Here is a 144179-nt window from a genome sequence, read left to right as displayed (position 1 = left end):
CATTGAAAAAGCTTTTGTTCTGTGTTCATGACATGAGATTTAACATTGGTAACAAACATAATAAACAAATGAAGGACTGCATTTCATATTTACATTATTGTATCACTTTTATATACAATACAATATTTATGTTTAGTGTTATTGTTTTAATAGGTTCCTTGGCACTTGCTTTCATCTAAATACAGTAAAAGCTTTGAATTCCTATGGAAAAAATTGCAGGAGGAATTGCTGGAGGACTAGAGGTTAGACAACCATTAAATACACAAGCATTTACTCATGTACCATTATGTCTATGGTCATGCCATTTTATTGATAATAATGAAAAATGTCATGATTGCTTGTTTCTGCTTGTTTCTTGCTACATGCCTTTTTGTATCAAATGAATCATTAGAAAAAAGTGGATGCATTTTAATGTTCCCTCAATATTCTATTCTCATATCGTTTACAATCAATGACGCCTAGATGTAAATGTGGAAATATATACTATACAGAGAAAAGACGTTTGCACAGCTCAGGATTTTATAACAAATACCAAAGGTATATTTATAACTAGTGCATCACTTAGTGCCCAATGTGTATATATGTATTATACACATTGATTGATTGAATTTTCGGCAAAAAAAAAAATTGAATTGCTGAAATTGACCGAGTTTTTGGCCAAAACTCTCAGAAAAAAACTCAAACATCATGAAGGCTATTAACATCTTCAAATGGTTCCAGGAACCTCTGCTATTGACTCCTACATGACCTTGACAGGTTTTAGATGGTGTATTTTTGGATTCAAGCTATTTCCACTGTTGGGGTATAATACATCTCAAAAAATTTAGTTTTTCTTTTAAAAACAAAAAATTCTAGTTTTTTTTAAACCAAAAATGTGAGTTTTGACAAAAAAAAGTAACTTAAAAACTTGAAATTTTTGTGGAAAATACAACTCAAACCTTAATAAATCTACCCCTAAGATTTGGTTCAACAAGACTGCAAATTTGGCCTTGTAAATTGGTGATTTGGACTATTGCCTATGGACAGAGGGATGGACTCTGCGGGCGGGAGGGTGTATGGGTGGGCTTGTTCCTTTTTTGATTTTCTGATATGTTAACGTTTTGAATTAATGTAAGTGTATTTTTATAATAAAAATCCCTAAGATTTGGTTCTGCAATTTACGGGTTCCCCACCATATGGCTCTCATCCCATTGTTTCACTTCAGTGTCTTAACATTACACTCTATATATGTCTTCTATATATACCTTCTAACACTAATCCCTGCTATACCCCTCAACTGTCCTTTATGTAATTCTATTCCTATAAACTATCCTGACTCAAGCCTTCACTAACTATCTTATAATGATAAATTGCTCCAGTAGGAAAACACATATAATAAACTCTGCATCTACTGTATGTGATGAGTCTCTGTTGGCTCTTCTATTTACTGTTTAATACTTCTCACTGTAAAAGCCAGCAACATTTTTGTCACCCATTCACACATTGTTTTGACAGCAATGAACAATAGAAGGTTTTCCAGTGAAACCCACTGAAAAAACCCGAATATCATGAAGGCTACAAACATCTTCAAATGGTTGAAGGGGCCTCTGCCATTGACTTTTACAAGACCCCAAAAGTTTTAGCTGGATTATTTTCAGATTAAAGCTATTTCCAGCTTCAAAGTATAATAAATCATGAAAAAAAAAAAAAATGAAAAATTCAAGTTTTTTTTTAACCCAAAAACTTGAGTTTTGCCTGAAAAAACTTGCATTTTTCAGATAAAAAACAACTTGACCTTTAATAAATAACCCCTTGATGGTACTGTATGACCAGGGCATTTTTTTCCATTTATTTTACACTTCTAAAGCTTCCCTCACTGAAACTTGTGGGTTGCGCCTTTAGTGATATAAAAACTGATCATAACAGCTTTTTAAACTTGTTAATTCGAGCCATATGTCAGCAAACCAGACTCCATATGGTGTGACACCACCTCTTATTCATACATTGCTGATTTATAAAACATTATTCTGAAAGCTCTTCAGTATATTTGTCCTTTTGCCTAAAGTGTGGGATTCTTGTCTTTCAGAAGTGTCAGCCTTGTAAAAGGCTACCTGATGTAGCAAAATGCTGCCTTCTTCCTTTTAGGTATGTGTTAATCAAGCACATAATTTGTGCTATTGATATGCAGAATTTTACTTGCCAATCTCCTGCCATAAGGTTTTAAAATGAACTGAAATAGGCCACGGAATGCAAAGCTAAAATACTTTTCCTACTGTAAATGACAATGGAAACATTATACCAATTTTCTAGGAATTCCTAATTTGAAGTTTACATGCAACTCATATTATGGATCACTGATGACAAGGACAAATACTAAATCAATCATTTATATCAGGCCAATCAATGGATGAGGAAATAGTGATTGCTTATGGCAAATAATGATCTCTCATGGGCCCAAATGAATTCAAGTATTGTGCTCAAACCCCTCTTGTCTTTCATGATAAGTACACCTTTAGTATCAAAGTAAAAAAAATGGTGGGAACAACCATCAATCCTATGACACAGAAAGTGCTTATTAACTGTTATGTTATAAAAGTGGTGCCAGAGTTCCATCATGTGATGGCACTGGTCATTGGCACTGCCATTTTTTAAAGGGCAGGTTCACCATCCAGCTCTAGTGATAGTACCCCCTCCCCCAGTGGGGCCTAAGGACAATAACTGCCATGTACTGGAGAGATCCTCTGGAGAGCCTAGAACCTGTTGACTATACACAATGACAGTAGTTTGAGTGATAAACTCACCCTTGTTGTGTTAAGAGACCATTTTTGCAGTGAAGCATAGTAAAAAATTTTAATTTTGGGAGTTATCAAAGACTGTCTACCTAGAACTTCCCAGAATTGTACTGTTTACCTAATTGGGACAGTTGTGTGCATATCTCTTTATTTGCACACAACCAGTATAAATTGCTTAAGAATTTAAGTACTTAGTGGCAATGCTATACCCCAAAATATAAAGATGGTGTGATGCAGCTGATTGCTAACTAGATTGCAACATTAAAAGTAAAAACAGAATTAAGTATATTTGCATTGGATCATGAAAAATTCCTCTATACCTGGTGGAAGATTTAGATATTTTAACAATCCAAATGAGTCTGCAGAATGCAGTGACTTGTCTGCTGAAGATACTGTACTATTTGTTATACAGAGCACATAGCGAAACCCTTATCCTTTCTACTAGGAGGAAAACAAACCAACCTTTGTTCCAATCTGTAGCCTATAGGCAGAGCTTCTTCAAGGCATCTAGATCTCTAGTACAAATTGAGAGCTGGTTGCATGCTGATCAACCAGTCCATATAAGTGTGCTGGGACATCACTTTTCACAGGGATCACTCCTAGGGATTTGTATTTGTTTGAGACATCTCAATATCTGTTCATACTGTTGAGAAGTTAATACAGGATAGTTTAACAACAATTTACTATCTACCTGTCACAGTTTTTAGACAATATTGAGTATTCCTCAATATTTAGTGAATGTATCACTATGCAGTGATCTAGGATTAAAGTGACAATTAACTTAAAGCAACAATACATAACATTTCAATTATTGCAATACAACTGCTGATTGCCACAGCTTGATATAAGAACATGATCATATTACCTTTGCACTTACCTGACTTTGTTTTAAATGATTTCATATGATTGCCTTTCTGTTCATTCATTTTAGTTGCAAAGCCTTAGAGTGCCATCTAATGTTGAATGTCAATATTTTCTACTATTCTATATATATATATATTTATTTAATACACAGGTATGGGACCTGTTATCCAGAAAGCTCAGATATTTTCGTAATTTGGATTTTCCTACCTTAAATCTACTAAAATTAGATTCGAACATCCTGTAGGATTATTTTGTCTTCAATAAGGATTAATTATATTTTAGTTGTGATCAAGTACAACGTACTGTTTTATAATTGCAGAGAAAAAGGAAATCATTTTAAAACATTTGGATTATTAATTTAACTTGGAGCTTTCTGGATAACAGGTTCCCAAATAACGAATCCCATAAATGTACATATATATATTAGGGATGCACCAAATCCAGGATTTGGCCAGGATTCTGACTTTTTCAGCAGAATTCGGATTTGGCTGAATCCTTCTGCCCTGCCATGCTAAATTATATCAGTGAAGATACTAATAAGCAACCAATCAGATAATTTCTAAATGGACATTTTAACCAAAATATGCTAACAGTCTGTCAGCATATTTATATAAATTATACAGTTATCAGCGATCAAGATTTTTAATGATTATTTCCAAGAATAAGATAAACAAACAAAAAAATAACTCTACTAATAATGAAGTGTGAAAACTAGGTTTTCATTTTATCTGCAAAAAGGGAAAAATGTATTTGGTCTTTATTAAGTCTTTATGCATTCATGAATAAGATATTCTCTTAAAGGTAATTTAAAGTCATTTGTCCTTATTCTACACCCATTTCTTTTAATGGTAGTTTAGTGCATTCCCCCAAAGTACTCGCACTAAGATGACTATTGGTTCTACTACAGAAAAAATGTTTTATTTAATTGCAGAATATAAAGAGACTTGATGGGGACATATTTCCATGCAATGCGCTTGTGCGCCAGAAATATATTTAACATATTAAGATGCAAAAATCTAAAAAAAAAAGTGGATCAAATAATTCCCTTCTCTTAAGAACAATAAAGAGAGGACCCTAATCCCACAGTGTATGTAGTAGCCTTTGCTTATGCGCCTGCCCTCCGCTGATTGCCGGATGAAATTGAGAAAGCATATATTTTAATCAACACTCTGCAATCAAAAATAGCAAGAATGAAAAGAAAAACAATGTTATATTACTGGTGGTGTTATTATTATTACTGCTATGTAGGAGCTTTGAGAAAGTGTAACTTGTTCAAAAAAAAATAAATATCCGCCGCATAATTAAATAAAACACAGGCCTAGTGTCTATTTTTTGCTTTCTCTTGATGAAAAGGCTTTGCAGGAGAGGTTTCTGATCGTTAATTTTCCCTAACAACAATCTCTGTAATCACAAATCCCAATTAGCAGCGCCTGATCCGTGCTATACAAACTATTTCTTTAATGTCGCACATCACTACTTTGTAATTATCTTTCATCTGCACCAGTCTTCAGTAAAAAAAATTTAAAAAAGGGGGTGTAAGTGATTGTACTGGTACTGGGCCTTCTATGGAATTATCAGAGGTGATTTCAATCAAATTAATTTTATCACCCGTATTAAGCAAAATTACCACTCTCTTCACTCTTTGCAGGCGAGGGTTATTTTACATCTTGAGATGTCCATAAAGGCATACTACTGTATAAAGCAATCTGGAATTGTAAATAGCCGGCGCTAATAACTCAGAAATATTTCCTTAATATATCTTTACATTTTGAATTTCCATTCCATAAAATACAGTAACAAGTGCTTTATTAAAGCTTAAGTGCGCGCTGTTAAAATGGACAGCTTAGCGCTGTCCTTCCTGTTTTTACATAGGGTTATATTTAACGTGAACATAATGGGAATAACATTTAAAAGTGATGGAGCGGAATAATGGCATTACAGCAAAAATATATCTTACCACAGAAAAGAACTTTATAGCCCTATTTCATGGTAGCCATTACCAATGCCATTTTTCACACTCTGACAACTTTCACCTTCAGCACCTAAACTAAAAATAGATATAAGAACACTTTGCTAAAGAGATATGCTTGATACCGCATTCAGTCCAACCTTTGACATGTCAGCTGTTGAAGAACTACATCTCCCATCATTCACTAGGGAAAATAAGGTTTTTCACTTCCAGAATAATTTTGACAAAGGTAATAGTCATAACAGTAACCCTAACTACATTTTCCTCCACAGTCCGTGCTTTAAAAAATGTAATCATAAAAAATATCTACTTGTAAATACATTCATGAAGTCCTACCATAGTTGCAGTTACAAACATTTTGCTGCAGTCACTGCACAAATAATGCATGAGGCATTCCACCTTTGTTCAGTGCTTAGATCACCTATGCTAAAAAGGAAGCCAATAAGGAAGAATTGGCTGAGTTTGTTCTGAGCTCTTTTTAAGGCATCTCTCATTGAAAATTATGTGGAAACTTAGAAAGTTACCCCTGCTATGGAAAGTGTCATTTAAGATTTAATTTGGCAAGAAAATAAAAGAGCAAAAATTGAACAAGAACCTCTGTATGATTAGAGCACTGCACTATCCAGCTTCACATTCCCAGATAACATGATATCTGTGTCTTACTATATCATGTAGAAAGTATAGACATATTAACGGAGCAGTTTAAAAAGCATTGGCATTTTAAATAAAAGATAATGATGCCAAGAAACAGTGGTGAATCATATACTGATCCCTACTGCTTAACCCAGTGAGTAACTGTACCACCCCCATAGAATTTCTGAAGCAAAATACAAAGTTTTTATTTCCATGCTGATAAATTAATCAGAAGTCCCAAAGGTGCTGAAATGAACCTTTTTGGCAAAAATTGTGATGTGTCTCTGTCCTCTACTATGTGTATCCAGCCTCTACTATCCTACTGTTTTTTGTGACCACATATTTCCTACCCCTGTCACATATTAGTGTACAAAGTCAAATTTAAATGAGTGGATGGAATATCTATAATCTATAATCTGACATCCCATCTTGCACCATTTGAAGTGTTTTTAGCAAACAATTATTGATTGTGTTTTCAGCTACAAGCCACAATAGCTGATTCATGTCACTTATCTTCAAAAAAACTATTATTTTCACTGTAGCAGATCCTTATCTTAACCACCAACAATCTCTGATTGAGTTCTTTTGATCACTAGACACATTGTTTTCTTTCAAACCCCAAGGGCAATGTTTATTTGCACATCTTATAGTCTCAATATTCACATGGTTGACATACATCTCTGATGCTCTAATAGCCACTTCAATGCCACTGTTCCCCCAGCATTTACAGATACTGCCTCATCCTCGAGCCTCCAGCTTTCCTGTTTAAGTCCTTCTACCTGGAGCAGAATCTGTACCTGGAGTTCCAAGAACTGGATCATTGTTTAAAGTACGTCCTTATGTGTCGCCTGCCACATCTCTAACTCTGATTCTAGATCAACAATGTTGGTCATATGATGATGGACAGGAGGGTTAGAGGGAGACCCCACCAAGTGCTTAGAGTAACTACACCAATTTACCAAGCAAGCAGACTTTCCCTATGATGATTGGTCCTTGGAGAAAACTGTATGTCCAGCAGAGACTGTTTGGGACTCAGTAATGATTTAGCAGATTTCACACAAGCCTGACTGACACACAATCCTCTCTGCTGTCGTGCAGTATTACTATCCCTGGTGCTAATGAGTGAAGGACGACAGCACCCCACCACAGTAGACTGCAAAACAAATTTTTTTGTGTTTCCACATGTCAAGGCAAACAATTACAAGGTTTTGGAGATGGACCCCTTTTGTTGTGCACCCTTAAACACTGTTATTCTTTGGCTTGACAAGTAAACACAGTATTTATCCCCATTTTGCATCATACTCATATGTTACTTTTGCAGTTTACTTATGCAAAAAACAGACTTACAAGTCAGGAAGGTTTTAGGCTTGTGCCCTCAAGAAAGGCAAGAGGAAACACATTGAAGTTTTTGGTGAGATAATGGATATAAGAAAAATATGAAGCACACCTGCTAATATTAGAAAGAAACTGTAATGGATGCAACCATATTGCAATGGATATATAATACTATATTTAACAAAAAGGTGTTAGAATATTTTTCGAATAATTTTTGCTTATCCTCAACATAATATTTTTGCAATTAGCCAGTAAGAGCAGGTGAGTCTTTACTTACGGATATATTTACACATTTTAGGTTCTAATTTGTATCATGTTACTGCTCAGTAAAACATTACTGGTCCCTTTACATTTATTTTCTGCACTGAAATTTTTTCTCCAGCATGGGAAATAATTGCCTGAATTCCTTTTCCCTGCTTGCAAGTTGCTTGGGTATTAATGCTCAGTGCTGCTCTTGTGTTGTGCTGAGCTAAATGTAATTGAAAATGTTGTGGGTATTGTGATGGAAGTAATGTACTTCTGTTTGGCATCAAATCTTTTATGAAATACATGGGAAGCTATCTTTACTCTCTCTAACACAGGTCTCTTCTGCAGATTCCGGTCTGATGTATTTTTGCCTGTCTGAACTTTTGCCCAATGCCAACCTTGTGTGAACACAGCCATAGTATTTGCTCAGGATTCAGTTCCTCACTTATCAGCCCTTTGGTGACTTGGCCAGTTTGGTGACATCTCTTTTCTCCTATTATTACCTGCTTTATGTTCACACAAGCATGGGTGAAAGTCAGAACAACAGACAATAGTGACTGATTCCAAGGTTCTCCAAGATCCCATTAGGTTTGGAGTATACCACCGATGATGGTAGACTGCCAATACATCAAGTAGTAAAAATGTAAACTTCAAAGCCAATCCCTGGGCAAAGAAATACATATATATATGTAATTCGGTTCACAGCATCTAAAATATAAATACTCACATATCAAGTATACAATTTTAACTTAACTATTTATTAAGCAATATTATTAAATATTAATCCCAGTAGATTTCACAGTTGCTTGTTTATCATTTTGAAATATAATTTTATTCTAAATAACAATGTTTGCACATCCATCAATGAATAGTTTTTTTTTAAAATGTTCAAGAAAATGTGATGCAGCAACGTTTACTATAGAGTTTAAACATACAACAACATAATGAATCATTGCAAAAACGAAACCAGCTTGCAATTCAAGTGGAATATAGAGAGACCAGACAGCTGGGTGCTAAGTAATTCACTGCCTTAATGGACTCTTCACAATGAGGATGTCTTGAAGCATTTGAAATCTATTGTCTTATTTGAATAGTAACCACTGCATCCTGATGAGACTGAAATATCGCTAATGATGGGAGTTAAATCGGTTCCTAGTGAAAGTGTTGATCATTGTTTTGTAGGATGATGGACTAAAAGGCACCTGTAAAACAACATGTATAACACCAATACCAAATATGTCCCAGCTGGGTTGTGCCATTATCAAAATCACAGTTTTACTATTTAAGAGGCAATTTTATTGGCTGTCCTTTAATAGTTTTGTACTAGATCATGTTTCTTTCCACCTGCTCCTGTCCTTGCAGGATTCTAAACGATGCTGAGAACATGTAAAGAGGTAGGAATATTGCTTATGAAATGTTAGATGTCTTCTGGTATTACACTGTAATTAGTTTACTTACATCAAACTATAGTTACTGACATTTGAAACATTTGTAAACAGTTTTGCAGCTTCACTTAACTCACATAAATTTCATATAATTTTTATATATCTGGCTGCATTTTGTTTGTTATATACGAAATCACAAACCCAGAACAAACCCCAAGGTCCCGTCACGGCACACTCTTCCACTACTTTATAACAGCTGCCTTTTGCTAATTGAGGAGCCCTCCGTTACTCGGATGCAGCCAGGTCTTAATGTGAGAGGCCCAATGAGAGAGTTCTGGGCAGACAAGGAACCGTACATTTGCAGCAGGAACGGAGAACAAGGAACGTGCTCAATTCCAATCAGGAGAAGCAGTACAATTACTGGAGATGAGAGAGTAGTACAGGTCACAGGCCAGGTCAAACACAACAAAATCACAGTACAAAGCAGTCAGGGACAAGCAGAGTAAAAAACAGATCAGAAATACTAGAAATCGCACCCAGGAACTATTGAAAAAAGACCTACGTTGGGCAGTGTGTTACAGACCACAAGGTTTTTAAATATTTGAATTTCACACCAATGCCCAATGAAGTCAGACACAGCATTGCATCAAATCCGTAAGCAGCGAACCACGTGCGCCATTACAGTTTCGCATGCAGAGGAAAAAGACGTGGCGGGTGTCCTCATCGCACCACAACTAGACCACCAGGTATTCTCACAGAGTTATGTTGGTGTAGGGCGCAGACAAAGTATTTTCATATGATAAAGTGACATCAACTTTCTGGAACATCATTTTATATAGTACATACTATATGAATTGGATATAGGTTAAGACCAGTTTACAGTAGGTTGACCAATTAAAGCAATGCTAACCTTAACTGGGGCTAGCAAGAGGTAGAGCACAAGTCCTCAGAATGGGCCCTCACAGATTGGTATATAATACTATGTGGTGCACAAAACAAATATTTTGGCTTCAATAATCACAATATATATGATGCCTCATTGGGACAGTTAAAGATAATACAACTGCTCTCCATTTAGCCTCTTCGTTTATAATGTTCTTTCCTCCCTGGGCAATTTGTTAAACTTTTTGCACACAAAGGTATTATACTGTATATTTTTCATGATAATTCATTCACTGGAGACTACTGTTGAATTGAATTATACCTGATGACAGCATAGAGATGGCTGAACCGCCCCTTCCACCTCCCATTAACTCTAATGTAAACCCCAAGAACACCATTGTATATTGTGTTTGTAAGCTAAAAAACGGTCATTAGTGTTTCTTTACAGTCAATAATAGACAGCATAGGACAAGTTCAGGTGCATCTTCACTAGCTGATATATACTGGCGAGCGCCCACTGTGTCCACCCAGTGTGGGTGAGGGTCTCACCTCTGACCCCTCAAGATATACAATGTAAGCCAACACACTCCTAACTTTATAAGTCACTAATTAAACTTTTAATACATTGGTACACTTTTCAACAACTATTTGCACAGAGAATTGGCTATATAAATACACATAGATACACATTGATACACATTCATCATATCAGTGGATGAATGGCATAAGTGATATAGACATGCTTTATGAACTGAAAGCTGTTGTTATGTAAATGGACTGCTTTTCCCATAGAATGTATAACATGATTTGTTTCTTATTTTATTTCTTACCATTTATTGTTTAATACCTTTGGCTTGTGTTTCTTCAAGGACAAAGTCTATTATTGCAGATTTTCGGTAGCAAAAACGTCTTTGTATACAGTATATGTATTTTGGTGACCCATATGAAAGATCTGTATAGGTATAGATACTTACTCATTTAACATATACTTATGCTGAGATGCACTGGTTCTCACCAGTGGTGAAAACTCTGAATTTGCCGACTCCCCCCCCCCAACTGCAGAGGGGCCTGGAGGAGAGAGGTGATGTGTAAGGATCCCTTTTCATGTTGCACTACTGAATGGTAATGTGACAAGTGGGGCCCAGAATTTTTTTTTTTAGTTACAGTTACACAACTAATTTTCTCCCACACAAAACTACATAGGAGCAGATGTTCTTACATTCTACCATCCAGGTTTAGAAAACTGACTGAAGAAGCACTTGTTTTTTTAAATTGTATTTTGCAGCAAGCTGGAGCAAATAATTCCCTAAAAACCAAGTGTGATCAGGATCAGTTTTTCATCAATGTTTGCAAAACCACACATGGTAAAAATTATATGTATCTTTCCTGTATTGTCTCTCATTTACACATTTATAGGGTTATGTAATATTTGTGAAACAATAAAATGCAGTGCAATATTTAGTACAGGTATGAGAACTCCAGAATGCTTGGAACCTAGGGTTTTCCGGATAAGGGATATTATCATATCATAATTTGGATCTTTATACCTTAAGTCTATTTGAAAATAATAAATAAATAAACCCAATAGGATTGTTTTGCCTCCATTAAGGATTATTTATTTGGGGTCAAGTACAATAATTATTTGTTTAAAATGGGATCTATGAGAGATGGCCTTCCTGTAATTCAGAGCTTTCTAGATAAAGGGTTTGAGAATAAAAGATCCTGAACCTGTACTTTAGAAAATGAAACATCTAATCAGGATAGTGTGCTTATTTTATATGTATCATAAAAAAAATACAAACATAAAAGCTGCTGAGATGTTACAGAAGTATATATTCAAGCGAGCTGATATATGAGATTTTATACTAGTTGCAACTTCTCTGCTAGCTTAAAAATCTATGCACCGTTTTTCAAGTTTTTTTGTGAAATTCGACTAGGGAATAGTTAAAGTTCGATTCGAATTTTATTTTCAAAATGTATCAATTTGGAGTTGTTTGCTGCCTTCCTGTAAATCAAGTTTTTTTCAAAGAAAAAACTCGAATCCAATTCGATTTGAATTTGCTGGTCGATCCTATTCACCATATACCAAAAATTAAAATTTTTTAATATATTTAAAACCAGTGGTGCAGTGGGGACGCCCGCCACGCCACTCCTGTCCTGCACCAGCGCCAGTTCTTTAGGGCGCGCGCACCTCTTCTCAATTAAAGGCGCAGGCATCACGCCAGTGTGCAATAGCGCAAAATTTGAACTCTTTAAAAGGCTCATTCTGGCTTCCAGATCTTGCCCGTTATAGGTTTTGTTACCTCGTGGTGTTTTGAGCTTTGAGCTATTTTGTATCTTGATCTGTATCCTGTTTTGACCCCTGCCTGGCTATCGACTATTCTGAACTCTTGTATCCTGACCCTTGCCTGAATACCGACTATCTCTTCTGCTAAATCCCTTCTGATTGATCACCTGGTTTGACCTTTGCCTGCCTGACTACGTTTGTACTCCGCCTGCCCCACCCGGCCTGTTCTGACTACGATTCTGTTTCACGCCTTGTACTGCGGCCTTCTGCCCAGAAACTTTGCTATCCGGTTGTGCCCCTCTGCGGCATCTGAGTAGCTGAGGGCTCCTCCCAAGGCCAAAGGCGGCTGCTACAGGCAGAAGCATGAGTCGAGACCCGGCTGCCTGGTTTTCGGTTCTGGGTTTTGGGTGCCAACCATTACAATATTGCAGTTGGTCAAATTTCGAGTTCATGGGAGTCCCATGAACTCAAAATTTGACCCTTGATATATCTGCCCCTTAATGTAGCTAACAATAAGATATATTTTCATAAATATGTGAACAATTGTGGGAAAAAAACCCTATCACAATATTTTTTTGTATTTTTTGGCGATGCATTGTATTTATTTAAAAGTATTCAGTATTTCTTAGTATAACAGTTTAACAGAGTAGGACAAAATCAGACTGATAATAATAGTGGCAGTAATACCGTGTATCTGATTTCACAGTAGTCTCCAGTGCTTTCCTTGATACAGTTCAGTAACAACTTTCCATTGTAAGAAACAGTGTGAAGGGTCATCAACTTTTTTAATGCAGGTCACTTCTGAAAGCATCAACATGTCATTGTATTATTCACAGGCTCTCAACAGGGATATCTGCAAGTCTGCCTGTGACAAAGGAACTGAAATGACAGCACTTTGACACACTTTTTCATCGTGTTTGTTTAGGAAGGTCCTAGAAATTGTATTTCACCAGCCACATTCGCTATCAACACACAATTATCTGGCTTAATCATGTGGAACAGTGGCAAATTCACCTGGGGTTTAAGAACTAATGACATTCTCGTCTGAGCTGCTTTAGTGAAATGGCCTAGCACCTGAAGCAGGAACAGCAAGATTGCTCAAGAAAATTTGGTTTTCTTTTTTCATTTCACAGCATAGGGTTCAGCTGAAATCAACAAACACTGATGATTAAATAGCTCTGGTAGCTGACTCATACGCACTTCTGCTCGTGGCTATCAATGTAAATACAGGAGATCATTATAAGCCTCTATAGGATACTGTGTGTGTCTGTGTGTGTATGTATATTATATATTAACTTCAGTTCTATTATATACATCAGATTTTAAATGATTAAAATAATTACTACTGGTCAAGGTGACTGTAGCCATGATAGAAGATCAGAGATCCCCACTAATCCTGGTTATATTTCCAAATGAATCAGTACAATATAAAATGCATAGTATAGGGTTTAGTGTACACGGAATGCATGATTACAATTAAGACATTCTAGGAACCACGGAAAGTGGAGAAACCACGATTAAGAAGTGACAGTATTCATGCACAAATGCAGAGTGTATAAATGTGTGTTGCAATGTACATGCAATTTACCAAAATGAAGGCTTATTTGTATGGCAGACTTATTTATCAATGTTTTGGTTTTTTCCCCCCACTATTTAGTTATTTTGCACTACAAATTATAAATTTGGTAATGGTTTAAAAAAATCGTTTTTGATAATTATTATTATTATTATTAATCAAAAAAAGTTGGCATCTGAAAGCTTGCAAGGTCATGTACATGTCAATGGGAGCTGTCCTAAGTGTAAACTATTGAATCTGAGTTTTCAAAAACAATTCTGAGCTTGTGGAACCATTAAAAATGATGAATAAAATATGAATTTGAGGTATTCATGTTTTTTCATTGTTTTATTCATTTTTTTTCATTTAGACTTGTTTAATAAATGAGGTAATATTTGTTTGTTTGTTTGTTTTTTAAATTGTGAGTTTATTCAAAGCAGAATAAAACTAAAAAATTACACAAATGTGAAATTTGATAAATAGGCCTATTTATCATCACGGAGGCCTATTTATCAAAGGTCGGATTTTAATGGTTTTAGAGGTTTTTGAAACCACGACTAAACTCAGTTTCTCTAAAACCCCGAATGTCATGAATAAAAAAAGTATGAACGGAAAATAAGGCTGAACGATAATACTGCTAAAACCTCTAAAAATTCGAGCTTTTTCCTAGTGCAACAAAATCCAAAAACCACTAAAAGTCTGAATTGATTTCAAATGGACCAACAGGATCAGTGCACCTCCCATTGACTTCTTTAGGATCTCAACATCTTTTATCTAGCAAAATTTTGTATTCAAGGTTTTTGTGGTTTTTACACTTAGTAAATCTTGAATTTTTAGAGCTTTTTAAAAAATATATTTTTTGTGGTTTTTACACTTAGTAAATCTTGAATTTTTAGAGCTTTTTAAAAAATATATTTTTTGAGATTGTTAGTTAATGGGCCCCTTTATAGTGTGCCCATAATTATCCTCTAATTTTGGGGTGGCATTGTGGGTTAAAAACAGGGGATTTGTTTCCAGATATTGCACATGGCACTCTCTGGCTACAAGATACAAATGGTTTTGGTCCTCACACATCCTGTCCTCTTGGCTAAACAAAGATGCCTGTTGCTCACTGGTAGAGGTCTGGCTACCTCCAATGACAATCCAATGACACACAGGACTAATGCAACACCTTAAGTGTTTATTGCGGAGTGCAGTGCAATGTTTCAGGGTGGACCTCTTGATGCTTCACTAAGGGGTCCACAATACACTTAAGGTATTGCATTGCTCTCTGGCTACAAGACATCTTATAGATTTATTCAAATAGCCAGTAATTGAATACATTTTCCTTTACAGTTGCATTGAACAGAAGTGGTTTTCCTAAAAAAACAAGAAAAATCTGTTTCTATAATGACCTTCCATACAAAGCACAACCATGAGTAGTTAATCCCTATCAGAGGCCAACTATACATGAGCATAAGTAAATTCACACATTTGAAAACTTTCCTAGATATATTAAATCAGATATATACTTGCTATGTACCTATGAGAATTATTGGTAAAACACACATTAATGAACAGGGTTTTAATTATGAATTGGTTTACAAAGTTTATGACTTTGAATTGTATATAGGATTTTATTCATGAGGTTGTTGCTCCTGATACAATTGTGGGCTTTTTTATTACGGCTCTGTAAATAAAGCTATAACTAATTATGTTGTAAATTAAACTTATGTCTAATTTATGACCCTTAAACATGGGTTATTTGTACAGTGTATGCTTTCCCACATGGTTGTTCTTTTAAGCATTGCTAAAAGCATTGTTTAAAACCTTGTTTTTTGTAGCACGGTTACAAAGACAAGTGGGTATGAAATTGTAATTAGTATATTTACTGACATGTCTAATCTGTCCCATTGTTATTGTAAACTGTAATCACGTTTTTACAATTGTAGCCATTACCTCATTTAAGGATACACCAAATTCATCATTGGCCAACTCCCAGGATTTTTTTTTAAATTGAATCTGACCATAGTGTTCGGCAAAACCAAATTTAAGCCCTTGTTTTAACATGAAAAAGCTGCAATGGATTTGTTTTCTCTAAGAAGGCACATTTAATGACTGCACCGCTATGTTAGGGTTTTATTTGCTTTAGTATTTAGTCGAATTATTGAAGAAAATTATTTATTGTTCGGCTGGATTCAAAGATTGTGGATTTTATGCATCCCTTGTACAGTACAGTCAGTCAGTAAGATGAATATTTAAGCAGGCTCTATTTATGGCACATATAGGCACGTGCTCAACATTTCCTCTTATATCACTTTCAGTTTATTTGGAAGCATTTTAATGGGGAGCCATAAAGCAGCGATAACATCTCATAGTGGAAAGAAGTGAGAGATAGCAGAGAAAATAACCTTTAGTATAGTGCCTTAGTGCACACATTAATAGACCTAAAGAACAATTTATCAATGATTGAATGTGGTTTCTACCACTTTAAATCTTTGTTGCAATTTTGATAGAATCAGTCAAACTGGCCTGTAAATTTGATTGAATCTGTACTATTTAATCATATTAATTATAAAAATAACTTCTCATTTTCCAAGCCCTAAGCAAAATATCAAAATAACAAATGGTCTCAAATATCAGAATCCAAAGAAGGCTATTGAGAATGTAAAAGAGTTTTCCATTGGATATGATAAATATCAGTATTCATTGGATCCTGGATACTCACTTTCCTGTTTGATCATTTAAACTCCATTGATTCAGAATAAGTTGTTCTGATTTGTTCTAAGCAATCATTGATAAATCTTCCCAGTAGAATATTCTATTCTGTTATCTATCACTAAAACCAAGAATTCCTATTGAGGCAAAACAAGATATTTTTTATAATCACACCTATAACCAGACTAACGCCTTGTTGCATTATTGAGTAATATCTGCAATACAGCAGTTTATGTAAAAATCATTTTTATGTTCTTGAGATTCAGCTTAAAAGCATAAAAGCATAAGGACCAGTTCCATGCACGTATTGATTTGTTCCCATTAGCACAATATTGGAATAGAAATACCATCAACACTGAAGATTTTATTATTATCTACCAAAAACATTTTAAAAATCATTTAAAAGGCAAAGTGTAAAAAAAAAAAAACGTGACTTTGCTGCACTCCTAGGGTGGAGTCCTTCTCATGCTGCAGAGGGAGTTGGTGGTGGCACACTATACTGTAAGGAGCATTATTTGAGACAGGAAAACGGTAAAAAATAAAAAATGGAAAGTGATTGAAAAAAGTCTTTATTCCTGGTTACCAATCTGAGAACAATTGAACTGAAAAAAGTGTTTGAACCCCTTTAATAGATTTATGCTAGCCTAGTTTAAGACAGGTCGAATGCCCCAATATATCCTCCATGGTAGCTTCCCATGCTTAGGTTCTGGGTGAAAGCTGGAATATAATATATACTGTATGAGGTAGTATCTGTTTGGCGAATTGTACTGAAGCTCTTAGCAAATTACTTTTTTTTTTTATAAATACCATCTTATAACATATTGTTCCCCCTATCTCTACATAAATCTATTTTCTTTCTATTTATAATATGGATCCAGAAAAAAACTGTGTTTACCTATATGTTTATTTTAGATATTAAAACATTTTACAAGCAACCTGCAGATAGCATGGCCGGCGTAAAATGCACCTTTGCATCTGAAACCACTGACATGCAAAAAGTTAAAATTGTCCTCTGGAAATTCTCATGTTATTTTCAGTGATCAGCACAATCAATTATACTTTCTAATCCCTCAATTATACTTGCTCAAATATTGAGGGGGTACTTTATATTAAAGTCCTAATGCCAAAAACTCGAAAAATGTTACTATAAAATCCGAATTTTTAGTGGAAAGAAAGAACTCGAATTTTTCAGGATTTATTATACCCCCGAGGATGGAAAAAGTAAGAATCCGAAATCCGGCATTTTAGACATACCGAGGTTGTAGATAAGTCACTGGGAGAGGTCCCTATCCTATTTGGAATTTACTGTGGTCTGAGCTTGAATTAGCCTGAAAATCTTAATATTTCAGACTTTTCCTCATCATCATCAATATTTATTTATATAGTGCCGACAAGTTATGCAGTGCTTTTGGGCAAAAATCCGAGTGATTAGAAAAAAAACTTGTACGATCATATGATTCGGATTTTGCCTAAATTTTTTCGATGAAATCATGCTTTTTTCATAATAAATGCAGTCCAACTGTGGATTTTAGTTTGGTCTGACTTTTTTTATTAAAATATTCAGAAAAATCCAGATTTTGATAAATAGGCCTTAAAAGTAGCATCTTCGAGTGAGTGAATGCAGAGTGAAATGAATGCAATATGCTCAAAAACAAGAGGAAGCCTCCAGTTAGTAAATAACTTGGATTTAACTTCAATATGTCTGAATCATATGGGGTTCTTAGCCTGTTAAGGGTTAACAAAGAGTTTCCATTTAAATTGTTATGTATTCTTAAATAATAAAGGCAATCACACTTTTATTCAAAAAATAACTTTGAAGCATAATTATTCTTATTGCACATTTACTTTCAAAACAAGAAAAGCGCTTAGCAGGATCAACCTGTTCATAACATTTAAAAAGGTAAAGGTATATGTCACACAGTAGGTATATGGAATTCATATTATACCCTAGTGCTGCTCCTGACTTTTCAATATTTTCTTATCCCTTTGTCGCTCATATGAACTGCAGCTTATAGCAGTGGTAATCATTTCCTGTGTTTGAAAAAGAGATGAAAGCATTCATGGATGAAAGCATGTTGGATTTAATCTCCTTCCTTTGCATCACTTGCACTGTACTGATCATTTCCCTAAAAAAAACAAGACTTAAGCTCATTTTTTGCCATGACAAAACTAGTTTTCTAATAATCAGATGGCAATACCTAGAGTACACAATTCTAATATAATTACTAGGAGGAAATGTAGAGGGGGTTGCAGGTCTGAGATAAAGCAGAGCCTGTGAAATTTGTATTAATGTCTTAGACTCTTATTTGTGCAAGCAATCAATCTTTCGGGGAGTAGAATAGTAATTCTTTGTGGAAAAAAATGACTAGAGTCTGAGAGAGAAAGAAGATAATCTGAGTTTCATTTTGCACACAGCGGGTCAACTGTGATTGACAAAGCTCATCACAAAAATAGAGCTCTCTGTATAATCCGAATAGCTGAGTTCCATTTGTAGCTGTAGCAGTGCTAATGACATGTTTAACAGCTGCTTGTTGAGGTTCCAAATCTGCATTAACCTAGGAGAGTAGTGTACAGGGAAAGTGACAGCGCTGAAATCAAGCCTTCAGTATGCTAATAAGATGGGTTTAGGTGAATAGGGTGGTTGTTAGCAAAGAAGGCAGGGTAACATAGGTTTAAACAAAAGAAGGTGTGTGCATGAGTATTTCCTCATTTAACTAGTTAGTACTACATTAAGAATATTAGAAGGCTTTCTGTATAACAACGCATGCAATGCATATGGAAATACCATCTTCAGTTCTTATATAGGTAGTAGTGATGTGTGGGTCAGGAAAAACTCAACCTGACCCCAACTCGCAAAACCTTAACCCGCACCTGACCCTAACCCACAAAACCTTAACCCACACTGACCCTAACACCAACCCTCACCAGTAAAATGTTGCAGGACACGTGCCCAACCATACCTGTGTCTTCTTGCTCTCAATCAACACTTCTTCTTAGCATGCCTCTGGTTCCAAGACTTTCCCATTCTAACCCGCATTCAACCCTAACCCGTAATGGTAACCAAATTTTCCACCTAAACCAGTCCAACCAGTGGTCAAACCACAGGTCACCATGGGTTTTGGGTCAACCCACACATCACTAGTAGGTAGTACAGGAAAATGTTTAATCATCACTAAATCTTATTCAGTTATGGGGGTAATTCAAGCTTAATACAATTTTAGAATAATAGTATCCCACAATTTGCATTTTGTCTTATTTATTTAAGATTTTAAATGTAAGTAATGATGTAACTGTTTGTTCTGCATCTCTCTGGTTTGGAATTTGAACTGCTACCTGGTTACTAGGGTTCCACTTTCTAGGCCATGGTTTGGAAGACGTTAGCAGAAGAGAGAAGAAAAGCATAACATTTTGGTTTCATGAGTAATCTTATTTTTTGGTTACTGCTATAATTGACCCTCTGGGGTGCTGTCACCAGACGCAGTGCCTCGCTGATTACCAAGGGTGGCAAAATGCAGCTCCTGGTAACTGGTTTTAAAACTAGAAATTCAGCTCTAAATTTTCTACGCTAGCATCAGGACCCCCCCCCCCGGACCCTGCTCTGGCACCAAAACTGTGAGCGTGTGGGGCAGAGGGGAGCAGCAGCTGCAAGCCGGCTTAGGGTGGCTCAGGGTCCAGGTTCTCTGTTGTTGACCCTACAATCAGACATTGTCTTAAAAATAGGAGTTTGGCAATTCTATGCACCTGCAGACTTTCTCAGGTGTAATTTTACGCTTTCCAACAATTACAACTTAATACTTGTTTTCTCTATAGCAGGCGTAAGAGACGATTTCCTTATCAATCCATTATACATGCATATTACATACTGTAACTGAGAATAATACATTTTTCTAAATTGTCTAATTTATTTTAATAAGTAGCTTAAGCAGCTTAAAACAAACCTTAACTGTTTTATCTACTAATTACAGGTATGGGATCTAGTATTCTGAAAGCTTGGAATCTGGAGTGTTCCCGATATTTTTTTTCTGTAATTTGAAGCATCATGCCTTAAAGCTACTAAAATGCATTCAAATATTAAAAGTACAAGGAACTGTCGAATTAATACAGAGAAAAATCAAAACATTGTTCAGTTAGGAATGGGGTTTCGAAAGGCAAAAGTATTCAGTTCCATTAGTTTTATGGATTTGACTAGAATATAATCTAAGAATCAATGGGATGTTTAAGATAAGTGGCGTAACTAGTGGCAGATGTTCTCCCTGCCCGGCTACCCCTAGTTACACGGTAAATTCCCCCACCAGGCCCCCCATTCCTCCAGTTTTGCTCTCCATGTGCATGTGCATGCAAAGACGTTCCTGCTGTGCTGCCCGTGAAAAGTGTTATCACGGCTCTGGCTAGCCCCAAGGGGGTGCAGGCCTGGGTGAAACTCAAAGTAGCCCAGGACAAAATCTTGTTTAAAATTTCAGTCTTTTGTTTATTAGCCAGGTTACAACCCACATACTTTGTAATCCTGCATCTCAAATACAGAGAGAGTATTAAAACATAATATGCTTCTACCTAAAAGATTTTACAAAGCAGAATTGATTTGTAAAGCAAATTTCTAAAATGATCCTGAACTAATGGCCAGAAAATGTAGACTGAGTTGTCACTTTCAAAAAGAAAAACAGTCTCACTCAAACTCAAGTGTAGAGGCTTTTTGCAATGGTCATATTTTTCTTTCTTGTTATTTAAAGGGGTTCACTTTTAAATCAGCTTTTAGTATAATACAGAGAGTGATATTCTGAGGCCATTTGCATTTGGTTTTCATTTTTTATTATGTGTGGTTTTTGCGTCATTTAACTTTTTTATCCAGCAGCTCTCTAGTTTGCAATTTCAGCAATCTGATTGCTAGGGTCCAAATTACCCTAGCAACCATGCATTGATTTGAATGAGAGACTAGAATAACAGAAAAGGGCCTGAATAGAAAGATAAATGATAAAATGTAGTAATGACAATAAACTTGTAGCTTTCCCGAGCATTTGTTTTTTTTAGATGGGGGTCAATGATCCACATTTGAAAGATGGAAAGAGTCAAAAGAAGAAGGTAAATAATTAAAAACTATAAAAAAGAAAAACTGAACTGAAAAGTTGCTTAGACTTAGCCGTTCTATAACATATGTAACCCCTTTAAAAGATTGTGTTCTGTATTTTGAAGAAGATTTATAGATTAAACTATTTTGCCCATTAAACTATTTGTAAATTTTGTACAACATTCCAAAACCATAAAACAACAACAATCTAAATTCACACATTGTCAATCTGAACAGAATCCTGTGCTGCCTGTGAAAAACTGGTTATAACATATGGTCACAAGTTGCTGGTGTGTCCCCTGGAGAGGCTACGTAAAGTTGTTCGGTTGGGCTGCAACCTAAATACCTGTTGTGACATTAGAAATTAACTCTTATATGTTGTCCTTAAAGAAGACTCAAACCCTTCTTATTAAAATCCCCTACACTCCAACATATACACACCTCTCTGCTCCCTCCAGCCTAGGTGTTACCCTGGGTAAATTCCCCTAACTCTTTACTTACCCCTCAGGTCTTCTTCTGGTGCTTTGGCAATTTCTGTGGCCTTTCAGCACATGCGCAGTTGTTCAGGACCAGCAAATTCCGCAAACTGCACATGCGCCGACAGGCCGATATCTTCCCGAAGATTACCAAAGAGCAGAAGATGGTGCCTGTGAACTCTGATGCCCTCATTGCAGACCAGACTTTTGTCACATGCGACAGCTTGCATGCGTTTTGTCGCAGTGTGTCGGATCTCGCCAGATTCGTTTGTGTAGTCCTACCCTAAGGGACAAGTGTACTACACATAATGACATTAAACAGATTAGATGGGCACAATAGTGCTTTGCATGTTTGTGCGCAAGGGGTTGTTCACCTTCCAAACACTTATTTAAAGGAAAACTATACCCCAGGATCAGCTGAGTTCGACCAAACTCCCATCTCAAATTTTGCCTTATTTATTAATAAGATAATTATTACAGAGAAAAAGGGAATTATTTTTCAAAATTTGGATTATTGTTAAAAAATGGAGGCTATGCCGAATTTGGGGCTTTCTGGATTATCGGTTTCTGGATAACAGATCCCATACCTGTATATATATGTATAAATATATGTAACTCTATATACTGTAGGTATCAGGACTGCTAAACAAAAAAAAGTATAGGACCAAGTATAGGACACCATGTTGTATTTGGATTAATTGCTGTAAAGTTAATTCACTGCAGAACATCACCAATATTCTCCATGTGGGGGGGTGGGCAGAGTGGTTAGGGAAACAGATGTACACGCCTTTGCCTCTTAGCATGTCTGCCTACAGAAACAACAAAGCAGTCAGACTTTTCTGTTAGCAGGCGAAATTACAAAATGGTCTGGCTTTCTAAGGATAAAAATGGTAATTTATTCGTATTTGTAAAGCCAGGATTCTTATAACACTATGCCAGCTGTGTCTTTAGCACTGGATCATTATCGCAATCAAGGTCAAAGGTGGCACAAAAAGCACAACTCTGGCTGATTACTAATTAATCTCCTACTTAAAGTAAGTAAATAGGGTATCTCAGTCAGGTTTGTGATTTAAGCAAATTTGCTCCTTTTTTATTCGAAGAAATAGACATTACACTACAAATGTATCACTAAAACATGAAAATATTTCTCAAAATGTTGTTAAATTATTTAAAATAAATGGTGTATTTATAAGCATATCTTAGGGGTGGCAATATTTTCTGGTTATCACTACATTTCATTTCATTGAAACAGTATACAGAAACATATTGTATGTGCTGGAAGAAAGATAAGCAACATGAAAATATGCATGCTAATATATATTAGACTGTTCCTCAGACAACTCACCCCCTCCAATAAATAATGTACATTCGATTTCAGTATAGTGCTGTATTTTGACCTTGTTTGCTGTTTGTATGGTATGATTACCAGCCAGTGGGTGTCTGATAAACACTTGCAAGTGAGATGCCAACAACAGGCCGATATATTCGTCATTGCATTATCTGCAACAGTGAAACTCGAAATTCAATATTATAAAACAATATACTATGTGCAGTCCACGCACAAGCCTTTTCTATTATCTGTAAATACCACTTTTGAAACACAGCATATCTAATTACATATGATGTCTGTCATATACCTTTGTATATAATAAAGGATCAACAGGTTGAGTTGTACTACTCTTTCTTATAACTTGGTATAATTCTAGATACGTGACGGATTGAGCGGTTGCTTTGTTACCACTGAAGCAGAAACCTTAATTAATGGCGATTTGTTGTTTGTATCTGTATTTGAAATTATACAAAGGGGATATTAGCAACAGTAACACAGGCACAGAATTGGTCACCATTTCATATATTTCTAATGCTGCTACTCTTAATACCCTAATATGGTATGAATAAAAATATTTTTTTTATGAAACAAGGGCAGGGATTGTTTGCAAAAGTAGAAACATATTAAAGGAATGTGGTTAACATTCAGGGGCAGATTGATTAAGGTATGAGTTGTTTTTTTCACGAAAATTAGAGTATTCAAATTGTATTTTTTGGTCAAAACTCAAAGTACACCACCTAAAACCTGTTGAGGTTCAGTAGGAGTCAATGGCAAAGGTCCCTGGAATCATGTTAAGAGGTTAACAGCCTGCTTGAAGTTCTAGTTTTTTCAGATGGTTTTGCCCGAAATCTCGATTCGAGAACTTGATTTGATTGATTCGAGATTTTTTCTGCCAAAAATTTTATCATTTCGAGTTTTTGGGTTGTGGGACTCAAACTTGCAGAGTTGGGGTTTCTTTCACATTTTTTCTTAAATAAGATACCATTCGAGTTTTGAGATCATTCGAGTTCATTTGCGGGGGGAAAAAAACTCTAACACTAGACCTTTGATAAATACCCGCCTCAGTGTTCTGGTTAACAACAAGGTATTAATGGGGATATTATACAGCCTCAAATACTCCAAATAAAAATATATTGTAACCTGTGCCTATACCCATCTCAACCATGTGATTGGCTTAGCTGTGGCAAAATCCCTAAAGTAATATGATTCATGGTGCAAAAGACCTCACAAAATAGCATTCACTTTAAGTAAAGAGAACAGGTACAGGTATGGGATCTATTATCCAGAATGTTTGGGACCTGGGGTTTTCTGGATAAAGGATTTTACATACATTTGATCTCCATGCCTTATGTCTGCTAAAAATCATGTAAACATTAAATAAATCCAATATGGATTTGTGCAGCTTAATTATGATCAAATTTTATTATTACAGAAAAAAACTGACTCTATGGAAAATTGCCTTCCTGTAAATCAGTGATTTTTTTTTCCAGATATGGCATAACTAAGCTGTATTTGTACCTGAGGGGCAGAAAGATGAGTGTGAAATTAGAGCTTATTGGTGTCAAATGAGATCTTACCATAGTAAAATGCCATCATTCTCAATTCATATAGTATTTTCAGAGGCATATTTATCAACGAGTGAAAGTTACAGTTCACCGTTTGATAAGTACGCCTCTAAAAAGCTCATAGAAATAAATGGAGTGATGGAGTTTAACTGCAGTGTGCTCGAGTTTCACACTTTGATAAATATTCACCTTAGTTTCAAATGGCTACCGATCTCATTAGCAAAATCTTTCTGGTGATAGCTTTTTAGGAGACATTTTTCTATCTGCTATTGCATTGTATGCAAACTTACCTTTCTAAATAGAAAACAAGTTCATAGAAAAGTATTCTAAAAATAAACAAATCCAACATATTCCTGTTCCCAGCATACAAATGATATTCTATCAGGACAATATACGGTATTTTTAGTACCTGCATAAAAATACGAACTCGGAATAGTATCTACTCTGAAATATGACATTGAGTCTTAAGCATGTGACTTAATCTTCTTGTGATTAGAAAATAGTCCCTAAGCTCTTTGGAACAAGAACTTGCACTAGAAATATTATATTTCTATACACAAAGAAAATATAAAATCAAATTTTTTTTTTATTGTTCTACTTCCTTCTTTATTCCTCTGGTACAACAACTTCTATTTCCGCCTGAGTAGATTTAATGTAGTTTATTTTCTGTAACAGTAGGAACAGAAGTCGCTTTCAATTTGACAAGGGAATCCACAATTTACAAGAATGACGGATAAAAATTTAACCAATTATTCTCATCTTGTTAATCCTTACGTCACAATTCTGTAATTGCAATTGCCATCTTGTTTCCTAGATTGAAAAAATCATTTAAAAGCAGTGCAACTACTAAGGAAAAAAATTAACAAGTATTAACAAAATAGAAGATATTCAATCAGTTTTGGGAACCATTCGCTAATAAATCGCTAAGTCATATGATTTTCTAAAATCTATGAATAGGAAAGTCATACAAATGTATTAACTATTCATCTAAAATATCAATTTTGCCTGGGGGTTAATGAATGACTGAGTACCATTAAGGAAAGATGACATATAGTATTTGGAGGAAAAGACAATACTTACATTTTTAATATTTTTACTGCTGCTAAAGGCCTGGGAATAGTTTGACCTTAATATGTCCATAAAAATTTTCAATTTAATTTATTGCACTTTGGATTACTACTTCCTCCATAAAAGGGTCATTTTTTAAAGGTAAACTGTACCCAATCAGTATAGGATAGATTCATAAAGTCAAGCAAATGACGCCACAGCAAAATGAAAACAAAAGATTTATGATTCCACATTAATGTCTATTTTTCAAATCAGTAAATCGGCTCTCGCACACCCTAATTTAAACTAAGCAACAGATACCTGGTGCACAGAGGTAGAGGTTCGGCCGCCTCCCATATGATGCTCCATAAAGAGAAATCCAAAGGCACATAGGATATAATGCAAGCAAGATTGTCTTGTGTGTTTAATGCGGAGTAGCTTGCATTAAATCTTGTGTGCCTTTGGATTTTTTTTTTTTTTAAATCAGACCATGGTGCTCAAATTGTACCCTAAATTCTGCAGTAAGCTTAATTAGAGATATAGCTTTATTATCTAGGTATCACCAGGAGGAAGAATGGGCCCAATAAAATGCATGGCTATATTATTCCTGGCATAAAAAGCAGAGAGTGGAATTTGGTTCTGGCATAGTTAACAGCAATTATTTAATCTATGATCTCTAGAATGTAGAGTGAAACTGAGTACCAGTGGAAATCCCAGGGTATCAGCCTGGTGCCTGTAATATTAGACCTCTACTTGGCTACTGGAGGGTATGTCCTAATCATATGAAAAAAATATGCACCTTGTACATTACATTGGTAACATGGGTTGTCTGCTCTTCTTCCAGTGGGTCTAAACCTAAATGGAGTTACCGTATATATAATCTCTGGAATATCTTGTACTGGGCCAATCTCTGGTAGAGATCAATAAACTATAACAATTATTTATTTCCACACCCCATTTCACATAGATTCTAAATTGCTATTTCAAAGGTTGTTTAACAGCTACCACCTACAATGGCCCAGGGGTGACATCAGTTTGATTAAGTACCTCAGTTAGACCAGAGTGCTGCATTAAATAGATGTACCCAAGATGGAAATATTTATAGAAAGAGGGGTGAGTGGATTTGCTTCTCTGGGATAGTTCCATATGAGGCTCCACAAATATTTAACATGCTGATGGGCCCAGAATAGGAGATTTTAAAGGAAAAATTGCCTTTTAAATATTTAATGCATTTGGTATTACTAGTCTCCCCCCCCCTTCATATCTATATGTTATTTATGACATTTGCTTCACAATTATAAAATATCAGAAGAACATCATAACAGCCCTTTTTCTTTCTCCTAACAACTTCCTCGACTATTTCATGGCTGGTAAATATTAACAGTACATGTGACCCTTAATAGCTTGGAATTAAAAAAAAGAATGCATGTTGATTATAAATGTCCTTAGAATAGTACTCTCATCAGATTTTACATACATTTTTTTAAAGGTTTACGTATCCTTTTAGGGTGGTTCAGTCATGTGGTGAGGGTAAATGGTAAAGTTTATTACGCACAGGTAGCATTATTTATTTAGTCCCTCTGCCTACTGGCAATACTCAAGGAAGGGGGCTTTAAAGGATGTACCCCAAACGCTTGAAAAAGGTGGAGCTAATAGAATAACAGGCTACCCACACAGAAAATGGTCACAGGTCCCTTGCTAGATAGGGTTTCAATGGATTTTACAGTGAATTTTTAGTGCTGGAGATTTGGGTACATTGGGATGTCAACTTTAGAGTTTGCATACAATAATTCAGTTAAAATAGATGTTTAGGGGGTTGATAATGTAATTTTCTGATATATTCAGTAGAAAGTGGAAAGAGAATCGCACAGACACCAAATATGTTGCAGGTGGGGAGCGTCCCCTATTTTTTATTGTGACCACCTGTGCATCAACGTTTCGGGGGGGATTAACCCTCCCTTCGTCAGGATACAAACTTAAGTGCTACAAACATATTTAAGGCATTTGGGGTACATGTGATCCCACCCCTTTACCCATAGTCCACCAGGGTTCAGTGTATTTCAAAGTGAGGCTTGACACTCATTGTCCTTGTGTAGATTCAAAAGTTCAATCATATATACAGAAATGCATGTATGTAATCCCTTCCGTACAGCAATTATAATTATTAATAGCCAAAAATGGCTAATACTACTCACAACCAGCGGGGTGTTAACCGTAATCTCTATTTCTCATAATTACCGCTGGCCCAGGTTATCTGTGGAAAGGAAACACAGTGTAAGTAACAGCAGTGAAGTGTTTACAGAAAACAAGATAAACTAAAATTCTCATTTAAACCCTTAGGTTGCACGGTTTCTAGTTTCCATATCCAGAACGCTTCTCTTTTAAGCAATGCCAGCTTCATCTCGTTCCCTTGTGGTGCTGTAACCTTTTCAAGGATTTGCCACCTTAATTGCGATACAGTATGTTTTTGTACATAAAAGTGCTTCGCTAATAAAGTTTCTTTTTTGATTCTGTCCTTCTTTTTACTTATTGCCGGGTCACACCCTTCTATTTCAGGTACAAAGTTTCTAATCACACTTTTGTGTTCATTTAACCTTACTCTGCACATCCTTGAGGTTTGTCCCACGTATCCCAGTCCACATGGGCATTTTAATAAGTAGATAACCCCTTCCGTATTGCAAGTGGCAAAACATTTTAGTCCTATGGGGAAGCCTTTGCTGGGATGGGTACAGACATCTCCTTTTATTACACCACTACAGTGGTGATATATGCCATCAGCTACTAGCAAATACTTAAAAGCTAATATATTTAAATATGTCAGTAAGGCATGCAGTAAATACAAAATCTACAAAGAGGAAGCAAGGGAACAATCACTCCAGGGGAAAACCTGAGCGACAGTAAATAATGTCAGTGGAGAAAAAGCTACCCAAAATCATGAAGCACATACAGTATAAATAATTTCTTTATCAATTTGATTGCAGTTCAATTCCTATAGCTAATTAAAAAATGCCACTTTTGGAAATGGTGCCTCTTCTGCAAACTGCACAAATCCACACAAATAATGTAATTTCAACACTGACCAGCTCATCTTACCTTAGCCACTACATGGGCACCAGCACTAATTTCTACAGTGTGCATACTATTTGTATAGCATGTGGTGTCAGAGTGAAATTTAGGAGCAGATTCATCACGTTTTTTGAACTCCCATAACTGAAATTCGAAGAAATAAAGACCAACTGAAAATTATTAAAAAAAATCTATGTTTTTTTCCGCAGGTGAATAGGCTGTATTCGAATTGTTCAAATCGACGTAAGATCATATTCGATTTGAAGTACTTTCAAAAAGAAACTTCCATTTCTCAAAGTCTCAAAGGCTTTAGGAGGTCCCCCACAGGCTAAAACAGCAATTCGGCAAGTTTTAGATGGCGAATGGTGGGAGTCGAAGTTTTAAAGAGACAGTACATGATAGATTTTCAAATACTGTAGTCTAATTTTTTCAATTCAATAGTCGAAGTACACAAAAATAGCTCATTTTGGAATTGCAGGCTTGGAGGCAAGTTTTGGTTGCATAAAAAACCAGGTCTACTGCATTACATAGCCAATCAAAGCCCTTATTTGGAATCCCCAGGAACTTTATGCATGCTTGTGTAGCTCCACAACTCTTTTTACATTTGAATGTGGCTCATGGGTAAAAAAGGTTGGGGACCTCCGAGCTATAGGGACAAAGCAAGTGTCTCCAGGTCTACTGTTATTATGATGCTGTCTCATTCCTATATGTCAGTATCACTGGCAAGAACTATTCCTTCCTCTTAAAGGAACAATAACCAAAACATCAAAGTGTAAATAATGTACTGTTGCTTTGCACTGGTTTCATTCAGAAACTCTACTATAGGTTATACAATCAAGCCGCATCGTAGGCATGGAGGGCAGCCATTCAAATCTGAAGAAGGAAAAAAGGCACAGGATACACAGCAGATAACAGATAAGCTCTGTAGTATACAATGGGATTCTTCAGAACTTATCTGTTATTGACTGAGTGTCAATATGGCTGCGCAGCAGCTTGTTTATATAAACTATAGTTCTGTTTCTGAAGCAAACACACTTGTTGTACCAGAGCAGGGCACTAGTACATTATATTGTCATGCCTTTCAGAAACTTTTATTTGTGGTGTTATTGTTCCTTTAACAAATCAATCACAATCCAACCACTCCAGCTGAGCATTACCCCAGGATCCAAGATATTGTAGGCACATACAGTAGTAATGTGATGTACCATGTTAGCCATTGAAAAAAATGCTGGAAATGTAAGGTTAGGTGATACCTAAGTAATCAAAAATTTTGAGATTATAGTACTACATCTCGTCTTCAGGCTCAAAGGTGTGACACACAGTTAGATATACAGTATCCATCTAACTGGGCTTGGGGTAGAAGGCTGGAGTCAGTGGCGTAACTACCGAGGAAGCAAACCCCGCAGTAGCGGGGGGGGGGAGTACAGGGGGCCCAGCGGGGCCTTCTTCCTCAGTAGTATGTGCAATCAGAGGAGGACAAGTTCTGGTGGAGGTGCTGGCAATCAGGACCTCAGCAGCCAGCAGGGCTTCCAGAGTGTGTCACTTATCCGCCCCGGGTATGTGTGCAACTGCTACGGTGCTTTGACCGTTGAGTGAATTTCTGCAGTTTGGAAGGAGCCGTCCAATCACCACTGCTGAAAACTCCCGATGTCACGAACATCTGCACCCCTGTGGGCGGAGAACAGTGTAACAGACTGCTTGGATGTGACGTCGTTCCTTGTTGTCGTTCTCTAAACAGCCGTTTATCAGAGAAAGAGAGTGAGACCCTTGAGTGAGGAATAAGTCATTACGTAACAGCAGTTAGACATGGTGGCACAGTGGTAGTTTGGCTGCAATATAAATGTGTCTCATTCAGCCAGTGGGCAGCTATAGGCAGGGACTTTATATTCTCCCCATCACTGGGTGTTGCACAAAATATCCAGAGGTTGTGCAATTTTACCAATTTTATATCAGGGTCATAACTACAGAGGAAGCAGACCCTGCGAGGGGGTGGGGGTACGAGCGATTGCGCTCCACTTACGTGCCCTGCGTGATCTCAACTCCGCTATCAGACTCCACCAATGGAAGGCAGGGAAAAGGGTGCCTGTATAAGTTGAACTGTCCAGGACGGATGGTGCTTCACTACTCTACGCTGCAGATTCCTCCCTCCCCTACCAGACTATCAGCATAGAAAGACTGCGGGCGGTAAGGATACAAATCACATTTATTACACTGCTTTGTGGTGGTTTAACTCTTTCCTTGCCTTAATGTGCAAAGCTGAGACTGTGCCACCCTGCTATAGTTCTGGGGTATTTATAAGTGAAATTGACACTTTACCATCCTTCTATAGTTCTGGGGTATTTATATGTGAAATTGAGACTGTGCCATCTGTCTATAGTTCTGGGGTATTTATATGTGAAATTGACACTTTACCGTCCTTCAATAGTTCTGGGTATTTATATGTGAAATTGAGACTGTGCCATCTGTCTATAGTTCTGGGGTATTTATATGTGAAATTGACACTTTACCGTCCTTCTATATTTCTGGGTATTTATATGTGAAATTGAGACTTTACCGTCCTTCTATAGTTCTGGGGTATTTATTTATGAAATTGAGACTGTGCCATCCTTCTATAGTTCTGGGGTATTTATATGTGAAATTGACACTTTAGCATCCTTCTATAGTACTGGGGTATTTATACATGGAATTGCTACTGTGCCATCCTTCTATGAGTGGTTCTCCCACTATTTTGTGCAGAGGGGGCCCTGAAAAAAAATTGCAGGGGGCCCTGGCATCTGAAGTTACGCCACTGGCTGGAGTACTGTCAGTGCATAGTACTCCAGCATACAAGATGATCATGCCACAACTAAATAAGAATGCTTATTCTGCATACTTTAGCTTGTTGGAATTTTGTACCCCTAGGAAGCTACACTTGGGGACTATTTGTGCAAGAAAAAGCACACAGTGCTCATACTGTATATCAGTGATGCCAACAGATTCCTACTGTTTACAGCAACATGTCAGTATCACTTCAACATTTTCTGTAACTGGCAGTATAAGATACCAGCCAGAAAACTATGACGTCTGCATCTATAATGTTGTATAGCCCTTTCACAAGTGTGTTCTGAAGTTCATATAAAATCTAGATTGTCCTTACCATTATTCTTAGTCCCATCTTGTTTCAAGTGCTCTTTATATTATAACAAGCTGTCTTGAAGATAGCCAGGTGCTGTGCTTTGTAGAATCCATGTTGTATTATCACATTCCCATAGCTGTATTGATTTGTTTGCAATTGCCCTCTAGGTCTCTCGTTATCTGTGTCATCAGTTCTAAGATAGTTTATTTGCAGACAATAGCTCTCTGAGTTCCATCTTATTTAAAGTAATTCAAACCTCTACCTTTTGCACCTTGTGGATAGAGTTACAAGAGGCATGTAACACTTTAATGGAAGAATCTCTAGTCCGCAGAGGCCTTAGGCCAACCCTTATATGGAATGGGGCACCAGACCTGAATGTTACCTGCAAAAGGGGAAAGGTTCTGCTTCACTAACAATGCCTAACCTCAGTGTGTTCTGTGTGCAGGTGTACAAGTGAACTATTTATCATGTTTTCCGATGCTGAAATTTCAGTATAGTGGTCAGCTAAACCCTTTTACATTGTTTTCATACAACTGAATACAAAAGATATAGTGATAAGAACAACCCACACAAGCTTTTAACAAAAGTTGGAGCAGAACAGGAGGTAAAATATAAAGAGAGTATGTGACGCCCCCCACTTGGGTGGTCTGCAATCTGTTTACATGCTATTAAAAATATTTTCCTTATCGGGGTTTATATTTTGATTCCTCCAAATGAGAAATTCGAAGGCTATCATGTTTTAGGATAATGTGCTAACTACGTAACAAACACAGATGAGTTCATTCTGTCTTAAAAAAGATTGGAGTGATAATAACAAATCTAGCTTTTATATGAGTTAACTACTTGGAAATTGGATTTTTTAAGATGGATGATCTTATATATGGAATCCACAGCACTCAATCTGGTTCCTTCAATTCATTTAAAGCACTTTAAAGAGCTCTGTGCAACGAACCTTCCGTCTTTATGTGCAAAACGGAAGTAAAATTACATATGCATCAAAATTAGTAATGGTAAAAGTTCTGAAATGTTAAAGCCATGTTATTTTTATAGCTTTGCTGATGTATAGTCTGGAAAAGAATAGCCACCGTTTATGGCCCATTACTTAAAAATTGTGTTTCAATATTTTCAGTTGGCTAATGCATTTTGTCATGCAAGAGTGACACCTACTGGAAAATTATAAAAAAGCTGCAATGAAAGTAAGAAATCAGGATATATGCGAAGATTTAAGAAACTTTTCAGCAGACCCTGTTGAAAATAACGAACTTCTGTGAAAAGAGTTTTTATTTGCAAGTGGTTTTTCCATCAAAACTATTTATGAAACTAAAATAAAGCAAGGCACTGTACTATATTATCCCAGGAAAATCTAAATGTTTTGGAATGCACAGTCAAACTCTAGTAATTGTTAGTATTTTTATAAATCCCTTTTCAGAATGATGGTTCAGTATTTTTGACAGTTTTGAGACAATAGGTTAAATACAGGTATGGGACCTGTTATCCAGGTTATGTTCGGGACCTGGGGTTTTCTGGATAACTGATCTTTCTGTAATTTGGATCTTCATACCTTGAGGGGCAGATGTATCAAGGGTCGAAGTGAATTCGAGGGAATTTTCGAAGTAAAAAAATTTAAAAAAAGTAATTTTTTGGATACTTAGACCATCGAATAGGATACTACGACTTTGATTCAAAGTAAAATAGTTTGAATATTCGACCATTTGATAATCAAAGTACTGTCTCTTTAAAAAAACTTTAACTTCAATACTTCGCCAAATTAAACCTGCCGAAGTACTATGTTAGCCTATGGGGACCTTCTACAGCATTTTCTACAGCATCAGCTTTTTGAATTCGAAGTAAAATCGTACAATCGCACGATAAAATAGTTTGAATCGTTCGATTCGAAAGGATTTAATCGTTCGATCGAACGTTTTTACATCAACCGCAGAATGCCCAAATTCGATGAAAAAAATTCGAATTCGATATTCGAATTCAAAGTATTTCAATTCGATGGTCGAATTTCAAAGTATTTACTGTATTACTTCGAAATATTGATAAATGATAAATCTGTTCCTAAGTCTACTAGAACATTTTGTGATTTCTTTTTATAAAATAGGACTTTTTGGCACTCACCAGCTGTAATCCTTAGAAGTGATCATCGATGCTCAGACTTCAGACATCATGAAAGCAGCAGGGTGTTTGTCTGTCACTGAGGCTGCTACCCATTGCTATCAAAAAGCAAACACCCCAATGCTTTCATCAGGACAGTTACATTAGTATAAAAGTAAAACATTTCCTGAACAACATGCATATCAGGTTGGCATTGCCACACACTCTGTACAATTGCACCAGAAGGTGTTTCCAACCAGATAATATGGACATCTGTTCTTCATGTCTTACAGTCCACCATTTAGATTTTTTCTGGAAACAGGGATTATATATTGAATCCCTCAACATATTTTCAAATTCTGTAATAAGAGCTTGTACCTGTTAAGAAATGAATAATAATATTGTACATTTTGAAACATATTCATATATAAAGTCATTTTTTTTTAAAAAAGATCTAATGTATTGACACTCATACTTTTAGAAACCTTCGGGTAATAAAACAAAGACCACAGTGCAAAAACTGGCACCAAATGCCCTGGTTGTTTTTACATTACCTCACTTCTTGTGTCCTGAGGCACAGCTATTTGTGGTAGAATAGAACACATGGAGCTGTACTCTCTAAATGCAGCACTGCTAGAAGAGCCAGGGACAGCAAGATGCTGGGGAACCTTGTACCAATACCAGAGCTCCTGCATTGCATTGTATGGTTCTGCATCTTGCAACAGATTATTCACATATACTTTCGGGATTTGCCCTAAGGGGAGCAATATTAGAGCTGCCGCACTTGGACCTGTGTGTTTAGTAAATGTGCCCAAATGTCTTTGCATATACATGGACATATACACAGTTTAAGGTGGCCATACACCCTTTAATTAAGATTTTTCCTGTGTCCAAGACAATATAGTTTTCGTATATTTAGCTGAACCATACAATATTGCTAATAAAGATAAGATATAAATAATGTTGTGGGTGCTGGATCAAACTTTTTTACATAAATCTTCATATAGATTGACAAATTTTCAGTGAATCAAATTACTTTTATTGCATACCAGTACGTTTGTGTATCCACAAGGTGGGCCGCAACGTTCAATACACAATTCTATCCAATAAAAGTAATTTGATTCACTGAATATTTGGAGTGCGGGTCTATGTCTAGAGAGTGTTATTCTTTCCATCTTCTTTACCCATTTAGATTTTTATGAAACTTCCACTTTAAAATGAAAGCCTATCAATATACAAATACTGTATATGTAGATATGACAATAAAAATTAAAAGGAACTATAAAACAATAAAACCATTCATCCATAAATACAGAATAACTAATTTAAGTATTAATGTCAACAGCAAAGTGGGAATAGAAACAGTAATACAGAAACCAGTGCAAGTGAGTACACATGCAATAGAATCAGGAGGAGCAAACCCTGATCAATAAGGTTCCATTAAACATTACATTAAATTCATCAAATTCAAGCCATTATAGCAAACTGGGGCCATTTATCAAAAATTTGTCAAAGTAGGTACTGCACTGTCTGTATGTTTGCATATCCCCACTGCTACTATAGGCACAATTTCTACCTACTATACCTGTTATTCCACAGCCACAGTCCCAACACAGAGTCTATTATGTCACTGCTACTATAGATACCATTTCCCTACTATACCTGCTATCCCACAGCCACAGTCCCTTTCAAGAGACTATTATCCCACTGCTACTATAGGCACCATTTTTCCCTACTATACCTGCTATCTCACAGCCACAGTGTCTTCCCAGAGGCTATTATGCCACTGCTACTATAGATACCATTTCTCCCTACTATACCTGCTATCCCACAGCCACAGTCCCTTCCCAGAGTCTATTATGCCACTGCTACTATAAATACCATTTCTCCCTACTATACCTGCTATCCCACATCCACAGTCCCCTTCCAGAGACTATAATCCCACTGCTACTATAGGCACCATCTCTCCCTACTATACCTGCTATCCCACAGCCAAAGGGGCAGACTCACTAACGGACATAGTGGCAGACGCTAGCGACAATTTGCTGAAATCTCCACAGGGAAATTGCCAATTCACAGGCATAGAGGACAATTCTCTAGGAAATTTTTTGCTCTGGCGAACGATCCTTTTCCGCAAATCACTAAGATGCAAATTTTACTGAACATTAACCATTTCTCCAGAGTTTACTTTGCCACCTCAGACCAGGTGAACTGATAAAACACTATATCTTCCTCAATCTTATGTCAGTGCCATCATATCCTGTATGCTGGAAATGCATTAAAGTTGTAAAAATCGCTGGCGACTTTTCTTTTTTTAAAGCGGAATTCATAAGTCCGAACTATAAAAGATTTATGTGTGAACAATTTTTTAAAACTAATTTGAGGGACATTGCACATTTATTTATGGGTGGGCTCATTTCTAGGGCATTAGAGGATTTCTTCTGTCTTTATTATGGTTCATTGGTCATGTGTTTGAAAAAGTGGCCACCAAGCATTTCCACCAACATTACTATTAAAGACGTTCATACGACTTTTAGGTAATTGCCCTATTCAAATTAACATAAGTGCAAGAGTGCTAGCGAATTTTCACTAGGCAGAAATTAATGCTAGTGAAAATTTGCTAGGAAATGCTCGCCCAGCCGAAGTAACGTTAGCAAAAATTAGCCAGCGTTCGGCTGCTGAGATGCAACTTCACATTTTAGTGAATTAGCGTAGTGGTAACAAATTTGCGCCTGGTGAAGTGGCGCGGATTGTGGCAAAGCGGTCGCTGTCGAAAATTTATCCTTTAGTGGATTTGCCCCAAAATCCCTTCCCTGAGGCTATTACCCCCACTGTTACTATAGACGCCATCTCTCCCTACTATACCTGTTATCCCACAGCCACAGTCCCTGTGAATTTGCCCCAAAGTCCCATTCCCTGAGGCTATTATCCCAACTGCTACTATGGCCTATGGAAGGATCGCTTCGCTGGGGGTGGCTTTGTGGGGGGCTTTGCAGGGGGGTTTACGGGGAACTATTCTATATCATTTACTTGATACTGACATGATCCTATGATTTTTATAGGAACGTGTCAGTATCGCTTTAAAGGAAAACCATACCCCCTAACAATGTAGGTCTCTATAAAAATATAATGCATAAAACAGCTCATATGTAAAACACTGCTTCATGTAAATAAGCCATTTTCATAATAATATACTTTTTTAGAAGTACTTGTATGTGCCATTGGGTAATCATAAATAGAAAATTGCCATTTTAAAAAATAACGGCCGCCTCCTGGGATCATATGATTCAAGGTGCACACAAACAAATTCTTCTGCATACTTCTTCCTGTTACAGTTAAAGCTGAAATATTTCTGGTCAGGTGATCTCTGAGACAGCACACAGACCATCACGAAATGGTGGTTCAAGGCAAGTGATGTAAAAGGGCAATATTTACTTTCTTTTATATGCCAATTCATATAATGTAAACTATCTGTTGCTTAAGTATTCATTTAGGGGGTATAGTTTTCCTTTAAAGGGCATTATAGAGAGATAGCAGGGAACCTTTTTCCCATAGAAAAGATCCACGCACCAGAGGCCACCCCTGAAGCAGCGTAGGTGGCTCTTCACAGTGAGGATGGTGAGGTTGTGAAATGCCCTGCCAGATGATGGCTGATTCTGTTAATTCCTTTAAGAGGGGTTTAGATGATGTCTTGAACAAGCATAATATCATAGGCTATTGTGATACTAAATTCTACAATTATTACAGATTTTGTTATCTATATCTAGTTTATGTGAGTGTATGGAGGGGTCGCTGTGAGTCTTTTTTGCGTGCATTTATCTACATGGGTCAGTGTCCCTTTAACATCCAATTAATGTTGTTTTCAAAGTCTCCCAGCAGGAATCCCTGGTCCCCACCTGCCACCCACACCTGTGGGTTTACCTTTCGATTTGAATGTCTGGGCTACTGGTTAAAGGTGGCTACAACTTGCACCCTATTTTTCTTTTTTTAAACATCATCATTTGTCATTAATATTGTCACTCTCCTTTTTGATTCTTGTAATATTTATTTTTTTAAACACTGCAGTCATAATAAATAAAATCAAAATGAATGAAATGAGTTCGAAATAAAAGTGTTAAAAGATAACACTGAGTCCGAAGTATTATAAACGGAAGTAGTAATGGTAGTGTATCAAAGAATGTGCCATTATAGGAAACGTATAAGACATATAACAGAGAGTGCTAAAGACAATCCAACAGGAAAGCAATCTTCGTGTGAATCATCCTTGCTGGCGCGGATACCAGATGAACAACTGTAATCTATTTTCAGCCTGGAGTGCACATTTACTAGAATGTTATGGCAGGAACAAAACTGATAGATACCAGCAAACAGCACATGAGCAGATAAAATTACACTTACAACCCATTCTCTTTCTCTGCCAAAGATGTTGTGTGTTTTGCAGAACAGAAAAAAATAAGTTATATGCTTGCTTTTATAAAACATTTTCATACATAATAAACACATTCTAATTCTATCATTTGGTCTGACGTTGACATAATAAAAGATTAAAATGTATACAAAACCTGTTATGGATTGACAGATATAGAAAATAAATTACTGGGAAGTAATTTCTATTTTTGTGCTAGTTCGTATGCACTTGTATAGTATGTCCAACTAGCAGGAAAAGCATTCCTGCAAATAAAGCAAAGAATATTCCAATTGGAGCCAACATGAACGACCAGCCATAGCGAACAAATACAGTGAACTGGGAGCAATCTTGTTGTCTGGTATCCATGTAGCCTTTGATATCAGATATGCTCTGTACCCAAAAGACGTGCATTACAACCACCAGTCCAAAGAGGATTCCTGAAAAGAAAAAAAATAGCATTGCTTAATTAAAATCTGCTCCTTAAAATGGCACATATTTTAGTTTGCAGGGCAAATTTTATTTCTAAATGCTTTACCTAAAAGACGAACAACCACTTACCCACCTTCTTAAAATGTACTTCGCTCTTTAACTGCACTGTACATTAACCCATTCAGAGAGAAATCTCTGCCACTTAAAAAACGTATAGCAGTGTATATAGGGCTCTGTAAAAATATGGCAGGAAACATCACTCCCTGCACCAATTTGGCTCTGATTAGGGAAGCAGGACATTTGGAATTGTTTGGGTTTCAGTGGCCTGCAGAGTGAAGAAAGGATTAGCACTAAGACTTTATGTGCCAGCGAAAAAAGTTAAAGACCTCACCCCAACAAGATTATGGTATGAGAGGTTAAGAAGAATTTTTGCTTTTAATGGTAGGTGATCAAATTACAATTGCTTAGCATGTTGTTATCTCTATAAATAATCTCAACGTAAAGCTTAAATACCACTTTGGCCATATTTAGACATACAGTACCAGGTCTTACAAAACCTATTATTGGAGACAGATATAGGACGAGAGTTCTATTCCTATAATTTTTTGCCAAGCACTAACGATGGTTACCATGCTGCAATAAAAAAGAATTTGACACCTTTAGGATTACAAAGCTCTTCTTCACCATTTAAAAATTCATTTTAGATTCCTTAAGCCTTCCTTTCATTTTTGTTGCATTGCATTTTAATATTTGAAGCTTAAAAAATAATAAATATAATAACAATTCATTGGGGTGTTAGAACTTAGCCCCATAGCACAAAATGGAGTTGGTCAGCTCAATTTTGAACTGTAATGTAATTTATCTATACTTTTCTAAAATAATCTGCTTAGTTACGTGCATATCAAACTCTTACTTGCTCATGACTCTCTGTGCCTTATAAATCAATCAAGAGTCCATCTCTTCACATTGCAACAGTGTCATAACTACTTGGTTTTTATTTTTTTTTGGTCATGAGCAGCAACAGCAGCTACTGGCCATAAATAAAACCCCAAAAAACAAATGGTTCAACTTCACAATGCATTTTCCACATTATTGCTCTTTCAGTACAGAAAAGTATATGTATTGATTGATCCCATTGCTTTAATTATAATACACTGCATCAATTTCAACGCAATGCTTCCTTTTATGGACTTACCAAACTGTTTGGGTGTTATAGTTTAACACTGCCCTGTTAAACTCTCTAGAAGAGACACTAAGGGGCATGCTCATAACAATGCATTCTTATTTGCACACCTTTAAACATGACCATACAGTTGAATGCAAGATTTTAGGAACCCCTTGCCAAATTACATATTTTGTTCATTTTGTAAATGAAAAGTAGTATACAACTACTACAGGGGAACTATAGAGGTTCTGGAAGACGAAGAAAATTTTCAGAGAGAACTGCCAAGGACCTGCAAGAAAGTTTCACTGGCACAGGAGTGGTGTTGTATTGTTCCACTGTGCAGTGTTTCATGCACAAAAATGATCTGCATGGAAGACATATCAGCCTTACTTGCAACCTCATCACAAAAGTCAACATCTGAGCTATGCAAACAGCATCTAGACAAGCCAGAGACTTTTGGGGAAAAAGTGCTGAGGTCTGATGAAGTATAAACGTAACTCTTTGGCTACAATCACCAAAGGTTTGTTGGAGAAAAAAAGGAGCAGCATCTGATGAAAAAAACACCTTACTTTTGAACATGGGGGTAGAACCATTATGCTTTGGAGTTGTATGGCAGCTGTATGGAGTTGTATGGAAGTGGCACAGAAAACAATGAACATGTAGAGGTAAGAATAAATTTCACTAAATATCAGCAAGTTCTAGATTCCATTCTGAAACAGTCAGCGAAGAAACTGAAGTTGAAAAGAGTATATGGCTCCCGTAACAAGGAAATTATCCTAAATATACCTTTACAATTACCTTTACAATTAGCTAGCTAAAGGTCTTGGGATGACCCTCACAGTTTCCTGACTTAAACATTATTGAAAATCTGTGGGCAGATCTTAAACATGCAAAACGGTCCAAGATCTCGGAAATTAAAAGTCATCTGCAATATCGAGGGGGCAAAAACTGAAAGACCCTTAGCTGAATACAAAAGGCATTCATAAACTGTGATTTGTGTCAAAATACTCACTTACTAAAATTCCAACCTTTTGTACATGCCACTATTACAATTTTCTTTGTTCATTTGTTTTAAAGTTCACAAAAAATTATAACTGCATAAAAATTTGCATTTGTATTACTGATTAATTCAGTAGTTTGTTCGGATGCATTGTTTCAAATTACACTTTTTTACACCGTTTTACAGCTTAATAGGCTGTAATCAAAAAATAATTATTATCTTTTACTAATATAGCGCCAGCATATTCTGCAGCACTGCACAGAGATTATATATTATTCACAACAATGCCTTACCCAGTGGACCGTACAATCTAAGGTATCCCATAAGATATCCCATACACACATTGGGGATAATATTATCAAATTTTGGGGCTCTGCTCCTCTTACTTATTGTTGTCATATATTTCTATAGAACGATAACAAAGGCTACATTGACCTTTGTTGAAAAAAAGGCAGTGCAAAATAAAATACTGTAACTCTTTTAGGGATTTCACACTGGCAGATTTTGTGGTGAATAAAATATACATTGTAGTGAATTACAGTAATATGAATACAGGACATTCTACACATTTGAAGTCTCCTATCACCGTACCACTATCTCTATTAATTAAAATTGATATTTAAAAGAAAGCAATCAGCTACACTTTTTGATAGCACATTACAGAGGAAGGCTCAAATTGATTTTTTTTTATAACGAGGATGGCTTTTAAGTTAATTTTTTTTCACTTGAATTGGTGGGATTCCTTTTAAATATATTACAAACTAGAAAAGGTTTCCTTCCTGTCATGCAAGAGCTAATGGAAACAAGTCTAATGAGCTGAGACCCCAAAAAGATGTTGACATTTGATTAAAAAGGCCTAAGATGTAAACAGATAATTCATTAATGCTCTTTCATGAAATGTTAAAGACTTTAATAAAGTAATGAATGTGAACTTTAAGCTTGAAAATGAATGCTCACCTTCTGTTGCATTTATTTTTACACAAACTTATTGACCTATATATATATGTGTGTGTGTGTGTGTGTGTCCAACGTTTTGGCCCACCTTTGGGCCTTTATCAAGTATCCAGCACCCACTATAATTCCAAAAAAATCAGAGTGCGGCTGCCTACAAGTGTAGGTTCAAGGTACTGTAACTGTAGGTTCAAGGCAGTATGGAACAGTGGAAGCCTTTGAATGCCAGTTACCTTAGCATAACAATAGGGAGCATAATGCTGTTGGCTAGTACAATTTCGTCCTCTAGCCACATGTGCCTGGAATAAGTTAAAGACATAAAGGTAAATCCTTTTGTGCTAATATTGGATTGTTACAAGGGCCCATAGCCTCTGCACCCTTAAGTGATCTGTTTTTTTAATCAATTGCCAATAGACTGGACTTGGTCTTTAGTGGGGAAATTTGCCACAATGTGCATTTGAAAATGAGCCAATAATCTGTAAATTAGCCCATCACGTAGCCTATTTCTGGGCAGCTTTAATGAGCCTATAAAAGAGGGCAATTGTTTGCAGTGAAGTATAAAGAACGGATATGTTACAGCATTGAAACGCCCAATCTTTTTTGTTGCCTAGTGCTGCAGCTGCTACTTTACCATCTATAGCTTACATTCTTGACACCTTGGTATTTTGAGATAACCCTTCTTGGCTGCTAGTGAAGGAAAAAAAACAGATGCTTTATTTCCACACTAACAAATGTTCCCCTTGTTGGCCAGTTTTAAATAAGTCTATGGTGGCAGGGGAAAGGTTAATTTTTGAACTAGTGTAAAAGTAACTAGTGAAGGGGTTTATTGTTTTATTCCTGTAAACAGTATGAAAATGTAGATTTTAGGACTACTTAAAGATTACCTCCTGACTTGTCAGATAGTTGCCTATATTACAGTTTGTTTACTAAGGGGTATCAAGATGCAAAGTGCAAAACACCGGCACAATCATTTTTGGCACCAGAGCAAATTGATACCCCTGGTGTCCTCAGTCAACACTGTTTGTTCTCCAAGAACAGAGTGCATTTAGGAAGCACAGATGAGGGGCACTAGGTTTGCAAGGAACAGAGGACACAAGGCACAGTAGAGTCCTGTACCTTCCAGGGCAGATTTGCCACATTCAGATTTTTCAGTTAGTAAAAATCTCATCCCCTAAAGCGTGTTTCTTCTAATGTAGTGGGGGAAAAAAAACTATTGTGGGGAAAAACTTTTTTTTGCTATGACAAATGCTTGTTCTAAAAAATAACTCTTCAGCACCTGCACAGGGCCAACCATAATAAAGAAATTCTATTAACCAAAAAAAATCAGCCTCCCAACCATCCTAGCAGAGCATATTCTGCCTTGAATAACATACCTCACGTGTCACATTGCTTTACATTACCTATTTATTTGATTTCATCCTCTAACCACATTAGCAGCATTAATTCATTGCACCAGCTATGCCTCTTGCAGTGCATTCCTCCACCCAGTATTTCATTCAGAGACCCCTCCACCAATAATACATTTTCACTGCCCTCTTTGGCACCATCTCATCGCACCCAGCATGTCATACTTATAAAAGAAACCACTCTAAATACTCTGCCTCACACCCAGCAGATCATATTCAATGTGTCAAACTAACATTGATTTCTCTTATAGTAACATAGTTACAAAGTAAACATTATGGGGAAAACAACACTGGGGAAGAAATTACAACTGCACCCAAATGGTCCCACTGCAAGGGCTTGGGAATACTAATTCCACATAATAAAAGTAAACCTCCTTCAGCTGACATAAAGTGCAGCTGCCATGCTTATAATAAATTTGCTATGCTCCTCTTTCAACACTGTCGGCCTGAACAAGAATGCTGCTCCTGTTTTAGGATTGTTTGCTGACAGAAGAGAATTTAGGCCCAGTAATGCTCTTGTCCTTGTCTTTATTACTATTCCAAACAACCAGAAAAAATGTCTTACTAAAAGTTAAATCTTCAGACATTTGAATATAAACACTGGCATACTCAGGGCCGGATGTACATAGCTGGAGCCCCTAGGCCAACTGCCGTTCGTCGCCTCTGTCCCCTCCCCTTTTTCATGCAAATTTTCATCATCTGGACTGGAGCAATGGGTATTGGCGCACAGGAAATTTAAAAAATGATTGTATCTCCTGCGTATCCCCAGAGTTTTTTTAACCAATGTGGGTGTGGTTGTTCAGAATGCCGCCCCCCTAAAATCCTGCCACCCTAGGCCCAGGCCTAGGTGGCCTTTCCACATGTCCGGGCCTGGGCATACTATATAATGAAAAATTATATATATTTTGAGTATTTATTAACCTTTTGTTATTGCCATTGAAATTGTTTTTGTAGTAAAATGCTAACAAAAATATAGCAATATAAATATTTGGTTATAAAGCAGTAAAAACATGAATCTACGTCACACCAAGAAAATTATCCTTTTGCACCATTTAAAAACAAATGACAAAATAAGCAGGATACATATATTAGCAGAGAATGAGTTTTCCAGATGCACCAGATACAGTAAATAATTTGGGTTTCAGCCAAAACCCAAAACTTACAATACTGCCCACATCAAATCCAAACCTTTGTGTCACACCCCTTTAATGGGTGCTTCACCTTAAAATATATTTTGTTTTTAATTCACAGTTTATGGGGTATATTTATCATAAAGTGAAGTTAGACATCACCACACCCTATAGAGTGAAATTCTGCATTCTCCATTAATTTTTATTGGATTTTTAAAAAAGTATTTATCAATGGGTGAAAGTGAAAGTTCATCCTTCGATATATACACCTTTCAAAATCCCATAGCAATGAATGGAGAGTGGTGAAATTTCACTCTAGAGGACTGTTGGGATCTCTAACATAAATTTTTGATAAATATACCCCCATGGCTTTGTTGTTATCAGTTTGCCTCATGAAGGGTCCTCTAGTGATTTTAACTTCCATAAATAAAGATATTTTCTATTTACTGAAAAATATACAATGTAATAGTTTCACTAAAACACTTAAATATTAATATAATGACCTACCTGATGTTAGGAATAGGCCCCCTCCTGCTTTATAAAGCCTATGGTTTGTGAAGGGAGCAGCACAGATAATAAGGAATCCCCCTGCTACAGCTGTTACTACACCAAGAAGCATGAATATGTTCCAGAAGCCACGGTATACTGAAATATAAAGACAAAACCAGAGCGTAAACTATAATTTGTGTGTTGATATAATATATGGGTTATCAGCCTGCTTTATATTTAAGACTATTCTGTTGAACTGTATCACATAAAGAACAAATATCACTCATTTATAAACTTGTATACACGACGGTTAAACAAGAATAATATAGTTACATATAATATAATAATATAGGTACAGTTGATTAAGACAAGTGTGTATTGTGTTTCCATTAATTTAAACATACTCTATTGTGCAAAGTCCATGGAGCCTATTTACTGATAAATATGTCATTGTGCAAAATCGTCTTGATGTAAAAAAAGAAGACTTCTGTACAACCCTATGCATTGTTAATTAAATTTAAGCCTCACTGACAATATAAATATTGTTTAATTTTTAGTATATATATATATATATATATATATATATATATATATATATATATATATATATATATATATATATATATATATATATATATATATATATATATGAGGCACATATATGGTACACAAGAATTCTAACAAATTAGCACACAGCTGCCAAATTATACATACCAAGCGCAGAATGATAGGAGGTTGAGTTACTGTTGTCCCTGTTCTGTGGAAATGGGGAGAGGTATGCATGGGTGCAGTTCTTAGTTGGTGCTTGGTTAGCTTAAAGAATAACAGAGGTAAAAAAAAATGTCAATACATTATGGAACATATATTATGTATACTCCTTGTCATTCTTACTCATTCTGATTCTAATCTGAATTAATATAATTTCAATTTGATCAAATTAGGGCAAAGAACAGACTGTTCTCTTGGCAAATTTAAAAATGTTTGTTTTTTTACCTGTCAAGCCTACATCCCTCTAGTTCAGCTGGAAAATGCCATCTGATTTACAAAGATTTAGCATTTTCCCTCAAACCATTTCCTATACTCCCAGCTTCCTGCTTTATACTAGTACACCAGGTGCCACAAATATAATGTTCACATTTCAAAAAGTCTGTCTACATCAGAGCCAGCACCATCTGCCATGACTTTACTGGCAGTAGTAACTGAATGTGCAAGTAGAAAGTGGTGCATAGGTATGAAAACATCTGCCCTTAACAATTCAAAACTGCAGACTGTTGTTCATACGAAGCATGTATGCACTATTTTATTTTTGAAAGTCTATCACTACCTTGTTAGCCTCTAAGCAAATTGCCAATCATTTTTTTCTACTAAACTTGGGCTTGTTGTCAGAACATTTCAAAAGGCAGGTGAAACATCAGATCTCTGGCTCCGACTCCATGCCATATGTATAGAAGGGATAGGAAAGAAAGTATGCTACAGAGGAGGTGAATCAAAGCTTGCCTACTTCTTTAGATATATCTGCTTTGTGGACAGTGTCAGATGGTGCTTAGAAAGGTCCCTGAGAAGAAAAGCACACTGTGTAGTTTTTATGAAACCTCTGCCCATGTTGAGCACAGTTTTAGTAAGTAGCTGGCAAAAGGCAAAGAAGGGCTATGTGGTGCAAAACTATGCATTGTGCATACTATATGTAAATAATCCCAACCTGCTAAAATGGTTTGCATAGCTTACATAATAAATATCTAACAGTTTTTGGGGCACACGTAAATGAAGAGAAAATGGCATTGGATAATTCAGAAAAACAGGCCTTAAATTTTACACTCCTCAGAACAACATAGCATAGCTTGTTCAGAATGTTAACTACTCTACAATACTTGAGGTGTCCTTGTCCATATACTGTATTTAGTGGCCTAGCTTTAAAAATGTGTATAATGATTTATACAGGAAAAATGGTGTATAAAAAGCAGTATAAAGCAAATATTAAATCTATAAATTGGAAATCTGGAAGTTTAGCAGTCGTCATCTTTAATGATAGTACAATGATACCTTTTCTTTACAACATAGTGATCTTTGCTAGTAAAGTCATGAGTAAAGCAAGAGGGATTTCACAGAGAGAACATTTTTTGATTTCTGGATCTGCTTACATGCAAGAGCTGCATGGTTTGGGTGACGATATGTATGTCACATGTACATTACTTTGGGCAAAAAAACTGCAGTGTGCTGAGTGGTGTATTCATACCACAAGGTAAAAAAAATATATTATCAGCGCTTCAAATGTTGTGCAAGCAAACAAAAAGGGCAAGTTTAACAACAAACAACAAAACAAAACAACATATTGCACTACATACAATTTCTTTCCGTTGTGTTTTATGCCAAGCTAACAATTCCGGAAGAATAATTTTCACTCACTCCTGTATTTTGTTTGCCAATTACTTCTGGACAGTCTGGTGAGTAGGTAGACTCACTTTTTTTACCTTTTAAGAAATTTATTTTTTTCACGGCCTGCTTCATGGAGGTGTGGTGGGGTTTGGTGTACATTTGGTAGTATGGATACATAGGTGTTACTCCAAAATGTGTTTATATGCCACACTATATCATTATGTTGTGCTTCCCTGCAGTGTTTGTGTTTTTTTTTTTAACCAAAGCTTGATAAATAAGCCCGAAATTGTATAATTTGTAAAATTGGAAATTGTATGACACAACCCATGGCATCACAGACCATCTGCATTGGATTATATATTTCCCTGTGCACTTGTATGATAAACTTCACTGAGTGGCAAGAGCAAAGAGAACTAACAATTCAAAAGCAAAAAAAAATGACTTACTGAACCAGAAAGTCTCCATGGTGTTTGAGTTTTCTTCTTCAGCATGATTAAACCAACATCTCCAGAAGAAGCCTTCATGGTGCAAGATAACTGAGTGGGTTGCATTACCCTGTAATTAGCACAGGGAATATGTGATAGTATTGCCATACATTCTTATGTATATATCCAAAAATAAAAAAAAGATTAATTTCTATAATATCAATGTATATATAATAACTGTTTCCATGCAGGCCCAATAGTGATCACCCTGGGCCTTTTTTAAATAACACAAAGCAGTACAGATCAGGAGTTCCACATTATTTAAAAGCATTCACGTGTTGTGTCTGTATTCTACCATGGCTTGCGCCAGTGGTGGGTGCAAAATATGACTGTGTGGAAAAGTTATATGAATTATTTTTTAAAATCTTCCATTGTAAGAGAAATAATGAATTGTGCCAATGTTTGCACTTTGTCCAACTAGGATATTAGGCCCCTTAACTATCCTTCTTTCTTGGATAGTTAGACAGCAACTATCATTTTAATGGTAAAAACACAGAATGACAGAAAACAAAATAGCTTTCAGATGGAGTACTTTTGCATTAGGGCACTATTTACCAACATTCTAATTTGTATTTTATTCACAAATCAAATTTTTTTCTCTACAAACTCGTGGTTATTTTAAATCTCTAAAACTCTAAAAATTTGAGAATTATAAAATGTTAACACCATGAAAAACTGTAATACGAAACTTCGGCAAGTAAAAGCAGTTGAGGTCCTATAGTTGTCAATGGCAACTGCGCTGATCTATTTGCCATTTTTAATACATTTGAACTTTTAGAGGTTTTCAGATTTCTTTTGCTAGTAATTGCCCGAAAACCCATATTCTTTTTGCAGATCCTTCAGCGTTTTTTCATTCATCCTTTTTATATTTGGATCTTTTATTAACTTTCATGGTATTCATGGTTTTATAGAAAATTAGTTTATTCTTGGTTTCAAAACATCTAAAACTATACAAATTTGAATTTTAATAAATGGACCTCTTAGAGTTTTTTGTGGTTTTGCATTCTTCACATGCAAGAATTTTAGATTTAAAAGTTTGAATTATGAAAAAAATATGATTGATATGTTAAAAAATCAGCCCCTTGGACTTGCACATGTGTAGTACAATAAATATTTAAAAGTATAGAGAGTGTAACTGAGGCACAAGTGTATTAGACTTTCCTTGTCCTGTAAACATAAAATAAAGAAAAAATCCAAATGTTTTGCAATCCATGATGTCCAAGGAAAATTCGAATTAGTCAAGAACTAGGAATTGTTTAAGTTGGAAAATACAATTTTTCTGGATAACAGACCCCATAACTTCAATGTATTGTGTCACCTACAGAGGCAATTTAAAATGTAAAACTTACAACCTGCTGTGGAACAAAAAATGAAAGTGTCATTTACCTTATTTTAAGAGTAGTCACTGTATGTGTAATATTAGAATTTTGTTTAGGTGAAGCAATTTTTTTTGAAAATGTTAGTACATTCCCATAGAAACACTTACATCAATTCCTTGGTTTTCTGAGCATTTCTCGATTTCCTTGGCAAGAAGCCAATAGTCACTTCCAAATGCTACCAAATAGATTAAAATTCCCAGTGCACCAAATAGCCCACCAAAGAATATGCCAATACTTAGCTTCATCCTCCTTTAATTTGATAAACAGATTATCAATATGTATAAAAACCCAGAGGAGATTATGTTTGAAGATAAAAAATATTCCTGTTCTTGTCTCTTTTTCAGGAAAATCGAAATGCTGCTTGTTATTTAGCTGTCTGTAGAAAGCAAACTCCAAACTAAAAGGGGCTGCTATTTCAAGACATTGAAGAAGAAACATTGCTATGTTGCTGTGACTGGGTGTGTCCAGTCCAAAATAACTGACCTTTCTGCAGAGTCAGGGGGTGGTATGAAACATACTGTAGATGTATTTAATGGCTGGAGTGCAATTGCAGCTGGTGGCATCAATGAAAAAAATTTAATAATATAAACAACAGTGATAATAATACTTTTAGTCAATAAATTAGCAATGTAGGTGCACAGTTAAAGCCAATATATCTATTTCAATTGTATGGTTGTCTGTAAAAATAATAAAACAAGTATGCATATTAAATTGAATGTAAAAAAAAGAATAAGCATATTCAAATCTTGTTGTGCATTGCAAAACAATATTTTATAAGTATAAATAAATCGACCAGTCATTTTGTCTCTTTATGTAGCACGGTTAAAGACATAAGGGAGCAGGGATACAAGAGAAAATCTTACACTTATAATTAAGGGGTAATAATAAGAACTATTTAATCTATGACAGCGGAGCTCATCTCCGGTTGAGTCCTTCTTTGACATATGTCTGTCATAAATGTTATATATTTGGAGTACCTGATAACCGGATAGCTTTTATTTTTATTATCAATGCTACTACGCATGTTTCTAAGGATAATGACACACAAAAAAGCTTTGGGCACTCTATGCCCTGGACCACAGACCAAAATCTTATATAGCCAGTGGATCTACTAGACAAAATGTACTGAAAAACTGTACACATGTGTACATCTGGAAATACAAATCAATTATTTAACCAAAAGTATTCAGGATAAGCGCAAGATCCCTGTTTCAATAATGGCACTACATTAGCAATTCAACAATCTCTCTGCACCACGCCGGACCTCAAAAAACTAATTAATGTGATTTGGCAACAACAAAGCTGAGCTCATTTAGTATATACTATATGAAAGAATCTAACTGGCACAGGTAAGACAACAATATCCAGGTATTGGGGTGCAATGACCTCTAAAATAATTACAAAAACTAAAGGGAAAAGGAGGATAATCAGGCACTCACAAATATTAAATCACACGTTTAATGTCATTTATTTGTAAAACTCAAAAGAAAGGCTCAAAAACTCTCTCCGTTAAAAACAACCCCCAAAGTGCAAAATCACAGCTTAAGTGCAATAATTAAACAAGGGACATTCCCCTCCTAAAAACTCTAAAACAGTGTTATTGCTGAACCAGCATTGAAAATGATTAGATCTTCTATGCAGTTCACATTATTAGTCCGCATGAGCGCTGGTTGGTATATATTAACCTCAAGTGCACCCACTTGTTATACATCCACATTTAGATTGCTTATCATATGTATACTTCTTATGCAGCAAACCCCAATGTATACAGTTCAACATACATAGGCTATAATTCCTTTAGCCAGTAGCACATTGATGACTGACCTTCATTTTGCAAACAAACTTCATCAGGGTCATTGCTATGCATATCTACGCTTCCTCATAATAAGAGATCATCCTCCCATCAAGCTTTGCGAAATTAAAGACACAAAGGGACATGTTTACTAATGTTGGAGATAAATATATGGAGAGATTTCTGGAGATGTTGCTCAAAGCAACCAATCAGATTTGCTTTGCTTTTGTTTTCTAACTTATAGTTGGCTATAATATAATTGCTGATTGGTTGCCATGGGCAACATCTCAAGAAATCTCTCCAGATATTTATCTCCAATGTTAGTAAACATGCCCCATAATCCCAAAACTATTAGTACTGTTTCAACACAGTCAAAATACCTTCATATTTGCACACCAGTAAATGAAACAGTGTTAATATGTTTATCCTATTACATCATCTACCACAGCAGGCCTTGCCGTCCAGCCCTGTCTGCTTTGCTTTCCAGTCCCCATCCTGACCTGATTTTTTGCCCGCTCCGTCCTGTCCTGTTCTGTCCAGCTCTGACCCAGCTCTCTTCACCCGCACCGTCTTGTATTGATCTTCACCTGTTTCTGATACTGCTACTTCGTCCGCACCATCCCACTCCAGTCTAGCTTCATTTCATAGTACTTAGTCCTATTCTATGCGTATTCTGTTCCGCCAGCACTGTATAATCCCTGCCTGAAGGACACACCTTTCCCTCCTTCTCCACCTCAGCAGCCCTACCCTATCCCATGACAATGGCTCATTTTATCAATTTCGTTTGAAAGAAACCTCGTCAATTCCTGTATTGCCTGATGCATGTAATGATAAACTTCAATATTCCAAAAATGGTTGAAAAAATGTCTCCTTATTCAAACCTAAGGGGTGGCAGGATCTCAAAATAGTAATCCTCCTTGTCTCTTGCCGTAAAATCATCCTATCCCAATCACCCCCTCTAGTGGGGTATTTGACCTTTTCAATACCTTAAGCCCAAAGTCCTGCTAGATCACCACCTCCATATAGCTTCCAAAAATGTCTGGAGACTGGGCTTACATACCTCATACACCCCCCCCCCCCTACAATTAACAAAACCATTTATAGTATATTTAGTTCCAAAACAATCAAAAAAGTATTTTGTTTCCATCATAATTTCACATGCATCACAATAACCACATGGGTATGATCCCTGAGTCCTATATTTATGTAACCAAGTTTAAGGAGTTCTCTTATGGAATTCACTTCTTGTTAACAAACTGGGGACTCTTTTAGCTGTAATTAAGGGTTCATCTCTAACCCATTTACTTATAACATCATATGTATTTACTTTTTCAAAATGGAGGTAAAGACATACCATTGGCCATTGGTTATGGAAAGGAGTGATGAATCTGACTAAATAATTCTGTTTTTCTAACATACCATACACTACCTCTTCCCTAGATGTGGCTTTGGCTCTATGGTACGCCTGCTTGATCCATCTCTTGGGATATTTCCTTTCAATCTATCTCTCAAAATCTCACTCCATGGAACAGTTACTCCTCATTCGAAGAAACTGCCCCACTGAGACTCCTCGAAGTTGATGCTGGTGGTGCACAAGAGGGGATTTGTTGATGTGGACTTCCTAAACACTTCAATTTGATACCATTTGTAACCTTAATACAAATATCCAAAAAAAGTAAGATCTGTTTATTAAAACAATAAGCAAATTGTACGTTAAACTGATTGCAATTCAATTTTTGGACAAAATGATGTAATTCTGCTTGGTCCTGTCCAAAGGCGAAAAAATATTGTCTACGAAAAAAAGAAACACAGGGGGACCCAGAACCAGGGGTTGGAATGCACCAAATCCACTATTTTGGGATTTGGGTGTATCCCTAATCTTTCATGAAGGATTTGTCTGAATTCCTAAACCCTAATTTGCGTATTGCATATTTGATGGGGCCAGGCACTTGGGTTTGGCCAAATCTTGCTGGAAAAGGCTATGATTCAGTCAAATCCTGAACCAAATCAGGAATTCTGTGCAGCCCTATACTGACAACAACCTTTTCTTTGTTTTTATCAACCCTTTTCTGTGGTGACCCCAGTGCAAATCAAAGAGGTGTAAAAACCACAAAAAGGAAACAATGTCCTGTACAAAACAAGTAAGAAAGACAGCAACAACAATGGTGCCAGCTGTATGTTCTCCTAGTGCTTGAGTGAGTTTCTTTCCACGCTCCAAAATTAACCAGGTGGGTTAAGGAAACATGAGTGAAAGCTCGGAGGAACAGACGAAAATAAAAGCAACACAATAAAACCAGCCAGACTTATGTTTACTGTATTACACGCGTACCGGAAACTACTCGTACGTCACATTCCTTTGCAGCCAATCAGGTGCAGTTGTCAACCCACTATTTTGCGCATGCGTTGTAATCGCTCTAGTTATCAGCTTTACCTGGTTGTGAGCAGCTGAGCAATGCTATAGTTTGCCGTGCATGGAGGATGGTGGGTGCCAACTACATGACAGCAGCTACAGGAGGCGAGAAAATGAAGGCAAACCGGCGATTCTTCCAGAACTGCTTGCACGTTGTGGGCTTCCTGGTGCGTATAAGTGGGCGTGTCCTTACGAAATTCTAACATTTTCAAGCTTTCCTGTTTCAACTTTGTACGAGTCTGTGTACACGTACTCGTGTGACGTTCAGGCTTTTTAGGGACGTGGTATCTTGAATGTGCTTAGCAAAATGTTAGTAGACTGCGTGTATATTGATGCACATAAATGTGTGTGGGGACAGCACTCTAGTCCCTTTGGGGTACAGCAGGCTGACTGTATGAGATGCCATTAACAACAGGCTTTTGCCTTGCTCACATCCAAGGAAGTAAACCATTTACATCAACATTGAGCCTCACCAATTTGCACATGTAACACAACTGTTTGCTCAGCTGCCCTTGTCTCTGTTTCTAGCCCAATGTAAATGAAGACAGGCAAGTGTGTGTATGTGTGCATACAAACTAATATGTCTTATGTAATGGCTGTACAAAAAAAGACAACCGCTGCCATACTTTATGTAACCACTACTCAAAATCAAACAGCCCAATGTAAACAAATACCAGGATAACAGAACACAGTTGCACTTGCCATTTAAACACGATCAATAAATGTGCGATCCGCCACCAAAATATAGGCCGCTGCACTGACCTGAAATGGTGGGTTACCTATATTTTGGTGATATAGAATACACTTTATGTGGGCCTGTGTTTTTATTTCTACCATGTAATGCCTCATATTTCTCCTCCACCATCTGATCCAGTAAACAGGGTTTTAGGATGTGTTTTACGAACACTGGAGAAAAATATCAGATCAAATATAATTAGTTGATTGCTTGCTATGGATAACATCATAATAAATGGCAAATAATAAAATACAGAAACATATACAGTAGAACCACCCATTTTATGTTTTTCATAATAAAAAATAATGGTGTAAAATCCAGTAAAAAATTTTAAGCAGGGAAAAGTATTATGCATAATATATAGGTGGGACCACAAAACAACAATCTAAAATGAGGGAAAACGTAAAATCAGTGGATGTAAAATTGAGTTTTATTGTATATACGTAGAACTTTCTCAGTCGGTGCTTGTATTTAGGGCAGTGGCAAACTGGCACTTTACATCACAACGGTTCTCTAAAAACACCCTTGCCCAAAAACAGCCACTTCTTATTCTCCTGGGTGTAAAACATTTTGCCAATGACAAAGCTTGCACTCTCAGATAAGAATCATGATGCTCTTTTTTGAAAGTGTATGCATATGTCATAGGCATTGCGTTTCTCATTCAGTTGAAGAGAAAGCCACTATCCGCAGACAAGGGCATTTATATTGCTGAGTAACAGATCATTTTCCTTACTTGATAGAAACACAGATGTTTATTAAAGCAATGATGATGTGGCTTTCCTTTGTATAGATTCTCAAACAGGGCTGGGGGAGGGTACACAGGGAATCCTGTGCATCAATTAAGTGCTTGCAACATTCCTGATTAATTCCTTAAGAATGGGTGTGGATCCTTAGACTACTGTAAATCTTTAACCTGGACAATTATAAGCCTCGAGAAACCACCCTACATGTCATCAGTTGGTTTCCCATGGTTCCACCCTTTTTTCAATATGCTGGTTTTGCTAATACTGTATTGTACTGATAGTTGTGTGCATTGGATAATTGAATATGCAATTGCGCTAATTCACTGGGGCTCATTTACTAACACTATTCAGTTTTGTAATAACTCATAGTAGCCAATCAGCAATTCGATTTATTTTGTCCACTAGTTTCTGCAGTTAGTTTCCTAACTGCAGCTGTCAGAGCAAGTAAAACAAAGGGTGAATTTCACTGCATACAGTCAGGTTTCTTATAAAACCGGTACACGTTTTTTAATTTAAGTATATTGGAGATTGGTTTCTTTTTCATTAAAGGACCAGTAACATCAAAAAAAATGTTAAAAAAATTCGTTAGTACACAACGAAAAAAAACACCAACACAAATTATACTTTAAAAAAGCAAAGTCTTTATTAAGAAATAACTTACAGAAACTCTGCTTCCTGTCTTGTACAGAAACGGCGAAAGGGCGACCATCCATTGAGCGGCACTTGATTTCTCCCCCCTGGCTCTCTGCTGCTGTATCTTTTAGCTGCCACATTCTGTGCTTTCTGTAGTACAGCAGCGCTTCCAGCATGAACTTTCTGCAGATCTGCGGTGCCTTGCTCATCGGTTCCAGCCGCGGTGCAATTACCAGCATCCCTGAGGCGCCTTCTGCATTCGCTAATTATCCCAGATGTATGGGTACAGGATGGGAAGGTCCGGACATTAAAAGATGGCTCTGGATGCGCTGCTGCCCTTCGCCTCTTGAGCCGGTTGATCTCTTACTGCTGCCCCTGTGCACCGGCACCGTATTTTCCTGGCCCAGTCTCCCCTCTTGCTGGCTGCCCGGGAACAACTGCCGGCGAATTGCTTTGTTTGAATTTCATTTCCGACGCATTCCATTTCCCTGCGCACCGGCACCGTGTCTTCCACCGTGTGTATAATATCTGTGCAAAACTCAATGCGTGTTCCGGTGCGCAGGGAAATGGAATGCGTCGGAAATGGAATTCAAACAAAGCAATTCGCCGGCAGTTGTTCCCGGGCAGCCAGCAAGAGTGGAGACTGGGCCAGGAAGATACGGTGCCAGTGCACAGGGGCAGCAGTAAGAGATCAACTGGCTCAAGAGGCGAAGGGCAGCAGCAGCATCCAGAGCCATCTTTTAATGTCCAGACCTTCCCATCCTGTACCCATACATCTGGGATAATTAGCGAATGCAGAAGGCGCCTCAGGGATGCTGGTAATTGCACCGCGGCTGGAACCGATGAGCAAGGCACCGCAGATCTGCAGAAAGTTCATGCTGGAAGCGCTGCTGTACTACAGAAAGCACAGAATGTGGCAGCTAAAAGATACAGCAGCAGAGAGCCAGGGAGGAGAAATCAAGTGCCGCTCAGTGGATAGTCGCCCTTTCGCCGTTTCTGTACAAGACAAGAAGCAAAGTTTCTGTAAGTTATTTCTTAATAAAGACTTTGCTTTTTTAAAGTATAATTTGTGTTGGTGTTTTTTTTCGTTGTGTACTAACAAATTTTTATTTAAAATTTTTTTTGATGTTACTGGTCCTTTAAAGAAAATAAATATGGGAATTTAGTTTTTTGCCTTTACAATCCCCTAATGCAAATAGTGACATGCGGCCCAGTGTTTAATTGTTTTTTGACTGATGGGACAGCCCCTATTAAGGCAGACGGAAAGGGTTGTGTGGCAATAAATACATGATACAGTATAGCCATTACATAAAGGAGTTTACAGCTCCATATTTGCTATATAAAATATATTCTGTTGTTTTCTTTTAGGACCTTTTCGGAGTAAGCATGATCGTTCCGTTATTAAATCATCACATTAAATCCCTTGGAGCAAGCCCGACAACAGCTGGCATAATAGGTAAATGAGTGCCACCTTTTATTTATGAACGCTCTACTCGGAAGGCTTTGCAGAAGATGCGAGGATCTTGTGTAAATCTTACTTGTACATCTCCAATTTTGGAATGTGTAAAGCCATCTCTGTAAAGGTCTTTGAACTGCCACCTCAGCATTTTTCAAGTGTGATTAACAAACTATTGTAAAAGAAGATTTTTGGACATTAACAAAAATGCTCACTTGAAATGACACAAAAAATATGAACGCATTTGAGTGAACATAGGATATAAACCTATGCTCCGGATACAGCACAGGTATAAGGCCTGTTATCCAGAATGCCCGGGACCTGGGGTTTTCCAGATACGGGGTCTTTTTCTGTAATTTGGCTATCCATACATTGTCTATCGAAAAATCATTTTCAAATAGAATTGTTTTGCATCCAAAAAAAATAAGTTTATCTTAGTTGGTATCAAATACAAGGCACTGTTTTAATATTACAGAGAAAAGAAATATTTTTAAAAATGTTATTAAAATGTCTGAGGGGTGGCCTTCCTGTAATTTGGAGCTTTTTGGATAATGGTCTTCCAGTTAACAGATCCCATACCTGTACCAGTTGCCAGGATTTTCTGCACAATAACCTTCCTGATGGAAATCACTCTCCAAAAGTTATAATCACTGCCTGTTATTGTTACCATACATGCACATTTCCCTCATTCACTGATCTTGGTCCTTTGCTAAATGTAGTGTGTGTATCTCCAATATCCTCTCCATCATTCTGTGCAGAACTCTGATTATTACATTATCTTGTCATACCTCTCATCCATCGGCCCACTATTCCTTAATCATACTTTTTTTTTGTGTCAACAAATATTAAGAAGTCCTTTGTATTTACTACATGTTAATGCAATTCTTTACCTGTTTTTGCTTTCTTTCCCACTTGATTGACAACCTACATGCATCGTGCCACCCTTGTCTCATAGATTTTCCTAATTGTTGGTGCAAATTACTTGTAACCCATGAAACCAACTGTATCAGTTGGTTTCATGGGTAAAGCACTTTTGCATTTGACATTTTGGACAATTTCAAACGGTGATATAATTCATTTTGAAACAACAGCACCATCTTGACCAATTATCTACAGTCAGGACAAAACAACTAAGAAAACAAAGGTGTTCTGATGTTGCTGTACTTTAGCAATTAAGTTTGAGTATTGTGATATTTTTATAGTCCGTTTTAAGAGGAGCAACATCACAAAACCTTTATTTTATCAGGGATAGTTTTGTACCTGACGTTATGGGGCAGATTTACATATGGTCAAATAACGAGGGTTAATTGACCCTCGATATTCGACTGCCGAATGTAAATCCTTCAACTTCGAATATCGAATAGTTGGAATCGTTCAATTCAAAGTCGTAGTCAAAGGTCGAAGTAGCCAAAAAAAAACATTCGAAATTCAAGGTTTTTTATTCTATTCCTTCACTCGAGCAAAGTAAATGTGCCACTATATGTAGACATTTGGCCAAAATGACCAGCAGGTGGCGCTGTTACAAAATGCATTATGTTGGTTTTTAATTGTTTAAAACATCTTCATCATCTTGAAAACGAAAAGTAAATATAATCAATGTAAGCTGAAGAATGCTTAGAGTGCTCTGCATTGTTTGCATAGCCATTAATATTTCTCAGCTTATTAAAAGCTCAGATAAACTTGTAAAATGCTGCTATTCAGATTATTCAAATGTCTTTCCACTTTCAATAACAGTTCAGTTACAAATATAATATAAAGTTACTGATATATATAAAGTCAGTCTGTACATATTGAAAATCTGATTTTCTGATGCTTCATCTCATCAGCTGTGGGTTCAAAAGATCCGCAAGTGGAAGGAGCCATGGATTCTATTTAGATCAGGGTTCTCAGCCCCCCCAGGTTTTTTGGTAGCATAAGGACAGAATCAACTATTACAAGGCTGCCTCAAGACTACATTGAGTATATCTTACCCCTGCAGTCATAACTTTTCATACCTTTCATGAAATTGATAGACTAGCATTGTTTTCAGAAAACTTGGCTTGATGAATTGGGATGTGAACTGACACTCCCTCAATGTCACAGTAAAGCTATTTCAAGAGACAGACTAGTTCTTTTCTTTTAGTGATATGACTTTTAAAACTAAATTTAGTGTTTTCTATGACTGTAAATAAAATCAATATACAGGTAGAAGCTAGGCATATGCATGTCAATAAAATGAGTATATTAATAGACTCACATGCATCACTCTCTTGTGACCTTAGGACTTTATGTTGGACAAGAAAATGGGACCTATTATTCTGAATGCTCAGAACCTGGGGTTTTCAGGATAACTGATTTTTCCATAATTTGGATCTTAATACATTAAGGGACACATTTACTTTGCTCGAGTGAAGGAATAGAATAAAAAAAACTTTGAATTTCAAATGTTTTTTTTGGCTACTTCGACCATCGAATTGGCTACTTCGACCTTTGACGACGACTTCGAATCGAAACGATTTGAAATAAAAATCGGTCGAATATTCGACCATTCGATAGTTGAAGTACTGTCTCTTTAAAAAAAACTTCGACCCCCTACTTTCGCCACCTAAAACCTACCGAACCTCAATGTTAGCCTATGGGGAAGGTCCCCATAGGCTTTCTAAGCTTTTTTTTTTTGGCCATAGAAAAATCGTTCGATTGATTAGAATTCTTCAAATCGTTCGATTCGAAGGATTTAATCGTTCGATCGAACTAATTGCGGTATATCCTTCGACTTCGATATTCAAAGTCGAAGGATTTACCTTCGCAGTCGAATATCGAGGGTTAATTAACCCTCGATATTCGACCATATGTAAATCTGCCCCTAAGTCTACTAGAAAATCATGTAAACATTGTTTTAACATTGACAATTGATTTTTGCAAGCCATCTAGACATACTTGTAGTACAATGCTCCACAGTGATTTTTATATATTTTGAAAATTTTCTTTGTTTAATTCCTACAACTTCTTCTTTACTTGTAGGTTCTTGCTATGGCGTGTTGCAGCTCTTCTCCAGCTCAATTGTGGTAGGATGCTTACTGAATATACTGTAAAACAGTTTATAGTGGTTTTTTTTTAGAAAGGTACTACAACTACAGCTAGACTAGATAAGGTTATAATTGAGACCACAGTCCCAGAAGCACTGACTTCTCCCTCTTTGTGGGGTCCGCAGTTAGCCAAATGATCAGTTAGATTACACGGGACTTTTCCACCCATCTTCATTTCCTTGTCCTACTTTCTCATGAAATCAGAGCTATTAAATCCTCTTTTATTAAAATTGATCAATTAGACATCAACCTTTTTTTTTTATTTATTTTTTTGGGGGCACTCTGGCACCTTTAGTATTGGAATAGCAATTCATTCACAACTCCTTATTATTCACAAATGAAACAAGAACTGATAATGAATTATAAATTATTGTATTTAGTAATTAATTGGAAATCAATTTCATTTATTTATTCACACATTATTTCAGCACAGGCTCACTTTAAAAATATAAAATAATTGTTTAAAAGCCTCAACAGAGGTTAATTAATTTATTTAATTTAAGCACTTGCACTTTATAGGATTTTTTACTTAGTGAGGATAATAAATACAGAGCTATTTGATTGAAGTATCAAGCCCAATACAGAAATACCAACAGGGGACTAGCATTACCCCTCTTTTTTAGTCACCCAAATAGAAAAGCTAGCAAGGATCCAAGATCTGCCCTGGGTGTTTCGTTTGATTGAAAGGGGATACTTTCCTTCTTTTTCTTTATATAAAGTTTATAATTAATTATAATGTGGGTGAAAAGTCAATCAAAACTTGCAAAAATGTAAATATAAATTACTTTTGCAAATCATATGATTTTTTTTTTTCAATGAGCAGTTTTTGGAAAGATACTTTAAAGTCTCTTTCTTCTGGCAGCTCTCTGCTGAGTTCAGATAAGCTGTTCTCAGAGCCTTAGCACAGTAAACTGGCAGTGGTGGGAGAAAACCCAAGGAGGCTTTTGATCAGAGAGGCCTATTGCTTATCCACTGAACAAGGTGACAGATAAAAATTGAATTTTAAAACACCTTTTTTAAAATGACATTACAAAAGTTTGCAGGGAAGTACAAGCCTTTGTTTCCCTTTAATATTGTTAGTTGGGGAGAAACACAGTTGGGAGAAAAACACAGTCACCCTTGTAACTTTTGCTATAGTACTTAGATGCCATTTCTTTTACATTAAGGGGCAGATTTATTAAGGGTCGAATAGTAAATTTGAATTTTCTAATTTTTTTTTTTTGTGTCAAAGATCACACATTCAAATTGTAATCCCCCAATTCAAATGTAAATTTGAATGTGAGATTTATCTCATCTCGACGATGGAAACATTTCTAATTTGAATATTCATGAATTAATTTACAAGTCAATGGCAGAGGTCCGTTGAACTATTAGAATATGTTAATTGCCTACATTCGAATTTTTGTCGGATGAAAAACTCAATTGGAATTAGATTCGAATTTTCAGGGGTCATGACTATTCTATAAGAAGTTTGATTTTTTCTTAAGTAACCTCCCATTCGAGTTGTGAGTGTTCGAATTTATTAGAGTAAAAAAAAAATTCATAAATTCCAAATTCGACCTATGATAAATCTGCCCATAAGTGTCATAGATTATCTAATTTATTTTTTTATGGTTTAGCAGACATGGGAAACTGAAACACATTTGGTATTTATTTTTTGGTGGGATATTTTTGTGTTTGCAAGAGTACTTTCACATTATTTTTTCAATGCATAAGTGCATAAAATAAACTTTTATACTGTATACAATTAAGTTGTGGAGTGCCCAGTAATAAACAATTTGTCATCAGAATCAGAAACTTTTTTTTTTTTTTCTTTTGGCAGGGTAGTTGGAGTGACATTGTTGGAAGAAGATTTTCACTTATTACCTGTATTCTTGTCAGTGCTTTTGGGTATGCCCTTCTTGGTTTATCCACAAACATATTTATATGTGCCCTTGCTAGAATCCCAGTGGGTAAGTACAGCGTCTTCCAACCATAATTGCATTTAAAGGAAGGAAGTCGTTTTCTGGCCATTATGTTAAGAGATTCATTAACTCCAACCTTCATAGATTCAAATTTTGGCTAACTAACTTTAATAATTTTTTTTTTCATTTTGCACAGGCTATTTATTTACCCAGTTTCGCTGAGAGTATGTCATGTGCCTTGCTTCATAGCAAGCAGTTGATCAAGTTTAGAGTTATTAGCCGGGCCACTTCTTCCATGAGGCAAGGCTGCAGTGAGTAGTCAGTTAGGGGAGTGGCAAAAAGTTGCCTCCTGTAACTTTAAGAGCCGAATTTCCTTTTTTTAATACGGAAATTCATCTCTGCTCATACAGAGAGCGCTATAGGCCTCATTGCACTAGGGTTGCGCCCCCTTTGACCCGATCCGGGTCAGTTTTTAAGTGCGGCTTAGCAGGGCTGTTACCTTAGGCGGAAGCAGCACCAGGATCGCCCCTGTTTATTAGTTCCAAATACATAAAGATATTTGTTTTCCCGATCTCTAAATTATTAGCAACAGCAAAATTAAAACCTTGTGATTTGATTGTTAATAGAGCTGGCCAACTGCAGGCCTGTGTATGAGATGTTGGCCCTCAAATTCATTTTTATGGCATGCCCAAGATATTTTGTTAGTGGGGGTAACGTATGTGAGCCACCTCCTAAAAAACAACAGATGCTCACACATTATACAGGATGGGCTAACTTTCTGAAAATGATGCAGTTTCAACTAGGTACTCTTACTTTGTACATGTACAAATATGTACATTCATGGGGCAGGTTTAGAAAGGGTCAAATCTTGTGAATATTGGTGACTGGCCTTCATTTCAAGCGCATGGTTGCCAGACAAAGCCCAGCAGTGTTGGTAATGATGTTATCCGACAGCTTTTCATAGTATATTTTACCACTTCGGAAGTGGAGGTTCTTCCACAAGGTGCTTTGTACATGCTTATCTGCTAGACAAGACACTTGCTGAGTCTTACTTCTGTAACTGTGTACAATATTTTACATTCCCCACTTTTAGGAGCAGTGGTAAGACTGCAAACAGAGATGGTTGAGGTTCTTTTAAAACCAAGCTTGTGCAGTGTTCAAATAATTTGTTTTTATGTATCTTTAGTTGATGGCTAATGGTTCAAGAGTGTTCTTCAAGGATTAAAGTCATTGCATCATCAGATAACTATCTTGCCTTTAATAATGGACTTAATATTTTAATATTTTATATGAATAGGTTAGAAAATAATTAATGTTATGAACTGTTCCTTTATGCCCTCTCCCTCTGATCATTGTTAGCATTATAAACCGAGGTGTAATTCTATGTTTTAGAATCTTTGTATAGCTGTGTCTAGATAACAAACACAAGTAAATAATGTTGTTTCTTCCCAGGAATCTTTAAACACTCGCTTTCCATATCAAAAGCTTTACTGTCTGACTTGGTGCTGGAAAAAGAGCGTCCGCGTGTAATGGGGAGGTTTAATGCCGCTTCCAGTATGGGATTTATCCTTGGTCCTGTGGTTGCTGGCTACCTGACAGAGCTGCAAGGAGGATTTTACCTCACATGCTTCCTGTGTTCTGCAATATTTGTCTTAAATGCAGGTATATAACAATAGCTTACTGTGTTTTTATTGTTGTAATTCAGCACTGCACTATATTTGACAAAATTCTTTATATTTTGGGGGTGAATGTAATATTTTTTACCGACTTCAATAGAGGATTAAAGCAAAGACTGATACCTTTACCTAGCCCCACAGAGCTAAAGTGCAAGGTATCTGGACCAGGATATTACTAATATGCTAATTGATTAGCTATCCTTTTCCGTTTAATGGGCTTACACAAAAAACAAAAGTCATTCAAATTATATGCATAAGTTTTGTAGTGAGCAACATTTTTAGCAACAACATCCCAGAGCCTTGGTTTAACACTATAGGCTTACTAAAAATAATTTTACCTTGTAATTCTTAAAGAATATTTCTAAACTTTTAATCTTTGGTAGGTTACCCTTTCTCTGCCCATTTATTGCAACTAATTATTGCTTGTGGCAGGGATTCCTAATCAAGTAAATTTGTCTGTGAAGAGTCGTTAATAATTATGAGACAGCAAGTGTGTTTTTTTTCCACACGTGAAACCAAGTAGTGAAAATTTAGTTAGCTTCTCCCAGCATTTTCATGCTGCTGGGGAATCTCCCAGTGACACATTGGCTTTGGATCTTGTTTCACTGGGGTATAAAATATAAATGTCATTTCTGAGTTTAAATGATAAGTTGTTGTACTTCTTTTGCATTAATAGGTCTTGTGTGGATAATGCCGAGTTCTGAAGAGTTTTGTAATGGCAACATCGTTAATGAAAATAAAACTAATGACCTTACGCCAGACTCTCATGTGAAATTGGATGTTTTACAGGAGAATAAAGAAATAATAAAAAATCATCCAACATGGACTGTTCGGGATAAAGTCGTTTCTGTATTCAAAAAAGTAACAGGAGCAGCCTTTTCCGACATGTGGGACATCTTTCTGGTCCGTTTGCTAATGGCTATTTCTGTGATGCTCTGCTACAGCAACTTTGCCTTAGCAATGGAGGAAAGGTTTCATATGAAACCTCGGACAACTGGTTACCTTATAAGTTACAGCAGCTCTCTTGGAGTTGTGGCTGGCTTTTTAATGGGAACCCTTTCTAAACTGTATGAACACAGCTCATATACAATGCTGATGCATGCAAGCATTCTCACATTTTTTTGCATCTTTACGTATTCATTAGCATCTAAGATCTGGGTAGTTGTCCTGTCTTTTACTTTTTTGGCATTTTCTACCAATATTGGGAGGACATGCATTGTGGATATTGAGCTTACAGTAGGGAAGCAATATGGCAGTGGTACCCTCATTGGCATAGGACAGTCTGTATCATCAGTTGGACGAATTCTAGCTCCCCTCCTGTCTGGATTTGCACAAGAATATGATGCCTGTGGGCCTCCTCTGCTTGGTGCCATAATGGCATTAGCATCTATATATCTAATGTATAAATGTAGAATCCGTTACACTGGGGCTTCCCTCCAAAAACGAAAAAGTGAATGACTATAAATGATCAAATTTTTACAGCAATATGGAATACCCACATCATAAAATAATTGTCTTGTGTGTCATTATTAGGGATGCACCGAATTCAAAAAATTTTGTGACTTTTTATCACAAAAACAAGAAAATCTAAAATTTCTCACTTTACCCTTGTTTCTGTAATTGCATATTCAAATTAGGGTTCAGATTCGATTCGGTATTCAACCAATTCTTTCACAAAGGATTTGGGATTTGGCTGAATCCTAAAATAGTGGATTCGCTGCATCCCTAGTCAAAAGCCGAAGACTTCTGTGGAGTCGCTCTTCCAACAGGTGATGCTTATCAAGAAGGGAGTCATTTTAAATACTGAGAGAGCCTGTTTTATTTTTGCCTGGAGTAGTGCTGCTTGGATTGACATATAGATGTCAATAAAAAAGGGTGCTTCAGCTTTAAAAATATTAAGGACAATAACATCTTCTTTGTAGTGGTGATAACCCTTGTGTAGATAATTGTGTCACTCATACTTATTGACACATGCTGCAGTCTGCATTCATAGAGGCATATACGATTTCCCAATAGCTGCACTATGACTTACATTGTTATAGACCCATGGCAACCTCACGAGAATGCTCATGGTTATATACAAGCTGCCCAGTATTTGTATTAAATGTTGAATGATTATGCTGAAAACAGTGTGAATGTATACATAGTTGATGAAGTTTTTCATTTGGGCACAAGTTGGCAGATTTATTTTTGAGTTTTCATACCAGCATCACATTTTTGTTAATTTACTTCTAACCCCAGTGAACCACATGTGAGCTCTCTTTGTACAAAATAATGCAGTATACATAGTTTTGATTTCTGTCTTTTTCATAATTTATTTATTCAGCGAAAACAAGTTACTCAGTCAACATAGGACAGTCCGTTGTTCCTGGGATGGATAACCTATATATTTAAAGGAGAAGGAAATGTTAAATCACTGGTGGGTTCCAAATGTTAGACACCCACAGTAATTATCACTTACCTGATACCCCAGGCCAGTGCTCCTGTTAGCAGAAAACTTGACCATCCAAGGGTACTACTGAGCAAACTCTTCCTCTTGCTTCTTCCTCCATCATGCCGGATGTGCAGTACAGTAAACTTTACGCAAAAAGGCAGTTTTTTCAATCTACTGTTCACGTGTAGCCCAGGGCTACTGAAGAAGAGGATCTCTCCATGGTGCTCACTGATATGTACCCAGGGCCAGTTCTTTTTTTTATTTTTTTTGCTAACAGCACAAGGGGGTGTCTAACATTTGGCTCCTCCAGTAATTTAACCTTTCTTTCTCCTTCAAAATACCTTCTTGCCACCTTGTCTTCTTATTTTTACTATGCATTTGCACTTTTAACAAACAGACCTACTTGAGATTGTTAAAGTTAATATTAGACATTTTTAATATGTGGTGTTGACCGTTTTTAACTTAAAGTATCTGTGTCAGGTTTGATTTTAAGTGTATGTAACCTCTGGTGATGAAGTGGAGCAATGTGTCCCTTATGGGGAGTTTATGCAGTGGAACTAATATGAAATAAAACTACTGTATAGCATTGGGGTTTTTTTCCCTGGTAGGGTTGGCACAAATGAGTCAAATAAGTAAAACCAAGAGCCACCATCTTTATTCTTTTTGCTGTTGAAAAGATCCCACTGATTATTTCTATTTTTGTTCAAGATATGCCAATAATGTCAATATTGAGCAAAACGCTGGACCATATTTATAGTCCCCCCTTAACACACTGTAAGGACAACATGTGCAATAAATGATGTAATGTAAATGCCCCTTTATTTATCATTTTTGTGGGTGATATAAAAAGGGAGCTTTGTACTGTAGGTTGAGAGAGGATTGGTAGCCTTTTGTAGTTATGAACCAATTTCTTCTATTGATTCTGAATTATAGCTGTTTAGTTATATGGAGTATAATATGTTCCGATATGGGGGGTAGCATTGGTTGGCATGAATTGTAGAACTGTCAAAAAATATTCTCCACATTCCTTGCTTCTATTTGGGTTTCTTCTTCTTCTGTTTTTCAGGATGCAGCTATAAAATCCTTTGAGATGTTAAGCATTCCTTTTTTTTTTTTTTATTTAAACAAATTAGGTCCCTGGGCAGGCCCTCTTCCCAGCAACATCACCCAAACTTCACCCATACCTCATACCCAATGGGCAGCAGCCAAACATGGGGAATGTCCATAGGGGGGCCCATTTAGGAGTTTGGGTGAAGAGGTTGGGGAGGGTAGCCTTTGCAGGGGCCTGAAGTAAAAACTGTTTACTTCACCTTGAAGCGCTTATGTTCAGCTGCATTTTCCAACAATTACATAGCTTTATAACTACAGGTGGGGCACTACAGCATTAATTATGTGTGTATTTCAATGAGTTTGCACATCTTTATAAATATACCCCTTTGTGTATTCCTTTGGGGCTAGAATCACATCCTTCACTGTTTCTGTGGTGAAACTGCCTGCACATTCCCATGTGACTATTTACATGTTGCATTTACGTTTCAAACTGGAGGAGTCCTTACGTTAAATGTGATTTTTGGATATATGCAGTAGGAGGGCATAAACAAATAAGCATGAATTCGAATTTAAATTGGTACCAGCTAAAAACATAATAAATAGAGGGAAAAGTCCCCATGTGTTTGAGGCATAAATAACATGTTTTCCAGTATGGTATGAAAAGCTCATATTTTTTATTATTTATGTTATATTTGTCTTGATATGAATGAAGTTAAGGGAACAGATTAGGATTATCTTTATAAAGCTCCTTTAGGGTTTTAGTTTGGCCTTTGTTTTTGCACAATGTCTGCTGAATTTTTACTTTTTTTTTTTTATTCAATATGAAACATTTTTTTTATTGAATCTATGTATAAAATGAAATGGTAAACATCTATCTTTTTATGTTGAAAAGTCTGGAAACCACTATTATAACTAATAAAGGCAATGTTTCAAAAAATGGTTGTCATTGCTTGAACATGATCTCGGCTCTATTTTGCAGCAAAAATGTCAAAGAAAACATAAAGCTTCTCATAGAACACTTCTACCATTTCCATTTGAGTTCATGTATGTATCCGCTTGTTAACAACTATAACCAATGCTACTATGGTAGTAGTGACTTAGAGCAGAGCAAGATAGACTGGAATGTGTTGCTCTTTTGTCTAGCCCTTTGATTAAAACCAAAGCCAAGGTCAGGAGACACTGTTCCCAATGATTACTACTTTTACACTATGACCAGAGGTAAACAGTTAGGGACCACAGTATGGGGTTACCTTGACGTGGTATGGTGGCTTACCAATTTTATGATCACAACTTTGTAACTAAAAACCCTTGTTTTTATACACACATTCACTTGAATATATACTGAATTACTTGTGAGACGGGACCAGGGAATGTGCATTGATTAATAGGATGTCAGTTGCACTTCCATTGTATTTAAACATATTTTTTTAGCCTGGAGTGCTCCCACTACCCCCTTGTATTTAGACACTTTCTGTAATTCATAGTTTTCTGGATAATGAATTCTATACCAAGTCATTTTAAGACATTATTCCTATATGTACAAGGAACTGGCAAAGTAGTGACACTGTAGCTTGACCAAAGATTCACTGACCTGATTAATGTCCCAAAAACAATGATTTTACTGTTAGTCAGTAGTTAAAATAGAAAAACAAAACTTTTTTAGCTTTCAGGTGGAATAAAAGCATCAATGTCATAAAAGCATTTTTCTAAAGCGCTGCAGTCTGCTTGCACATTCATGTAGGTGGCTTCTGCCAAACCCAAACTCGTCCATCAGGTGAAGCACAATTGATTCCTCTAAATTACGTTTGCAGTGCACCAGACTCTAGCAGTGGCAAAATTTGGCCTTGTGCTAATCTGCTTCATTAACCCCTCCATTTTAAAAACATGAAAATTTGGCTTTTAAAGTTAACAGAGGTGGCTTCTTTCCACCTCTGGTAATATGGTGACGGAAGTGCTCCTAGATGTTGGGCTTATGTGCAGCTGCTTACCCAACAAACAAAGTTCATATTCTGACATATTTTTATGAGTGTGCAGACTGAGGACATTTTAGAAAGGGTGTTAAAACAGTTTAGGCCATTTAATGTACCTCTGGGGAGGAAAGGGAACTCTGAAGAAGGATGGTTTAAACAATGATGTTATAGAAAATTGAAATACACACATTTCTGACCACAAGGTGGCACAATTTGGTAATGTAACACCTGACATGTTGGAAATTAAAGAGAAAAAGATGCACTCTTATTGGCTCTACTAATAGCAGATTCTGTCTGAAAGAACGCAAGGAGGGAAATTCACAAAAGTGGCAATAAGGACAAAACTGCACTTTTGATCTACATATACGACTACATTCAATTTATAGAATGTGCTCTGACATCGTCCTACAAAATCTCATGTATAGTTTAGCCCTAAAACAAATTTGTAGTGAAATTGGAATTGAAATTAAAATTTTTGTTATTAAAGGACATTTTTTACCCTCTACTTTCAAAAAAGGGTCTGTTTCCTCTATAGTTATGCCACTGTACCTAGGCACCTTTCATGATACTGTCCAGAGCACCTACACTGACACCAATGAAACTTGCACTTTATTTTTATGAAACGGCACAACTTTTGAGTCAGGACAGACACATCAGACGCAAGTACCCTATCATTGTTTTATGCCTCTGTGGTGGCTGGGGCTGATTACAGACCAGTAATTTTATCCCCCATATGTAATAAAAGGCACAAAGTTTACCCAGGGCAGTAACCAGTGGCAACCAATACAATGTTTGCTTTTGAACAGGTGACTAGAAATTGCTACCTGCTGATTGGTTGCTATGAGTTACTGCTCCTGGGCAAACTTGGTGACTTTTATTATTAACATTATTATTAACATAGTAAGTTAGGTTTTAACTTTTAAGTCAATATATAACCTGCCTGCTAGTTGAGTCAGAGGCAAAAGAAGGCAAAAACACTCACCAATTTGCCTTAGAGGGGGAAAAAATTATTTCCTGACTTCAAGATGGCAATAAAAGGAACTCTTCTGTACAGTGGAAACATGATGTCCTCCTCCCACAAACCTTTGCCCCTTTTTAATACAGCTCAAAACCTTGTTTGCCCTTGAAGCTGCTGACTGGCATTGCTTGCTACTGCCAAGTCTATTATCTACAATGTAGCGATGTGCAGGTCGGGATTTTCCCGCACCCGCCCTCCATCATCCCGAGCCTGACTTCTGGTTCCTTTTATAGACCTGTGCCTACCCGCCCCATTAATGATGTCGCAAAAGAGGCCGGGCTCGCCTCTGTAAAAGTTCAACCTGGAAGTCGGAAGCCTACATTTGGAAGGTCGCGGGGAGAGAAGTCGGAAGAGCTCAACCCGCACTCGGCTGTGACCCGGAGAGGGGTACGGGATTGGCCCAGCCCACCTATCACTACTACAGTGACTATAAGGTCCTTTTCCATTATGGATTTGCCTAGTGCAGTCCCATTAAGAGTATACTTAATTTGCATATTTTTACATCCCAGGTGCATGACTTTACATTTATCAACAATGATTCTCATCTGCCACTTAGATGCCCAGATTGCCAGTTTTCCAAGATCCTGCTGCAAGGCTGTTGCCTCCTGGATGGAATTAATTGGGCTGCAGAGTTTTGTGTCATCTGCAAACACGTATACATTACTTACAATACCCTCCCCTAAGTCATTAATGAACAAGTTAAATAAAAGTGGGCCTAATACAGAGCCCTGAGGGACCCCACTAAGAACCTTACTCCAAGTAGAGAATGTACCATTAACAACGACCCTCTGTAACCGATCCTGTAGCCAGTTTCCTATCCATGTGCAAACGACTTCATTAAGCCCAACAGACCTTAGTTTAGAAAGCAGTCGTTTGTGGGGCACGGTATTGAACTCTTTGGCAAAATCCAAATAGATCACATCTACTGCCCCCCACTGTCCAGAATCTTACTTACCACATCATAAAAAGCAATTAAATTTTTCTGACATGACCTATCCTTCATAAAGCCATGCTGATTGCTGATCATAATGCCATTTACTAGAACAAAAGTTTGAATGTGATCCTTAACAATCCTTCACATAATTTGCCCACAGATGTCAAATTTAATGGTCTATAATTGCCAGGCTGAGATTGTAATCCCCTTTTAAATATAGGAATTACATCAGCTTTCCTCCAATCCATAGGTACCATACCAGATGAAAGTGAATCCGAGAAATCAAATGATTAGAGGCTGGTCTATACCTGAACTAAGCTCTCTTAGATCCTGAGGGTGTATTCCATTCTGCCTTGCTCACATACATTTTTAGTAAACCTTTTTGAACAATATCCTGAGTCAGCCACTGACTAGATAGAGCTGAGCCAACAGTGCAGCTATGAGATGGGACTGGGAACTCTAACTCCTTTATGGTATACACTAAAGAAAAGAACTGATTAGCACATTTGCCTTTTATGTACTGTATCTGTTACAACCACAGTGGTACCATTATTTAAAAGGGCCACACATTTTACTATTAATATACTTTAAAAACTTTTTGGGATTTGTCTTAGCCTCTGCCATAATCCACTTCTCATTTCTAATCTTTGCCTTCTGAATTGCTTTTTTATAACATCTATAAATATATAACTTCTATATTAAGTCACATAGGGTGTTTCTTGGTGCTTCTACATTTACTAATAAGGAAATAAATTGAGAACAGTAACATTTTAATATAATTTTAACATAATGCCCCCAGCTATGTTCTGCAGGGCAGCCCTTAAGGCTTTTTTTTTTTTGCTCCAGACATTAAATGATATAACATTATGGTCACTGTTACCCAGGGGTTCAATTACTTGCACATTTGCTTGAAGTTCTGGGTCATTAGAGATCACTATATCCACTGTAACATTTTTTATATTTGGCTCCTCATAAACCCGTGCTGTAAAAATTGTCATGCAATAAGTTTATAAACTTGTTCCCATTAATTGATCTGGCAGTACTGTTGCTCCAGTCAACTTCTGGGTTATAAAATACCTCATTATCATTACTTTCTCCAAACTAGCAGCCTTTACTATTTGCATCAGGAGCTTAGCCTCCTCGTCACTTACATCTATAGCATACTCCTACAATTAATTTGCTGGACTCTTTACAGTGTAATGAAATGAAGAACTCCACCCAAAAGACTTCTGCCCCCTCGTTTTCTAATATCACCTCCTCCTTTATATAAGCTTTTAAATCCTGCCTAACAAACAGACATAGCCCTCGTCCTTTTCTATTGCCTCTCTCCCTCCGAAACAAAGTATAGCCACTGATATCAACTGCCCAGTCATGCGACTCATTCAGCCATGTTGTGGCCACACCAATAACATCATATTTGTCCTCCAGCACCTCCAGTTCTCCCATTTTGCCAGTCAGACTTCTTGCATTTAAAAACATAAGTTTAATACTGGAATCATATGATTTATGTATATATATATAATGAAACAAAAATGTATACACACACCCAGCCACCACAGGATATTTATTTTAGAAAATAACATAGTAGACACAATAATACACAGCTAACCTTGCGATTGCCACTAGATGGCTCAGCAGACAGTTTTCCTAATGTTAAACGGTGAAACTGTATCCCTGTGCCTGAGAGCATAGAAAAGGCAATGGAAGTTGCGTTACAAGAATAGGCTAAAAGGTGACTCGAGGGAGGGACATGGCACAGCAGGGCTTTGCAGCAGTAGCAGGGAGGCGTGTTCTGAGCACCTGTTCTACGCACCGAGCCTTGAGGGACAAGGTAGGAAGACAGTGTCAGGTTTCTATTTAGTTTTACACAATCACAGTGCAGCCCCTCCCGTCATTGCAACTGATTACTGACACCTAACTTCATAGTGGATCGCATGGAACTTCGCCTCTACTCCAATCCTGCCGTTGTATCTTTAGAACATGGGCTTTCCGGTGGTACATCAGCAATGGGCATGGACATACCCTTTCCTTTCCTGCATTATCACTTGTGTGCTATTTGTGCCCCAAGTGTTGGCCAGTGTCTCTTCCAGTGGTGCCAGTTCTGCCTTCACCTCTCCCAAAAATGAGGTCACCATCGGGGAAACCAGGTTATCCGTTTTCACTCTGGATTATCCTCATGTACAGATCCCATTTGAGATCACACTGTGGATCCTGCTGGCATCCTTAGCCAAGATCGGTAAGTTTTAATCTCCCTTCCAGTGACAGCTACAGGCTGCACAAGTACTGAGATAAATGTATAACCTGGTGCTAGTTCCACTTCCCGACAGGTATGAGGCTGCACAAGCTAATGAGAGAGTTGTCAGGAGAAAGGGAACTAGTACCAGGTTAGCTTGGTACTAGTTCCCATTCTCCTGACAACTTTCAAGCTGCACAGAGAGAAAAATACAACTTGGCAATAGTTAACCTTGTTCTGAGAGCTATCAGACTGCACAAGTACTGAGAGAAAAGTATACACCAGTTCCACTGACAGCTATCAGGCTTCACAAGTACAGAAAGTAAAATATAACCTGGCAGTAGTTACCCTTATACTGAAAGCTATGAGATTGCACAAGTTGAGAGAAATATATAACATGACAGTCGTTTCCCTTTGCTTGACAACTATCACACTGCTCTAGTACTGAGAGAAAAGTATAACCAGGCACTAGTTACCCTTTCTCTGACAACTATCAGGCTGTAGAAGTTAATAAGAGACAACTATGAGGTAGAAGTATTGACAGATAAGTAAAGTCTGCCACTTGGTACAGGGTATATTTAAGGTAATTCACTGACAGGCTGCCAGGGAATTACTGGTGCAGTGGAACAAAGCAATGAATGAATATACTTAGTGATATCAACAGGCCATCCACTTATGGGCATACATATTTGTCCCAGGCTACAGCTTTACTGTAGTAGTAGTTATGCAACCAGGATACATTGTGCCCTCAGTGTTCCTATCGTAATTACATATGTAAGGCAGCACCCTGTTGCCCTTAATCTGTCAAATAAAAATAGGCAATAGCAATGTTTGATTTAGTGACACACCTTTAACATATATCACACCATGTCATAATTCTCCTGTAATGGGATATGATCCAACTCAGTTAAATGTCACTTAAGGTACACAAGGGAAAATAACCAAAACAGAGATAAGATTTGGCTCACATTAAATTTCCTGTTTAGAGATTTGGCATCACCATCTTGCAGTGTGCTGTTATTTCCTAATTTAATATAGCTAGTAGCACCACATTGTTCAACTTCCTAACAGACATCATATAATGGCATTAATTGTGTACTCAGGGAGGTCTAACACCAAACCCTTGTGGCTTAATGTATCTGTTTATAATTGTCAGTTGTTGTGCTGTGTATAGCTTACATATAATTCCCATATAATTGGGGGGAAAAAACAGTAGAGGATACAAGGTCAGAACTTCAGGGCCCCCATTTTCCCATGCTTCCAGTCCAACATCAAATTTTCCTGTACCCCCCAGCAGCAACTGGCCTCCTGTCTGTATGCCATGAGATGCATGTACTTTACTTTAACCCCATTCACACAGCTACTGCTGAGACTTGGCTGGCACCAAGTGAAGCTGGCATAAAAGGGCCTCTAATTTCCTTTGAGAATTACTTAGATAATTGCACACTACTGAGGTACAATTAAAGTCAGAAGTAGTTGCATCATACATCAACTTTAATCCCAGTATCACATTCTAAAAGACGTCTTTAGAAAACTAGTCCAAAAAATATGGAGTGAACTAGGCCTTTCTCATTTAGTTAGAAGACTATTGCTAATTGGATGGATCTCTTCACACCATGGCATCAGAACCGATGCTGATTCCGAATGAGGTTCAGCTAGATTTGCCAACTTTACTAATAAAAATGACTGGTGGTAAAGTAAAGGGGACAGTGATATAAAGAAGTGGGAATTGGATGCTTTGGGAAAGAGACCTGGTGCAAGCAGCTGTGAGATTGGATGGGGGCTAAGTTTGGATCAGGGAGTAACTGGATGGGCCAAAGGGTTAACTAATAGAAGTGCCTTAATTTAGCAACAGTTAAATTGTTACTTTATTTGTGCACCTTTTCACCTATAAGCCCCAGTATTCTCCCCATGCAACCAACATATTTGTACATCGCCAGCTCTACTCCCATTTTCCTGATGTGTCACTCACCCACCCAAGTGGATTCCCAGCTCCTTTTCCATCATTTCCATACTTCTGTGCTCAATACAGGTATGGGACCTATTATCCAGAATGCTTGGGACCTGGCATTTTCTTGATAACAAATGTTTCCGTAAAAATCGGATCTTCATACCTTAAGTCTACTAGAAAATGTAAACATTAAACAAACTTCCAATAAGGATTCATTACAACTAAGTTTTGATCAAGTACAAGGTACTGTTTTATAATTACAAAGTAAAAGTAAATCATTTTTAAAAATTTGGATTATTTGGATAAAATAGAGTCTATGGTAGATGGCCTCTCTGTAATTCTGAGCTTTCTGGATTGTGAGTTTCTAGATAAGCAATCCCAGACCTGTAAACACCCAACTACATTTTTTCATCTCACCATAAAAGTTTTTTGAAGACTGTATAAGCCCTCATACCCATCTTGTTTCTGGTTAGTCAGTGGGATGCAGCTTAGATCAAACCGGCTCAGCTGTTGCCGCGTCCAGTAATGCTCTATGGCCCACACACAAAACATTATCAGATGCAACTTCCATGCATGTTAGTGAAATCAAAATTAAATTTCACTGACTTAGACGGAAATTACTCTAGAAACACAGATGGCTAATCCAAGGATCATTGCAAGATTTACTTTTCATCTGTTCTTGCTGTAGCTCATAGAAATTAATAATGCATATGCCATTTATTTATCCGAGATTAAGCATCAGTAATTGTGCTAATTGCTTTCATTTGGCATAACAACAAATCCTGAAATGAAAACAATTCCTGCTGTTCCTCTATTGATAGAAGCTTTTAAGCATAATATTTCTTTTGCCCCAAGGGGTATATATCAATTTGTATTGTTAGTTATATATGTATTATTGTTAAAATAGAAGGGTGAATAAACGCTAGGACAATAACCAAATACAGAGGAGATTTCTGCCTGAAAATTCTGTCCAATTGTGGCAGAAAATCTTAAACGTGTATCCCTCATGCTGCCATGAACTGTAACTGCCAGCCTCCTCAGCTAGTACATGGTTGGATAATATTTAGTTTAAGCATACCTCCCAATGTTTTGGAAATAAAAAGAGGAAAAAAGGAAAAAAGTTGCCGCGCACAGTGACCATGCCCATTTTTGTGGCCACACCCCCTAATTACCATGCTCATTTTACTAAATTTGGTAGGTCATGAAAGTTTGAACATATTTCTTTGTTTTTTTTCAGTTATTACAGCTTTGCTAATGAAGGTGAATTGCCCTTTAAGCTGTGAGTCTAACTTCTCCCAAGGGACCTGTTATCTTATGTTGTTATAATTACTTATTTGCTTATCTCAAAATTGTTACAAAAGTATCTTATGTGTAGCTGTGGCTGTGTTCTGGGCTCTCTGCCAAAAGCCAATTAAGTTAGAAACATTGTTTCTTTTTCTGGATGGTGAGTGTAGAGAAAATCGGGACTTTCCAGTACAAATGAGGGACTGTGGGTTGAGCTGTCAAGAGAGGGACTGTCCCTCTGAAAACGGGACAGTTGGGTGGTATGCTTTAAAGGGGAAGGAAACCTAGTTGGCGCAAAAACCCTCCCCCCCTCCCGTGTGTTGCCCACCCTCCCTCCTCCCTCCTGGCCTACCCGTCCCGCTGGGCAAATGCCACTAACTTGTTACTTACCCTTCTGCGCAGGTCCAGTCCAGGGAGTTCACAGGCGACATCTTCTTCCACGCGATCTTCTTCCTGCTTTGAACAGCGTTTTGGCGCATGCGCAGTAGGAGCATTTCGCCGGTACGGATCTACTGTGCATGCGCCAAAAGTCACAAAGTACTTTTGGCGCATGTGCAGTAGATCGTACTGGCGAACTGTTCCTACTGCGCATGCACCGGTCAAAGCAGGAAGAAGATCACGTGGAAGAAGATGTCGTCTGTGAACTCCCTGGACTGGACCTGCGCAGAAGGGTAAGTAACAAGTTAGGGGCATTTGCCCAGAGGGACGGGTAGGCCAGGGGGGAGGAGGGAGGGTGGGAAACACATGGGGGGGGAGGGTTTTTGCGCCAACTAGGTTTCCTTCCCCTTTAAGCTACTGGTTTGGTATCCGTGTTGCACTGAACCATTATACCAATAAAACTAAATATAAAAAGGTTTATATTTATGTAATATATGCACACTTGGCCACATCCTTTCTCCAATTGAAATGAATACAGAGCTATGTGCCACATGTATAAAGAAAAGATCTGTTGCATCTCTAGTAACATGGGTGCTACTGTCAAAAGAAAAAAGAATTACATTTAAAAATCCGTGTATGACCCATTCTGTTTTCCATGAAAGGTTACATGTCACTTCCTTGACATAATATTCATATCAACATGATTAAAGGAAGTGTTCAGTATAAAAATAAAAACTGTGTAAATAGATAGGCTGTGCAAAATAAAAAGTGTTTTCAATATAGTTAGTTAGCCAAAAAATGTAATGTATAAAGGCTGGAGTGACTGGGTGTCTAACATAAAAGCCAGAACCCAACTTCCTGCTTTGCAGCTCTCTTGGTTTCCACTGATTTGTTACCAGGCAGTAACCAATTAGGATCATAACTGTTTGCTTTTGAATCTGCGCTGCATGCTCAGGATCAATTGCAAAATCACTGAACAGATATGTCCCATGTGGCCCCCCTTCAAGTCACTGACTAACTCAGAATTATTATGGTTATAATGTTAGACATTTAGTCACTCCAGCCTTAAAGGAAAACTATAACCCCAAAATGAATACTTAAGCAACAGATAGTTTATATCATATTAAGTGGCATATTAAAGAATCTTACCAAACTGGAATATATATTTAAGTAAATCTTGCCCTTTTACATCTCTTGCCTTGAGCCACCATTTCGTGATGGTCTGTGTGCTGCCTCAGAGATCACCTGACCAGAAATACTACAACTCTAACTGTAACAGGAAGAAGTGTGGAAGCAAAAGACACAACTCTGGCTGTTAATTGGCTCATGTGACCTAACATGTATGGTTTGTTGGTATGTTTGTACAGTGAATCCTACGATCCCAGGGGGCAGCCCTTATTTTTTAAAATGGCAATTTTCTATTTATGATTACCCAATGGCACATACTACTAGAAAAGTATATTATTATGAAAAAGGTTTATTTACATGAAGCAGGATTTTACATATGAGCTGTTTTATGCAATATATTTTTATAGAGACCTACATTGTTTGGGGGTATAGTTTTCCTTTAATAGATTAAATTTTTGGCTAACTAATTATATTAGAAACATTTTTTTTTTCACAGCCTATCTATTTACCCAGTTTTTATTTTTATTCACTGAAGTGTTCCTTTAAGTCATAACGACGGATGGACCAATTCTGAAAATTATAATCTAAAACTATTTTGCTTTTAATTATTACAAGTTAAATATTAAGTTAAATATATAGTGTAGATCTCAAAAAGATACATGATGCCCCAGATGCTCCAGTGGGATGACCTCCATCTGATGGGGATTTAACCCTAAATAATATTTTATTGGAGCTGGAACTTGGAATAAGGAAAGGCTTTCGAGCCAAGTGAGATTGTGAGTGTGGAAGCTGCCATTAGCTTGTGTGCTTTGCCCCAAAGGCTGTTTATACAATTTACCCAAGAGCTTAATCTAAGAGAGTGGAGGAAAGCCAGTACATAAGTACATAGAGTAGTGCAGACAATACTCTTATTATGCCTCCATAAAAACATTTTACAGGGTTTGAATTTCAAAAGGGCACATTACAACTGCACAGCACAAAAGTGCATTCTGTGTTAACAATTCACCTTTTCTTTCTGACCTGCATCACACCCTATAAAACCCGCCCATTATGGCTAATCCCAACAGAATTATTATTATTATTACAATTATTTGTACTAATGTTCTAATAAAACAGTTGCTCACTAAAACTGGCATTTGGATAATTGATTTCCAGTCTATGTTTAATAGCTGGAAAAATGTCTTTGGCTTTTTGGGACCCCAACCTTTTTTAATTGTGAGCCACATTTAAATGTAAAAAGAGTTGGAGAGCAGCACAAGCATGAAAAAGTCCATGGGGATGTCAAATAAGGGCTGTGATTGGTTGTTTGGTAGCCTCTATATGTACTTGTAGCCTACAGGAGGTAACTAAAACTTGCCTCCAAGCCTGGAATTCAAAAATAAGCTCCTGCTTTGAGGCCACTGGGAGCAACATCCAAGGGTTTGGTGAGCAACATGTTGCTCACAAGCTACTGGTTGGGGATCACTGGTTTAAGCCATGAAGTGCCAAGTTAATCTTATCTATGGTAATATATGCAATTAATGAAAGATATAGGCCTATCATTGGATTGGAATTATTTTTAAGAATAAAAAATCAGATCAGTCAATATACACTTTGGAACCGCTTCAGTAAAAACCATTAAAGATGCTATATTCTTGCCCAGGGTCTCTTGTCTCCCAATGCGGCTACATTTAACTGTAAGTCAGCTAAGATTTTGGCAGGTCATTTAGGACAATGGTGTAGTTGCTTGCTTGAAAATAGCAGTAAAGGAAAGTCAAGTTTAAGACTGTGTTTAAAAATTCTTAAGGCTGTACTGAGTTAATCAACACCTCTTTATGGCTAGTGAAAAACAGATATAGTTAAAGCTAATATCCCATGTTCTAGTTTTGATGCCTGGCTTAATAATTAATAGAATAACCATAAAGTGTACTAATTGCCTCCAGACAAAATAAAATATGTTTTTTTTCCATCAGATATTAGATGACTTTGAATTGTAAGAGCCTGATCTAAAGCTTGATTTAATCTTTATGGAGCAGTTCACATGGTTACAAATTGCTGCTATTACGCTACCATACTTGCTGCTGTTTTAGTGTCAGGGCAGGGTGTAGCCTTATCACGACCTTTAATACCTATGGTGCCCTTCCATAACTACTTATATTATTTAATCTTTTTCTATGGGGCATCTGTTCATTGGCTTCTTCATGCTTTGTATTGCAACTTTTGGGTTCCAGGGTGCAGTTACTCAGGCCCTTTTAACCTGGCTGCCTCTGCCTCTCCAAGCCCAATCTTACTTCCATTCTGGGGTTTAACCTGTCCTTGGAAAGGTCATTTAGTGCTGGAGAGTGCACTGTTGTGTGGTGCCTTTGATTCTGTGGTTTAGGTACATATCCAGTTAAATTTAGCTTTAGCATTTTTGCACTGCAGGAGCAAACCTTGTGCAAAAGTGTGCCCTAGTCCTAATCAAATAATTTTGCTTTTTATATAGTAACATATTATACATCACTTACAAAGAGTATTTATTCATTCACAGCAATTTCACATTTTAATTTCCTTACTTAGGCACACAGTGGGGTCACTGGGCAACCATGATGCCAACAGCAGCTGTGTGCTTTCATTATTGTAACTGAACTATTGCTGACTTTATCCAGCCATTGGGTATTGGAACAGGACAGACTATTTCTCTTTACTGATTTACATCTTTTTTAGATGAAATATACCACTGTTGTAGTAAGTACAGTACATACAGTTGTATTGCATTTCAAATATTTCAGCAATGTTCTTTTTAACTTTTTAAATACAAAATAATTTAAAATCTTAGACTGAGATTGCAAAATTGTTACTGAAGATTATTAAGAAATGTAAACAAAGAATTGTTCTATTATTCAGTAATTGCATATAAGACTGAATCAGTAAGGACGTGTATTCTATGTTAAAAAGAGTTAGACCAAGCATGTAGCCTGCTATTATTTGACCCAATAAAATAGGCTTCTAAAGTTATTCAGCCACTGAATTTCAGCAGGCTGCTTATTCCTCCCAAAGCTAACATTTAATTTCTTATTTTCAGGCTTTCATCTCTACCACAGGTTACCGACCATTGTTCCAGAGAGTTGTCTCCTCATCCTTGTTGGATTAGTTCTTGGAGGAATTATGTTTGGTGTTAATGAAAAGTCACCTCCAGCCATGAAAACTGATGTCTTCTTCTTGTACCTTTTGCCTCCGATTGTGTTAGATGCGGGTTATTTTCTACCAACACGGTCATTCTTTGACAATGCAGGCACTATTTTCTGGTATGCTGTGGTGGGTACTCTTTGGAATGCTGTTGGGATTGGAATCTCCCTCTTTGGCATCTGCCAGATTGAAGCCTTTGGGTTGTCAAACATTTCCTTGCTTCAGTGCCTTCTTTTTGGCAGTCTCATTTCAGCTGTGGACCCTGTTGCTGTTCTTGCTGTTTTTGAAAATATTCATGTCAATGAGCAACTTTACATTCTAGTATTTGGAGAATCTCTCTTAAATGATGCTATAACTGTGGTGAGTATACTGTATATATATCAACCATTGTTGGCTGTCTTCCACATTATTATGTAAGTTTTTATTTTCAACAGAACTTATTGAAATATAGCATATGGAACTTTCACCACTTCAGAACTAGGTGGTATCTCTAGAGTCCTCTCAAGAGCCTGTCCTCTCAAGAGCCTGTGTCAATTGCTGCAGCATAGTTACACTAAAGGAATTGGGCACACATCACTCTCACACTGAATGCTAGAAATTACTCCAATAGTGATGAGCAAATTTTTTCACTAACCATGGATTCGCAGCAATTTTCCGCATTTCGATATCTGCTAATTTTTTCATGAAACAGAAAAAACATGCTGTGGAAAAATTCTCTGCAACAAAAAAGTAGCCAAGACAAAAATGCTGCAGAGACAAAAAAATCACCAGGCCAAAATATTCATCTTAAGACAAAACTCCCATTGACTTTAATGCATTAGGTCAAATAGTCGCCAAAAAAAAAAAATGCCCATTGAATTTAATGCATTTGGACAAAAAAAAGTCAGCATAAGAAAAAATGCCCAATTGACTTCAATGCATTTAGAGCAGAAAAATTGTCACGCATGTAAAAAATTGTTGTGCGTGAAAAACAATTTGATGCCTATTGACTGTCATTTTTTGCCAAAGTTTCGAAAAATTTTCAGCGAAACAGACAGATTCACTCATCACCATATACACTAACATAGAAACATTTTCAGTGCAACTGTGTCCAATTCTCATCTAATTGCAAGCACAGCTATGTCAGTTTTGACAAATCAGTCAAAAATGTTCCCGTTTCAGCTATTCTAAAAAAAATTGATTTCTAACATATTGTTTACACATTTCTATGGCCATCATATTTTCTATCTATTATAAATTCTATCTATTTATAAAGAATGCTAATATTCTCAGCAAAAATCTCAGTGCAATCTGTTCTATACATCAGATTTGGAGAAATCTATGGGGCAAATTCACTAAGATTCGTAGTTGCACCAGGCGTAACTTCGCCGCACTTCGCCACACTTCGCCAGGCGTAGTTTCGCCAGCGCTCCGCAAATTCACTAAAATCTGAAGTTGCGCACAGGGGTAGTGTAAGGTTGCGAAGTTGCGCTAGCGTTGATTCACTAAGCAAAGCGAAGTTACGCTAGCGATGGTTAATTTGCATACGGCGCCAAATTCAAATTTAATGGAGGAATATGTAGAATCACAAATGCCTGGGAAACCTTCACATGTGCCTACTGTATAGGTAAGTTGCCATGAGTTAGGAAATGTAGGGGGGAAGGAGGGGAGCCCCAAAAAAAATTTTTTCGATCTTTTTCAGCCTATCACCCATAATATATAAGCGTTTTTTGGGACTTTTTTTGAAGCAATCCCTATCTACTCTATTGCGCTTCGCCTGGTCTGAGGTGGCAAAGGAAGTCTAGCGTAAAAGGTAGCGTTCAGTACACTGCGCGTGTTAGTGAATTTGCGTACTTACGTCCATAGCGAAAATTCGCCAGGCGTAAGGGTGTGAAGTAACACTAGCAAATTTACGCCAGCGTTTTTTGGGACTTAGAAAAAATTTTAACTTTTTTTGAAGCAATCCCTATCTACTCTATTGTGCTTCGCCTGGTCTGAGGTGGCGAAGGAAGTCTAGCGTAAAAGGTAGCGTTCAGTACACTGCGCGCGTTAGTGAATTTGCGTAGTTACGTCCATAGCGAAAATTCGCCAGGCGTAAGGGTGCGAAGCAACACTAGCAAATTTACGCCAGCGTTCGTTAGTGAATTTGCGAGGTAACAAAAATGCCCAACGCTAGTGAATTGACGCTAGCGTTAGGCGCTTCGGCACTTAGTGAATTTGCCCCTATGATTTTCTATAGCAGACTAAACAAATGCATTTTGTCAAAATTATATGAAAAAATATATATTTACAGTGATAATTCTGTTGTTGAAATGCTATACAAATTATAAGATTTCAGCAATATGTTACTTTTTTGATGACATTTCCTTAGCACCATTGCCAACTATTTCAATGTCCTTTTTTTAAACTTTTTGAAGCTTAATAAATCTGAAAATCACTAAAACATGTAGAAGTAGATCTGTACATGTCACAAATCAGTCCCTAGTTTTATGGTTTCGAAGTACACTGCACCTTTTTAGTTACAAGCAACATGAGAGCTATGGAATGTATAACTATCCAGTCTACCCTGAAACAAAATCTCAGGTTGCAATAACAATTCAATTCTATTGTAGAAAGAAATTGGCTGTTTCCTAGTGGGCACTTCTTAAATTTCCCAGAGCAGAGAACCACACTTGCTTCATTGGCTCTTGTTTCTTACTAATATAATAACAAGTCAAGTGTAAAAACAAAGACTTACTGCAACATAACCTGTGTGCTGTCAAGCAGAGATATTTCCTTGCTCTGCCCTGTTTCAAGCAGAGTGTGTTTCCTTTGCTTTTTGTGGAAACTGTTATCTTGTGACCCAGAGAGAGAGCTAAGCAAGACAGAGACGTATATCTCAATACGCACATTTTCTAGTTAAACAAAGTTAAACAATGTTAATTTACTGTTAAGTCAATTGACCTTCAGATGATTTTCTAACAAGTTCCCCTTCAGGGTTGTCCACCCTGGTGGCAGGACAGAGACAACTAACTATGGAGACCCATTATATATAACAACATCTATGAAGACCCATTATATATACAGTATAAAGCATAGGTATCAAACATCAAGAATCTAAGTTGTTGCTATAGTATAGCTTCCAGAATTCCGTGATGTGTCCCGAGTGGATGTTTGGAGATTAGACTAGCGCCAAAAAACAATTGGCTGAATCCAAAGTCTAATTTGCTTTAAAATTTGAGCAAGATCCCTAATAATTACATAATTTGAACAAACCAGTTGCTTTCCGTTGTGCAGTGCTTTAAATCTTTGGATTTGGTTTGGACAAGTTTTCAGAATTCACAAAATGCAAATCCTGAAATTCTGAAATGTTGGATTTGGTGCATCCCTACCAGGTCCAGACTGAGAATTAAAATAGGCCCTGGCATTTCAGGTACAGAGAGGCCCAATCAGCCCACAAAGAGGCCCAAACAGCTCCCACCAGCCCACTAAATACTGACTTTCTATGGGACCTTATAGCAGCCCCTCTGGCATTTGCCAGAGCCCACAGATTGCCAGTCCGGGCCTGATCCCTACAGTGGATAGGCATGATATTAAGGGATATCAGCCTGGGCACATGCACTTTGCTAACATCAGAAGCAATTACAGGCTGAGAGGACCCCTGTTTTTTTCCTGATGGCAGTGGTGGACAAACAGCCTGTTGTCATAAGCCTTATGGCTATGGCCACATGACACAGATTCTCTGCAGGCAGAGAATCCGCTGCCCCACTGCTTCCCTTCTCTTCTGCAGGCATGGAGAATATTGGTGAGAAATGCAATATCCTGCATTTCAGTGCCAAAATCTGCCTGCACCCAAGCAAAGGTAATGATTCCAAAGGCAGCACAGCAGAAGATGGTAGCAGATCCTTGGTCTGTGTTTCTCTGCTCCCGAGATCCTTGTCATGTAGCCCATTGCATATAAATAGCACATACAAAGCCTTTAGATATATAATTTTCACTAATTGTTGAAGCTTGGTGTTAGCATTTTTAGAAATTGGTACAGATACTTAATTGTACACTAAATTTTACACTTTTTATTGTGAAATTAAATGCATCCATTTATAGATATGCCCCTAAATGACTTCACCTTTCCTTACTATAAATAGGTAGCTCTGTCCTCCCATTCCACTTATTCCTCTCACTCTTTCTGCTACACACCTCCTCTCTCCTTGATCTATCTTTTATGCCTATTGATTTTTTTTTTGCTGTATAAATTGCACCTCATACTCATTATCCATTAAAATGATTAATTCATAGCAGTCAGATAAGTGTCAGCACACAGTATAACAATGATCCATTTGGAGTTTTTTTTTAATCTTTAAAGAGTGTTTATATAGTAAAGAAAGTTGCTTTACCAAGGCATTGTTACTTTCATAGTGATAATAAGCATATATGGTAGTACTGATAAGGAGCAGAATTTGGGGGGTACAAGGTGATGCGGATCCCTTTACTTACCCCTGCCTATGTCAAATGTTAATTATAAAGCCTGCCTTGTGTCTGACAGTATTATGCTCTGCACCTTGCTCCTAAGTTTTAAACCCCTGGAAGATGCAGAATGTAGTAATTCCTCAAGCACAACATGATCCTGTACTTAACACCAGCCATAGGCAGGTGGAGAATTGGTGGACAGTCTTACTGCATATAGTAGCCATATACTAGTCCTCATGTATTAATCCTACAGGCATAAGTTCTGGAGTTGTAGTATATACCGCACAGTTGCTTCACTTTACTTTGAAAGTTAATCTTGTTTTGCTTTTAGCAAATGTTTTTGTTATAAATAAAAAAGATAGGAAATTAATGTCATACAATAAAATTATATAAAGAGGAATATTTTAATAGTCTGGGCAGATCCATCAATACAAAAGCATCTTTTGAAAGGAAGGGTATCTAGTACCATGCAAATATAATATTCAGAGAAAGCTCACCGAATTTCTTTGTTGGCTTCTTCCACAGGTATTCTGTGTGTAATACCCAATAGGTCAATGCATTCAGTAATTGTGGAACAAATCCAGGGCAGCAACTTGTCTGCAAAGTTCTTTATTGGGATAATGAGTTACACAACATGTTTCGGGCCCACGCCCTTTATCAAGTGTGACACTTGATAAAGGGCGTGGGCCCGAAACATGTTGTGTAACTCATTATCCCAATAAAGAACTTTGCAGACAAGTTGCTGCCCTGGATTTGTTCCACAACTACTGAATGCATTTATCTAGTACCATGGTTGGGATTCATTTAACTGGAAGAAGCAATAATAGGATTTTGCACTCACTTTCTGGGAGGGCAGGGGATAAATACAGGGACACTAGAGACAGTGTGTCCTGTTCTCACAGCCTTTTCCTTTTTTCTCTCATTTGTTTTGAGCAAGTACTAAATAATTGTGAGCTCAATGAAATATTTAGAAACAGGTAATGGATCTTTTATCCAGGATGCATGAGACCTGGGCTTTCCAAGATTTTTTTTCTGTAATTTGGAATATCATGCCATATAGTAAACATTTAAACATTAAAAGTGTTGTTCATCTTGAGGTTAAATCTTATGTATGTTGTACAGAGTCATATTCTGAGACAATGTGCAAATTATTTTCATTTTTTATTGTTTGTGGTTTTTGAGTTATTTAACTTTTTATTCAGCAGCTCTCCAATTTCAGCAATCTGCTTGCTAGGGTCCAAATTACCCTAGCAACCATGCATTGATCTGAATAAGAGATTGGAATATGAATAGGAGATGACCTGAATAGATAACAATTAAAAATAGCAATAACAATTAATCTGTAGCTTTAAAGAGCATTTGTTTTTTAGATGGGGTCAGTGACCCACATTTGAAAGCTGAAAAGTGTCAGAAGAAGACTATAAAAAAACAAAAAAAAAGAAAACTATAAAAAATAAATAATGAAGATCCCACACCTGTAGTAGTTAGAGGTATATTTGTGGGTTAATCCTTGTTTCCTAGCCAGAGAAGGAGTTGTGTTATTCAGTGAGGCCAGGAGTAGAATGTGGTTATGTATTAAAAAGCACTAGTTTGCCCAGGCCACTGTGTATGTAAACGAAACCTTTCATGTTTACTGGAAACCTATCTTGTGGCAAGGTCAAAAGACCCTGGGTTGAAAGTGTCTACTCTTAGCTTTTTTTCTATTGGAAACACTTATGAGCTAAAACACAAAGTCCTGGCTGCCTTAAACCTATTTAAACAGGTGCATTTGGGGCTTTTTTGTGCTATGCTGATTGGTGCTAAATATGTGTTGTCATTAGCATAGTTGTGACCATCTTAGTGTAGGGAGCTTATGTTTCAGTAAACAACAGTGTGACTAAAGCACAACTGAAACTTGCATATAAAGAAACTGCACAAGCAGCTCTTTTGTGCACATTCCTTCAGCATTTTCTGTTTCCATAGTGTTAACTAGCTCAAGCCATCCCAAACCTGTCTCTCCTGCTCTATGGTGAAACTCAAACTCACCCGGCATCATTACTGCAACCTCAGCTTGTAACTTTTTACAAGTGGTTTCTTTGTACACTGTGTATTACTGACGCACAGTATTCTGCTTAGTATGAATTATTTTTATTCTTAGTTGAATGATGAATGAATACACTGTCAGTGTAACCTACTGTAGCAGTGGGAAGTCTTTATTATGATAAAGAGTAATAATAATATTAATGTATGCCAGAAATAGTTCCTATATACCAAGCTAACCAAGCACACCATTCCACATGTGAAGAAGGCTTAGTTCTTCTTTAGTGTCATTACAGACTTAAAAGGGTTGTTCACCTTCCAAACATTTTTTTATTCAGTTCAGTTGTTTTCAGATAGATCACCAGCAATAAAAACTTTTCTCAATTACTTCCCATTTTTATAGCTGTTTTTCTAATATTGAAGTTTAAAGTTTAATTTTTCACCTTCTCATGTCTCCATAGAGCAGCTCTGGGAGGGATGTTACCTACTCTTTTTCTTATCTTTCATGAGATATAATATTAAATAATATTAGATTAATATATAATACACAAGAGCCATGAATATTCTGTAAATTGTATAATTATAAACAGTGCTTAGTGATGTCAAGGATTATCATCGGAGCTTAGTGATGTCATTGACACATGACTCACTGAAACTTGTGTATTATAATAAATACAGTACCCCCTCTTGTAAAATATAAGGATATTAGAAGTCACCTCGGAGTTTGGCCTCTTGCTTTTATATGGTCATGGAACTCCTTGGTAACTTATAATATCCTTACATTTTACAAAAGGGGGAACTTTATTCACTATATTAGGTATATTTGGCACAATAGTTGCTAACATTCCACAGTTCCTGCTGAGAAATATATCAGCTAATGGAGCAACAGTAACAGTTCAGAGTCTGCACCTGGATTACTGAGCTGTCTGACTGCCAGATACCAGAGAGAGGAACATTAAAGGGCACCTGTCAAAGGCGGGGGGGGGGGATTGTTTCCCCCACCAGGTGCAGCCCAATAGAAGCAGCACTATGGTTGCGGGTGACAACACAACTTTTTGCAAGAAATGCTGGTAGTGTGCACAAACATCCTAATGAGGTTAATGGGGGAATGTAATATGTTTGCTCCAGAGCATGTGTTGCTTAGTGAGATAATATTCACTATAAACATTTTTGTGGCTTCAGAGTACTGAATGACACTGACTTTGTAAAAGATTAAAAACTGTGCCAAATGAATTGGAGTGTAGGAAACCTGGCACTTCCTACACATTATGGCAATAGCACCATTGTCTTCAAATTAGAGATGAGTTATGCTAAGTTTGTCATTCACTGAAAAATTTATTTTTATATTTGATGGAATCTAGCAAGAGAAAATAACAGCCAGCTCTTACTGTAGAAAAGTAATTTCACAAGTTTTGCTTATGTTTAGTAGGAACAGATAAGAACAAACTACCTCTATGTTGAGAGGCTTCTTGCAATAGAATAACAGTAATGGGATCTGATGCAAATAGAAGTGGGCATTTTTTTTTGTACTATAGATATAAGGAAGGAACAGAAGGTGGTTAAAGTAATATATTAAACTAGTTAAAGGGCAGGACACAGTTACAGGGACAAGAATAGCAAGATGTAAATCGTTTGATGACATCTCCTGAGCATTAACACCAGGATCTACGTAAACTAAATGTTATATATAGAGTAAAGGGTGATATTCCATTCACACATATTCCCTGGCTGTCATTGGGAATTCTCAGAATATATTTATTCTGGATATCATCATGCAAGTTGGTCAACAAGTATCCACTGCTGTCTATGTACTAATTATATATCCATGTAATCTTTGTCAAATCATTCCTGGAAAGCAGTAAATATTTGCAAAATGCTGCCACACACTTATCATTAATGTTATGCATCTTTATTTAATCCATACAGTACCTTTTTTAAAGTTATTTACAGTAATGCTTAAATGTAGTAATTCTTAAATTGCTGAGTATTTTCTCTCTTGAGTTTCTGACGATTATAACTGAGAATCAGCTCTATCAGCCAAAAACCTTGAAACCTCTGTAGAAGATATCAGTGCTTTATAAACAAAATGTTTAATACTTGTATTTGAAGAAAATACATGAATCGACTAGTAAATATGTTCTAATTTAATGGAATATATGTCTGTGACGATAAACTTTTACTGAAGGTGACATTAATGCCTGTCATTGATCATGGACAGTTTTAACCCATTCAGTTCCAGCAATAACTACTTGTTCCAATCACCTACAGCCAGTGTTACTGAAAATTCCAGCTGAACAATGGTTATTGAGTTGTTTGAATAACTATGTTTGATGAACTTGTAAATAGTATATACTGGGGGATAGTATATAATCTATGTACTTTTCAACATATTAATGCGTTTCACCTTTCTCTTCCTTTACTAAATGAGTCCCAGTGGTTAAATGTATATTGCATTGCATTGCTCAGGTAGTATTAAAGGGGACCTGTCACCTAGACATAAAAAGCTGTATAATAAAAGTCCTTTTCATATTAAACATGAAATCCAAATTCTTTTTTTTTTTAAGCATTCATAGCTGTAAACTCATTTAAAAATCTCAGCTGTCAATCAAATATTGTCTGCCCCTACTCTATGCCTTACTACAAGAAGCTTGTAGTAGCACACCTAATTATCTGTATCAGGAAGCAAAGAGGCATTGCTTAAAGTCAATAAATAGAGGCTGCATTGCAGTCAAGGGTGCTGCTATAAAATTCATATTCTCTGTTTGCCCAGCTGATTTGAGTGTGTAAATCATCAGATCATTCTCCCCCCGTATGCCATGATTTCTCACCATTTCTAGCAGTAGATACCTCCACAAATACTCTGCAGGATGCATTTTCCCATCTAGTATGTTTTGAAGAAAATTGCTGTCCTCCATAATGCAATATTGTCAAGCAACCTCTCTTTTCATAAATAACACCCCACAATTGCATCTAAGGAAGTTTGACAACCTAATGAGGGCCAATGTAAGGTTGCTCTAGTTACAAGTGGCTAGCTAGTACATCCAGGGAGAAGGTTACTGAAAAAAAGTTAAATAAATGCCTTTTGCTGAAAACTGTCAGCAAAGACTTTAGTGGTAAGCTTTTGCTCCTATTTTATTAAATAAGCCCTCAGAAGAACGGAAACCGGTTATTCAGAAAGCTCCGAATTACGTGAAGGCCATCTTTCATGAACTCCATTTTATCCAACTACCCAATTTTTTTTTTAAAAAATCCTTTTTCTCTGTAAAAAATAAAACAGTAGCTTCTACATGATCCCAACTACGATATAATAAATCCTTATTGGAAGCAAAACCGTCCTATTGGGTTTATCTAATGATTAAATGTTTTTCAGTTGACTAACGGTATGAAGATCGAAATTACTCAAAGACCCCTTATCCGGAAAACCCCAGGGCCAAGTCATTTTGGATAACAGGTCCCATACCTGTACAAGATTTAGTGGCCGTAGCAAATATCTGGCAGTATACTGTACTCTGTATGGCAGGCATAGACTACACGTTTGGCATGGTGGTGGTGGTGGAGGTGGATTGTGCTGAGAGCTGCAGCTACATGTGGAGTGTGAAGTGTTGCCTATAACCTGTAACATGCAAAATGTTAAATTAAAGTTTCCGTTTTATTGTATGTTGTAAAATAATTTAAAAAAAATAAACCCTTCTAGAGGGTGGATTTATATAGAGAGATATATTTATACCTGTATTTTGTTGAAGTAACACCGAAACTACTCATAATATATCCCTTTCCTTTGTCCATAGGTTCTGTATAACTTGTTCAAGTCCTTCTGTGAGATGAAAACAATTGAAACCTCTGATGTTTTCTCAGGAATTGCCAGTTTTTTTCTAGTGGGAATCGGAGGATTTTTAATTGGAATTATTTTTGGTTTTGTAGCCGCATTCACCACTCGCTTCACTCGCAACATCCGTGTGATAGAACCTCTTTTTGTCTTTCTGTACAGCTACTTGTCTTACTTAACAGCAGAAATGTTCCACCTCTCTGGCATCGTGGCGTAAGTAGTCCACTAGGCATACAAATTGCTTTTAATGTACTAATATCGTAGATAACAACATAATGTGAACAGAACTAGCAGTGTGGCAGAATTAAAGGCTCTGGGTCTGCATACAGCCATGCTATGCTTAGTTCCCCTCAAATCAGCCATCTTCCTTATGCCTGTCGTAAGTGCAAAAATTTTGGGTTTAATATTTTACTAGGGGTTGAACATCAACTACTGCTAACCTCCCAACTGTCTCATTTTCAGCGGAACAGTCCTGCTTTTGACAGCTCAACCCGCAGTCCTGTTTGTACTGAAAAGTCAGACTTTCTCTGCACTGAAAAGCCAGAAAAAGAAACAAAGTTTCTAACTTAATTGGCTTTTGGCAGAGAGCCCAGAACAGCTACCAAGTGCAACAAAGATATTTTGTAACAATTTTGAGATAAGCTAATAATTAATTGTAACAATTTAGAAAAGGAGGTCCCTTGGGAAAAGTTAGACAGCTTAAGGGCAATTCACCTTCATTAGAAAAACTGTAATAACGGGAAAAAAAACAGAAATATGTTCACATTTTCATAACCTGCCAAATTTTGTAAAATTAAAATGGTAATTAGGGGGGGTGTGACCACAAAATGGGTGTGGTCAAAAAATGATCGCTGCACTGCGCGTAGCAAATTTTTTTTCACGCCTCTTTTTATTTCCAAAATGTTGGGAGGTATGCTACTGTATATCTGCTTTTTACAACTAAGGTGAATAACACAAAATGCATTTTTCTCCACCAGCAGATATTATCTGTGCAGTCTGTTTAATAACTGGAATAAATGTGACCTGCTTGTCAGTGCACGCAGATTTCAACTAGAAAATAACTTGAGCATTTTCTGGCAATGTCTACACGTGCTCAATGACAGTCAGACCCCGTACATATCAGTTGTTACATACATGGGGAGGCATTTGTGTTTTTGCCACTGGTAGAAAAAAATGTATGTTATATTAGCCTAAAGGCATTGCATAGTCCACAGTGACTCCTAGGCTGCATCTCTGCACCTGTGGCACCTTAACAATAAATTTAGTTATCAAACTTCAAATAAAATAGTGACTAAAGTAAAAACAATAATACAACTTCAGGACAATAGCCAGGATTAGACATTTTAATTACTTATTAGCAGTGACTTTTGAAATCAGAATGAGTCACTTTTCCTGTGTCAGTGGAAAACAGAAGTTCGAAGAACAGTAAAAATGTTATAAACATTAACAGAGGAGATACAGTACCTCTGATATATTTTACAACGACTAAAGTGGTAAAAGTGAAGCCTAACTTTATACTATACCCATTGCAAAATGAAGACACTAATGCCCTCTTTTAGATTCTGAACAAAAACTTCTTGTCTGTTCTGAAAAGAAGATACATTGATCAGGGCCTGATGGGGTAGGCAGAAGAGGCAGCTACCTAGGGTGCAACAATGAGGGGGCGCTGGTCAAGGGCCTGTTTAAGGGCCCTCTGCCTACCCTTAGTCGGGTTGACGTTCTTCCTTGGTCCTTTGCGCTCCCCTCTGAACACGTTCATGGGTTGCTTAGGATGCGTGATCAGCTTGGCCTGCCCCTGACATTAATGCATAATTACGGAGCCCATTTATAAAACTTAAAATTTTTCTGGTCAAGTTTTTACAGAGGAAAATTCAAATGTATAAGGGAAAAAAAACTCAGGTTTATAAAGATTTATTGTACCCCAAAGCTGCTAAAAATTCAATTTGAAAAATACTTAATCTCGAGGTCATGTAGATGTCAATAGCAGATGTTCCTGAAGATGTTTGTTGACACCGTAATCCGTGCTGGTTTTCGCCTGATCAGCCAAAAAAGTTGAATTTTCTCTGAGACAATTCGATAAAGTCGAGTTTGCAAAGCGTCAATCATATGATTCAGATTTGACACTTGATTTTGTTCCAATGTTTTATCACTCTGACTTTTTTTACATGATTTTTTTTAAAAAGAGTTACATTTGTGGATAGGAGTTAGAGAGACTTTATTTTAATAAAAAAAACTGAGTTAATTTGAGTTTTAGTAAATACCCCCCTATAATCATGCTAATATTAAAGGGGTTGTTCACTTTTAGTATATATATTCTAGAATAAGCTGTTCTTAGCATTTTTAATTGGTCTTCAGTTTTTATTTTTATAGTTTTGGAATGAATTACTATCTTCTTCTGACTCTCCAGCTTTCAAATGGGAGTCGTTCACCCAGGTAGTAATACAATTTTAAGTAAGAGGAAAATAAGAAAAAGAGGAGATAGTGAGTGACAAAATGAGGGGCATATTTCTGAAAAAGGCTAATAAAGGAGCACCCCCTGCTGTTCTTGCTTAGTACGACAGGAGTGAAAATTCCTCAATGGCTTTAACGTTGTTATTGCAATTGTTGTAATTGTTATTGAAACTGAAATCATTATTAAATAATAATATTAATAATATTGCATCAGTTATTAATCTGTTGTTCTGTGGGTGCAGTTAAACTCTGTCATGTACTGTATAAAGGCTGCAGTGAATGGGTCTCTAACATAATCATTTATAGATGTCTAATAATAGTTTTACATCTCTCTAACTCTTAGGGGCCGATTTATCAAAGGTCGAGGTGAAGTTTCCAAGTGAAAAACTATAAGCTATTTTTTGTGTACTTCGACTAGGGAATACTTCGATTCAAATTTGGAAAAAGTACTGTCTCTTTAAAACTTCGACTTCGACCATTCGCCACCTAAAAGCTGCCGAAGTGCTGTTTTAGCCTATGGGGGACCTCCTACAACCTGTATGGAGGCAATTGGGGGAGTTTGGGAGATCGAAGGGCGAAGTTGAATCGTAGTACCATCTGAGTACGATCGTACAATTAGAAGTAGGCCGAATTCGGCCCACTTTGACCCCAAAAAAACTTCGACCTCCATTCGATTGGTCTTTTTGAATTCAAAGTTTTTTTTAACTTCGACCTTTGATAAATATGCCCCTAAAGGTGGCCATAGACGCAAAGATCCGCTCGTTTGGCGATGTTGCCTGAGCATGGCTATATCGGGGGTAATCTGATTGTTCGGCCGTATAGCCGAACAATCCGATTACGATGTGCCATGGGCTCCAGCGGGATCGGTCGGGTCAAAATCAAACCTGACCGATTGACCAAACGACCGATCTCCGCCGGTCCTCGATTCGTACGATAGGATCTATGTGTCTATGGCCAGCCTTAGTCAGCAAATTGAGGGAGGGCTACATGAGACATATCTGTTTAGTGAGTTTGCTTTTGATGCATGCAGGTCAGATTAAAAAACAAACGATTATGACCTATATGGTCCCCCTTCAAGTCAAGGATTGGTTACTAACTGGTAACTAATCAGAGAGCTGCAAAGCAGGAAGTAGTGTTCAGGCTATTATGTTATAGACATCCAGTCACTCCAGCCTTTATACATTACATTTTTGGCTAACTAACTATATTAGAAACTTTTTTTATTTTGCCCAGCCTATCTATTTACCCAGTTTTTATTTTTACACTGTACAATTCCTTTCAAGCTAAACACAAAGATTGCAATCTTACATAACTGTTTTTTGTAACATTCAGAACAAACGTTATGAAATTGTTCAGTATAAAATAAAAACTAGGTAAATAGTTTCCAATCTAGTAAATCAGCCAAAAATGTAATGAATAAAGACTCGAGTGACTGGATGTGTAACATAATAGCCAGAACACTACTTCCTGCTTTGCAGCTCTCGTGGTATCCACTGATTGGTTACCAGGCAATAACCAATCAGTGACATGAGGGGAGGGCACATGGGTCATAACTGTTGCTTTTGAATCTGAGCTGCATGCTAAGAATCAATTGCAATCTCACTGAACAGTTGTGTCCCATGTGGTCCCCCTTATAGTCGCTGACTGACTCAGAGTTAAGGTGGCCATAGACGCACAGATAATATCGTACAAAATGAATTTTCATACGATATTTGTTGCGTGTATGGTGGGAAAAGAGCCAACCGATATCTGAAAAAGACTTGGATATTGGTCGGGTCGTCTATCCGCCTGGGCGGAAAATTTGGATTGTGTGCCATTGTTAGTGCTGAATCGTCAGATACAAGTAGAATTCTATTGTTTCTACCTATATATGATAATTCAGCTCTACATGTGTGTATTGAAACAAACAATCATTCTTGGTAAGATCTTTTCCAAGAAAGTTCGTAATTGTTACGTCAATTGCCACCTTTAGAGAGCTGCAAAGCAGAAAGTAGTGTTCTGGCTACTGGCTAACTGGCTATATTGGAAACTATTTACCCAGTTTTTAATTTTACACTAAGTTGTTCCTTTAATCCATGTGTGTAGCTGAATTTGTATATGTATGTGGTGCTCTATTTGGTAACTCCACTGCATATGGAGGTAATATGCACATACAGCTTATCCCAATATTTCCTAATGGCACTCACGTGACACTGCAGCTTGCAATCAATGTGTAGTTGTATTTAAAATCCCTGCAAACGTTTCATGGCAACCCCCTTCTTCAAGCGCTCTTGCTTTCTGTAACATGCATTGTGAAATTATAGCAAGAAATATTAACGAAAACATTACACCATACCCATGCCAATGGCTTAATCTGTTGAGAGTGGGACAGGAGGATAGTAAAAAATAATATATTATTTCCTGTAAGGGTGTGTAGTGTAGTATGTAGTGTAGTGGGGCACACACTCTTTTCCACAACTTCTCAGGTGCAACTAAGAATAACATGTCCTGAGCCAGCTTATACTGTATAACCTGCACTACAACTGGAAAAGGGGACTATTCATTGAAATTGTTCTTCATATACCAATGTAGTTTCCCAATCACAGGGAACTTTATTCTCACCTGAATGAGCCACTGTATTTTTCATATTTACAGTATGTATCGGTGAAAAGGAGTATCCTAAATACTGCCAAAGTAAATTTCATAAGTTCATATTCTTATTCTCAAATGTAAAGATGTATGAATTTGGCAAAATAGCTTCTTGGTGCCATTCTCCTCAAATCCAAAGGATGTTGTAGCTTGGTCCTTGATTGTCCTTACAGGAAACTTCTGCCTTCCAAGCTATATAATGGCAAATAGAACCAAGTGCTTTTCCAGCTATGCTTAATACACATATGGGTTCAAAGCTATCATAACTCGTTATTCAGTGAGATATGTAATCCAATTCTTGTCCCCAAGAAAACAGTAATACTGGTGCCAATTATTTATCTTCTACTACTCTCCCTGTCACTTTGTACATGATAAAAGTCGCTCTTGTCTTATTTAACATGTTTTTTTCTCTATGATCATTAGATTACAGTAAGCTAAGAAACATGATTTGACTTGTGTAAATAATGTTAAATACAGTAGCTGAATAACAGTTTAATCCTTTCTTTACAGCATAACAACCTGTGCCGTGTCCATGAAAAAGTATGTAGAAGAGAATGTTTCCCAGAAATCATATACCACAATCAAGTATTTTATGAAGATGCTCAGCAGTGTTAGTGAAACTCTGATCTTCATTTTCATGGGTGTTTCCACAGTTGGTCAAAACCATGAATGGAACTGGGCCTTCGTCTGCTTCACATTATTTTTCTGCTTGTTCTGGCGTGCAGTGGGTAAGCTGGTTATAGTCTTATCAGACACACACATCTGCTCTGCATCTTAGTTGTACGAATAAAATTCTGTTTATTTAACACATTGGGGCTCATTTATCAACATTGGGCAAATTTGCCCGTGGGCAGTTACCTATAGCAACCAATCAGTGATTAGCTTTTTGAAGCCAGCTGCAAGTAGAACAATGAATGCAGCAATTTGATTGGTTGCCATGGGTTACTGCCCATGTGCAAATTTGCCCAGCATTGATAAATGACCCCCATTGTTATGTATGGTATTGGACGTTGTTTGTTCCATCTGTCTTTAAAACCCCCTATTGCTTGTTGCATTGACGTATATGGTTGACGTATATGTCAGCTTTGATAACCACTTTTATCAGTGTGAGAAAGACTTTTCCTCAAAGTATGTAAAAGAATAGGAAAAAAACAATAGCTTGAAGTAGCACTTTTCGTATCTGGCCCAAGTTATGTGCACACACACACATATTAATATATTCAGCCATAGAGTATACATAGAGTATACATACAGTACTTACACACTATAAACATTACAATATTCCACCCTCTATTTCTGCTTTGAAAAGAACATTTTTAAAGGGAAATGGGAAATAGTGCTGCTCTAGCAGACTTCTGCACTGAAATGAATTTTTTAGAAGAACAAAAGGATTTTTTTTATATTTAATTTTGAAATCTGACATGGGGCTAAATATTTTGTCAGTTTCCCAGGTGCCCTAGTCATATGACTTGTGCTCTGTCACTGTTTACTGCTGCACTGCAAGTTAGAATGATATCATCACTGCGACACCTTCAGTTACATTGAGTAGGACAAACAACAGTCTTTCTGGGTCTTTCTGAAAGCACATGACAAGGAAAAATAACCTTAGATGGCTGCTCACACACCAATATTACAACTAAAAAAATACATATTTTGGGTTAGGAATGAAAATTTATATGGTAGAGTGAATTATTTGCAGTGTAAACAGTGTCATTTAGAAATAAAAAATACACCATAAAAATCATGACAGAATCCTTTTAGGGTGTTAAAATAAATAGCATCTATTTTACAGTGACAGCAAATGGATTGTTGCCCAGTTTTGCAGTCCGGGTGGCACAATTCAGGATCATATTGTTTGGGTTTGACTTAAACTCATGGCCCAATATGGACCTTAAAGAGATGCTGTCATGGGAAAACATGTTTTTTTTTCAAAACACATCAGTTAGTGCTACTCCAGCAGAATTCTGCACTGAAATCCATCTTTCAAAAGAGCAAACAGATTTTTTTATATTCAGTTTTGAAATCTGACATGGGGCTACACATATTGTCAGTTTCCCAGCTGTCCTCAGTCATGTGACTTGTGCTCTGATAAACTTTAGTCACTCTTTACTGCTGTACTGCAAGTTGGAGTGATATCACCCCCTCCCTTTCCTCCCCAGGAGCCTAACAACAGAACAATGGGAAGATAAACAGATAGCAGCTCCCTACCACAAGATAACAGCTGCCTGGTAGATCTAAGAACAACACTCAATAGTAAAAGTCAAGTCCCACTGAGACTGATTCAATTACATTAAGTAGGAGAAATAACAGCCTGCCAGAAAGTAGTTCCATCCTAAAGTGCAGGCACAAGTCACATGACTGGGGTAGCTGGGAAACTGACAATATGTCTAGCCCCATGTCAGATTTCAAAATTGAATATAAAATAATCTGTTTGCTATTTTGAGAAATGAATTTCAGTGCAGAATTCTGCTGGAGCAGCACTATTAACTGATGTGTTTTGAAAAAAACATGTTTTCCCATGACAGTATCTCTTTAACTTTAAACCTGGCCCATTCAAAATATGATAGAGCTATCAACTGGGCTGTACATATTTTTTTGCATTGAGACACTCAGTTTAAGAACTGCATGGATCAGCAGCCAGTGCTTATATACCCCACCATCAAATTGAGCATACTAGATACTCTTCTGCAGCTGGGTCTTTCATATATCATGGCACTCTGCCACGGATTTGTGAAATACTATATTAAGTGCTACATATACAGTATTAAGTTACAGAGTTCAGTCCCATTCACGGCAGTTACATATCAAGTTTAGTATTACAGAGTTCAGTCCTATAAACGGTAGTTTCTTAATCAGGTTTCTGTACACATAGTATCATTCATCTTAGTAAAAAGTAGATATGATACACCTCCTACATAATTCACATTAGTCACTTAGTCAAACAATTCAGCTGTATTTGTATGGTGTAATGTCATACTACCTCACTTTAAGATAAATTTAGTTTCCCACATAAGCTTTGCTGTCTGTTTTGCAAATTACAGGTATGGGACCTGTTATCCAGAATGCTCGGGACCTAGCGTTTTCAGGATAACGGATCTTTCCGTAATTTGGGTCTTCATGCCTTAAGTCTACTAGAAATTCATTTAAACATTAAATAAACCCAATAGGCTGGTTATGCTTCCAATAAGGATTAATTATATCTTAGTTTGGATCAAGTACAGAATACTGTTTTATTATTACAGAGAAAAAGGAAATCATTTTTAAAAATTTGGATTATTTGGATAAAATGGAGTCTATGGGAGACAGTCATTCCGTAGTTCGGAGCTTTCTGGATATCGGGTTCCCGGATACCTGTACAAAGATTTAACAACACAGATGTCCTTCACCACATTAGGAGGCAGATTTATCAAGGTTCGAAGTGAAAATTCGAAGTAAAAAAACTCTAATTTCGAGCTATTTTTGTGTACTTTGACTAGGGAATAGTCCAAATTCAATTTGAATTTGAAAAAAATTCGAAAATTCGAATATGAAAATTTATCATGTATTGTCTCTTTAAAACTTCGACCATTCGCCATCTAAAACCTGCCGAATTGCTGTTTTAGCCTATGACTGACCTCCTAGAAAAATGGGGTCAATTGGTGGACTTTGAAAAATCTAAAGTTTTTTTTTTGAAAATATTTCGAATAGAATTCGATCTAACTTCGATTCGAACGATCAAATACAGCACTTTCACCTGCAAAAAAAACTGATTTTTTTTTTTAATAAATTTTGGTTGGGCCTTTTTTATTCGAATTTCGAAGTCATGGGAGTTCAAAAAAACTCCAATTACTTCTAAATTCGATCCTTGATAAATCTGCCCCTAGGTGTGTTGGAGGGACATTCAGTAATGTTTTAGATAATTTTAATCCATGTGATAGATTATTGTTTGCTTATTGTGCCCGAGACACAGCAATTTGAAATCATAGAACAGAGTTGCAGTTGTCACTCTCTATGAAGTGCTTCCTGTGATTGGCAGCACTGCATGTACAAGCAGAGAGAGATCATTAGTCCATAGGCAAGCCCCAGAAGGCTTCTAGGTTGGGTATAGTTTATGTCCAAAATGGAGAACACCAGGGGAGGCAACATGCTAGGAGCCATTCACCCAACCCAGCCAGAGAGAGGTTGCTCTTGAGCCAAGGAATCCCTTCTCATACAATGACTAAGATTATCAGCATTGTGTAGCAGTGCTTTGCTGTCACAGAACACATTTTTTTTTCTTTCAGGTGTATTTATTCTGACTCATATCATCAACTTTTTCCGTACAATCCCTCTGACTGCAAAGGACCAGTTTATTATAGCCTATGGAGGGCTTCGGGGGGCAATATGCTTTGCGCTTGTTTTTCTGCTTCCCGACTCAGTGTTTCCTAGGAAGAAACTTTTTATTACAGCTGTCATTGTTGTGATATTTTTCACAGTTTTCATTCAGGTGAGTATTATTAATATAATTTAAAAGCATTTCTGTAAAATGGGAAGTGATAAATACTGTGTAAGCTACATGGCATAAACTACAGAGAAAGGCCAACATACAACCATTTCTCACATGAGCTCCTTCAGTTTGGCTAATCTGGAAAAGATGAGTAAACCCTGAACTTCCAAAAATAACTATAAATATATTTTTTACACACTTATATGATTCCATAGATAGAAAGGAAGTCACTTTATTCAAAAGAACCATTTCTCCACCTGCTTTAGGTTCACGGTGTAACGCAACCCCTCCATTACCCTTTTCCATTATGAAGTGATTTATTCTGGTACTTGAAGACACACTGGGGCAAATTTACTAAAGGGCGAAGTGACTTACGTTGCCTATCAAACCCTATTATAACTTGCTCACCTACTGTGTTTTTCGTTCTCTCTTGTGAAACTTCTCATATGCTGTTATCAAAAACATAAATACATCTTGGATAAGTTTTAAAATAAAAAGAGGTGCATATTGGTCTCAGTATTTTAGATGCATATATTTACCATAGGATTAAAACACACCTATATAGAATGGTCACATATACATTGCATTGTACAGTATAAATATTGTAACTCTTTTACTTTTCAACGTTTTATCTCGTTACAATCTCAAAACGTAATGTTTTTTTGGGGATTTTATGTCCCCAATCTAAACAAAATTATACATAATGTCATAGTGCAAATTAAATCAGCATTGTTTAAGATAAAGGAAATCTAGATTCATCCCCCATTGCTGTAAAACCCCTAAATAAGCACTGGTAGAAACTTTTGCCTTCATAAGGCGTATAATAGTTGAATGAAGTCCAGTTGTACGCCATGAAAGTGTACTTTGGAAGCCCTAGAGTTTGTTAGAGAACACAATAAACAACATCATAGACCAAGAACCTATAAAAACAAATCCAGCTTACAATTCTGGAGAAGCATCAATCAGGGTTGGGCTAAAAAACATTAAATTACCCAAACTTTGTACATCCCCAGAACACTATTAAATCTGTTATTAACAAAAATACTTGTAAAACAAGTGGTTTGAAAATAATTGGCTGCATACTAGCAAATGAAAGGTAAACCAATGAGTGCGTGTTGTTGTATTTGTCAGTGTAGTAACGTCATTTTTGCTTTCTTTCCAGGGAATTACCATTCGACCCTTGGTTGAATTTTTAAATGTGAAAAGAGCAGACAAAAAGCAACAGATTATCAGTGAAGAAATCCACAACAGGGTATCAAATTACTTTTTTTGCAATGCACAATTGCTTTTATAAAACTTTGCCTTGTTAATGACCCCATTATAAAAAATATGCACAAACAAATGTACTGTTTTATTGCCTTATGGGTATGGGATTTGTTATGCTGAAACCATTATGCAGAAAACCAGTGGCAGTGTGGGGAGTGTGATTGCACTCCCCCTCAGGGCCCACTGGTGGTTTGCTCGCACGTGAATTCACTGCGAAGATTGGACTGGAGGAAGGTTGAGGCGATGAGCTCCACATCCTGTGCCCAGGCCCCACAACCTATAGTTACGTTACTGCAGAAAGCTCTGAAATAAGACATTACCATATTTGTTTTCATTGTTTCTTTTAATTTTAAACAAATAATTCCTTATTTGTGACTGGTTTACTTGTCCGCTCTACTAGGCACTTAAAACCAAAGCTAGCATAAAGCTGGCCACAGATGCAAAGATCCGATCGTTGGAATCGTCAAACGATCGGATTTTCCCATCTCCCGACCTGCCATTAACCATTCAGATCAAATAAAGTAGAAAATAACAGATCAGCCCATGTTCTGCCCCTGACAGCAATCGTAAAAAGTTATGTCCGACAAAAGCTAGTGACAATCTACCTCTGAAAATCGTAAGATCGGCAATACACGCAGAGATATTACCCGCAGCCGACAGAAATATTTTAACCTGTCCAATCGACCAAACGACGATCTCCGCCGGACGAAAAATGTCGGGACTCTCCACACACAAGGTCCGAAAATCGTACGAATCCTCGGTTTGTACGATCGGATCTTTGGTCTATGGCCAGCTTAAGTCTTTTTTACCTAATAGACACCCATCCTTGTTGTCATCTGAAGATATATATATATATATATATATTTATTATTAAATGTATGAAAGCATGTATGAAAGCAAATGGGGAAAATTAATTGAAAAATCTCTTTACGAGACAAGCTTTAGTATTACGTACAGAGGGCATCCTATCCATGGCTGAATATAAAAGCTGGAGATGGTAGACAAGCATTATATTTTCATGTATGATTTTCACAAGTATTTATTGAAATGTTCCCCCCAGTTTTTATAAATGGGATTGCCAGTATTTTTCAACTGTATATACCTGTACTGTATATCCATGCAAAGTAATTCTTATCACTATGGAAATGACTGAACCCTAAAATGGTTGTTTTACTATTGTTTTCACAGTTCTTGGATCATGTAAAAGCAGGGGTTGAAGATATATGTGGGCACTGGGGACACAATTACTGCAAGGATAAGTAAGATTCTAATTTACAAAACCAGTCAAAATACAATCACATTTTTATAATTATTTGTTTTTTTCACAATTTTTTGTTACATAACATGTTCGAGGGCTGGATTAAATTCAAATGATGATGTCATACACTGAAGTCTATGGAGCCTTTAAGCAGACTGGAGGCCATAAAAAAAGCTGTGTCCTTCAGTTGGACAGCCCTTTTCTACAAGTTATATGTCACTCTTTCATGTGTATAATACAGTATTACCAGCTTGCACACCCTGGCTCTACGTGAAGTGAATGCCCGGTGCCCGATGAAGAAGGCTTCAGTAACCTCCAAATTCCTTAGTATAAATAATTTCACTGGCACTCAGGTTAAATACAAACAGGGACAAGCCCTTGCTGCTTTTATTTGCGAAGGTGCAACATTTCAGGGTATTTGTGAAACGTTGCACCTTCGCAAATAAACGCAGCAAGGGCTTGTCCCTATTTGGATTTTACCTAAGTGCCAGTGAAATTATTTGTACTTACGCTTTCATATGTAGACATACCACTACTGATTTTCTATTTACCTTATTGCAAATATGGCATAGCCTTTTATATTTACTGCCCTGTTATTTGGCTCATTCAACCATGTATCAGCAATCTCAGTTACATCAAACTGCACATCATACTGCAGCATACTTTTCAATTTTACTATTCCTTTAGTGAACATATATTTTATTCTGCCGCCAGTTTTAGTTAAGATCCTGGCTCCTCACTAATTTAACAATGACAGTGTGTTATATCCTGTGTTTTCCAGGTTTAAAAGATTTGATGAAAAATTTCTCCGCAAATTGCTGATTAAAGAGAATGAGCCAACATCAAGCATTGTCTCCTTGTATAAAAAACTGGAAATCAAGCAAGCTATTGAGATGGCAGAAACAGGCTTAAGTAGAGACCCATCTTTGTCTTCTTTATCGTAAGTATGACTAGAGTTGGCATATGTTATAAATTCAGATTGTTATGCCTTTGTGTAGGAAATAGTCATCAAGTGGCATACTTTAAAGATGACTAGGTTATTGGAGACTCTGGTATTCTCACCAAACATCATAGCTGTCAAGTAAATTGGCATACTTCCAGGACCCAAAATGAAGCTGGTGTACTGGTGTGCTGAACTGGGGACAAAGCTATTGGAAGGAGTTCAAGGAAAAGCTTAAAATGTTTCTGTTCTTAGTTTGAAAATGGACATTTATTGATCCAGGAGGAAGCTGTGCTTTGGTCTCCGCTTTAACTAAGGAATAAATATACCTTTAATCGACATTGGCATAATATATTCTTAATACAGCTACTTATTTTCCCGCATTAAGACTGACAGCTGCTTTCCTTCTTTTACTATATATCAGCACATATGAAAAACAAAAAGTGAAACCGCTTTCTCCCATTGAGGTAAATGATATGCGAGACATGCTAACAAAGAACCTTTACCAGATACGTCAGCGGGTAAGGATGTTCTCAAATTTCAAGTTTCATGCAGTACTTTATATACTTGTTTTTGCAGTGATTTGAGAGATATAATTAACCAGAAAAATAGACTTATTTAAAGAAAAAAAGCGTATAGATTTGAAAACAAAGATGGCACTGAATGCCTAGCTTCTGTACACCTTGGCTTTCTCTGACTTTACAAAATCAAAGCAAGTCCGCTCACATTTACATAAATACAAGAGGGTGGTGTAAACTGTGAGTGTATGTAACATTTTACATTTTAATTGCAAAGTGAGAACTTTTTAAGCAACAGTTCAACCAAGTCCAATGCATAAAACCAAATATGTATATTTACAGAAAGCAGATACAGTATTTTGGAAAGATGAGAATCACCCTGACATTTTGACACAAGCCAGTATCAAGCTATTTCCCAGCTCTGAGTGCTCTTCATTTATTATGATGTTTTCCCTTTGTTTCTGACCAAGCCAGGTTTTGTAAACAGGGGGCTTAGTTCCATGTTTAGTATTTTGTTTTGTACCTAGCTTTTAAACGAAGACAGTTATTCCATGGTAAATTGCACACCTAGTTGTTGGTCTGACCATACACCATCCTATCTACCCTCTTGTTTCAGACATTGTCCTACAACAGACACAACCTTGCAGGAGGGACCAGTGAAAAACAGGCAAAAGAAATTTTGATTCGTCGTCGGCACAGCATGAGAGAAAGTCTGAAGAAAAGCAGCCTTAATTCAAGGAATAGACCGGTACACAAAATATAGCATTATTTCTTGTTATGGTGCTATATATCTACTGAATAAAACAAAAAGTTTATTTTGGAAACCATTAACAATCTCAATGACAGTAATTAATTTAGGATTTAAAAGCCATATCTACTTTTTATGCTCTGGTATAGGTCACATGGGCATCTCCAAAATTAAAGGAGAACTAAACCTGTGGTGCTGTTATGATTTTAAGGTGAAATTGAATTACATTGCAAATAAATAATTCCACCATTTAAAATTGTATTCTTGAACCAATACATTTTTTTTAACTAATTTGGTGAGCAGACAGCCATCTCAGGTCATTGTGCCTGGTCATGTGCTTTTAGAAAGAGCCAGCACTTCACAATGGAACTGATTTCAAGCTATTGTTTCTCCTACGCAATGTAACTGGAGGAGACACAGTCAGGCATGGGTGTTTTACTATTGAGTGCTATACTCATAAGAACATGGGAGCATTTTTAGCAATGCAGGTGTCAGGGAGCTGTTATCTAGTTACCTTCCCATTGTTCTGCTGTTGGGCTGCTGGGGTGAAGGTAGGGGATAGCACTCCAACTTATAGTACAGCAGAGAGTTTATCAGAGTGTAGTCACATGACTGAGAGCACCTGGGAAACTAGCAACATATCTCAAAATTTCAAAATTAAATATTAAAAAATGTTGCTCTTTTGAAAAATGTATTTCAATGGAGGATTCTGCTGGAGAAGCACTATTAACTAGCGCATTTTGTAAAAAAAAACAAATTTTCTTATAACAGTATCCCTTTAACAACATTTAGTCCACATGCTGGACATTATGTATTGGGTTTCTACACCAGTCCAAAGCAATCATAACTCTTTAGCAGTGAAGATCTGTGCCTCCAAAGATGCCCCCGGTAGCTCCATATCCTCTGTGCTGCTGTCAGTTACTTGAGCTGTCACTAACATGCCTAACAAAATCCAAGATGAGGAAAAAGATGCACAAAGGCCTGGATCATTACTGTTCTAAAGATGCTGAACCTTTAGGCTGGTGCATTAACTTCAGCATATAAAAACAAGATTTCTAGCCATATTTGTTTTAAGTAGTACTCCTTAAATTTTGTTTTTTATTTTGTTATGGTGTAACTTGCAACTTATGTTGATACCAACATAACATTTTGTAATGAGATGCCATGTGGTTTACAGCTCAGTTCTTGGTTACAGATGAGATCTAGGATGGTACATTTTTTTGATGAATTTGAAATTATTTAGATTTTCTTGTTTGAAATCTACACAAGGCTTATAAAATAAAGTGGCAGCTTGTTAAAATGATGATTGTTTTAAGTAAGCATGTATGCTGGGTTTACTTTGTAAAGTTAGCTGTAGATTATTTAATATTTTCAGAAGATCAACTTGTTTGGCCATTAATCTAAAACATATATGCAATGTTTTTATAAACTGTTGTTATTTAGGCTACTGTTCACCAAGCACGATATTTATCACTCCCTGGGCATACAAAGCTATTCGAAGGTCCAACAAGAAAGAAAACAACTTCCTTCACAGGTTTGTAGCTAAAAATTAAGTGCTGTTGTATAACTGAGATGAGAAGCAGCCATGACCTTTGGTGGCAGTCATAGATTTGCTGTTTCTATAGAAGCATTTGCAAATAAGGGAACAGCGCCTGCCTAAACATAAAATCCCTGTGATCAAGATCATCGATAAATTTGGCAAAGCTGAATGGTATCATTAGGAATTAATATATATATATATAATATAATCGAAATGCATACATTGGACTTTGGGCATTTAAGTTAAGTACTCTAAAATATTTACAATGTATAATTAGTCAAATCAATTCTGTAATTCCCAGCTGCAAAAAAACGGAGGGTGGAAATATATGTAGACTGTAAAATTGGGAATAGAATGAAAGGACAACTGCTAAAGACTGCCAAAAGGGACTGTGTATGTGTGAGGTATAAAAATGTGCATACACTGTATGAGCATAGAGAGTACTCAGCAATGCTATTTCTCCATCACTAAGGGTCAGGCATAGTGCTAACTGCACATAAATTCTGAACCCGTTTCCGATATATTTTATTGCTGCTACGTCACGTCCACTTCTGGCTTATTAAATAGCATCATCTGTATATTATTATATACAGATGATATATATATATATATATATATATTATTGGTTGCCAAGGTAATTGGGAGCCTAGCAACTAGATAGCAGCTGAAATTCCAGACTGGAGAGCTGCCGAATAAAACATGAAATAATTAAAAAATAATAATACTGTAGATAATAATAATATAAAATGAAGTCCAGTTGCTAATTGTCTCTGAATAGCACTCTCCTCATCATACTAAAAGTTAACTCTAAGGTGAACAACCCCTTTAAAACATGAAGAAATATTGTTAGAGAGATGAAGATGTCAGTAAAACTGATTACAGTTTTAGATTTGTTCTCTCAACATGTTTTATTTTTTTTCCCATGTGCAGTTGGAGATAGTGACTCAGATTCCAGCTATTCCACCCAGTTAAATTTCCATCCCAGAGCTGGAGACATTTTAAGGGAACAAAGACAAAAGCGGCAGCCATACAGCAGCTTTGAGTGGAAAAATGAGGGAGAGGGGACAGATAATGTGCAGGGCAGAGCACAAATACCGAGAGGACCTCAGGAACCACTGTTACCCAGAACTCGGTTTGGAACATTGAGTGAAGACAATGCAAAAGATGAAGAGGATATTTTCCCTATACCACCACCGCGCACTAGACGGTCCTCTGAACCTGAGAACTGGAAAAAGAAGTACAGAGAATTTAAACCTCCCCCCAGGGCACCCAGATAAACACCAAAAAATTATATTTCCAATAAACTCTTCCTATAGTATAGCTTTATTATACATATATGTATATCCAGTGCTTACTAAAATTAAAGCAGACAGTTTATAAGGCATGTCCTGCACTACTAATCAGGACTATTGTGAAGGATTTGAATTTGTAGAAACATGTTGAATTATCATCAACTTAAATTTCTAATCTGCAGTATGTGCTACTGCATCTTTTGTGCAACTCCCTGAACCCTTTGGCGCAAGGGGATTGGCGTGAATGGCAGTTTTTAAACAGTCTGATGTCTTTTGTTTATTTGGCAAAACTATTAAGTAGTAATACAATTTTCTGCAGTACTTATAACACTTTTTTAGATTATGCACTTTTTGTTGCATTTTATTTATAGAAAGTACTAAACATGTATTTTAAAGGGGAACACCACACAAACATAACTTGAGCTTTTTGAAGCAACTTTGCAATATACATCAATTAAAAAATATGCAGACTTTTCATGATTTTTAATGGTTTGGAACAGTTCCATAAGCCTAGCCCCCTGCTCTCCTGCTGATCTCTTTGACTACTTTGCTGAGCTGGCTGACTACTGTTAATTTGTATCAGCAGCCATCTGTCCTCAGCCTGCATCCTCCAAACCCCATAATTCTCTGCACACGTGACTTCAATAAGGAACAGAACATTGTACATTGAACAGTGCAATGCATTGTGGGGTATGTAGTTCCTGAATGCTGTCTGTAGTCTGTGGAGAAGTTGTTACAATTTGTAACATCATTGTTTAGTCCCTCCTTCCCTGCCAGGATTTCAAATGATGCAGAAAGAGAAGAACTGTTAAACATCTGGATTTCAGCATAGAAAATGGCATTTATTCATACTTTTTGAAGAAGCAGGTAACTGTGATGGGTATATTAGGGGTTTCTGTGTTATGTGAGCCTCTTTATCAGTTTTTTTTTTGGAAACCGGAGTTCCCCTTTAATCGAGTTTAGTAAATAACCCCCTAAATGTGTCTTGATAGACATTTACTACCTATAAATAAATAGCTATATGACTTTCATTTGAGAAGTCAAGCCTGATGCTAAGCGGGATTATCTTCAAGGTTATGTATTTTTTTTATTTACAATTACAACAACTCTACCAATTCACTCCTGATTTAGAAACTGGTGTCAGAACTGTTTTGCTTCAACACTTTTTTAGTGAACTAATACTAAAAGTTGTACTACATGTATCTCAGTCATGGAAATGCCAAAGGACATTGAGGTGAATGACACAGACAACTTTTGATACTTGAAAAATGTGGGCATTGTACTGGAATAGAACATTTAACTTGTGCTGTAAGTTCAGATAGAGTGCTGCTGACTGGAGTATGAATGGACTTAGTATCCTATTAAAATCAACAAGCTTTTGGAAATCTATGCCAATGCGTGTGTGTGCCAGCAGTGACAATAAATAGTGCTGTATCTGTAACAAAAAATATCCAAATGTACACATTGCAATGCTTATATACTGTACATAGGGTATACAAGAAGTAAAGTATTTGTAAAGAATTTTTAGACTCGGTCTTATGAAAAAAAAAGTTTTTATCTAAACAAATAAAGTGTTTACCTACCTGATTTCAATGTGTTTTTCATATGTGTAATTGTATGGACAATGATGAAGCAGTGAAGATCTATATATGCTGCAGTTTTCATATGGATGTTACAGGCTGAAAGAAATGACAGAAGTATTCATAGTGCAAGCTCCATGGGGGCAGGAGTAATGTGGATGATGTTTAATCTCTGTAAAGCCAGTTCTAAGATACAGAGAAAGATTATTTTTAATGAGCCAGATACTACCTCTGGTTTGCCAGTGCTGCTGTAATACAATTAACATTTTATAAAAGAGCAGGAGAACTTTAAGCTGCATGTATAAGCATTTATTGCACAATATTCCTGCAATAAACAAAATATAATGGCATAATACATGTTGTGCTCTCCAGGTAACCTTTTCTTTATATTAGGAACTTTGCGCAGTATTCCTTATACTTGTGGAAAAGGACAAGTTTGTATCTTCTTAAAGTGGACCTGTCACCCAGACACAAAAATCTGTATAATAAAAAGTCTTTTTCAAATTAAAAATGAAATCCAATTTCTATATTTTATTAAAGCATTCATAGCTGTTGTAAACTTATTTAAAAATCTCAGCTGTCATTCAAATATTGTCTGCCCCTCCTCTATGCCTTAGGCATAGAGACGGGGGAGACAATTACTTTCACTTTACATTCAGCACTTACTAGATATTACTACTCTCCCCACAGTTCCCCCAGTTCTCTTAACCATTTAATTGAGTAACCAGTGCATGGGAATGGACATCGGGTCTCCCATTCTGGTGCACAAACAAGATTCTGAGATGATGCAAGGCTTGCCTTAATAACAGTGTCCACAAAATGGCTGCTGCCTGCTTGCTATAATTATTAATTCCCAGACTGAAGGAAACAAGATTCAAATAATTTATATAGTGTAATTAAAGTTCATTTTGCTTGACTAATGTGATAAAATACGATTTTGAATATTTTTTTTAATACATTTTATGAGCTATTTCTGGTAATGAACATTTTGGTATATGCAGTCTTTGTTGTTCAGTCCCATGTCTTATTTCCAATCTGGGTTCTCATCCTTATTTCAAATGGTAATGGAATGGTTAGTCTGATGGTGAGTCCAAAGGCTCCAGTAAAGGGAGGTGGCAATCCAGTGAGAATAAAGGCCATTTGTTAGGCCAACACGCAGGATTCACCACCTAACGTATCCGTATTGGCACTCGCAAGGATTAATCATGCACCTCAGCCTGTTGGTGCACTTTGGATAGTAGAGCTGGCAAGTTTCTTGACTTGCAAAGTTACTTAGGTTGTCGGTGGACGGTTAGATCCACTACATTCTTTTAAGGGGCTTATTTACTAAAACTTGAATGAATCTCACTTTTTATTGAAACAAAGTTGACCAAACACCCTTCCATGAACTAAACAAATTTATCAATAATTTTTCTCGAAAAAATCGGAGCAACAAATCAGTGCAACAAAATCTAGCATCAATTTGTGTACGAGTGACACTTCGAAAACTCGACTTTATCCAGCGCAGATCACGATGTCAAGAATCAACTTCAGGGACATCTGCCATTGACTTCTACATGACCATGACAGGTTTGAGATGGAGTATTTTTAGATTGGGATTTTAAGCAGCTTCGGGGTATGAAGTTTTGAGGGGTTTATTTCCACGAAAAATTCAAGTTTTCCCCCTATAAATCTCGACCAAAAAAATCGAAGTTTAATAAATGGGTCCCTTAAAGTAGTCTTTCATAAATCACCACAGGTACAGCATTTATAAATACTGTATGTGTTCCTTGTATATTTTATCCAAACAATAAGTTAGCAAATCTAGGAGTATCATGCACAGATTTCGGGTAAAGTAATCAATAAAAACAAGAAAAGTAGGAAACGCTGTGCATTTCAAAACCTACAAACACCTTGTACTTAGCAAGTTCTTTTCACAGATTTCTAAACATAGGATAAGCTACATTTGGTGTTTTCTTGCAGGAAGGCATGTGGTTCCCTAACAGACAGACTATTTCAGGCTATATACCTTGCTAATGACAAGACTAGGAAATTAATGCACACAGATTTATTCAATTCAATCAGAATTCAATAACAAAAGTGTAATAAAATGAAAATATTTTAATATTATGAAGTAGATTAATGCCCTTACACCTCCAAATGCCCATAATAAACACAAAAATTATATAGTTAATAATTATATTAATGTGAAAAATAATGGTTTGTATAAATTAAATAAAGTAGACTAGACTTCCCCTAAAATCATCACAGCATGCCTTAAAGATATACTGTCATGGGAAAAAAAATAATTCAAAACACATCAGTTAATAGTGCTGCTCCAGTAGAAATCTGCACTGAAATCCATTGAAATCCACTGAAATCCATTTCTCAAAAGAGCAAACAGATTTTTTTATATTCAATTTTGAAATCTGACATGGGGCTAGACATTTTGTCAATTTCCCAGCTTCCTATTGTTCTTTTGTTTGGCTGCTGAGGGGAGTGATGTCACTCCAACTTGCAGTACAGCAGTAAAGAGTGATTGAAGTTTATCAGAGCACAAGTCACATGACTTGGGGCAGCTGGGAAATTGACAATATGTCTAGCCCTATGTCAGATTTCAAAATTGAATATAAAAAAATCTGTTTGCTCTTTTGAGAAATGGATTCAGTGCAGAATTCTGCTGGAGCAGCACTATTAACTGATTCATTTTGAAAAATTTTTTTTCCCCATGACAGTATCGCTTTAAGAATTTGCCTAAATGGTAAAAGCTCTGTCCTATAAAACTAACCCTAGATATGGCCACATAACAAGTAACTTTAATTTGCTACTCCCTTTGTTTTTGTTCCTTACAATAAGCTTTACTACTGTAAGCCAACATAAACCATTTTTTCTTAAACCTTTATGCAAAGATAAAAAATGGAATAGAGCACCCTGTTGAACTCAGTGATGTAGCAGTACATGTCTATTATTATCAGTGGCTCATCTGCCAATTTTAACTTGCTGTTGGCTAAATGTCACTTGCTTCATGTGATCACATTTCAGTTGGAAATTAAGATACTGCCTTCTTATATTTATGCATGACAAAGTGACTTGCATGTATAAATAGAATTACAGTTTTTTTTTATTTTTATTACGACACAATTAGAAGTACCATGTTAAAATGAAAATGGGCTGGCTAATGATTATGCTAAATGACAAAGCAAAAAACGGAGATGTATTCATATCTTTTGTATATAAGCACAAGAATCATGTATCAACATACGCATGATGGTACAGGTATGGGATCCGTTAACCAGAAATCCATTATCTAGAAAGCTCTGAATTACAGAAAGGTTGTCTTCCATAGACTTGATTCCTTCTCTGTAATAATAAAATGGTATCTTGTACTTGAAACTAAGATATAATTAGTGGTGGGCGAATTTGTCCTGTGTCGCTGGAAAATTCACGAATTTCCTGCAAAATTGGCAAATCGGCAAAAAATTATGGAAACGCGACAATTCAGCATTCGCATTAAAGTCTATACCGTGTGTTTGATTTTAGCCGGCATCAGAATTGTTGCCTGCGTCAAAAACTTTGATCATGGCAAATTTTCGCCTGCGAATTTTTGTGACAAATTCACAAATTTATTTGCCATCTGCAAAACATGGAAATTCGCAGCGAATACGTACCTGCCGAATAAATTCGCCCATTAATAGATATAATTAATCTTTACTGGAAGTATATGTTTACATGATTTTCTAGCAGATTTAAGGTATGAAGATCCAAATTATGGAAAGATACTTATCTGGAAAACCCCAGGTCCTGTGCATTCTGAATAACAGGTTCCATACCTGTATATCTCTGTATCCCTAAAATAGCAGTTTGTGAGTGACAGGTACAAGGTTTCCAGCCCGAAACTGGTGGATGACAATCTCAATAATGGTTAAGGGTATAGAAGGCAAAATAAATTTTCCAGGACACAGGTCTTGTAGACACATTTTTTTTAAATAAAGCTTTAATATTTTGTAGATGGACATTATCTAAGAATCTTTGTTATTTGGTAAATTTTTAGATTTTCAATTGTTTTCCTATCCTTCTGCACTGTAAACTGGTTTTTAGATAATCCGATTACTAAAGAACAGACAGAAGAAATCTCTAAAAATAGAAAACGAATGTAAATTGCTCAGTGAAGCTTACTGAGCAAGTTTATCAGCTACATTTATGGGGTTTGACACCTTTTTACTGTTATTACTGTTGTTTTACTACCTTTTGAAAATAAAGCATAACTTATCCCAAGGGGAGATTTATCAAGATTTGAATTTGGAATGTTTTAACGAATCAAGGTTTCTTTTTTACAAACATTTACATGCCATCTAAAAGCTGCCGAGTTCATGTAGAAGTTCATGGGAGCTGTTTATAACAATTCTAATGCATTATTCGACTTTTCAAATATCAATTTTTTTATATTCCTTTTTTTAATAAATAAGCAAGGATTTTATTTATTTTTTTAATTAGAGAGTTGATTTGAAGAATAATAAACCTCTAACATTACACAATCTCGAATTCTGGTAAATAAACCCATTAATGTTAAATATCATAATATTAGAAGTCACTGTGGAGATTGTTTATTACATATTTATATGGGACATAGAAGGACTAAGTAACTAAAATGTCCTTATATTTAACGGTAAAAGGTACATTGGTCCTTAGTTCTTATAAGCTGACTCAGTGCTACGTACAAACTTGCAACCAAATTTGATTGTGCCAAACTGCCATACAAATGGCACTCATGTTTCCATTTGCAAATTGTGGTGTTTATACAAATGGCCTGTAGATGTCACTGTGCTCACAGATACTGTGCATTCTTCCTGGACAGCTTAAAAGTGAAAGTTACTGTTGTGTAATGGCTGCATGAGAGCCTGCTAATAAAGCACTGTTATATTCTACTCATCCTCGGCTACGCAAAATATAACAAATTTGCGACGAGGATGGGATATTATACGCGGCACAGTCGGGTTTCTACACCTCAATCCATTCTCCCGCAATAATAAAAAAGGAAAGCGACGGGGGCGGGGCTACATGTTGATGACCCGGGAGAGTTTCTGGAGTCGGTTCAGTAACAGGTCGTCCTTCTTTATCATCTCTTGGTACTGCCAGTTCTTGCTGTCGGGTCTGTTGGTCTCTACAATCTTGTTGACTTTGTCGATCTTGCAGTGTAACCGTCCCGCCGCTATAAACCTGGAGAACATATGAACTCAACTTCGACACCAAACGACTCGGCCATGTATCCCAGTGTTAGTGAGCGCTAGACTCGAGAAGTTGCCTGTATGCCTGGATCCGCATTTCCCTCACGTAGTAGCGATAGTGAGAGGCGAAGAGCCAGTCCTTCTTCAGTTCTTGTTCCACAGCAGCCAAGGACTGGGAGAAGACGGCGTAGCGACAAGGAAGGGGCCCTTTCAGGAAGACTTATGATAAGACTGTGGCCTAATAATGCACAGTCACAGGCAAAATATAGTGCTAAGGAAAGGGATTCACCTACACTGCAAAACCATTCACTAGTGATGGGCGAATTTGCGCCATTTCGATTCGCCGAAAAATTAGCGAAACGGCGCCCGTTTTTGACGCCGGCGCCTGTTTTTTCGGAAAAAAAAATTTTGCCGCAAATTTTCGAGGGCGTTTCGCAAATGTATTCGCTGGCGGCGAATCGCGCAAAATTGCCGCGAATTCAATAGGTCTGAAGAAAGTGAACTATAAGGCATACTGAGAGAGTCAGAAAACTACCTGCATGGACCAAGGACTTTGTGATGTGAAGAATGTATAATATTGTTTTAAAATGCATACTTAATTTTGCTGTTTATTATAGTTGTCCAAATGCTTTCCTACTATAGGGGGAATATGTGGTGTTTATACAAATGGCCTGTAGATGTCACTGTGCTCAGACATACTATGCATACTTCCTGGACAGCTTAAAAGTGAAAGTTACTGTTGTGTAATGGATGCCTGAGAGCCTGCTAATAAAGCACTGTTATACTACTCACTTATCCTCGGCTACCCAAAACATAACACAAATGCACCTGTTATTGTGACTAAGGCACAAGAATGAGAGTACAGAGAAGCAAGGCACCCCTGTATCTTAACCCTGTCACTTAACAAGCAGTAATACAGTACACTCTTTTGGCATGAGCCCCATGTGTTGACTATGACGATTTTCATTCATCCAGGTCAGGGTATATCTAATATAAGTAATTCTAAAACAACTGGACTTGCTGAGTAATTATTTCTTTGCAGCTTTCAAATGGGAGTCGCTCACACCAAACTATTCCAAACTACCTAGTAGCAATGCTTTCCCAAAATAGCGCTTTTGATGAATTACCTGAAAATTGTGTCAAAGCTTCCACTTTCTAGCATCTAGTCCTAATTACCAAGCACCAAAGCTTTTCTGAATTTAGCAGTTTCTATAAAAATGTATGAAAATTCTAAAAAATCACCTCAAAATTTTCAATTTACAAGTTTGTATCTTCCACACAGCATTAGGTACCAAGACAAAACATCCTAAATATAAATGCCAGGGGACCACTCAACAGTTTGATGCTCATTGTGCATAGAATTACCAAAGTACCTGTGCTTACATACCCCAAAATGAAGTTAGCGCATACAAATTGTCCTGGAGGTCACTTGAAAAATCAATACATTTACATTTTTGTGGGGTAAAAACAAAAAATAAGTTGACCTCTCAAAACCATATCTTTTTGGAAAGTACACATTCAGAGAAATTCAAAATGGGTAACCATGCCTTTTTACTCAAAACTACCTAGTAGCAATGCTTTCCCAAAATAGCGCTTTTGATGAATTACCTGAAAATTGTGTCAAAGCTTCCACTTTCTAGCATCTTATATCCCTCATAGCATTAGGTACAATGAGAAAACATTCTATATATGATTGCCAGGGGTCCACTGAACAGTTTGATGCCCATAGTGCATAGACTTACCAAATTATCTGGTGTTTAGAGACCCCAAAATTAAGTTGGCATTGACAGCGGTTTTCATACACTTTACCCTTTTGCAGACCTCACATGTGCATACCAACCCCTTCTCATATTTCCTGCACTGCTGCAGTAATTAGCTCTGCTGTGCACCTTCAAGGTACCTGAATAAAGGGGATAGATATCTGTCCTCCAGAACCCACCCCTGGAGTCCTGTACATTACGCACAGCTGAAAATTGCCAAATTGAGTGTTATGTGCATGTGTGCAAGTGTATAACTATGTGTGACTGCTCTGAATGTTAGTGTTTGTGTGTTTGTGTGTGTAGCATCACTTATTTGTGCAAGCAGGCAGGCTGGAGATTCAGCAGGACCGCTGCTGGAGGAAGTGCGCCATCAACGTGGATCTGGCCAGGGGGGTGATCCAGGGGGAGCAGGAAGTTTAGGCTGCAGCACACACGTAGATTCCACATGTCTACTGCTCTTTACAAGTGGCCCCTGGGTGATCACTCCCCAGGGGCCACTTGTTACCCCGCTCTGATTGTTACCTCGGGGCTGGAGAATGAGCAGAAAAGGAGCGAGCTGCTTAAAAAGCCGCTTCTCCACTCACCAGCCAGGAAGTGCTGCAGATTATAGAATCTACTATCTGTGGCACTTAAAGATGTACATTGTTAACGAACCAGTAGAAGAAATAAAGAGCATTAAGGGACACAAAAGTACACAACTTAGTGCTCATTCAGGCAGCATCTCTTCCCATGATCTGGCTGCTGTCTGCACATAACTTGTAGGAAGCTGGGGGGTGACGTATAAGATGAGTACGGTGCAAGGGGAGTGCTTTTGTGGCTCCCTCATCTCACCCCTTATGAATACTGCTCTGCTAAATGCAGGTAGTGTTGTTTTCTTTAAGCTTGTCACGAGTCTCAGTGCTTTGATTTTTGGAACATTGCATGTATTATGTTTCTCCCCAGCAACACTATTAAGGAGTTTATGTGTGCTTCTATATGGTTGTTAACTTACTTTTTTATATTAAAGTTTAAAGAGGTCTATGTTGTATTAAAATACTACTCCAGTAATTAAAATAATTCCTTTGTTAATTCATTTAATAAAGAGAATTATGCACATTTTATAAAGTGCCCACAAAAACGATTGAAATTTGTGTCAGTTCATTGTAGCTTGAATATGGTTAATACTGTTCAATTATGTCATGTGCTATTTCATTTGCTTGGTTTTTATTTACTCTGTGTGAATGCTTTATTTAACTCTCTCTGTAGATATCACTATACATTAGCGATGTGTTGAAACTGTTGAACTAAGGAGCATTCACCATGCAGGCTTAGACTACTCTATTTTCAGCCATTAATGTTTTTAAAATTATTATTCAGGACCTAATCCAGAATTAACTGTCATGTACAAAAACAAAATAACGTTAGTTGTATATATGTGTGACATACATAATGCAAGTCATTATTTGTTCAACTGCTCACTACTCATTGGGTTCCTCTTAGTAGTGTCCTGTCCGAAGTAGGCTCATCCAGCATACTGTGAGATAAATGGCTCATATATGCATGTGTTACATATAATTGAGACTTACAATTGATGTACAATAAAGTGTTACTTGTAGATCAAATTCTGCTCTAGAACAGATGCACTTAAAGTTCTCAGAAAACTCCAGTAATGGATCTTTAATATAACCAGCATAGTTTGCTTAGGCACCTCCTCATCTATGTTTAAACACTTCTGGAAAAACCCATGTGAGTTTCTGTTAATCAGAGGTAGTTTTGCACATTGATACACAATGTAATCACTGGCTATTATTTTGCTTCTCGCTTGATAGTATTTACCAGAATGTTGCTTATCTTGGTGGATTAGACTACACAAAGGACTTTGGAAATAGAAGAAGTATTTTATATGACGAGGACTGGCAGCATACTTCTTTCCTCTCACAATGCACATTTCCATATATATAGTCATATGATAAAGTTTGGGGACAGGTGCAGAAATTTGGGCAACCCAACCGAGATATTACATCAATACTTAGCTGAGCCTCCTTTTGCAAATGTAACTGCCTCTAGATGCCTCCTATAGCCTTTGATGAAATGGATTCTGGATGGCGGTATTTTTGACCATTCGTCCATACAAAATCTCTCCAGTTCAGTTAAATGCTGGCTGCCAAACATGGACACCCTGCATCAAAACATCCAATAGATTTCCGATGATATTCAAGTCGAGGGACTGTGACGGCCATTCCAGAATATTATACTTTTCCCTCTGCATAAATGCCTTTGTAGGTTTGTGTTTAGGGTCATTGTCTTGTTGGAATATCCAACCCCTGCGTAACAGGTGTTTTTCTTAGAATGCGGTGTTCCTCTTCCGCCATGCAAAGAGCTTTTTGTTATGGCCAAATAACTATATTTTTTTCTCATCAGTCAAATGACTGTTTGTGGCGTGAGTGCAGAAAGGGCTTCTTTCTCATCACCCTGTCATTCAGATGTTCTTTGTGCAAATTGCACTGAATTGTAGAATGATGTACAGATACACCATCTGCAGCAAGATGTTCTTGCAGGTCTTTGGAGGTGATCTTTGGGTTTTCTGTACATTCCCCCCTCCAGGGGGACAGGAGCAATGGGGATTGGCGCACAAGAAATGTAAAAAATTATTATATCACCAGCGCATCCCCAGTGTTTTTGAACCAATGTGGGTATTGTTGGGCAGCATGCCGCCCCCCTAAAATCCTGCCGCCCTAGGCCCGGACCTAGGTGGCCTTTCCACAAATCCGGGCCTGGGCATTGATCTCATGTGGAAGAGAGAATGTTTATGGGTGAAGAGGTTGCTAAGTGTACAGGTGTCTGCTTATTATGATCCACACAAGCCAGACAAACTGACTAATGTAGTAAATAAAACTGCACCTGATTCAAACAAAACAAACTCGGGATGCTGATTGCCTATGATTAAGGGATTGATTCTCGAAACGCGTAGGGCGTAGGATCTCTGCAGTATGCAATAAACCTGTATTCTTTTTTTGATCGGAGTGCCGTCCATTTCTTTGGTGTTGACGTGGATCTTAGCAGTGGGGACGCTGCGGACAGAGCACCCGATAGGAGACATAACGAACAGCAACAGGGAAGGTGAACTTTGAGCGGTCCCTTTGTTTTTGAGTCAAGTTTCTACTTATTATGATCCACACATGCCAGACAAACTGACTAATGTAGTAAATAAAACTGCACCTGATTCAAACAAAACAAACTCGGGATGCTGATAAGTCATTGCTCCTTAATGTAAGGAATTCTTTCTTGCTGCCTGTCAGTACTGAAGAGGCTGGGGTTGTGATTAGGGATGTAGCGAACTGCCGATTTGGTGTTCGCGAACGCCGTTCGCGAACACCGGCAAAAAATGCGAACGTTCGCGAACAGTTCGCGAACTTCGAACACCGCTAAAATCGTTCAATTCGAACGATCGAAGGATTTTAATCGTTCGATCGAAGGATTTTCATTCGAAACGAACGATCGAAGCCATTCGATCGAATGCTTTTCATTCGATCGAATGCTTACAATCGTTCGAACGAATGGAAATCGTTCGATTTTTAGCGGTCGAAGGAATTCGAATGGTCGAACGATCGAACGCGAACTCAAACTCAAAATGCGAACGTTCCCAAACGTTCGCGAACATTCGGCGGACGCGAACGGTCGAAGTTCGCGCGAACTAGTTCACGGGCGAACAGTTCGCTAAATCCCTAGTTGTGATCACACCAGGGTCCACTTCCCCATGGAGCCCAGTGACAGCATGCAATATCGCTAAGGGCAATCATCTGACAAACGTGTTTCATTTTTTTGCTCTACCATCTGATTCTTATCATCATTTCATCAAGAGCATGTGTACATGATATTTTTAAAAAATAGAACTGGGTTGCTTGAAAGTAATGTTATCACCATGAAACATCTTTTTCTTCGTATCTTATACTGAATTCAAGATGGTTGTGGTATATTAAAGGGCCAGTAACATCAAAAAATTAAAATGTTTTAAAGTAATCAAAAAATAATGCAGTTTTGCCCTGTACTAGTAAAACTGCTGTGTTTGCTTCAGAAACACTACTATTGTTTATATAAATAAGCTGCTGTGTAGCCATGGGGGCAGCCATTCAAAGCAGGAAAAGCTCAAGTTACAGCAGATAGCAGATAAGCTCTGTAGAACATAATGCTATCTGTTATCCACTAATTATCCTGTGCCATGTAGCCTTTTTTCAATTTCCGCCATTGCTACTCAGCAGCTTGTTTATATGAACTATAGTAGTGTTTCTGAAGCAAACAGATCAGTTTTACCAGTGCAGGGCAACACTACATTATATTCTCATTACTTTAAAACACTTTCATTTTTTGGTGTTACTGTTCCTTTAACTATAAATATTATGCTTTATAGAACTGATCTTGATTTTTGTTCTATTTACTTTATGTTGTTAAACATGTATTTCTTTATTATTTTTTAATAATATTAATGAAACATCCACATGTAATACAAAATAATCAACATCAACAAGCCACAGGAAGTGCTACTGACAGAAAAAGTAAGGCATTTTGACTTCACTCTATCTTGCACCAGACAAGCTTCCATATTAACCTCCTCCTTAGGAAACACTTTGTTAAGAAAGCATTTCAGTAGTGTTCCTCCAGTGCATCACTCCAAACTTATGCCCTTCACTGTCTCCCTTTTGTTTCTGTATAAGCACTTCAGAACAGGAACCTGATCCCAACTGTTTCTTGAAGCACTCAGGTATTAGATCATTTAAGTTTAATTTAACTTATCCCCTGTATGTTTATATGTTTTATAAAGTGCTATGTACCCTTTTAATACTAAATTTGATGGAATACACATACAGGTATGGGACCTGTTATCCAGAATGCTTGAGACCTGGGGTTTTCTGGATAATGGATCTTTCGGTAATTTGGCTCCTCATACCTTAGCTCTACTAGAAAATCACGTAAAAATTAAATAAACCCAATAGGCTGGTTTTCTTTCCAATAAGGATTAATTATATTATAGTTAGGCTCAAGTACAAGCAGAGCCGGACTGGGAGCAAAAAGCAGCCCGGGCAAAAAACAAACAAAGCAGCCCACGTGTATACACACAGACACAAACACACAGACACAAACACACACACAAAGAGACACACAAACACAGAGAGACACACACACACAGACACAAACACAGAGACAAACACACAGAGACACAAACACACAAAAATACACACAAACACAGAGAGACACACAAACACAGAGAAACACACACAGAGACACACACACACAAAGAGACACACAAACACAGACACACACAGACACAGAGACACACAAACACAGAGAGACACACACACAACCACACACAAACACAGACAGACACACAGACACACAAACACAAAGACACAAAAACAGACACACAAACACAGACAGACACACAAACACAAACAAACACAGAGAGACACACACACAGAGACACACACACAGACACCCCTACCTCCCCACCAGTGTCGGACTGGGCCGGCGGGAAACCGGGAAAAAACCCGGTGGGCCCCGGCCCACTTGGGCCCCCGCCGGCCCAGTCCCGGTCCTAGATTGGCCCCCGAACGGCAGTAAAAGTTTTTCGGCGCTGTTGCGCATGCACGCATTGGGGCTGACGTTCGCGCATGCGCATTGGGGCTGATGTTCGCGCATGCGCACTCGTTCATGCGCACGGGGCCCCCGAGGTTCACAACCCGGTGGGCCCCGACTGCGCCAGTCCGACCCTGCTCCCCCCTACCTCTCCTAGGAGCTTCGTGAAACAGCACGGGAACTCTCTGACACCTCCCACCCCGTCTGCTGGCCAATCAGAGGGACTATGCCTTTCCCTGACTGATCTTGAGAGGAGGGAGGAACACGCAGCTGCTTGGTGTGTGTGTGAAGCAGAATCACAGTGTGCATGCTGTAAGTCTCTCTACCCGCAAATCGCCACAAATCAGAAGCGACCCATTTTACAGGTAAATGGAGCGACCCTTCGGGAAATTGCCCGAACTGACAGATTGTCCGGGCCTGAGTACAAGGTGCTGTTTTATTTATTGCAGAAAAAAAGGAAATCATTTTTTAGATTATTTCGATAAAATGGAATCTATGGGAAACAGCCTTTACATAATCCGGAGCATTCTGGATAACAGGTTTCCGGATAAGTGATCTAAGGTTCACAACAACTGCCACTTTCTGCTCTTCTTTTTCTGCCATTATTACCTCCTTTTGAACATATTACAAAAAAAAAAATATGCACATGGGGCAGCAACCTGCAAATACTTTCAATACATAAATGTAATATAAATGCATACCTTTCAATATTTTAATAATAACAATTGGGACACTTTAGTCATGTATCCCCTGTTGGGGTTCAACATTTGGTACTGTAAATATTGTTAATGTTAGTATTTCAATATGTATTCATAAAATACTAATCAGATATGAAATGTTTGTTGGTGGCATTGTATGTGTGTGATTAGTATGTATATTGCTGACCCTGATGAACACAAACTGGAGAGACGGACATTTCTGTTGTTAGATTATCTCTTTAGAAATGTTTTATGTAAGTATAAAACTGTTGATTGGCATGCGTAATGCCAGTAATAGTTCTTACATCCCCAGAAATAGGTGTAATCAATGATGTGGAAACCATGACTTGTGTGATAGTATATTTTGGAGGATGTTTTATCAAAGGTCAAGTTGTTCATTTTCAACTAAAAACACCAGAATTTCTAAATTTAACACTCTAGGAGCTCAAAGGTAACAAGATGGGCTCCCCATCATTTTTGATCAACTATTTCTATCAGAGGACTTACTAGAGAAGAATCAAAAATAGAAACGATACACATTCAAGAGCAAAAGAACATAAGAAATGTTACTCCAGATTTAAGAAGGTACACTGAGAAAGAAATTTGTAGTTTTCTCATATTTTGATAATGCTACACCTTAGTTTACCAGATGTGTTTCACATTTCACATGGTCACACAGTTGTTTTTTAGCCTAAACTAAATAACAATGACTGTTAATTTACAAACACCATAACTTAACCTGTCATAGGCTCTACTTTCTTTTTGCATATAGAATCCATTGTTCTGAGTTTTCTATAAATAGTTTCTAAAGTTTTTTGAAATGTTGGTTATTTCTTGCTTCAGTGTTCCATCTCACAGGCTGTCTTGTTTCCTCTTTCGTATCACAATCTTCATTTAACTCTATATCCTCCTCATGTACCACATCAAAGTGCAAGTGTGCGTTTGCTGACTGGTATCTCGGCTTTGTAATCAGATCCTTCTTCAGTACATTTTCTTTTGCATGCCATGAACCTGCTCTTCTTTGGTTTCTTTGTTCAGGTTTACAATGATCCAAATAACTGATCCCTGTTCTACTTTGCAAGTCTGGGCTTCTAGAGAACACAGCATCATCAAGGCCTGAGTTAAAAGAAATAACACATTAATTGCATCATAACTGCAGCCTCTAAGGCCAGATATATCTGACGCAGTTGCATCCGATGAGTCAAAATATGCACAACTGCACTAATGCTTCTACATGGATCTGATGCAATTGTGCAGAATATTTTCAACTCCAGACTTGGCATCATAATTATGTCTCCACTTGATTCTCTATTTTCTTTGTTGTTAAATGGGTCATCCCTTGTATATTGTCTTTAGCATTTTGTATATTGTCTTTAGCATTTTGTATATTGTCTTGAGCATTTCCCAATCACAGCTGCTAACACTGCAACTGACAATACAAGGAAAGTTGTCTACAGTAGTGTATCAATCAACAAGGAATGATTATTTTGACACGTATGATTTGTATTAAATATTTGTCCATTGTTTTACCTTGAAACAGTTGATGTTTTGTTCTGCCTGCTCCTGCATTGGAGCTCTTGTGAGGAAGTGACAAAAAACGAACATTTTTGGCACAAGTCTGTAAATAAATAAAGAAAGATTTTTGGAAAGCATGAGCTCATCTTTGTTTTGTATAAACAACTTAATTTAATGCTACTAAAAAACGTGCAGAAAAGTTTACATATACCATTAAAATGACTGAAACATTAAAATAAAGTGCAACAAATTGTAATGCAGTAATATAAAGCATAACCTACAAATGTACATGACAAAAGACTAACAACATAACTAACTAAAAAGTAAAGTAAGCGGCAAAAGACCCTCAGTTGTTTCTTCACTTTTTTTTTGAGAATGTGACTAGGGCCCAGAATGTTGATTGTTCTCCTGTGAGTTCAGCTATCTGTGTAAAAATAACTTCAAAGCTGAACAATATACTCACCCTTATTAATCCTTCTGATTTTGTGGGTTCTGATTTTTGTGCTTTTGCACAACCATGTGATAGATGAACTGGGATGTCTATAAATACATTCAATTGGCAAGAAAAATCTCTCATATTAGTTCTCATTAATATCAGAACAAGAACAAAATGTGTTTTGTACTTATTAAACCAAAACAGAATTGATTGGCCTCAATCACATGAGATATAAATGGGACAGATTCAGTGGCTTAACTATAGAAGAAGTTTTAATCGGTGGTCGTGGAGGGGGTCCTGGATCGCTGGGTCAGTTTCCTCAAAAGCCACTTACTGAACATTTGCTCACCCACTGCCCACAATGGCAGGCACATACATGCAAGCGGGGCAGGTAGGTTGCAGTTTGGCCAGGCACATTTAATTCTTTGGTTTTTTTCTGGGTTCATGGTGGCTAGACAGACTTCACTTCTTTGTCTGGGGTGGACTACACTCTAAGTGCTATATGTTTAATGTCTGCTTGAATTGCACATTTGGAGAAAATGGTGAAGCATCTGAAACTCAACTGTTAAGCTTCGATGTGAGTATATCCTTACTAGGGGGGTTGAAACCCAGTAACACAAGGAAAATAGAGAAAATGAAATGAACGGTATTAAAATAAATATCAACAAATTAACATTAACGTCCCACGGTCAGTAAAATAATTGAAACTGAATAAGATTCCTTTAAGATACATCAATTACTTAAAAATAATTCAATGCCTCTGTAAAAAAAAAGCACATAATGCCAGCTCCTACTGGCAGACCAATCAACAGTAGAGCTGGGAATAACTTTTATTATGAGGCCTAAAATTACTACATGTTTTATGTGGTAACTTTATATACCAAACTTCTGTTATAGAGATAAACTGATTTGTGTTAGATAGAAATGTTGGATTTTGACACTAATACTGGAAAGACATTTGAAGTGGTAATATACACAAATGAAAGGAGCCTTTCTTGCTGCTGTTGTTTCTGAGGATAACTAAAATATGTACATTATTAGTTAGTATATATATATATATATATATATATATATATATATATATATATATATATATATATATATATATATATATATATATATATGGAATAAAGTACCCCCTCTTGTAAAATATAAGGATATTATAAGTTACCGAGGAGTTTCATGTGAGTCATGTGACAGAAATGACATCAGAACTCACCGTTTATAAGGATATAATTTACAAGATATTCATGGCTTTTGTGTATTATATAGTGAATAAAGTACCCCCTCTTGTAAAATATAAGGATATTATTAGTTACCGAGGAGTTTCATGACCATATAAAAACACGAGGCCGAAGGCCGAGTGTTTTTATACAGGTCATGGAACTCAGAGGTAACTTCTAATATCCTCATATTTTACAACTGGGGGTACTTTATTTATTATAATACACAAATTTTAGTGAGTCATGTGACAGAAATGACATCACTACTCACCGTTTATAACTGATGACATCACTACTCACCGTTTATAAGGATATAATTTACAGGATATTCATGGCTTTTGTGTATTATATATACATATATAGAGCCGAAACTTCAAGAATACATTTTTGATATTTTGACACTATAACAAGCCCTGTTGGTGCAGGGTTTTTTTGGCTATAATTATTAGTGTTTTAACCAGCACACAGGCATTTGATGATTATTACCGGGATCACTGGTTCATAAGTTACTGATATATATATATATATATATATATATATATATATATATATATATATATATATATATATATATATATATATATAGCAATATTGGAATATTGACACTCTTGAAAAACAAAATCCTTGACCGCCTGGGTGCTGGTTTCAGAAAAATTCAAATTGTAGATCGATAAAAAAAACCGCACTGCTCAGGGCTTGTAAAAATTAATGAATATTTATTGGCACATACTGACGTTTCGGCTGCTGCTGCAGCCTTTCTCAAAGTACAAAAAGCAAATGCATCCACCATGATAAATACATAGTATTGGCGCGAACCTCTAGTGACATCACTGACTTGAAATGAAGTGTAGAAAACCTGCACCTCCCCTATCGTTCATCAAATCATTAAAACTCCACCGGTAAGTGAACCTATCGAACAACCAATATGGAACTCCATCGAGTTCAGTGCCTATTACCATCAAACCTAAACATACAGTGTCTTGTGTGTATTGTGACCTACTGTATCGTGCAATAAAATATATCATATTTTCCCAATCTACCGTTTATAAACTTTTCAAATTGACTGCAGTGAACCATCCAGTGCTTTGACGTGCTGTGACACAATATTCTAATTGACAAGCCAAAAGTAACATTTATATATCCTCCTAATATACAACTAAGTATCAACCTCTGCAAATGTGTGAAAAGTCTTTGTAGTTCTCTCTTCATCGCATATCCTATCATGGTGTCACGTATGCCCGGATGCATCCAATTAAGGTAATTAATATCATTAGATATGTGTCCTTGTTGTACTCTAGAAGGAACCGTGGTTTAGTCAGCCGGAACACACACAAATACATAATAATGATATTAAGTACCTTAATTGGATGCATCCGGACATACGTGACACCTTGATAGGAAATGGATAAAATAACGATGTTATATATACTGTACCTTTGAAGACAGATGTCAGCATCACACTGTAGATTTGAAGAAGTGTGAAGATTATTATCAAAAACATGGCCTGTTTTGAATGTTTTTGATAATAAACTTCACACTTCTTCAAATCTAGTGTGCTGCTGACATCTGTCTTCATTGGATTGTCTGACCGTGGAAGCAGGCGTGGGTCCTTGAGCATAGCACAAAAGGTTATTTAATCAGGGGTTTAAGCTCTCTGCCATTAAAAATGTATACTGTACCTGTCGTTCCCATGGAAGGGTCTGTCCTCTTCTCATGCTTGAATATCGGCGTATAAGAATTTCTTTGTTTTGCATTTCACTGTCCTCCTTTGGCAGGTTGTATTTGCTATACGATGGTGTCTAAAATTCAAACCAGATTTCATTTGAATCCTCTAATTTTAAATGTTGCCAAGAAATAAACTAATATGGCTTTTTTCTTTTGTTAGGGGCCTGGGTGCCATCATCAAAGAAATGTTTCACTACATAGTGGCTTATTTCTTGAAGGGGTAGTTCAACTTTCAATTAACTTTTAGTATGATTTAGACATTGATATTCTGAGACAATTTGACTTATTGGTATTATTATTATTATTATTGGTATGATATTTTAGCAGCCATCTGGTTGCTAGGGTCTTATTTAGCCTAGCAACCAGGCACTGGTTTGGAAAAAAAATTGTAACCTGACAAAGCAATCGTTTTTGGCTGCCAGGGTCAGTAACCCCTATTTGAAAGCTAGAAAGAGTCAGAAGAGGAAGGCATATGATTAAAAAACTATAAAAAAATAAGTACTGAAAAAAATTGCAAAGTTGCAAGGAATAGTGCATTCTGTAATTAAAAGTGAACCACCCCTTTAAAAGGCACTCAGAAATGCTTTACTCTTTAAGACAGCTTAATGGCGATTTGGCAGCTTATTGGCGATTCACCAGCTGTTAGATCAATTAGCAGGATAAGTTACATTTAGGGACACATTTACTAAAGGTGGTCATACATGCGCCAATATTTATGTGTGGTAGGAGACAAGGCAACCTATCTTAGTAAAAAGCTTTGGATATCGGTCGTCTTGTAGATTGGGCAGGACTCAAAATCAAAGGTGCCCGAACATTGTAACGTTAATGCTGAATCATTAGTAGAGTGGAAGAAACAAATTTAGGGACGCCTGCCATTGACTTCTACATGACCTTGACAGGGTTGAGATGATGTATTTTTGGATTCTGATTTTTAGCAGCTTTGGGGTATGATAAATCTCTAAAAAGTCAAGTTTTTATTTTTCCACATATAGGAGGATGAAGGTTTTGCTAACCTTTAGGTCCTTTAGTATCCCCAGGGAATGTGTTAGCTAGCTAGGCTGGGTCCTTTTTCCCAGAGGGGACGGGGAGTAGTTCCTAAGAGGTTATAAAAAGGGATGCCCACATGTGCTTTTCCTCTTTCCAGTGCACCAACTAGCTGGAGGAAGTGGAGTGTTGCTGTCAGGGTCTGAGGTGGAGGTAGACCTCAGTATAGGAGAAGTAAGTGTCAGGACATAAATTGTTATAGGTCACTCTCGCAGTGACATTTAGGATCAGGAAAGTTAGTGAGCAGCTAAGGCTCCAATGAGGAGTTTAGTTAGGGGTTAGTACCCCATGGCACATCTGCTGCCATCATAGGGACCTGAGCAGTCAGGCTCAGGATTAGGCAGATCCTGGAGTAATACATCTCCTTCTCCTAGAGATGGGGATTTGGTGACCACAGGCAGGCAATACTACTCACTGAGAGAGATTGGCATGCTAAAGTGTACCATCTGTGAACCACTGGTGCCCAAAGTTATTTAAGAAAGAGTGAATGCTGTGTGCCCATAACAGAATGGTATCCCTTCCTCCATCCCATACATCTACCAGGAGTTGTTTGGAGTTAGACCCCTTGCCAGGGTCCTGGAACCAGTATACAGTAACAAATGCGAAGGTTGAGGCACCCCTAATAAATCCACCTGTTACACACAGAAAATTTGAGTTTTTACCCTAAAAATCTCGACCAGAAAAATAGAAGTTTAATAAATGGGCTCCTTACTGTTAATATACATATCATTACATAACGTTTGTATAGCTGATCTGTATGGCAGCTGTTAGAGAGCCATAGTTATTTCTATGAACAGGCTGAAATGTCAAAGGAAGGGTCGTTTTTATCTCTGTATGTTATCATGGATGCCATCAGTAATCAGGGGGTCCAGTACTACTAAGTTAGCAATATCCACCCCCCAGAGCACAAAATTATCAAGCTATCAGTACCTGGGCCCCATGTTGGGGCTACATTTAAGAATATAAACTCATTTGAATGAAATAATACACCTCTGAACCACACTGGCCACACCCTTATTATGCAAAAACCCACCAATAATCCACACAAGCCCCAACCACTTCCCTGCAAGCCCCTCTTATGTCTATTATTATTATTATTACCCTTTATATAGTGCTGACATATTAATTCAGTCAGTTGAGCTTACAATCTAATGTCCTTATCAAAATCATAAATATTATGATCAGTTTTATCCAAAGTTAATTAAGCTTCTTTTATATAAGTCTGGGAAGAAACACATGCAACCATATGAAGAAAATACTTTCAATGCAATATATTACTTTTAATACTATGTAACATTATACACAAATGTAAATAGACATACCTAATTAAGTTACTTTGACAGGGGCCAAGTAAGCACAGCTTGTATTTAAAAAAATGATTGTCAATTTTTTAAGGAATGTGAATCAATAATTTATTTATCTGTGTATGTTGCTTAATGGAAAATAAACTAAGCACTCACAGAATTGAAACCAAATTATCATTTTAAATTAGCTATAATGATACATAATAATAATAATATACATGATGTGGTGTGTAATTAACCTAAGTATGTGTTTCTTAAATGCTGAATTATTGAACTCCATATGGTAATTTCCAAATACATAACATAAAACAGTTCAGTAGTAGTAGTTTATTCAGTATAAATAGCTCACCCTTCTCCGCACTCGGTAGAGGCTGTTTGTCAGCTGATCCCTCATCTGTGTTATGTCTTCTGTGGAAAAGGCATTTGCTACATTAGCGCGTGAGTAAGTCCTGTAGAATCAAAATGATAATAAATATGTATTGTCATAAGGTACCAAAGCTTTTGCACTGTTTAAGTGAAAACACTGTGGAGCAACTTCAGTTAACATAGTCAGATTGTGGGTTCCCTGGATTTTGGCACAAATAAACACCTACACATTATTCTGAGTGCTTTAGCATGATTATTTTGAATTATATGGTTCCTGTGGCAGTAGGGTAAAAAAGCTGTGTGCATTCAGCAGGATTTTTATCCCTTGGCATGTTCCTAACTTGTATGTCATTCAGAATGTGCAATCTAGAGGGACACTGTACACTGATAAATGGGCATTGGGATCTGCAATGGCTTCGGAATATTGTGTAGTATTAATTCCCATAACAAATAGAATACCATGTAAACTTTGGTTTGGTGTAATATCATGAGGAAAAAATGTGTTCAATATATTTCAGGCCAATACCAATTTGATTTTGTACTGTAACACATTTTCTAATTTGCTTCCGAATATAACAATCCCTTCCGCTAGGCAATCTAGTGATATAATCCTATGTGATGTATAATTATGATGTAGAGGGGCGTAATGAAATATGCTCAACATAATAACAGTAGTTCCTATATTTGGTACACACTAGAAAGAAATAATCTACTTACTGTAAGGATGGCAAAGAAATATCTCTGCCCATACCAAATCTTGTCATCTCAATGGCTTGTTTCAACTGAAGCTTCTTGTGCAGGGACACAATACTTGACTTGGGCTGATTATCTCGGATTAAAGCTCTCCGTAAAATCTTGTTATCAATCTGTTTATATCTAAAGGAACATGAGAGGAAGTGTTATAATACTGCATTTTTTTTATCCTTGCTATTGCTTATTCATATACCTTAAGGCAGGGTAAAGCATAAAGATGCTAAGTAAGTGCAATTAGCACTGACTCCTAATGGAAATTATGATGGCATATTATAGGTTGCTAGAATATGTATTTTGCCGCTGTTTGTGCACAAGTCTTTTCATTTAGAATATGGGTATGGGATCCGTTATCCAGAAACCCGTTATCCAGAAAGCTCAGAATTATGGAAAGGCTGTCTCCCATACACATTTTTTCCAAATAATTCAAATGTTTAAAAATTATTTCCTTTTTCTTTATAATAGCAAAACAGTACATTGTACTTGATTCAAACTAAGATATAATTAATCCTTATTGGAATGGTTTTCTAGTAGATTTACGGTGTGAAGTTCATAATTACAGAAAGATACCTGTACATATCATATAATAGTCCCATACCTGTGCATATAATAGCTTCTGTCTACACCCGTATAGCAAAATCTTTCCCATCCTCTACATTCTAAAGGCTTCTGTGTCCAGTAATGGTCTTTTTAATATAAGAATAATAAAATACAGTACTCACTTTTGTCTCATTTGATAGTGCCCCCAGTGGCCACAGATATCTGCTATTCCAGTCTTCAAGTGATCCATCAACTGAGGAATGAAAAAGTGTACTTTCATTCCAACTCTCCAACTTCCTCACTCATTAAAAGTTTAAGGAAATTATGTGTTACTAATAGGGATGCATCGAATCCACTTTTTTGGATTCGGCCGAACCCCCGAATCCTTCACGAAAGATTTAGCCGCATACCAAACCAAATCCTAATTTGCATATTCAAATTAGGAGTGGGAAGGAAAAACATTTTTTACTTCCTTGTTTTGTGACAAAAAGCAGCGCCGTTTCTTAGGATACACATAAAAGGGTCTCCCTGTATTTTGCTTATTATTTGCAGCTCTAACACTTTTTGTTAACCTAACAAAATATATAAATTTCATCCAGTTTAACATACAAAACCCCATATGTAATAAAAGACACTACGTTTGCCCAGGAGCAGTAACCCATAGCAACCAAAATTATGTTTGCTTTGAAACAGAAGACCAGTAAACTTCCTGCTATTTGGTTGCTATGGGCTACTGCTCCTGGGCAAACGTTGTGCCTTTTATTACTCTGATTGACCCTGTTTGTATTAAGGGAATGTAGAAGGTGGCCCATTCATTCTTTCCATCATACTCAATGATCCAGCCTTGGAAATTAGAATGAGATGTCCTAGACTTCCTAGAAATTTTCATACATTTGTAACATTTCCAGTCTTGTTCTCATCTCTTTATTCTAGCTATACAACATTTATTGTAGTGTATAACATTTGTGAAAACAGATAAAATGTAATAATATTTTAGCTTTGGCCATTCTTACCCGTGTATGTATTTCTTGATTAATTGTTTCCTTTCTGTTAGTTCTCTTCACATTTAAATATCTGACTAAGGGTCCAATTGTCAGTCCCTATGAGTTTAACAGATAATTGGTCATAAATTGTTCATGATACACATATAAAAGTAGAAATATATACAACACATAGGGGCAGATTTATCAAGGGTCGAAGTGAAACGTACTATTCGAAGTATGATCGGAGTACGATCGTACTACGATCGGAATATGATCGTACAATGAATAAAATCCTCCAGCTTCGAATTTGAATGTCGGAGGATTCTATTCGATGGTCTATTCGATTTTCGAAGTATTTTCCACTTCAAATTCGACCCTTGATAAATCTGCCCCATACTGTTTTTCTACAGCGCCATTGGATTAAATTTGGATTAAATTTAGTTTGCCAGAACTTGCCATTGAAAGGCCTATAAATTACAGAAGATGCTCCTCTTCTTAAATAAAGTTGGAATCTTGTTGACGTTAACTGCAGATCTATGCTTTTTGGCTGTCTATACATATGGACAAAAACCATGAGCAATTTCCTCAGGTTCAGACTGGAAAACTATCATTTCACAGACAGAGCAGACACTTTTGAATCTCGTTATCTACATCACCCCCTCCAAGCTAATTTTCCAGATGTGTTGTGAAATACACCTGGCTAATTAGATAAGGAGAAAATTCACACATTAGTAAATATGCCCCATGGTGTCCATTGGATCACCATATACTGCCCAAGATATGGTTCCTCTAATCAATTGCACCTTTAAATAATTTTTTAAATCAATCTGCATAATCGTAATACCTTGAGGAAGACTGTAAAATATATGACAACAATCGTAGAAGTAATAAACATTTTTTTCCTTGGAAACAGAAGGATGGGAAGCAAAAACACAAGTGAGAAACTACTTGCACCCCGAAGTCCACTGTAGGCGATAATGAGCTGGTCTTTAAGAGTAATCCGTAATGTTCGAAAATGATTTATGATGGGAAAAAGAAGGAATACACCTGAAGTTGAAAACAAAGAATGATTATTAATCAGCATATGCTCACACACATATATTTATAAATACAGCAATGTTTTACATATGCAATTTCAGGGATAAGGGTTGTATATTTTACAGTGTTGCTATACAAGGGTTACTTGTTGCTAGGGTACAAGACACTGCTTTTTGTTTGCATTGCATCATGACATTCCCTTTTCTCCCATCATGCTTCTTCTCTTACTTTCATTTTACCATATTCACCCTGCCCTTTTGCTCTGTCCTCTTGCCCTTCTTCACACTGGCAGATTAAAGAAATAAATACATGGTACTGGAGTGGGACTGTTTACAAGAAAAAAAAAGTTACTGTAAATAAATTGTCATATGCAAACAACTAACAAATCTTACTTAGTGCTCTCCAAATCAGACAAAAAAGTAAGGTGAAGCTGACAAAAGCCCAGTTCCATTCATGGTTCTTTCCCACAGTGCTAACTCCCATGAAGATAAAGATCAGAGTTTCGCTGAGGCTGCTTAGCATCTTCATAAAATATTTTATTGTTGTACTAGAATTCTGGCTGATATTTTCTTCAACATACTTCTTCATGGTCATTGCACAGGCTGTCATGCTATCGGAGAGAAGCAAGTGATATTGCTTGTTTAATTTTAAATACTTTTACAATGGTGAATATTTATTTTAAGAGCAGGCAACATATTGCAGTCAAATAAAGACATCTAAATAAAGATCATGGTCTCTAAAAAAAAAATGCAGTGAAAATAAGCCCAACTATTCCCTGTGCAAGTGAATACCTCTAAAACTCTTGCATCCAAATCAACATCTTCAGCTACAAATCTCCACAGGGTTCTACCATAAAGTTCCTATTAAAAGCACATAGTACTGAAGCAACATTGTGAAGGGAGAACATGCCACAGCCGTAGTAACCGGCAAAACTGGTTTATAAACAGAATATTTTGAGTCTTTCTCAGTGTGTCCTATGTGACTTGAAATGTGTCATCTTAATGGACCGGCATTTGCAGATTTCCTGCAGCTGTAGCATGTGTAACCTGCAAATGTCAGTGCTATAAATACCCTTAACCCATGACGTAAATACTCTGCCAGTTTCAGTATACCTCCATCTTTCTTTTCTTCCCTCTTCTAGCTTTTACGCTTTCGCTCATTTAAATCAATAAATAAAAAAAGCTCTTAGAATGAAAGCTCTCGTGAGCAGGGCCCTCCCCCTATTGTCGCCTAACAATATTCAATTGTAACTGCGAATCGATTTTGGTGCAATGTTCGTTTATGTAAACCGTTATATATAAACTATTTGGAAATGATGGTGCTACATAAATAATAATAAGCTAAAAAAATTCTCCTAACCCAGTGGTAAGGCAATCTATCTTATAAAGCATCCAGTGTGGCATGCAAAGATACTCAACAGGTTTTAGCAATGCTTTGGCATTCTTGTTACACAGCATTCAGAATATTGCCATATTTTTGTTAAATGTAAAGCTGTTTCAATCACATTGATGCTTCTTCAGGTCAGAACATTATGGAATAAATCTAAATATACACCCCAACACTGGACATAATAATAATAATAATAATAATAATAGTATAATAGTAGTGGGACAAATGCAGTTACAGTATTACCTAGTACATTTCACTATACACACATTTCCAAAAATGTATATCAAACTGTTTTTACTGTACTTACGCCAAGATCCCAGAAAGGTAAAAGGCTTCTGCAGACAAATATGAGAGGTAACTGAACATGAAGACAATGAGAGGCTCAATGGAAGAAATATTCTTTGTGAATCTCGTAATGAATGCTGAAAGGAATCCAGTTATAATCCCAAAGAATACTCCACCAATGCCCACCATAAAAAAACGCCCAATACCCGCAAACACATCTGCAGGTTCAATAGATTCAAAAGTGTGCATACGTGTAAAGGTGATGAACATATTATACAATACCTGCGGAAGAGGCAAATGTATAATTAGTATTACATTCTCAAGCAAAATAAATACAGATCTTCATAAAGAAAGGCAAAAGGAACAAAAAAATGGGATTCTCATCTTGTAACAAAACTTTCTGTTAATAATCGTTTTTTTAATTTTCTACATATCTCTCAAAGTTAAGTAGTAATTTTAAATGTAGACATATTAAAGAGCCATATATTGTGGCTAATGTATGTCACGTGGGGGCCTCTTTATCTAATGTATGTAAAATTACTCTGACCAGTTACACCTCAAAAATTTTGAGTTTTTCAGACAGTTCCTAGCAAAAAAAAATTCAGAAAACCTCTTGTAGAGACACCGAGGATTAGGTATCTCCATGAGCAGTTCCCCCTGTAGTTTGGACACCTAAGTTGGTCTTTGGTGAGCCCTGGGTATAAGACCCTTTTCCTTAATGCTATCATTAATCTGATCTGGTTCATTGCTGGACCAGTAAAAGTCAATTTAGGAGCAAAAGTTAGAGGCAGTGTATTTAGTGAGCTGCTTTCTGGCTCCAACAAGAAGATTAGTTGGGGTTAGCACCCTTGCTGTAATCAAGGCGTCAGACAGGGACATGAGTGGGTGAGTTTAGGAGCAGGGAAAGTTTAAAGGAGGAAGATACCCCTGGGATCCCTGGGTAGGCTGCATAACCCCCTGAGAGGGACCTACTTGCAATATCTGAAAGTCCCTTCCCCTTTAGATTGTAAGGTGTTTTGCACAGGGCCTTTTCACCTTTTGTACCGGTACTGGTTGTTATGTATGTATCTGTGTATGTTATATTGCAAATTAGAAAGAAAAAAGAAAAAGTACCCCGCTTAATCGCTCAAATAACAGTAGTTACAAACTAGGCTACCCTGTAGCCTTATTCAATTACCTTATAAATAAAAAATTAAATTATAAAGTGCAGTGCTATAATTGCATTTAATCCTATTATAAACAGTTACTGAAGTTGATTCTTAGTAAATTTATAAAGTTCATTCAGATAATTTGATTCTAATTATCTGAGAAAAAACGGAGAAGGCAGAACAACCGGGACTGTGGTCTCAAATTTAAGCTAAGCTCTAATGCTGTTGAAGATATCCTACAAAACCACAAATCCACGGCATCCTGTGTCTACAGATCTTTTAGTCATTTTAAACTTATTTAACTTATTGGTCTAACTATTGGTGGGGTGGTGGAATTTGCTCGGCTCATAACTTTAACACTCTCTGTACACCTAATTTCCCAGGAGGCTGTGGATTCGTGGTTTTGTAGGATATCTTAGCCTTCAACAGCATTAGGGTTTAGCTAAAATTTGAGACCACAGTCCTGGTTGCTCTGCCTTCTCAGTCTTTGTGGTGTCCCAGGGATAGAAATAATTTAGGCAGTAGATTTGGGACAACTCCACCTCCTTTTCCTTCCAATTTCTCTCTTTTTTCATGAACTCAAGCATTGATTATAATTTTTATCCCATTAATTGTGGTCACTCTAATTAATTTAACTACCTTTTATTATATTTATTTACTCAGCACTACCAAGCACTTTAAATCCAATGAATTAATTCCTCAAGCCGAATTTGATGGGGGAATAGAATTATTCATATTTTTAAGCAACGTTGTTATTTATAATATTATAGTGGATTTAAATCCCGGTTAAGGGAACGTGATGTTTTATAATTGGTTCCAGTTTGGGCATAAGCACCAATTTTGCCTTTAGAATCAAATTATCTGAATGAACTATATTGCACTGCACTTTATAAATTTATTAAGAATCAACTTCAGTAACTGTTTATTAATTGGATTAAATGCAATTATAGCACTGCACTTTATAATTAAATTTTTTATTTATAAGGTAATTGAATAAGGCTACAGGGTAGCCTAGTTTGTGACTACTGATATTTGAGCGATTAAGCGGGGTACTTTTTCTTTTTTCTTTCTAATTTGCAACTTAATAAATACTGATTTAGGTCAGACCTCTGCGTTAATCCAAGGATAAGAATTTGTATTATTATACAAGGGAATCTCTGGTGTGTTTGGGTTTTCTGTATGTTATATGTATGTTATTCATGTGATTTCTGTGTATAAGCACATTCATTTTACAGCGATGCAGTATTTTTACTAGTACAAAACATGTCAGAATATATGGGGGGAAGGTAATAAAGTTAAACATTTGTTACTTTTACCCTATATTCTGACATATTCACACAGTCACATAACCAAAGATAGAGCTTGAAAAGTACATGAAATTAATGAGCCAGAATACAAATACTTGACAGCACTTCCTGGGCTTTATATGAAATCAATCGTCTGTGTATCTATTGTCTTTACATTAGACAAGTAGCTTGTAAATAATTTGTTAGCAGTTCTATGCTAAGTGGATATCAATCATACAAAAGTGATATTTAGGGGTCTATTTATAAAGCCTTGATTTTTTCTGGTTCAGTTTTTTTAAGGGGAAAAGAACATCACACTCAAAACTAACGTGAAAAATAATCATTTTGTTGTACATTTTTTTGCTGTTACAGTCTCTGAAAACTTTCTTTAATAATTTCATTATAATTTAAACCTTTCAAAACTGAATTTGGATTGTATCATTAAAGATGTTGGTGCATTTTATTTTAATTACGAAGATACCTAAAGTAATCCTGTGGGTAATCTGTATGCAAAAACTGCTGCAAAAACAAACGTTAGAATTAACTTATCTATATTTAAAATTTTATAAATATTGCTTACTTCAATAATTAGATTTGTTACTCACCACAGTTATTCCATCATTTAACAAAGATTCTCCAAATATAGTCATGTATAATTGTTCATTAACAGAGATTTCTTCAAATACGGCAAGAACTGCTACAGGATCCACGGCTGAAATCAGACTGCCATACATTAGGTTCTGTAACAGCGTTACATCACTTAACCTGAATGCTTCAATCTGACAGATTCCGTAGAGGGAAATGCCAATACCAAATGCATTAATGAGAGTCCCCAATACTGACCAGCATATTATGGTTCCAATGTTTTCAAAAAAGGGTCGAGTGGGCAAAAAGTACCCTCCTTCAAGAACAATTGGAGGTAGGAGATACAAGAAGTATATATCAGTCCTCATCGCTGGTGGAGATTTGTGATCTGTACCATAAATAATTCCCCCAAGCAGTGCACCAATTGCAATAAGGACGCAGCTTTCTGGCATTATTTTCGGCAACCTGCGATACAAGTGGAAACCTGTGAACAAAATTGGACCTGTCATTCATATTTATTTACTTAATTATTGTTTTTTGTTCACTTAAATTAAGATTTATGTTGTACGGTTTACGGTTCAACACTTGTCTTTATTTCAGCAATTATAATAAAAATCACAATACAGGTATGGGACCTAGTATCCAGAATGCTCAGGGCCTGGGGTTTTTTCCCTTCAGGTCCTGTAACATATGGTATCTCAGAACCCAGAACAAGCCCCAAGGTCCCAGTCTTGGCTCATGCTTCTGCCAATCAGGCAGTGCAGTACAGAATCAGGAACCAGCAATGAGTAACTAAATAATTAAATAATTGAATTTCGTGCCAACGAAGATGTCAGACGGCAAAAGAGGAGGCGACGGCTGAGGTTGACCCGTAGCCTCCCCACTAGACTACCAGGTATTCTCACAATACATTTACCTCTACTAAAAATGTATTTAAACATCAAATCAAAACATGCACTTTTCCTGCCATAGGCAATTTATTTAAAAATTGATTTCCCTATTTTCCCTATTCTGCATAAATTTAATTTGTTCTAAAATGCAAGATGTAAACAGTGTCCTTCCATGCTTTCCCTGACACTATTAGAGGAATGCAGAAATGACCAAAAGCCAAATGCATATTCCAATATAACTGATAATGAGGGAAATGTAATAAAACATTGTAAACAAAAACATATGTGAATAATTATTCCTTTCTGCAAATGCTTTTTCCTTTGGGATAATTGAATATACCTTCAAACATATCTAGTATTTGTCAGTGGAGAAAAGATTGTGTATTTTATAGCTAGTGTATTTAATAAAACGTCATGCTGAAAAACTTGCTATTTGTGTGACAAAAAAATACACACCTTTGGATAGGTCTAAATGTTATGTTCAGTTAACATTTATTTTGTAACACCATAAGACATGAACAGCAATGAATGAATTACAGCTGTAACAGAAATGTTGTACCTGCATCTGATGCACTCAAGCATTTAAAAAAACATCTGAGGGCACCAGAGGTATGTACAGCATTTCTTCTGTTGCTACAATCTTGTCAAAGTCCTTCATGGCTGCTTTTTAATGCGTAAGGATCCCATCATTACACTTTAACTTAGCAGAAGTAGATGCGGGTTTCAAGCAAACTAAACTGGAATAAACCTTGCACTTGAAACTAAATGGCAAAATGGAATAACATTTTAGAATCTAGTTAGTGACACAATGATTTGGAAATGTAGGATTTATTCTCTTGTTCTTTGCAAAGTCCTGCTAGAACCTTAGCAGATTTATACATGAATGTTTACATGGCTTCCTTACATGATGTGTTGGAACAATATCATATTTTTTTAAATTGAAATTTCCATATCATTTTATGCATGTCCAAATAATATAATTCAACACAACAAAAAGCCTAAACTTTTACTTACTACCACAATTGAAAAAGAACTTTTGTTGCTGCAACTGACAATGACATTCAGGCATGTGTTTCACCATTGAATGATCTAAAATGACTCCATCCATTTAACTGCTATAATTCTGTAACCAGACTTAGGTATTTGTTGGGTTTTACTTCCAAATCATAATCCATAAATAAAACTTTTATAGCACAGACATAAAGTTCCAGCAAAAACAATCCAAATGAAATTTATGCAGATTGTGTACCTGTTTATTTCTATGTAGCTGTAAAGCGTATAGTTTGTAAGCTCTTTTGGACAAAGCCCTCTTATCTGTAAACAATATAATCTGTATATTCAGTATTTACACTCATTTATTGCACAGCACTGTAGAATTTGGTGGGGCTTATTATTATATTATATCTCAGCATAGTGTCGGTTTAAAGGCTGAAAACAATACACTTTCTTTGTTGGGTTCTAGAATCAACCATAAAATACTGATGCTCCAATAAACTGAGACCGTCAAAGATACCTTATATCAGTTTAGTAAGAGTCAGGTGAGGGTTGATGACAGATTCCTGTTAATTCCGAGCAGCTGTTTATGTGCAAAATCTTCCTCCATGTGTAGAGGTTGCAAACCTGTGACACTTGATAATTCATTGAATTAAATAAAAGCTTTTAATTTCGTTGTATAATCAATGCATCACATGCTATGAACGGCGGCTCTCATTGGTAAACTATATTTTCTAAGATCATGCTATGTCATCAGATTCAGATCTTTGGATGCATTGCTATATTATAATGCCATGTAAGCTACTTACCAATTTTTGCATATGATGCCAGTATGATCCAAAGTGTGATTTCATAGGGAATTTGCACCAAATTATAGTCCACTGAAAACGTAAATGTTTCAGCACTTTCTTCAGGACTGGCATCTACTTGAGAACTAGTCGTCCCCTCAGTTCCTTTGCTCGCCATTGCCATCAGCAGCATTAGAAGCATACAAGATGTATCTCAGCAGGAAGAGTCTGTATGGAAGGAATACTGAGGGCAGCTTTCCAGGCATCAAAATAAATGTTCCTAATTATTTTCTGTAAAATTGTCGGTTGCCTGCCTAGATGCAAAGAGGTTAATCTTAGGTATTCTAGCTCTCTACTATAGTACTGAAAATCAAACATACTTCTTTGAGAAAGGAGTGACTTGGAGATTGTGTTTACTTAAGATATGATTCATGAAAAAGAGATTATCATTTCTTTGTGTTCCTATTTCCCCCAGTGGTTACTTACTGTGGCAGTCTGAAACCTGATACACCTACGGCGCTGAGATCAGTCATATACAGGTGTGATGTGTTGCAAAAAGAAAAGCGCAGAAGTCCATGTTTAAGTTACAATAATGCCATCTTGTGGGTGCTGTGTGTAATAACAACGTATTAGTTGCTGTTTCCATCCAGTCTGTTTCAATTTGTTTTAGCAATGCCATCAAAGAAATATGTAGATAATAACTGAATTGGGAGAAAATAAGAGCTTACATGGCAAACAAAAAATGTAGAGATTGTTACAGCTCTCTTTTAATATTAACTAATATTTTAACTGCATTTCAAAACACACGCTTAACAGATTGTTTAAGCCAAGTACAGTTAACGGGCTGACTTGCGCTTTACTCCATACAGTTTGTAGCTCTGTCCAGAAAGACCCACAGTTATCAACATTAAAACAAAACCTGGATAGGCATGCCTGTTGCCTTCCTCCCTGCCTCTCTCTTCAGGCTAGGGCTAGTTTCCTGTACAGACTCCAGGCACAGGGCTTAGTATAGCATCAAAGGTCATTCTTTCTCTGGGTCCCAGACTTGCAAGGTACTGCCAGGGCAGTGGTCCCTTGTTTACTCTTTGTTGGAGCCTCAGCTGCTTGACTAACTTGCCTACCACTAACTCTTACCACCTACAGTGAGCTCCACCAATCACTATCTACCCTATGGTACTTCAATGAGGTAGCAAGCCTAAGGGAGCATTAATCGCTCCCTTATAGCCTCTCTCTCTTTAGGTGCCTGCTCTAGAACCTCATCAAGGGGATCCCCTACTTCAGTCCCATCTAGTGACTGTCACCAAAATAACACTATACACAAATAAACTATTTTGACTAATTACAAGTATATGCACATAGACAATATCTATTGTCCATATATATAATAACTGTCAGACAGGAAGGAAAAAAACTTAAGTAGACTAAAACAATATCATACCTCCCAACTGTTCTGTTTTTCACGGGATAGTCCCGATTTTTCCAGCTTAGAACGCAGTCCCGGATTGTTATTGAAATGTCCCGAGTCTCTCTTTGATCTCCTTCACTGAACAGCCAGAAAAAGATACAATGTTTCTGAAATGTAATTAAATAAGAGGCTTTTGGCAGAGAGCCCAGACTACTCGGTAGCTGCATGTAAATACATTTGTAACTATTTGAGATAATCAAAGATACAATTGTAACTATTTAAGATATGCAAGTCTCTTGGGGAAACTTGGACTTGCAGCTTAAAGGGTAATTCACCTTCATTTGCAAAACTATAATAACACATAAAACATGACCCTAAAACTCCCAGAAATGGGTTCAGGTTTTCCATAAACTTTTAGACAAATGTATTAGCCTTATTCAGATGGAACACTAAGGGAAACAAAACGCTATGTGCCTCTCCCAATCCTTCCCAGTGCTGCTGAATACAGGCATTACTGTATTCATGGGGACACAGGTCTCTGCAACCCATTTTGGCAATTCTTATATGTGTAGGGCATAGCAAATTTAAATTGATTGCTGAAGTCTCTTCAACAAGTTGGGCCCTGAAAAAACTGGAGGAAAGTCTGGACACGAAGGCACTTAGCAAGTGAAAGTTTGTGTTTGCTGTGTTGTGTGCATCAGCGCATTCATCTTTGT

General features: G+C 37.0%; 4 protein-coding genes and 2 long non-coding RNA genes across 9 annotated transcripts; 3 read left to right on the top strand and 3 right to left on the bottom strand.

Moving 5' to 3' along the window:
- Positions 1 to 38410: 38410 nt before the first annotated feature.
- On the bottom strand, positions 38411 to 53958 carry LOC108708412 (transmembrane protein 182). 3 transcript variants are annotated; one of them, XM_018247084.2, is made up of 5 exons: positions 53824 to 53958; positions 48183 to 48291; positions 46078 to 46176; positions 45382 to 45519; positions 38411 to 39230 (listed from the first exon to the last, which is right to left on the bottom strand). In XM_018247084.2, exons 2-5 carry the CDS (start codon positions 48199 to 48201, stop codon positions 39007 to 39009), a joined length of 480 nt encoding a protein of 159 aa, XP_018102573.1. In that variant the 5' UTR covers positions 48202 to 48291; positions 53824 to 53958; the 3' UTR covers positions 38411 to 39006. The 3 variants fall into 3 exon arrangements, with proteins under 3 accessions (XP_018102573.1, XP_041438306.1, XP_018102572.1); XM_041582372.1 differs by lacking the exon at positions 53824 to 53958 and adding an exon at positions 51893 to 52243; XM_018247083.2 differs by lacking the exon at positions 53824 to 53958 and adding an exon at positions 49708 to 51635.
- On the top strand, positions 53795 to 67726 carry mfsd9.L (major facilitator superfamily domain containing 9 L homeolog). 2 transcript variants are annotated; one of them, XM_041582371.1, is made up of 6 exons: positions 53795 to 53907; positions 57283 to 57370; positions 60371 to 60414; positions 62258 to 62387; positions 63792 to 64001; positions 64692 to 67726. In XM_041582371.1, exons 2-6 carry the CDS (start codon positions 57301 to 57303, stop codon positions 65471 to 65473), a joined length of 1236 nt encoding a protein of 411 aa, XP_041438305.1. In that variant the 5' UTR covers positions 53795 to 53907; positions 57283 to 57300; the 3' UTR covers positions 65474 to 67726. The 2 variants fall into 2 exon arrangements, with proteins under 2 accessions (XP_041438305.1, XP_018102571.1); XM_018247082.2 differs by having other exon boundaries at positions 53837 to 53969.
- Positions 67727 to 73135: 5409 nt separating this feature from the next.
- LOC108708410 (sodium/hydrogen exchanger 2) lies at positions 73136 to 109392 on the top strand. Its single transcript, XM_018247081.2, has 12 exons — positions 73136 to 73657; positions 81439 to 81902; positions 91775 to 92025; positions 97402 to 97619; positions 101154 to 101356; positions 102519 to 102608; positions 103811 to 103881; positions 104662 to 104820; positions 105245 to 105341; positions 105955 to 106086; positions 107530 to 107620; positions 108557 to 109392. The coding sequence occupies exons 1-12, from the start codon at positions 73402 to 73404 to the stop codon at positions 108901 to 108903; spliced, it is 2379 nt and encodes a 792-aa protein (XP_018102570.1). The 5' UTR covers positions 73136 to 73401; the 3' UTR covers positions 108904 to 109392.
- LOC121400017 lies at positions 81590 to 86602 on the bottom strand. The gene is made up of 2 exons (XR_005965482.1): positions 86465 to 86602; positions 81590 to 81819 (listed from the first exon to the last, which is right to left on the bottom strand). It is a non-coding gene; the product is annotated as an uncharacterized LOC121400017 (long non-coding RNA).
- A 13577-nt stretch (positions 109393 to 122969) lies between the features above and the next one.
- On the top strand, positions 122970 to 125419 carry LOC121400016. Its single transcript, XR_005965481.1, has 2 exons — positions 122970 to 123437; positions 124809 to 125419. It is a non-coding gene; the product is annotated as an uncharacterized LOC121400016 (long non-coding RNA).
- Positions 124560 to 142468, bottom strand: slc9a4.L (solute carrier family 9 member A4 L homeolog). The gene is made up of 12 exons (XM_018247080.2): positions 142080 to 142468; positions 139408 to 139871; positions 136391 to 136650; positions 135087 to 135304; positions 134501 to 134703; positions 133687 to 133773; positions 132856 to 132926; positions 132101 to 132259; positions 131367 to 131466; positions 128624 to 128743; positions 125301 to 125388; positions 124560 to 124886 (listed from the first exon to the last, which is right to left on the bottom strand). The coding sequence occupies exons 1-12, from the start codon at positions 142258 to 142260 to the stop codon at positions 124576 to 124578; spliced, it is 2262 nt and encodes a 753-aa protein (XP_018102569.1). The 5' UTR covers positions 142261 to 142468; the 3' UTR covers positions 124560 to 124575.
- Between the last annotated feature and the right edge of the window lie 1711 nt (positions 142469 to 144179).

This window comes from Xenopus laevis, chromosome 2L (assembly GCF_017654675.1).
Source record: "Xenopus laevis strain J_2021 chromosome 2L, Xenopus_laevis_v10.1, whole genome shotgun sequence".
NCBI lineage: Eukaryota > Metazoa > Chordata > Amphibia > Anura > Pipidae > Xenopus > Xenopus laevis.
This window is presented reverse-complemented; position numbering and strand designations above follow the sequence as displayed.

Coding starts and splice junctions, on each gene's coding strand:
- mfsd9.L (XM_018247082.2), top strand. CDS start 53,871: ATGGTGGGTGCCAACTACATGACAGCAGCTACAGGAGGCGAGAAAATG. Junction 57,371..60,370: donor GACAACAGCTGGCATAATAG/GTAAATGAGTGC, acceptor CTTTACTTGTAG/GTTCTTGCTATGGCGTGTTG. Junction 62,388..63,791: donor CCTTGCTAGAATCCCAGTGG/GTAAGTACAGCG, acceptor GTTTCTTCCCAG/GAATCTTTAAACACTCGCTT.
- LOC108708410 (XM_018247081.2), top strand. CDS start 73,402: ATGGGCTTTCCGGTGGTACATCAGCAATGGGCATGGACATACCCTTTC. Junction 73,658..81,438: donor GGCATCCTTAGCCAAGATCG/GTAAGTTTTAAT, acceptor TCTTATTTTCAG/GCTTTCATCTCTACCACAGG. Junction 107,621..108,556: donor GAAAACAACTTCCTTCACAG/GTTTGTAGCTAA, acceptor TCCCATGTGCAG/TTGGAGATAGTGACTCAGAT.
- LOC108708412 (XM_018247083.2), bottom strand. CDS start 49,845: ATGAAGCTAAGTATTGGCATATTCTTTGGTGGGCTATTTGGTGCACTG. Junction 45,520..46,077: donor CTCCTATCATTCTGCGCTTG/GTATGTATAATT, acceptor TTTATATTTCAG/TATACCGTGGCTTCTGGAAC. Junction 39,231..45,381: donor GGGCCTATTCCTAACATCAG/GTAGGTCATTAT, acceptor TTTTCTTTTCAG/GAATCCTCTTTGGACTGGTG.
- slc9a4.L (XM_018247080.2), bottom strand. CDS start 142,260: ATGCTTCTAATGCTGCTGATGGCAATGGCGAGCAAAGGAACTGAGGGG. Junction 139,872..142,079: donor GGCATCATATGCAAAAATTG/GTAAGTAGCTTA, acceptor TTTTGTTCACAG/GTTTCCACTTGTATCGCAGG. Junction 124,887..125,300: donor AAAACATCAACTGTTTCAAG/GTAAAACAATGG, acceptor CTTTTAACTCAG/GCCTTGATGATGCTGTGTTC.